Consider the following 144,179-nt stretch of genomic DNA (forward strand, 5'->3'; position numbering starts at 1 on the left):
CCATCATGCCGTCACCATGTCACCAGAAGGAACGTGTTCAACTGTCTCTGCTTCTCTTTTTTCCCCATATTAAAATATATATATTTTAATATATATATTTATATTTTAATATATATAATATATATATATTTTAATATGTTATCATACTCGTAGATGGACACGATACCTTTGTTTTATTTGTTTATTTTTATGTGGTGCCAGGGATCAAACCCAGTGCCTCCCACACACTAGGCAAGTCCTCTACCACTGAGCCACAACCCTGGTCCGTTCCCCACCTTTTTATTAGTGCATTGCAGTTGTACAGAATGTGGGATTCCATCTTACATATTCACACATGCATACGATATAACAATATAGTTTGGCCAATATCGTTCCCAGTACTCCCCTTCCTCCCTCCCCCGTCCCTTTCCTCTATTCTTTGCTCTTCCCTTGATTTACATGAGACCTACCCCCCCCTTTTTTCCTTTTCCCTCTCTAACGCTCACATGTAGGTCTCTATTCTTTGTGCCACCTACTCCAGAGTCAAGTCAGGAGCATGTTTTGGTTAAGGGTTGGTCTTCATCCCAGGCCAGAGGTTAGGCTGCCAGGGCTCAGGCATGTGACCTTCTGGCCTCCATAGCAGGAGGTTAGATGGGTCTCTGGCCACGATTCATACAACAGCAGATCCCCCAGCACTGGAAGAGGAAGTTCAGGTGCTCAACTGGCAAGACCAAGAGGAACATTGATTCCCAGGCTTACCAAGACACCTTGCAGCCCCCACACCGTGGCAGCAGACACAGTTCTGCTTCCGACTGACTCAGCCTCAGCCTCCTCTCCCACCAGCAAATCTACGCCTGACTTGTCCATTTTCACAAGTGACGTCTATTCTCCAGAAATAACTAGTCCAATTAAGCCTGACTCGACCCAAAGTTCAGAAAATTACTTGTGGGTAAAACCCTCAATTTCTGCAGCTGAGTTGGAGGTGTGCCGTAGAGTGCTCTAATCCTAGTCTTTTTCTAACATGGTCTTGCAGACGTGGCCTTCCTTGTGTTTAGAAACAGATCTGCCACGGAGTGTAATTTACAATTATAACTTTGGGGAAAAGCTTGGGGAGAAGCAGCTTGCCATAAAATAGCAAAGCAAATTGAATAATCAGCTCCCTTAAATACCATAGAACACTAGAAATAGTGCTTTATTGCGACTCAGAACTAACCTCACAAGTTGAATTTAGAAACTAGTAAAAACTATGTTCTGGGGAATGCTATTCTGTGTCCTTGATTAAAAATGCTTCCTGGGGATAGGGGATAGGATGAGCCTGGTGAGGGGACCAAAAAGAAAAGGAAAATGTCGACTCTCCCTAAGCACCCTGTTTGTTCAGACAGCCTACCTGGGAGGTGGCATGCACGTAGGTCTGTCATCCACCCTTCCCTGTTCCGCTGGTGCCCAGCGTGCTGACCTCTATGGGCTATTACCGTGGCTTCCTTGTCCTCTTAGCTTTGGTCAGTGGGAAGTACAGGCAGGAATATTTATGAGGAGACAGCTCCCTGGACTTGTCACCGTGGCCCTGCGGTGGCTGTGCTCTGCCCTGGCCATGGCTGCTGTTGAACGGCCTGGATTCATAGCTCTCTCACGTCTACTTAGGGTTTTCAGACCTGAGGGTGACAACCCAAGCTTCTTTAAAGTGTGCTGTTTCCAGCTGGGACCCTAATTGAAACAAAATCAAATGTGCCCTCCCCAGATCTACCCTTTCAAAGAAGGCAGCAAATATAAATAAGCAAATTCCCAGAAAAACAGGCTTATATTATGAAGGTTTTATCATCCAAAAGTATTTTTTACTAAAATGTTCACCCAAATCCACCAGGATGGGAAAGTGGGACAATGAATGAGAAAAGAGAATCCTCAGGGGAAACTGGCAGTACGGTGACACACAACTAAACCAGTCATGGTCACCACGGGTGAACTAATCACACAGAGGCAAAGAAAGGCCTTTTTCTTTGGGGTCTGTGTGAGCTCCTCTGACCCAGCTCTCACAAAGGAGGCAAGGCCGGCAAGAAAGAGAAAGAGCAGGCCTGAACCCGGTTTTATTGGGGAGAAGCCATTTAAATGAGGCAAGGGGTCAGGTTTCAGGGGGTTGAGTCTAGCTTCCTAATGTCTTGCAGGTCAGCAGGTTGACTGACATCTTGGAAGGCCATGCCCATCTCGTGTGCTGTGTGATGATCAAAGGCAGAACAAGCGAAAGGGAAACCTATGTGCATGGTCCAGAAAGAGCTGCATCGTCAGTCCAGTCCGCTTTGATGCTCACAGCTCACACACACAGCCCACAGCTGGCTCGCCCCATCTCCACATTCCCATCGCTCAAAGTTAGGGGGCGCTCATCTCCTATGTGGCAGCTCCCGACATGGCAGTAAATGTGAGGAGAACACCATAGCCAAGTCTCAAATTCAGCCTCACACCCAAACCACGTTGACTGAGGCTGGACTGTTCAGAATGAGTGATTTGGGGGTAATGGTGACTACAGGATTACAACTGGCTAGCCTCAAAACTTCTGGTGGCAGAGAGGCTCTTTGCAGAGATATAGGAATTTAGGGCTATTAATTTCCCTCTTTGTAGTACTTTTGCTGCATCCCATAATCTTGGTATGTTGTGTTTCTGTTTTCATTTGTTCCAAGACTTTTTTATTTCTTATTTTGAGTCATTTTTTTTTGGCAGCATGTTCAATTTCCATATACTTGAAAAATTCCCAAGATTTCTATTATTACTAGTTTCATATCCATTGTGGTCAGAAAAGACATTGATATAATTTCAATACTATTAAATTTGTTCAGATTTGTCTTGTGGTCTAAACAAATGATCAACTCTGGAGAAATTTCCTGTGTACTTAAAAACCATGTTTATTCTGATGGTCGTGTTGCTCATCTCAAAATGAAAAACGGGCTGAGTATATAACTCAGTGTGAGCACTTGCCTAGCACATGTGAAGCCCTCAGTTCAATCCCCATTCTCTCTCTCTCTCTCTCTCTCTCTCTCTCTCACACACACACACACACACACACACACACATTATACAATGATAAAGGAGTCAGTTCATCAAGAGGTTATACCAATTGTAAATATATATGCACCCAACATCTAAATATATAAAGAAAATATCAATAGATCTGGAGAGAAAGATAAATACTAAAATAGTAGAGGATTTTAATACCCCCTTTCAACAATGAATACAGCCAACAGGAAATGAATAAGGAAACACTGGACTTTAACTACACTTTTTTTATTTTTACTTGTTCTGGGAATTGGACCCAGAGGTGCTTTACCACCCGTTACATCCTTGGCTAATTTTTTTCTTTGGGAGGGGCATGGGTACTGGGGATTGAACTCAGACACTAAGCCACATCCCCAGCCCTATTTTATATTTTATTTAGAGACAGGGTCTCACTGAGTTGCTTAGTGCCTCACTTTCCCTGAGGCTGGCATTGAACCAGCAATCCTCCTGCCTCAGCCTCCCAAGTTGTTGGAATTATAGGCATGCACCACTGCGCCCAGCATTAGCTAAATTTTTAATTGAAAAACACTTTGAACAGTTCTTGCTAAATCACCCAGGTTGTCCTCGATCTTGTGTTCCTCCTTCCTCAAGTCTCTCAAGATGCTAGGATTATAGGTATATGCTACCATGCCCAGTTTCCTCCCCCTCTCCTAAAACTTTTGGCTTTAAGTCCATTTTGGTTAAATAAAAAGCTTAAAGCTCTCTTTTGGTTTCCATTGGCACTGAATATCTTTTCCTATCCCTTCACTTTCAGTCTCTTTGTATCCTTATAAAAGCAAGGAGAGTCAGTTTCCTAAAACAGAGCATCTAGTTGAGTCTTTTAAAATTTTGAGACAGGATCTAAATAAATTGCTTTAGTTGACCTTGAACTTGCAATCCTTTGGTCTCAGTCTCTGGAGTCAGTCGGATTACAGGTGTGTGCCCCCACACCTGGCTTTTTTTTTTTTTTAAACTTAATCACTATCTTTTAATTGGGGAATATAATCCATTCACATTCAAAAGTGATTACCTCTCACTAAGAGATAACGACTTGCTGCCATTTTGTAATTTATTTTGTGATTTTATGGGCTATACTTTGTTTATTCTCTGCTATCTTCCCTTTTGGTCTTATGGATTTCTGAAGCACTGTGCTTCAAATCCTTTCTATTTAGTGTATCTACTATAGTCTTTTGCTTTACAGAGAAGTTCATATGGTCATGTCCCAGTGGCTTACAATTTCAATGAGGATGTGAGGTTCATAATTGAAAAAAAATAATTTTAAAAAACTGCTTCAGTAAAAACAAGAACAGTCGGGAATTCATTTAAACAAAAGAACAAATTATGCCTGAGTAGGAGCCAAGTTTTTAAGGTAACTGAGTGTACGGTTTCTCATTTTAGAAAATTTATGCTAAAATAAGAATCACAATCTGGAATCTTTATAGCACCTGAAGTTTGCAGGGTCTCTGTATCTGCGTGCGAACTAAATGGCAGGGATAGCATTGCCCATCCCTGTTTATTTGTAGACTACCCTTTGGGGTAGGTCAAGTGTTCCTCCAAGTCATATTTTAGAAAGTTCTTCAGGCATATCTCCCTCTTTTTCTCTTTCCAAGTATGCATTTGTTTTTTTAAGTACTTACAGCATGCATATATTAACGTGAATTTTTATATTAATATTGGCTGCCCTAAGTTTTCAAGAGGAAATTTCACTATTGATCAAATATTCTGGGGTGAATCACACTGGTGAAAAGCACCCACCAGACCTTTGGGATGGGACAGTTGTTCTTTGGACTACTTAGTGTGGTAGGAGTTAGGAAATTTGCAGAAAATGTGTTTTGGAACAAGAAGTGGTCTATGCCATGTAGTCTAAGCCTATATTTTCCTTTTTCTCACTTTTGTTAGGTATCATTTTGCTGCAATTCTTTCTGGAACTCCAGACATTTTAGAGACTTTCATGTACCAGGCATGGTATTTCAGAATAGAAAGACTTTCAGGTTATCTTATAAAACCCACAGTGCCAAAAACAAAAGTTCTAGTATCGTGTTTTGCACATACTTTTTATTTGTTGAATAAATGAATATTTGTCAATATGTACATAACCACATAGAGCGAGCACTAGATTTAGAGCAAAATATTTGGGTTCTAATATGCAAAGCCACTTACCAGCTATGAGGGCTTAGGCAAAGAAGTTAATCTGAGCTCAGCTTCCTCAACTGTAAAACTAGGCTATACAGACCTGTGCAGCCCATCACACAGGTTTATTGCAAGGTTCAAATGCAGAAACATGTGAAAGTGCTATGAATACAACTTAGAGCAATACAAATATAACCATAACAAGTAACAGCAATTGAATTTCAAGTTGAGGAATACTTAATCACACCCTTGGATTGTACCGATGTACTGATGAGTCAACAAGAAAGTGACAAAATAGCTGATCACCAATGAGAACAAGTACGCTGTTCTTCTGAGTGGAAGAATTCTGCAATATCCTGTAGCCTGTCCCAGCAATTAATCACTTCCTAAACTTCATGAAGATGTCAGAGACCCACCATCAATAACTCTCTCACAGAAGCACAAGGGCCAAATGTCCCACGTTTATTTACATATGAAATGTGTGTAATACAGTTATGATGGATGTAGTCATAACACCTGACAGCAGCAAGACCTTTTGAGGAACCGAACGTTGGCTACAGTCTATCATGCAAGTATCTATATATACACAAAAGAATTTCTTTTCTTAGAAAAAAAAAAATACAAAACATGTTCAGGGATAAATATAAAATGCAAAGGAAAACACAAAACAAAAACCAAAAAAAATGATAACTCCCAGAGAACTATAAACGGAAGGGACAGAAGAGTACCTCTGCAGCGCTTCAATAAAGCAGAACTACGGATGTGAGCTGTACTTATTGAAATGACTGAACAAACCCAGGTGGCTCAGTGCTTCATCTAATGGCCAATTGCAATATGCAGGCTGCTGCGTTGCCAAGTCGGTGGTTGAAGTTGTGCATCCCAACTCTAAGTACCAGAACATTTGGCAGTAGCACCCAGAACAGGAAACACCAACTGTTTAGACAGCTAAAGGGTTAAGTCAACTGTGACTTTTTTTTTCCCTGTCAAGAGTCAGAGAAATACTTGATATTCTTAGTTGTGTCTGCGTGATAGTTAATAAGTTATGTGACAAAAACCTGACTAGACATCTATTGATCTAACTACGGATTTGTAACTTTTACAGTAGTCCAGCCCTTTCGTAGCTTGATCTCCTTGTGCTCTTATAAGTCAGCCTTGGAAATTTCCCTAGAGAACAATGAACCCCATATTTTCCCCCTTTAGAATTAATTCCTTTCTTCCCCATTCCTCAAAATGGAATTACGGAAACCCACAACCCTTACAGGACTCTTGGCCTGTTCTGCCACTGCTGGGAAAGAAGGGACCACAAGGCTGCGTTAATCAAGCTGGTGGCTCTGACCCAGCCTGGCCACTCTGAGCTGGAGTGCGGGTGTCCCAGCCGCGCCCTGGCCCACTTTGGGCAGGCACGCTGAGGAGAGTGCTAAGACACTTAGAAGTTTCTAGTGTTTTTGAGACCCACGATCACCTACAATTTATGTAGTGAATTCTAAAAATTAAAAACACTAAAAAAAGGCATTATGTAAGCCTGTAATTTGTTAACCCATTCAAATGTGTAACATACAAAATGGTCTTTTTGAATTCAGGAACTGCCCCTGTTACTAAGAACTCTGTTTTAAAGAAACAGTACAAAAAAGAAAAATTTTAACCCAAAAAAACTCAAAAAACATTTTCCACTAAATACTGATACAAACATGTAACAAAGAGTATAAAAAGTTATTCATTTAAATATATACAAACTCTTTTAAACTCAAATACTGTTGTAATACTTATCGAGGATATATCCAAGGAGGTGAGGAAGGTACATTGAAAGAGAATATATTGCAACAGCCTAGACAGTACTGTTAACTCTATTATACTGCAAACTTTTTGTAACAAAAATGTCCTTTTTCTGCTTTTGAATTCCAATGTGGACAGGGGTTTTCCGGGGGAGTGCCTGCGCTATTTCTCGGCGGAGCTCATTCTTTTGGATTTGATGAAGGCCATGCCGTGTGTCCGCATGTGCGTGTTTAAGGCAGCTTCCGTCTCAAAGGTCTTGGCGCACACTTTGCACTTGCGGTCGGACGCCACGCCGTCCGCGGCCTCGTCCTCGGGGTTGGGCTTGTTCTCCTGCTGGCTGTCTTCCCCCGCCCCGTTCTGCTTGGACACGGGCTGCGGCTCCTTGAGCTTGTGCACGATGAAGAGGTGCCGGGACAGCGACACGTGCGACGTGTAGCACAGGCCGCACTCGCGGCACTGGTAGGAGGAGCCGTCCGACTTGTGCTGGGGGATGTGCTCGTGGAACTGCAGCAGGTTCTCGGTGGTGAAGCCGCACACGGCGCACTTGTGCACCTTGAAGACGTTGATCTTGAGCTTTTTCAGGGGTTGAGTGATGGCTCCCCTGGGAGGCCTGAACTCTAAAACCGGCTCTTCCAACTTCCGCTTGGGGCTGGGAACCTTTGAGGAAAAACACAAATCAGAGCACACAACTGAAAAGCGCCCTGCTCTGCGGCGGGTCAACGCCTTTGGAGCTGCCAGCATACTGTGTGCTGTGGGCTTGGGGACCCTACAGTGCTCCTTCACCCCTAATAGGTCTGGAGTTCCCAAATTCCCAGGCATTGCTCCACTTGGGGTGGAGGGGGGACACAGGGAACAAAGAAGTCGCTGCTACTGTGGCATTTCTGATCCAGTGGTGCAGGACAACCCCAAACAGAACAAGGAATCTAGGAGGAGTCAGACCCAGGAAGACAAAACAGGGGGTGGAGTGGACATCCAGGGAGTGTTAGGTGAGCGGGGCTTGTTAAGTGAGCCAGGGAAGGCCATGGTGACAAGGGACAGGCCAACAGGGACCTGACACAGTGCAGGGCAGAGGCCCAGATGCACGAAGCTGAGGGTAAAGGTGTTAGGGGGAAACAGGCCTGAGTGCTCAGGGACAGCAGGGCAGCTGCCCACTGTGGATGAAGTCAGGGAGGGGAGGGGGACTGCAGAGGACCTTGTGGGAGACAAAATGCTGGGGCTCTTGCTTTCACTATGTGAAACTGAGGAGCCACTGCAGGGTCCACCTGGCCAGCACCTGCTCCCACCATGGGCAACACCTCTTCGTGTCCTCACTCAACTTCCTGCTAGATCCACCTTTTCCCTCCATTTCAGCTTCTAAACCCTGCCTACATCAAATCCCCTCATTGCCACAAACCCAAAACCAAGTGGGACTTCATCCTGAGGCCCAGTGGCTTTGCCCTGTTCCCAGGGCACTTCTCTCACACTACCTTGACCCAAAGCTCCTTTTGCACATGCGTTCTTTAACTTCCTGGGGGAAGGCCAGCGTCTTGTTGCAACCCTACTCTGACTGGTATTCCGATGAGGTTGATCTCAACAATTAACTGACTGAAAGCACTTTGGGTTAAACTGCTTTTAGCAGTACCCAGACTCAGCTGGGTGCCAGGGCCAGTCATGGCTGCTGAGCAGTCATCCCTCGATTTCAGGACCACTTGGCACAGCACAATGCCTTGCACGCAGGCTTGTGTATGGGCATACACTGCAGGCTGACTGAAGTCCACTACCTACTAATGTAAGAACAAGGCACAAATTTGTGATCTTATCTTTTATCCATTCTAAAGAGAATTAAGAAATTGCTTTATTTGTTATGAGGAATGATACACTGCTTAAAAAAAAAGAATCTAGCTTTAACATATTTCTCTAAAAGACAACTGTTGTAAGTCAACATAAAATTTGGCAAGTTATCTATGCAAGTAGATCCCTCAAGCTGTTTTCCAGAAGGATACAGAGGAACAAAGGTTATCTTTCAGGAGAAGCTGAGAGGTTAGATTAGTCATTATTTTACACCTTTACACATAGTGTAGAATTTTTGAATCGTGAAACTGTACACACAAATGTAGATTTAGAGACAGAATAGGGAGAGCCAGCCACACAAGAGCCAGCAGCCATGTCTGACCTTGGTGTCTTCCTTTATTTCCGTCTCCTCCTCGTTGGTGGCTTCCGTCATTTCTTTCAGGTCAGGGTCCTTGATCCCGTGCATCAGCTGGATATGCTTCTCCAGCATCAGCCGCTTGGTGAAGGTCCGCCGCGAGTCCGGGCAGTGCCTGCGGAGCACAGGGAGAGGGGACGCCGCTGAGGAGTGGCACCGGGCACCCACAGGAGGGCTGCACCACCAACCGCACACACAGACCGGCAGAGGGGCTGCACTGCACCAGGGGCTCAAAGCAAGACGAGCAGTGCCGCTCTGCATCGTGGGGGCCCTGGACGCTGGGAAAGCTTTGTTTTTTCTTTCCTTTTTTTTTTTGTTTGTTTGTTTGTAAACCACTGTTTGTTTTGTGTCCTTACCGGACCAGCCCAATTTGTTTCAGACAGAGTATTTATTTTGTAGGTTTGGTGAAAGTAGGACTTAGTTTGTTAATTCTAAATGACCTTGATTTTTTATTTTTATTTTTATGGAGTTTAGATGGACACGATACCTTTTTTAAATTTATTTATCTTTATGTGGTGCTGAGGATCAAACCCAGAGCCTCACAGTTGCTAGGCGAGCGCTCTACCGCTGAGCCACAACCCCAACCCTAAATGATCTTAATTTTAAAATGTAGAATTTAAAATTTCCAAGTTTCCTTTACAATGACCCAGAGAATCCCCTCAGAATTTACATCACAATAGATGTGCCAGCCTAAAGACAGTCCCTCTTGGACCCTGTCCTGCTGATATTAATTCTCCCAGGCTATTCTTCTGTGACAAGATGGAACATCTGGCCCAGACTCCTCATCAAAACAGAGGCAGCGTATTTATAATCACAGCACCAAATACGGTTGTGCGTTCCATAGATCAGGACGAAGAAAAGTGAACAGATATCCAAGGTAGATAATTTACTTAAGTTTTCATTTAATTTTGGGGAAAAAAATACTGGATTATGAAGATTCTTTCTTTGAAAGATAAGAATTACTGTCATCTTAATGAAACAGGCCAAAAACAGGTTTAAGAAAGGTTAAGGGCCCTGGTGACTATGGATAACATATGTCAAACATCAAGAACACCACAGCAGGGAAGGGGGATGAAAGGCACCCGGGGCTCTTATTGAGCACCCAATCTGCCTCCTTTGAAAAGGTTTCTGAGGATTTCGCAAGGACAGGCCTCAAACCCTGATGATTCCAGCAGCATCAGGAGCTGGCCAGCACCATGAGCAAGCACTATGCGTTATGAAGGGATTTGCTGGCAGTAAATCAGCTGGAGAATCCCAGCCTTTCACCACCTTGGGGTGACATCACCAGGATAGAAACAAAGTTATTGTAAAGGAGACCAGGGCATCCCTCCAGATTCTGACCAAGTGTGTCCTCTCCCCCACCCCCCATGCTAGAGATTGAACCCAGGCCCTCACACATACTAGGCAAGAGCTCTGTGCTACATCCCCAGACTTTTTTATTTTGAGACAGAGTCTCACGAAGTTGCTGAGGCTAGCCTCAAACTTGTGATCCTCCTGCCTCAGCCTCAGAGTATCTGGGATCACAGTCCTGTGCCACATACCCAGCTAGATTCTCATTCTTTTGGCTCAGTCTTGAAACACAGTATCTGTAGAACATTCTCACCTCACCAAGACCACTCCCTGCTTCAATTTCATTCCTGTGTTTTGCTACTCAGGAAACTTTCCCTAACTCACCAAGTCCCAGCAAACTCCTGCTCATCTGAGAGCCAGCCTCACGTCTGCCTTCATCATGAGGCCAGCCACACTCCTCGCTCACGTTCTGCTGCATTACACACTGGCTCTCTGTCGTCAGGGTCCCCGAGTGCCCTCTCTTGTGAGAAGTGCCGTGTTCTCTCAGCTCACTTCACACATGTTCTGGTGCAGTGTGTGAGGAAGACTCTCCTCTAACAATGTGACGCAGCCTGGTCTTCACATACAAAGCAGTTTCTGACCAGCCACTGACGTGGGATTTGTGTTGGCCACTCCGTGCCTCACATTGGTTTGATCCCAGCCAAGAGTGTGTGCTGGGAAAAGGCTACTTGCCCTAGTGGCAGATGGTAGCCAAAGTGCCCAAGACCTGGTCCAATACTGAATCCATGACTGGCCCTCTTTGGACCTCTTCTGAACCCAAGTAAACCACCCCACCAAATCAACCTGGCAAGACCAACTACTTCATGGGGACCACAGTTGGGTGGCTCATTCATCGCAGGCCAAAAAAAAAAACCCAACCCCTTTCCCCAAATCCTCAGTAATAAAAATATATGCCAAACAAGCCAGACTCTGAAAATCAAGGGTTGAATGTTTCCTCTCATATGTGGAAGCAAAGCAAAATATGGGGAGGAGGTGGAGAGGTGGCTGGATGTCATAGGATATAGGGAAGATCAGTAGAGCAGAGGAAGGAGATGGAGAGGGAGGGGGGAGGGAACGGGAAAGGGGATGAAATGCAGAATGAATCCAACAAAACCACACTCTGTGCACATATAAATACACAGTGAATTCCACCTTTATGTATAAATCAAAAATAAATAAACAAGTAAGAGGAAGATCAGTAGAGGAGAGGACGGAGAACAGGGAGAGGAAGGGAGGGAAATGGTGGGGGAGCGGGGTCTAAAATGGAGTAAATCAAATTCCATGCATGTATGATTTTGTCAAAATGACCCAACTATTATGTATAACTATAATGCCCTAATACATACATACATACATACATGCCACTGAATAACGTAAGAATATACACGGGGTGTGCAAAAAAGTGTTCCAGTATTTTTAAGCATGACAACCCAATTGAAAAATCAAGGCCAAAACAGAATATAGCTAAGACAGGAATTTAGAAACTGGCGCAGAAGAGGAGGAATCAAAAGTTCCTGGTGAAATATGAAATGCTTCGGGACACCCCAACAGTCTCTCCCCTGTGCTTTAGTAGCAGCGACATCGACTTACGAGCAGGTGTACACCTTCCTGATGCCTTTGTGCTTGATCCGATTGTGGCGGCACAGGCTGTGCGAGGAGCTGAAAGACTTGTCACACTGGCGGCACGGGTGCTTCTTCATTTGCTGCATCAGGAGAGAAGAGAAGGTCACTGGAGACAGGGACGACAGGAACAAGCTAGAGGCAAGGGCTCTTCCAGGGGTGCGAGTTCAACAACCAGTACGTGGGAGTACAATAGCAAAATTTCAACACAACAGTGCCTGCGAGGAGACCCTCGGTGGCCGGAGGGAGGAGCAGCCAGGGTAGGTCTCTTCTCAGAGAGCTGATGATGTCAAAGGCAGTGCATCCCCCTTTCCTGGTCTTTATGAAAACATGCAGAAATGAAGCCCAAAACAGAGCACAGCTTCAGATCACTAGTGACAAGAAGATGAGAAGTTTAAGCACCAGCACCCAGATCAAGCCTGTAGGTTCCTACGACCCAACAAAACAAATGGCTCTCTTTCTTTCTGGTGCTCTAGGGCCTCAGCACACTAAGCAAGTGTGCTAAAGCTGACTTTCTTCTTCTCCGTTAAATCTTTTATTTTAACACAACACCTTTATTTTATTTATTTATATTTATATGGTGCTGAGGATCAAACCCAGTGCCTCACACATGCTAGGCAAGCGCTCCACCACTGAGCTACAACCCCAGCCCTAAATATTAGTTTATTCAAGGTGCTCTAACTTTATTCATAACTTCTATATTCAAATTTTATGAGTTCAATATGGCTACTCAGTGACACTGGGAACAACAAAAATGGAAAAATGGTGTGAAGAAAGTGCAAAGTAGATAATTCTGTTTCTGAGATTTTTCTTTCCACTACTGGGGATTGAAACCAGGGTCTCCTGCATGATATGCAAGCATTCTATCACTGAGCTATACCTCCACTGTTTTTGTTTTGAGACAAGTTCTGGCCTTCAACTTGCAGTCCTCCTGCCTCAGCCTCCTGCAGCAGCAGTGGTAACAACAACTGTTTCTTTGATTTTAAGGCCATATGCGTCCTATTTCCAATGCAGTGAAAGCACATACTGAGGGAACCAAGGCTTTGAGTAGACTTTGTATAGTTAACTACAGTCAGAAAAGGACCATGTTTTCCTGCTCAATTCTGAGTTATTTTTGTTTTTAAATCTTTAAAGAAACAGCTCATTTATAACCTGGCAAGGTCCCCAAAATGTTCACATAAAACTTTAGTCAAATAACAAATGCAGCAAACATGTGGGAGCCCTTCCTAAGCTTCCTCTCCAACCTCTCCCTTAGCTTGGCAGCTTTCAGGGCAGAAAGCCTTTCTCCTCTGGCCAGAGCCCTCTGCCGAGTCCCGAGCACGGGCACATTCTGGGCCCTGGGGTGCAGACTCTGACGGCCACTGCTTCCAGATGGCTCTTGGGAGTGTGTCCTGGCTCGCTGTGGACTCTCCCACAATTGGACATTCCCATTCTGATAACAGGTTTCTTCTTGTTTCTTCTTTTTCAGGTCTTTTTCTTTTGCAGGTGACTTTGAAGAGGTTTGAGGAAAGTCACAATGTCACACCACCTGGAGAAGTAGCTGCTTCACCTTTTCCTGAGAGTTCCACCTCACCCCCAAGAGGCATCTGCCTCACACCATCATGCAAAGAGCCTCCTCAACAGCCATCACCCTTCAGAAACACCCACAAACCCAAGGTTAAAGGCTGTTCAGATTAACCTCAAGTCATGCTGATCCACCTCCTCCAGCTCTATCCTAACACTTCTTTTTTTATGAAAAAAGAAAAGCCAAACCAATTCTACACTTTAATTCTACAATTTAATTTTACAATTTACCAAAGCAGCAGTTCCTTTAGACGTTAACTCCTAAACTCCAAACCCTTCCACAGGGACTCTGTTCTGCAGATACACAGCCTCTACCCCCCACTTTGTTGCCAGGGACATGTTCCAAGTTTCCCAACAGGTGTCTTAAAGCCTCAGGTAGCACCAAACCCCACAGATATCACATCTTTTTCTATACAGAGGTTCCTTGACTTAGGAAGGGGCTATATCCCCATAAACCGATAGGTGGAAAATGCATTTAATACCCCAGTAAACCCACTAAACCATCTCAAGTGGGAGACAATCTGTAAATAAATACCTATGATGGAGTTTAATTAATAAATGAGTCACAGTGAAAAATTCAACAACAAAATATTCAATTATAACAATTTAACATACTGAAAGTTATGTGCATGTAGTCAGTCTCTCAAAAGATCTCATAGTATTTTCACCTTTTCACTTACATGAAGCATTCTGGCATACCTGAACTGCTGGCGTCACTGATTCTCACACTTTGGGGCCATTACTAGTAAAATAAAGGTTACTTGAACACATGCCCTACAACCACAATAGTCAATCTGATAACCAAGATGGCCACAAAGTGACAGTTCAATTCCTGGGTGAGATGGAGCTGCCATGACAATCAAAATATGTAACAGATGTATGTAATGGACCTCTAAAACTCCCGCGTGCCCCCCCCCCCCATATAGGTAAGGCCTCTCCTACACCTGGGCTCTTAGCAACCATGACCTGTTTTCCAGCCCCCTAGCCTTGTTCACCAGAGCCTGCGTGAACAACTCTTCTCTGTAGCACATTAAATACTCAGTAAATACTGTGAATGAAAGGATAAATGAAGAATAATTCTCCAGAAGAAAAGGAGTAGGCCGACAAAGTAATCACAAGCTGATAAAGTTAGGACTAAGCACCGGACACAGCACAAGCACTGCCTATTTTTCAGAGAGCAAGTGAGACATAAACATGTTTAAGTACTGATGAGAAAGAGACTGAAAGAGGACAGGCCAGGAGACAATGACAGGGAGGCGGGAGATCTCCGGCAGAAGGAAGAGCAGCTCTTCCTGTGGCCTGAGCAGAGGCCCACCCCGAGACAGGTGCAAAGCCTGTTAGAGTAAGTAGTGCGTGGGGGAAAAAGGGACCAGGAAACTGAGGGAATTCCTGCCCAGCAGCTTCCAGTCCCAACCTGAAGTATATATATGGCACTTTTAAATACTGTGGCCTTCCTTTATTGTGAAAGTAAAAAATACTTATTTCAAAATGAGAGAATAAAGATGGCCTCCTATCTCAATCACCCAACCATTGTCAATTTCTAGTAATAGATCCTTCGTGTATTACATTGTATAAATGGACATAATTTATTTAACTAATGTCTAATGATGGTTTAGGTGTTTCAACTTCTTCCTGAGAGTCTCTAATCCCCGCTCACTGTTCTTCAACTCTGCCCAAATGATCTGTAAAATATATTTCCCTTTTTCTTCAAGGCAAGTGATGCTGAACTCCCACTGTATACTCTCTGGTCTCTATTTCTTTAGTGACTTACCCAGTCATGTCCTTTATTTGGTTTTCTATGGAGCAAGGTCAGGAGAGAAGGGAGGTCAGAGAACAGATTGGAAGATCCATGGTCTAAGGTGAGGCCTGGAGATAGTCATGGAGAAGACGCTGGAGAGACTGAGTGGAGGAGTCATATGACCTACATGTTTGATGTGCCATTCTAGCTGTCAAGTGTGGGTTCTGGGAAACCAGTGAGGAGGCAGTGAAGCTCAATGGCTAGAGGGTAGCAAGCTGCAGAATTTGTGGATAGGGGAATGTGAGTGACAGAGGGGAGAGCAGAAGGGGCAAAGGATTGTTCCAAATTTTTTGACCCAGATCTTTGTTAGAAGAATGTTGCTGGTTACTAAGTAGCAAAGAGTAAGGCGTGGAAGTCACTGGAAACCTCCTCAGTGTGTTGGTCAACCGGGAAGATCAGAGTCTAGCTGGGAGGACACAGGGGAGTGCAAGGACAGAAAACTGCTTCAGGGAGACGTGGTAAAGGGAAGCGGAAGAAAAAAATGGCAGCAGGGAAGGTGGGGTTGGATAACTGTGCTTTACTACGGTAAGAGATACCTTGGCATGCTTCATGATTTTGAAAACTATTGAGAAAAGCTCAAGATACTCCTGAGTGGCCAACAAAGGGGCTGGAGATGGAGGGACACAGAGTCCCACGGAATGGAAGAGCAAAGAGTGTGTAAATTCAGATGCAAGAGAGTCTTCACAGCCACTGCTCCTTAAGTGTTCCACAAAATTAACTTCCTGGCCTCTGCAACTGTCCACAATCTAAAGAAGACAAGGACATTAAAGACAGCCTTTGTTGCTAGCTACTCTTCTGACAGTGGATTAATATCTAGAATACATAAAGAATCAAAAAGCTTAACAAAAAAATTTAAAAACCCAATTGAGAAACGTGCAAATGACACTTTTCAAAAGAAGAAATACAAATGGCCACCAACCATGAAAAAATGTCCAACATCATTACAACTAGGGAAATGCAAAGCAGAACTACACTGAGATTTCATCTCACTCCAGTCAGAGGGCAGTCATCAAGAATATAAACACTAATAAATGCTGGAGAGGATACAGAGAAAAAGGAACTTTTACACTGTTGGTGGAATTGTAAATTAGTGCAACCCCGATGGAAATCAATATGGAGGTTCCTTAAAAGACGAGGCATGGAACCATCAGGTGTCCGAGTTATTCCATTCTCCAGTATTTATCCTGAAGAATAAAGCCATCATACTAGTGATACATGCAAACCCATGTTTATAGTAGCACAAATCACAACAGCCAAACTATGGAACCAGCCTAGATATTAATGGATGAATTAATAAAGAAAATGTGAGATAGGTACTCACAATGAAATTTTATTCAACCATAAAGAAAAATGAAGTTACATCATTTCCAAGAAAATGGATAGAACCACTGACCATTATTTCAAGTGAAATAAGTCAAACCCAGAAGGTCAAGGGTCTTATATTTTCTCTCATATGTGGAAGGTAGAGAGGAAAAAGGAATTTAAAAGATGGGGGCCGGGTAGGGACCTCAAAAGAAATCAAAGAGAGATCAGAAGAGGAAAGGGACAGGGGATTGAGAGGAGGAAAAGGATGGGGGAAGTGCCAGGGAGTGATACTGGTCAAACTACACTGTCATATTGTGTGTAGGTACAGATATGTAACAGTAAATCCCACCATTATGTACAATTATAATGCACCAATAAAAACATGTGGAAAGAGGTGTGGGGGTGGGGGCAGCTTTTGATCTCCCTGAGGTCCATTCAAACCCTTCCTGACCTCTCCGGCCACCCATGGTCTTCTCTTCCTCTCATCCATATCCCATACACCTACCAGAGCAAACCACTGGGATTGCACATTGTGAAGGCCACTCCTCTGCCTAACACCCATATGGTGCTCCTTATAACAGGAGTGAGATCTGAGGCCCTTGGACTTAACCCCTCCCCAATCCCAACCTCCCTCCACATGCTTTAGCTCAAAATGCTCAGAACTAGGTGTCTACAGGCACTGATCATGTAGCATGCTGTTTGTACCAACCAGATCTATCCTCCTTCTGACTGCTCAGCTCATGGACAAATACCTCCTGTACATTCTTCGAACACCATTGCTCACAGTCTCTTCTGTGAAGCCTTCCCTGGCATCTCCCATCCCCTGCCAATCTCCCATGAAAGAGTGGCCCTTAAATCTTTGCTTCTTTGGATCCTAGATATAAGTTTAATTCCTCTCTTCTACACATCATGCTGAGCTTCAATTTTTAATTCATTTCTATCCTCTAACCTTTTCCAACGTGGGACTGTATTTCATTGTTCACTCCAGTCACTGGGCCTCAATAAGCACCGAGCTGAAATCTGAATTCAAAGGTCTCATTTAGTAATTAAATATTCCCTTGCGATTCCTCTTAGACACCCAACTCTTACACTAACTTTTGTTTTTAAAACATTTATCTCTTCTCTTTCTATCAAACCAAAAGCATCTGTAAGGCATAGTTTCATTTACACTGTTCACATCAAATTATATGCAATTTGGAAAGTATTTCTTGAATTAAGGAGAGAGGTACATACAGAAGAACAAACACATGCCCAGGGTTCAGTATGCCAGGGTGTGAATGATGACCTGTTTTCAGTTTTAGAAGTGCACGTCATACCTGTGATATGCAAGTGCCCAGAAGAGAGAAAGAAGAAAGGAAAGGGAAAGAGAAAAAGGAAAATAGGCTGAACATCCCTAATCTGAAAATAATGAGTGAAAGTCCATGCAAATATTTCAAATTCCAAAAATATCCAAAATCTGAAACACTTTTGATCCCAAACACTTTGGGTTAGAGATGCTCAACCTATAGTACAGACTGATAAATCTGAATAAGTTTTCCAAAAAATCTACAATCTAATCTGTCTCCTATAAAATAAATGAGCTTTTCTACAAAATAGAAATACACTGATTATATATAAGTTATACTTTAATAAAGTTGATTTTTTTAAAAAAAAATCACTTAACATGAAATATTAGTATACATATAGTAAATGAAAGTTCTAATTCAGGTTTAAGCTTTTCATCAGGATAAATAAAACCAATACTTTGTAGGGAGTAAAGTTTCTCATTCAATCCTATTAGATCAGGATATGGTCACTATGTAGCCACAAAGTGGAAAGATTTCACTCCTGCTATATAAATATGACCTCCAGTTATACCAGGTAAATTACAGGAAATAAACCTGCTTATCCAAGCCACTGTGCTCCCTGAGCAAGTGGTCCTTAACACAGACAAGAAGTAGCCTTCTCCTGAAATTTGAAACACTGTGAGTCATAAATTCTGAAGTCCTTACTGAGAAAATTTACCGTCTAGGGCACTAGTGAGGTTTTTCAGTTCCAATTTTACTACATCTAAGAATAGACAAAGAAAGAGGTATTTTGATGCACACAGCACAGGAAACTTAAACTGCCTACATGTAAAAAAGCTTGGAGAAATATAATTGTTGCATGCTAAAATTAACTATGCCATCCGGGTTGCTACAAATTGGAACTGAGTAGCTTGGGGAAAATACCTAGGCACAGAATATAAACTTAGACCATGGGTCAGTCAACTTTTTCTATACAGGGACAATGAATAAACATATTAGGGGGTTGGAGTTGTAGCTCAGTGGTAGAACTCTTGCCTCGCATGTGTGAGGCCCTGGGTTCAATCCTCAGCATTACATTGAAAAAAAAAAAAAAAAAAAATATATATATATATATATATATATATATATACAAACACATACACACATATATAATAAAGATCTTGTGTCTATCTACAACTAAAAAAAAAATTAGCGCTCGCCTAGCATGTGTGAGGCCCTGGGTTCGATCCTCAGCACCACATAAAAATAAACATTTTGTGTCCAATTACAACTAAAAAATGAAAAATCTAAACAAATAAATAAATGCAGTCATTTAAAAACACACACACATACACACATTAGGCTTTGAAGGCCATAAAATTTCTGCTGCAACTACTCAATTTTGCTCTTGTAATTTGAAACCAGACACAGCCAATAGTACATGAATGAATGGGCATGGCTGTGGTTCAATAAATTATTTACAAAAAGGGATGGCAGGACCATGAAATGTAGTTTGCTAATCCCTGATTTAGCCCACTGTCTCACACTCAATAGAAAAGACAGACAAATCACAAAGATGTCAGGACCTATCTATTTAACACAGTGGATAATCGATCTAGGTAATGTCTTTAACAATGTGGATATCAGTCTAGGTAAACCAAGTCATAACTTACAAAGCAAGGGGAATGCTTTTGTTTCATGGGACATGCTTTGCACAAATTCTGAGTACCAGCAATACCATTGTCATGTACCTAGACTATTGAGGTAAAAACTTTGAAATGAACAGTTTCATAAGCATGAGTGTTTGCTGCTATGCTTATTTAAAAGAACAAAGCAAAAACAAGTCTCCAACTTTCTAATTGTAAGAATACCTGGTTTGCTCATGACATCATACAATTTAAAACGTAGTTACACAGACCAGTAATAAATACACAGTAATGCAAGGCCAAATCCAGAGCCGATGAGAAATAAACATGTGCTGCTCCACAGCATCCATGCCCAGAGCACATCCAGACACTGGGATATGGAAAGTTCTGGAATGGAAGGCTCACTTCCTAACAAAGCTGCAGAAACCAGGGCAATGAAACTCAGCAACGCCTGCCAGGTTTGGTGGGGCTGCCTGGGATGCCCCACATCTGCCCCCACTGAGCAGTGGCCCTCTACAATAGAGGTTTGGGGTTCCCACTAGAGATGCTGAACAGCCCACATCTGAGGCCCTCACACAATAGATCCTGACTAGTCCTTCCTCCTCCTCCTCCTCTTCCTCCTCCCCACAATCAACATTCAAAAGAGAGGCTGGAGCTGAGTGGTACAGTACCCGCCTACCACACCTGCCTACCATGGGCAAGACCCTGAGTTCAGGCTCCAGGAGAGAGGGGCGGGGGAGGAAGAGAGAAGACAGACAGGGCCTCTGTGGCTTATGCTGTAGCCTCCTGAGCTCTGGAGCATCTGCCAGGGACTGCGTGATGTGAAGCTCACCCCAGCTGCCCAATCTTCTGCATCTGGTCAGTTTCATTCCCCCTTCTACTTGCAGGGGTTGGTCCTATCCCCAAAATCTCCCTGCTGCCTAAAATGTTTGCCTATAGAGGTGACCTGGCATCGCCCATCCTCAGAGAACCCAGGCTTTAAGGAGGGCCCACTGCAGGGTATATAGAACATTTCCTTCTCATATGACTCTTCATAGAATCTTTTTGCCCTTTTTAATTAAAAAAATGAACTAAATAGGAAAAGGTCATTGTCAAAGTTTTTTCCCTATCATCAATAGTATTTTATAAAAGGACTGCTATGCAATATTTTTTAAAAAGTAGAATCTTTCTAAATATTATTCATCTCCACAAATAAAAACACACAAAAAAATGAATCATTTCTTTTAAAGATAATTATTTTTTTAACCAAATGATCTGCAAGGAATCTGTTAATAACTTTAAAAAGTGAAAAAAGCACAATTAAACATTCCAAAAGCGAACATTAAAATTCATGAACTGGTTACTTTCTGTATGACATAGTCCTAACCCTGCATCACACAGGATTTTTCCATTGGTCTAAATAAGTCATTTTAATGAAGAGCTGTGCTAGGTACAATCAACCAACAAATCCAAAGGGGTAAGGAAAAAAAGGGCTGATGCCCTAGCGACCCCTGGAGTGTTCCCAGGGAGGCGTCCTGTGTGCTGGATGAAAACAAGCTCACAGACAGCTGGGCAGAGGCTCCTCGGTGCTCCTTGACTTGGTGTTGAGCTCCGTTCAAATTCCTTGGTTTGAGGCATGAGATTCTGAGTTCCCCATCTCTTCCCTGAACCAGCCTGCTAGCTCGTTTCGTGTTCTGCAGTGTCATCCACACACTCCCAGGCATTTCTGGGGACTTGCTGAAGCTGACTGCTCTGAGCCTTTCTCCACGCCCGCATCTCACCCTAGGGTCTGGCTCTTCTGCCAAACAATAAGAATTTGTTCTCCCTCAAAACCTGAGGTGGCTACTTTAAAGCCACACCTGTAAGCTTTGGCACAGGGGCTAAACTCTGAAAAAAAGTCCTGCTGTCCTCCTGGGTCTGAAGTTTGCCCCATCCATAAACTAAAGAGAGTAGGAATCCATGACCCCTGTTATTTCCAGGGCCCTGTTTTACAATTCCTTGTTAACTCTGTCCCCAATGACCTTTTATTTCCTTGGACACTCCCCACTTGTGGCGTGTTAATTTATTTTCTGGCTTTTGAGGGGTTTTTCAAGGTAATGTCAATCAGCAAGCAGTCATGGGTTAAATTCTGAAAAACTAAAAATCTAACTTGCCAGTTGGATTTAGGAACACTTTCCTTAAGAAATTACAAAGGATGGTTGCATTCTTGTACAAGTCCGTGACAGCTTCACGTGCGTGGCAGAACCTCAATCCCATAACAGTATCAGTATCAGGACCACACGGTCAGCACTGCTTCCATCAGGATACAGAATCCCAGACCAACCTGGGCTCTCAAGACATGAAGAAATGACTCCCTGTCCCCACAAGACTTGCAGCCACCCTCTACTGCCAGGGATCCCAGAGAGGGAGGGAGCCTGAGGCACAGGAAAATTGGACAGATGGATGATGAGAGGCATCATAGGAAGGGACTCTAGACTGGAGAGATAGATGGGACCAGGGCAGGTAGCAGGGGGAGAAGGCAAGGCTTTGCTATCTAGTAAGTTCTCCTGGGGTAGAGAGCTACACAGAGAGAAAACTCCAACCTCAAAAAAGGGGAAAGAACCAGGAGCTAGGCCCACTGCAGCTGCATGCAATGGAAGCAGAGCAGTGCTGTCTGGGGCGGTGTGGGAACTTGGCCTCTGGCTGTGCTGGTATTTTTAATAAGAAATGTTCTAAGCCAGCAAGTCCTGGTACATTCACCCAAAGCAGACTGTGACGGGAACGAGGCTCATGTTTTTCCTGTCTCGGAAACAGTGCCAGCCCGGCGTCAAGGAAGCCTCCACCTTTTGAGCATCCTAGAAATAAACAGGAAAGGCTGGGGGCAGGAAGCACCTTCCAAAATAACAGCAGCCCTGCAGGCAACACATTACATGTGTCTGGATGTCGGTAAACATCTTAGTCACTGTGTTTTTTAAGCACCCAACCTGAACCAGCCGCATTGCCAGCGCCTTGTGGGGAATGAACTCTTTGGAGACACGCCATATGTACTGTACTTTCTGTGCAAAGACCCAACCCGATATCCACAGCCCCAGTACTCTCGGTGACTGTCCTACCCCTGTTTAGTGAGCCTACACAGATCCATGCATGCCCTCATGGGGATAATTCTGGCCAAAAGCTTGCCTCTGCCAGGTGGCAAGGTAAAAAACCAAAGATGCAAATCTGTGGTTATGAAAAGGAGTGAGCACAGGGCCACCGTCAGCCCTCAGCCACACTGCAAGCCTGACCCAGCCTCACTAGCCCAGCATACCACGAGGGCGACCACTGTGAGCCCTGACTCCTTTCTTCTCATCCACTGAGCTCTAGCATTAAAGTGCCGGGATCTTTCTGCCCTTGAGGACATTATGATCTGTTAAAGAAGGAAGACAAAATACAAAGTGGTCATTCCAGATGCAAGAGGGCCACAGCAGGGAATAAGGGAGCCTGGTGCTGGCCATGAAGAGCTCACAGGTGCAATGAGGCAAGGAAGGAGATTTTTGGCAGAAGGTACTGAAGGAGCAACGACAAGGGAGAATATGGCACATGCCAAGCAGCTACAAATGGTACTATATTGCTGGAACAAGAACAGGCAACAGGGGACGTGAAAGAGGCAGAGCCTGCATGCTCAGGGCTTCAACGCTCCACGTTAAAAGACGCAGGAGGGGCCCCCCAGTACAGGCAGACCTCTGCTTACAAGAGAGGACCCTGGCAGCTGTGAGGATCTGCCAGGGCGAGTGCTGTTATGGGGGGGTCTAATCTATAGTAGGCTCTCCACATCCATGGGTGCTGCATCCCCAGATTCAACCAAACACAGAATGAAAATACTTGGAAACATGACTGCATCTGTACTGAACATGTATAGACTTTTAAAGACAATTTGCAAAGCATTTGCATTGTGTCAGGTAATCTAGGAGGATGAATGTCAATTACACACAACCACTGTGCCATTTTACATAAGGGACTTGAGCATCCTGAAATTTTTGGTATGGGGGCAGGGAATAGCAGCAGATCTGGAACCTACCCCTGTGATACTGAGGGATAACTATATGGGGTTCTAATCACTAGGGTCTGGCTCTTTTGGGGGACTGGGCCCCCCAGCTACTCCATTGGGCCCCCCACCTACTCTAGCACTACAAAATAAACAAACAAACAAAAGTAAGCTTATATTAGCTCCTGAAATGCAAGTTATTCTTCAGCATCATCTTTCTGCTAGGGCAGCTTTTACCAGCTCTCCAGCATGGAGAGCTAGTACCCTAAATAGCTTTTCTCTCAGCTGTCAACTGACTTAATTCCTTTACAGCAAACTTCTCCGAGGGCAGGAGAGTAGGAAGGAAGGCGTGTGAGTGTGAAGATATCATCATTAACCAGGAGAATCTAAAAATAGACTTCACTCCCACCCAGGTCCTGCTCACCTCCCCAGGCCCAACCCAGACAACAGAGCCAGAAAAGAAAGCTCGGATGGTGACCAGAGGACCTCTGTTCTGACACCCACTGACAGGCAGGGGCCTCTCCAGTGCACCTCTCCATGTCCTGAAATTCCTCCAGAAACCACTCAAAACCTCTGCCAGGGTCCAAGTCTGGCTACAATCCATTCAGGGCCCAAATATCTTCTAGGTGATCACTAAGAAATAAAATGCAGGCTACTCTAAAATATGTCACGACTTTTCAAGACACCTTCCTCATGCACTTACAATTCCACAGTGCTACTAATCTCAACTGTGACTGGGTCCACTGAAGTGCTGGGTCCCAGCCAGGACTCCGACCTGTACATGCAAACCTGCTACCCACACTGCCACACACTCACAGGATGGGGGGAGCCAGCTTCCACCTCAACCCGATACTCCACTGAAACCACTGAACATACAACAGAAGGAAAAACTTGATGGAAAGGTGCACCTGTATCGAAAAGACTGAGTGAAATGAAAATTAGGCCATTTTTGAAATGGCAGCTGCTGTGTCATGCAAACACCACTGCTAGGCACAGCACCAGTCCTCTGAGCTGTCAGCCTGAACCTGCCTCTGAGCTCTCAGCCTGAACCCAGTCCTGGAGGGTCCCTGAGCCTCGCTGCCCTGTCCAGTAACAGCATGTACCTCAGGGGCCTACTTCAAGGTCCAAAGGAGATAACAGATAATGCCACCCAGAAAAGTCCTTGATCTATTAGCCCCTGTCACCATCACCATCCCATCTTCAAATTTAGCCACAAGTTACCAAAATCATCAACAGTTAGATCTATGTTTCAATGGTCTTTGAACTAAAAAGTTTCAACATTATTTGACAAATCATTTATGTCCGTACATTAAGTTTTTCATTAAGTCATAAAATAGGAATTGGATAAAACTAGATAAATTATACCATTATACTTTACTCCAATAAAGTAAAAGCATACCTAATATATATAAATTACAATAATTAAATTTTATTACAACAATGAAATTATGAAATATATAAGAGGCAGGGTCTAAAAATATCTAAAATATGACAATAAAAAATACTGATGAAATACTAATTTTGGTGGCCATAAAGACAGCAGTGATGAACATTTCTAACACAAAGCATTAACAGATGAACTCTATGTATTCTTAGCCCTTGGATTTCACATCTGACCCAAATGTAGAACCAAGTAAGAAGCCACACTTTTCCAACAACTGAACAGGAAACAGAATATTCAACTGCTTTTTCTTTTTGCAGTGCTGGGGATGAACCTGGGGCTTTGTGCATTTATACATGCTAGGCAGTACTCTACTAGTGGCTTTCAGCCTCCGAAGATGCAATTGATTTAAATACATCTCTCCGAAAACCTTGAGTGATCACAAATAAGCTCTGTACAAAAAAAAAAAAAAAAAAAAGATAGGAAAAATGATTTTCCACCTCTTGCTGGAGTAATATGATTTTGGCAGAAAGTAAATATCCCCACAGCTAGAAGATGGCTTAAGAAGGATAAAAATCTCTCATCTTCCCACACTTAGATTAAATAAAAGATCTTTTAGTATTCAGAGTAACACACAACTCACGGCAACAGTAGGAACTATAATGGTTTAAAAAAAATGAAAATGAAACCATCCAGCTAAACTATGCAAACTAGACGCTATTTTCATAACCTTAATTAGCTGTCATCACCAGGGTAAAGGAGGAGGATAGAAATAAAAGGAAGGGATGATACTTTCAGTTTCACAAATTTCACAAAGACTGGGGGAAGAAATTATGCCCTCCAGATATACATGAGTAGGATCAAGGTGGAGTAGGGGGGTACTTTAAAAAAAATTATGTGCAAAAAATACTGTGCAAGTGCAAGACTCTGCAAAGCTCCACAGTCCACCTGACCCAGACGAGGCTGCCCCGAGCTGGGGAACTAATCCGGCCAGCACCTGCGCATCAATGGCTCCACTAAAGCTCCAGGGCTCCTGTTCATTCTCCCCTCTCCTTTTCTGCTACTGCCCTTTTCTTTAATGAACACAGGCATTCCAAGTCCCCTGCACCTATAGGAAAAACAGGAGGTAGGATCTGTGGCTTTACCTTGAAGGGGTTACAAACTCTTTAGGAACAAAACACCAATACATCCTAAGACCAGGCATTAAATTATACCAAACAGACTTTGAGCTTAACTGCCCCTGTACTTAATAAAGCTGAAATCTCCTACTTCTACAGAGTTGTCCCTTAAATTCACCACCAGAAGAGAACACTGGGTCATGTGAACAATAGCATCTGGGATCAACCCTTCTCAAACATAAACCAGCAAAGGAACACAGCCAAGTCACACAAGAGAGGGCCACAGCAACATGCTTTATTGGCAGACCCCAGTGACAGTTTCCAGCCCTGGCTAAACACTGGAATTAGCTTCACAAATGCTAGAGTGGGGCCCCAACAAGGCCAACTAACTGATGTGGAGAGCAGCTCCCCTGGGAGATTCTAGGGTGCCGCCCTGTGTTCCACACATGACCCTACAGCAGACAGTGACTTCTTCCTGGAAGTGGTTTCCACCCAGAAATCAGATCAACTGTGCAAAGAAGTGCTTTTTATTGGCTTTGGTTAGTTCAAGGAATGACTTGGGGACAGTGACTGGTTTACAACAGCCCTCTCCGATCTCCACCCAGTGTTCTCTCCCTCAGATCGGCTACGGCTCTAGTCCATGTGCTACTGCACAGTAGGTGGTCTCACTTCATTCCTGGGTCAGAGACTGCAAGGCCACTTTGGCCCTGGAGTCCTTCCGGTTTCATGTATTTACAGATGGGCATTTGGTCACTTCCTGAATAATTCTAGTGACAGGTGGACATTTCACCCATCCTCGGCTCCAGTTGGCCTGTAATTACCCTGTGCCAGACCGCTGAAGACATATTTCGAAACTCCCTTTGACCCCGAGTTCTCCAGTCTTCCAGGCACTGTCTCCAGTCTCTCACCAACCTGGTCACCCTCCCCAAGGCCTACTTTGTTGGCCTGCACCATCTTGGATTCAGTGAGGCAGCTTGCTGGGGGTGGTTTATGCTACTGTCATTCCTTCTCCCTCAGGGTACACAGAAGATTACACTCCTCAGTCCCCTTCAATTGGGCTCTCCTGTGATTCTTCTGGCTAATGACATGTGTGGTGCATCACATCAGAGTAAGAGAGGATGAGTATCAGGTATGGTTCTCCAGTGCCCATCTGCCAATTGGGTACCTATGTTCAAAGAGTGAGGTTTAAAGAAATAGCCTTGACCACTGAGTTTCTAGTGGAAGAGCTGGCTCCCCCAGAGAAAAGCTCAAACCTATGGCAACCCCAGCATGAGCAAACTTTTATTGTATAAATCAATGGGCTTCGGAGGATTATACTGCCACTTAGACTAAGCCAGGGGTTCTGAAAGTACAGTCGCAAGTGTAGCATCACACGTCACGTGGAACTCACAGGAAGGCTAATGATTAGGTTCCAATCCAGACCTGCTGAATCACAAACTCTGGGGGTGGTGACAATCAGGAGTTTAACAAGCTCCAGGGGACTTGGAGGTATGTTCAAATTCTGAGAAGCAACGACTAGGTGACAGTGCCAAATCAGGAAAGGGTACTGGCCTCCTGGATATGATGCCATCTCTGCAGCTGCAAAAAAGATGGGCAGTGTCGACAAGACACAAACAAAGACAAAATGTTTTCTCACATAACTTAGCTAAGTCACATCTACCTCACATAATAGCTGTGTGCTTGGCTTTTCTTTAGTGAAAAGCTCTACATCAAATTAACAACTATCTTGCAAAATCCCTCCCAGCTCCATTCCCTATCACGTTGCTCATAGAAAGCTTAGGCAGAATCTGATCCCGGGTGGAAGCTCTCTCCAGCACAGCTTCCATGATCAGCTGTGGATTCAACACTCCATTCAGGCCCTTTTGCACTGTCCTAGGCAGACTAATATCCAGGGGGAAAGTCTGTCGAAAGTTTTGCTGACTCCAACTTTCTGGCTGTGGGGTCATTCTATCGACCATCTCTGAGAAGCAAATAAGATTAATGACATGTTCTTAGTCTCCATCACATTCTTTTCCCCAGTGCTCAGGCAGGACCCAACTACTTTATAATTCTGTGTCCCCCACAGTCAGGCAGACTTTGTAGTCTTGTGAATCCATGGGGACTCCTCGTATTAGATGAGCAGACTATTCAGGTAGACCTCATGTTCCCTGACATACCTATCTGCAAGCTCCTTTACCCCATGTGACGATGGAGAAGTGGACATCCTTACGCCAGCTAGACCACTTGTCAGGGCCTTGGCTCTCTTTCTGGGCATCTGTCCCTTATGAACACTGGTTCCATTTAAAGAAGCAAGTGGAGTTGTGCAGTTTTTCTGTCTCTTATCAACTGTGAATGTCACATCATTTCTCTCAACAACAGTCCATGTTTGTCCTGCCCCTTCAGTTTACAAAACATGTCCATCAAATATTCCTTCCAGTAGCTTATTCTAATCATAACTGAAAGCATCTGATGATAAGAGCCTACAAATTGCCAGATATATCACTCCTCACACTACATAACTGGGAAGTCACTTTGAGGCTTATTACCTTTTCCACCCACACGGTTTCCCCAGTTACAACTTCCCATGCTCAGCAGGGATCAAAATACAAATCTAGTCTCTTAAAATTATGCTTGCTACCAGGAATGATAATGTAACCCCAGTGTCTTGGGAAGCTGAGGCAGGAGGACCACAAGTTCAAGGCCACCCTGGGTAATTTAGTGAGACTCTGTCTCAAAATAAAAAGGCCTGGGGTCACAGTCCAAAGGGACAACATCCCCTGGGTTCTATCCCTGCAAAAAGAACTAGATCTGCAAAAAAAAAAAAAAAAAAAAAAAAAAAAAAGTTTACTATCATTCTCAATTGAAGGATCTCTAGGCTCCCAAAAAAAATGGATGACTGTAGGGCTGGGGAAGGGAAAATAACAAATGAGCCATATACACACTGTGACACCAGAGAGATGTCCTACAAAGGGGTTTGTCAAGAAGTCATGGGAGCTGCGGAAAGGAACACCCTCTGATCATTTCTGGGGCCATTTGAGCAAAACTATAAAGAACAAAAGCAATGGATTCTGTGTTACTGGGGAAAATAATTATTTATAAGTCTATACAGCTCTTAATAAAAACTGAGCTCATCCTTACAATAGAGTTTCAACAAATAAACACAGAAGCAGGGATGGAAGCAGAAAGTGACCAGGAGGCAAACCCCACAGTGGTCACTGTGGAGGTGGATGTTCAAAGCAGCAGGTGAGAGGATGATGAGAAACTGTTATGTTCTGCAGAGTCTCAAAGTATCTCCCCACGCGGTACTTATTAAAAGCAATTTTCAGTAAAGAAACCTGTTAGAAACCACCACTACCAAGTGTTCAGGAGCTGAGTCATGTAGTCACCAGGCACAGCTAGTCAGGTTGCACTGAGAAGGGACAGCACTATTTCTGTGATATCCCAACCAAAACAGACAGCCAGAACTAGTCACGAGAAACAGCAGACAAATCCAATGGCAGGGCATATATCCAATAACTATCATGCTCAATCGCCCGCATTGTTGAGAGACAGGAAGAAAACTGTCATGGAGGAGACTCAGGAGACAGGCAGCTGAAGGCAAAGCTGCTTCCTAGGCTGGATCCCAGACAGGAAGAGGGACAACTGGTCAAAGTGGAATGAGGTCTTGAGTTTTGTTAATAGTACCTACTGATGTTCAGGGTAGCTGCTGCGCTGTGAGCATGTAAGGCGTTAGAAGCAGGAAAGCTGGGTGACAGCTCTAGGTACAGAAGCCATTCACTATCTGCAATTTTTTCTGTGAGTCTAAAATCACCCCAAAATGAAAAGATTTAAAAATACATTTACATGTTGTGAATTTAGAAAGTCTAAACCATTTATCCTGAAGAGCTTCTTTCATGGAAAATTTAATTTTTTAAAATGTTAGCCTTTGGAGAGGAAATACATAGAGAAAGTGGCTACCTCCTAAGACATTTGATCTTGTGGTTTAAAGGACGCTTCTTGGTGAGTATTATTATTTCTACTCTAGAACTATGTAGAATGAAGCTGGACAGGTACTTTCTTATAAAGTCACTGCAGGTTATGGTGCTAGAACTCAAACCCACGTGTGTCCGGCTCCAGAACCCCAGACTGCTCCCAAGTTACAACACAAAATTGATCCACATCCACACGAGGAAGAACCTCAAAAGGTGGTAAGATTCCTCTGGTTGCACCTGAGCTCCATAATTCAGTACATGCCACTCTGCTTTAGACTCTTCCGATGAACAAGTTTAGGAATAGTTTCTTCATCAATAGGGGTGGGGTGACCAGGCGGCGAATGAGAAAAGGACTACAATTATCAAATTTCACAAATAGAAGTAATTTTTACTTTTTTATTTTACTACCAGCACCGATAATTGCAGAAAGTTTGATCTATCTATAAGAATGACTTCAGATATTATTTCTTCCGGAGGATCTTAATTTGAAGTTTCTGGAAAGGGTTAATGGTTTGGTGAGTTCATCAAGTTAACGACACAGATGAGCCCATTTTATGTCTGAGAGCAGAGATTTCAAATTTGAAAGAATTTCTGTAGTTAGTAAAATGATCAGATGTCTGAACCTAGCCCTCTGCTGGTGTGGGCATGGACTTGTGGCTCAAATAGAGCCCTTTCCCATGGATGCCTGCAACAATCCACAGAAAACTGCTTTCAATGAGTCCCTCCAGGGGCTCTTTCAACAAGCACAATGCTATAAGCCAGAGACGGCATGGTAATAAAACAGACTCAGAGTCTGCCTGCCAGAGCTCATCACTGAAAAGAACACCTGAACCTGGCCACAACAACAGAGGATAACATCAGCTTCACTAAGTGATCCATTATATTAGTGGTGGTTTTAAGAAATTTCTGTAACCATAACTATTTTAAATGCTCATGTTTTATATATTTTTCTTTTTAAAATGCTAAAGTAATAATTCAGCAAGTTATAGGTTTTTAAAATTACACCTTTAGTAAATGTATCTGGCTTATTGTCAAAAAATGTGTTTTGACACGATATCATATTACAACAAATTACTGGAAAAAATTTTGAACCACTGAAAGCGGTACCGGGTTAGTAGTTTAAAAATGCCTTAGAGATACAGAGAAGCTAGTCACTGAAAATTTTTTAAAACATTAAAGACAAAGTTACAGAATATTTTCCTGTAATAAGTGAAGCTCTATACAAAATATCTTTTAGTAAAGATTTCTTGGTTGGGAACTGAGAAGAGGAAGATGGTCAAAAGCAACCAATGAAACCAAAAAAGCCAATGAGAAGCAATGATTTATCTTAACATAAAATTTTAACTTACACCAGTTGGGCTTAACCTTAAATCTTTCCTCCAAGCTATGCCAAAGTAATAATCATACTTAATAGTAGAAATAACAGTGTATTATGGTTAGCAGAAAATGTCTAGATTATTCCAAATTATTCTATACACATATTTATTTTTAAGTCATTATTATGGTATTGAAATCAATTACATCTTCATAGTTCATTGGTTCAGAACATTTTACATACTTACCCTGATATAGAGTAATATTTTATCAGCTAATCCAATAAATATTATGAGCTCCTGAGACCTTCACCAAATAGAGTTTTCAATGTCCTACATGTGTACAGCATAGTTCATGTTTACATCTAACCTTAAAGGACTGGAGGATGCTCACCACCTGACATATAGATCTTTCTAGGTCCCTACAACACTAGAAACTGGGAGGTCACTGAAGACCACGGAACTGCCATTCTAAAGAGGAAGGTAAGCCCAGGGATTAGATGTTTGCCAAATCAGAACACAATCTAGATACATTAATTAGAAAAAAATTTTTTTCAACTTACTACAACTTAGGTGCTGTCTAGCAACTGAAGAAAGGAGGGAAACACGAAGTCTAATGAGAGAAAGAGATAAGGGACGTGCTTTGTCCAGTCTGTTCTGATAAGGGAAGTGTTGTCATGGAAATACTCAGGCAATTGGTTTCATTGGTTGCTTTTGACCATCTTCCTCTTCCCATTCAGTCTTGGGACCTGTGAGGAATTTCCAGCTGAGGTTGCGGTCCATACTGAGACCTAAAGGACTAAGAAGTTAGCCACCAGAGAGGTTTGATCTTTCAAATTACTGAAACATCACCCGAGAAGCTCTACAGGCCCATGAGCAAATGTTGCTAGAAACACTGAAGGTAGTTTGGGAAGGGTGCACCATATGAAGACAGGGCTAGAGGAGGGTGGAAAAATTAGACCTAGTACACCATGTTAGGAAGGCTAGACTCTTCTAGGGTGATGGCAGCACAACACTTTATGTAACAACATGACATAATCAGATCTGTACCTCAGAAAATACTCACTGCCTATAGTGACAGTAATAATCCAGGCAAGAACTGATAAAAGAGGTAGTGGCTATGAGAACAGATAAATGGCTGGAGAAAAGGGTACCTAAGAGATGGCTGGGAGCTTTGAAGAAAGGAGGAATCAATCACCAAATCAGTAAGACACAAGACTCTTGTGAAAGCTGGGGGTAGATGAATAGGTGGGTTTTCTGTTGGAGAGCTTCCAGGTAGTTTCTGTGAGATATGCAAGAAGTTATAACACTTCCTAAGTGGTCAGATTTGAAAACTGGAATTCATGCAAGAAACCACGGCTGGAGACACAGATTTGGATGGTTGAGGTAGAGATGAAGCTGAATTTCCCAGAGGAGTTAAAAACTTCCTAGGACAGAAGCGTGGTGGGTGTTCCAGCAACTGTGAGAAAACCCAAGAGAGTGGAATTCAATAAGGGCAGAAAATGAGTTTTTGAAAGAGCTGCCCATCATGTGAAACACAAGTCAACAGAAATAAGGACTGGAACGTGTCCAGTGGACTCGAGGAGGAGATCTGAGCAAGATGGGTTGGGCGACACGGTGGCGTTGACATACACAGGTGTGACGGCGCATTCCACAGAAAGGGAAGGAAGCTTGGCGCCTTGCAGGAGGTCTGAGACGGCACAGGCAACTGGACACTTGGTGTTTAGAGGGAAGAGAGGGGTGTTCGGTCAGAAAGAAGAAAAGAACTGGAGTAGACATGAGTGTGCTTGCAGGGGTTCTAGTTGGACACAGGGGTGCAGAACGTGAGCCCTGGTGTGACACATGACACTCTGCATTTGCACCCAAAGACAGACAGATCTCTCCTTCCCCCTCTACTGTCCCTTCGTTCTTTCAGGATTGGAACTGCAAATTAATGTGATGTTCCTCGTTCTGAAAGGCAGGCTCCCCAGCCCTCCGGAGGCCAACCCCACCTGTTCCCCTCTGCAGACCCGCACACCCAGCCCAAGTGCTCCCAAGTGCTCCACGGAACATGCATACATGTGGGTACACCCCAGGCGAACTCCATGGTTTCAGCGAATGCCAACTTTCACCTCTCTTTTCCAGAGCCATCTCCTCATCTTATTTTCTAGATCTGGCAACTATTAGATGTGCAAGAGGTTTCTTTGGTTTTGTTCTTGTTTTTGTTTTTAATAAAAAGAAAGAATTTGGAAATGTTACACATTTGACAGAACATGTACAAGCAGTGAAAGCACCGAACCACAAGTAAATATTAAGGTTGCTCCTGTTTTAACACTGATGAAATCCAACTTGGGCACCAAGTGAAGAAGATCTCCCTGAATCACCACAGCAGGCTCTAGAGAGTCACGGTGGGGCATTTACAGAGGGTGGGCAGGAACTGCTCCAAAAGAACCACCCAGTATGTACAATGAATGTGTAAGGTCCTACATTAGGGAAGCCTAAAATCAAGACAATTAAATAAGTGATGTGCCACTAAAGCCAAATATATGCTATAAGTAATATTTTTAATATGATAGAGCTACTGTAGTTAGAACACATACAATAAAAACACTTCTTTGCAATCTTCCATCACTGTGAGGTTCAATGGCATTATCCCACTTGAATGGTTAACAAGGTAACATGTTAGTTAACTTCCTTAGTAGCTCAAATAAATATAAATAAATTAGATCAATAAATGTAATTAACACATAATATAACAAACTTTAAGGAACTATTACAAATGAACTCCCATGTACTCTTGACACAGTATTGTTGTTCTACTGCTAAAGCAACTTTCTTTAAAAATATTATGTATCTGAACCCACTAACCAATTTTAGTGTCCCTAAAGATGGGATAAGATGGTATTTTGTTCCTTATGACATGATACAAAAAGAATACACCACCTATAACATATTCTTACCTAAAAACCTCAACCTGGATCTAATCATAATTCTCAGTTATGGGATAAAGAGGAACAAGTTAACCAGTGTAAAAAAGAAGCAATTACCCCAAACCAGCAATGTGAGGGATAATCTAAGGAACAAATAACCCAATTTTTCCAACAAGTCAATGGCACATTAAAAATAAAAATAAAGCAGAAGGATTGCTTAAAGAGATTTAAATTATACAACAGCCAAATGCAATATGCAGAGTTTCTGGATCCTGACCAGACAATCAGAAAATGTGAGCACAGTCTACTATCAATATGTAAGTACAGTATTAGATGACACTGAAGATAACTGCTGATTTTCATTAGGTCTAACAAGGGGTGTTTTAAAAATTTCTTATCAGTTGGAGATAAATACTAATCATTAAAAAAAAAAAAAAGAAAAGAAAGAATGTGAGTATTGCGACTCCAATTTTTCAAGATTTTGAGTTGCAGGACTTCTCCTAGGAGTCAGGGATGAGGGTTTCTCTTCCCACTATAAAGGAAGAACCATGTCAAGTCACACGCACGCCACCAGCGGTTCTCAGCACGTCCACTGCCTGCCTTCCTCCTCTCCCTGGTCGGTCACAGAGCTGAGAGGTAAATCCAGATGCCTGTGACTCTGGTTTACCTGGTTCAGCTTCCTCAGCTGTAAACATGACGTAGTGCACAACTTACTCCTCGTCTTGGGGTGTGCAAGTGAAGGCAGTTAGCAAAAATCACAGAATGAGCCTGGGAGGATTTGAAAATGTCCATTTTACAGATAAAAGAACCGAGGCACAGAGACATGGAGTGATTTTCAAGGTCACGCTACAAATTGCTGACAGAGCCAAGCCAAGAACTGAGTCTTGGAAGGTCGCCAGCTCGCGCTCCTCCTTGCGCTCTTCCCTCTCACTGACCTTCCCGTGTTCCTTCCTCACGTGGGAGATGTACACATCCCTCTGCGTGAACAGGCGGTCACACTCCCAGCACGTCCACCCGGGACTGGCCACTTTCTTGCTTTCCATTGACTTTTTCACAGGAGATGGAGATTTCTTTTCCGATTTCTCTTTCCCATTCATGGACTTGGTGTCCTCTTTGTTCTGGTTTGCTGAATTTTGAGTTGCAGGCTTAATGCTCAAAGGCAAGTTTATGCCCAAGTTTGGAGGCCCTTCAATGCTTTTCAATGTTCCATGCATAGACTGCATTATAAAAAGAAAAGAAATATCATCACAAATCACACTACCAAAGGAAAACATGTGTGTAGACTACTGCCAATGCTTTACAGACACTTCAGCGGGATTTTATATTAATTCAGAAATACCTCCTAATATATAAAGGAGCAAACCTGAGCTAAAAAGACACATTTAAAAAATGTTTATAAAGGAGCATTACCTTTTATGGTTATTGCAAGTTGTATATTTCTACTTCAAGGAATTTTTAAAAGTTTACATATCTGTGCCATTTTAAAACTCTTTAAAGATAGACCTCTGAAATGAATCAAATTAATCCTGGTACTCTGTCCTCCCTTATGTTCCAGAGTAAGTCCTTCCTACCACAGACTATTCTACAGAGCATTTTACTTCCCTTTCTGCAGAAACGTTTCAATAGGCTAATATACCAGTATGCATCCACAAGCTTCAGCTCAGCTTGAACCTACACCGGAGAGCTAAAGTTAATAGGAACCTTTCTCGGCTTTCCCGTTTTTCACATTCTTGAGATATTTGTAGGTTGGGTTTTTGCTGGGTTTTCGGGGTAATTTTCACCTCCCTACCTATCCTGATCCATCCCTTATTACTAATAGCACCCAGATTTGCAAACAGTACATGGTTGTACTCAAAAAGCCTTTTGAAGTCACGTAGTTCATTAACATAATAGCAAAATAATTGTCTTAACTCACAGGATTTCAAATGTGAGTTAGGTAAAATTAGTGCAATTTGATCTATAGACCAGCTAGCTCACTTTAGTTTTCATGTCTGCTCTGAAGACATGGAGTCCAGAGAGAAAAGGAAACAAATCTGAATCTCAGATACAATGTCTTCAGGAAGACTTCCTCTTCCCATCAGGACTTGGGCAAGCATCTCTCCACTCCTGAACATACCCAGGGAACACGCCCAGGTCTCTTGGTTACAGAGATTGGTGGTGTGGAAGTGTTCCATGCTCCTCAGCAAGTGTGCATTGAAGATGCCATTCCTTCTGCCTGCTCCAGCACACTCTCAAGGGCAGGTCTTCTCTAAATAGCACCAAGAAGTGGCCTCCTTTATCTAGCACCATCTTTCCCCAGGAGGAAAAGGGGTTCTACTGACTTCCTCATCAGCAGAGGTTACAAGGTTTACTCCCCAACAGACACCAGTCTAAGGGTGGCAGAGAAGGAGACAAGGTTTCCAGAGACACAAAGCCCTCCTGCTGCTTCCCACCATGTGAGCAGAAGGTTTGTGTATCTAAATGGCTGTTTTCAAATCAGATGCTGATTTTTTACCTTTCTTAAGCATTTTAAACCCAAAGAAACAAAACTCAAAACCTTCTAAAACAGGTTTTCCCGAGTTCTTAGTCAAATACATTTTTACTAACTGAAAAGCTAAAGAGAGGGTAAAGTAATAAAATAACATCAAAACCAAAATGTCTTTTTTTTTTTTTTTGACAATACTGGGGTTTGAACCTAGGAGTGCTCTGCCATTGAACTACACCCCTGGACCTTTTTATTTTGAGACAATCTAACTAAGTTGCTGAGGCTGGCCTCAAATTTGCGTTCCTCTTGCCTCAGCCTGCCTCGTAACTGGGATTATAGAAATGTACCACCACACCCAGCGCAAATGTCTTTTTTTAATAAAAGAAATTCACCTTGGGATGGGGGTGTTGTTCAGTGGTAGAGCATTTGCCTAGTATGTGCAAGGTCCTGGATTTGATCTCCAGGACCTCAAAAAAAAAAAAAAAAAAAGAAAGAAAGAAAGAAAAAAAGAACTATAATTTAATTCCTTTAGAATTGATTTTTTCTTTGCTCTTATAACAAAAAAAATAACTTGAATAACTAACAAATGTGAATGTCAACATGAAGTACAGGGGACCTACAAAGTCAATGAATCTATATTTGTTAGAACAAAGAAATAATAAACAGGGTGCAGTGGCACATGTCTGTAATCCCAGCTACTGGGGGGGGGGGCGCGGAGGTAGGAGGATGACAAGTGTGAGGCCAGCCTGGACAACTTAGCAAGACCCTGTGTCAAAATAAAATACAAAAGGTGCTGGGAATGTAGCTCTGTAGCAGAGTACCCCTGGATTCAATCAAAGAGGGAAAAAAGGAAAGGCAGGAAGAAATGAAGGGAGGGAGGGAGGGAGGGAGGGAACAAACAGGGTCAAGTTGGGCAAATAAAGAGTCACCTATAAATGAGTGTGTGGAATGTCCCCATCCACTTCTTCATTCCTTCCTCACAGACACCAGGCAAAGTAATGAATGACACAGCAAAACCTAGACACGTCATCTTAAAAAGCAGGGCACCCCTACAACTTTATCTTTACCCCAAACATATACATGCAGAACATTTTAAGATGCACTGAATATACTTGAGAACATCAGTGAACATTCCCACTGGATTCGTTTCATGCAAGCTTGTAAAGTTTTAGATTTTTTTTTAAAAAATCCTGTCCTTGTGGCCATAGGCCTTTACAACACCCCTCTCAGTCTCTACTCCTTGGAACCTCATCCACCTCCAAACCTTCTATTAACACAAGGAAGACCGTAATCAAAAAGCCCACAGCCCCACCTGCAGATGCAAAGACTGTCCCAGACAGCAGATGGATGAGAAAACTCCTTGGAGGCAACGTGTCTCCTCTTTTTCTCTTTCTTTTCTTTCTTTGATTGGTCTCATACATGGTTTGTTAAAATATTTTGTTCTAATTTCAATGACCCTATGTTTTTATCAGTAGCTTCTATTTTCCTGTCTTTGTTAGTATTTATTGTTGGAACATTCTTTTATAATGGATAAAATATCTTAAAAGGATTTTATTGGACTCCCACATACTTCTCGTGCATTTTACCCACAACAGTAAAACCGCCACAACTGCAGGAGCAGTCTCTCCAAGACACTGCGTGGATTGCTGGTAGAAGTTGACTCTGTATAAACTCACACACGATCAAGACGGGGATCTGCAAGGACTCACAGTCCATTCACTGAACTGATACAAGACTAGAATAATTTACAGACTTTATTTACTCTCTGACTCTTTATTTTTGAAATTTAAAAAGAAAACAACTAAAAGAAAAGAAAATGAGTTTATGATGGCATTGGATAGTGCCACTGGGTAGCACTTCCTAGGTGAGTGCTACCCAGTGAGCTACGGAGTGAGCTGCCACCCACCATGGTGACGGCCAAGCAACGAAGGTGAAGCACAGCCTCAGAGACTTAGAAGGCTGAAAACAGATCTCAGTGCCCTTTTGGGAAACAGAGAGCAGATAATCCAACAGAATATTTATTTACTTCATTAGTTGAACTCCTAATAGGTGCCAGGTACCTGCTACATCCTGAACATTTAAGAGTCAATTCACATGCAATTTTTAATTGGGGGTGGTGGTAGAGGGGTGGAGAGGACCAAGAGACCCAAGAACATCAAATAGGAAGCAAACTTCTTAAATGCTTAAAACTTGAGCGCTTAAACAATTTCAAGGGGAAACATTCATTTATCTAAATATACCATTATTTGAATGAATTGATATAATTCATCAGAGCCCCTATTTCTAAATCTCATACAACACAGAGATCTCAAAACCGTAAACTCCACAGTCATCATTTTAGAGACATAAAGAGGAAACCTAATACTTTATCATTCTTATTATTCTTTTAAAATCAGGGCACATTTGCTCCTTTTCATGATTTTTATGGCGGGCAGATCAGGACTCAGTAAAGTGGACCCACGATGACGGCATGTAGGTTACTCATGACAATGACCAGCATCCATCCCTTCCCTGGACAGTGTGGCATGCTTTAAAGCAATCTGCAGCTCAGCTGGGGCTGATGACCAAAGCAAGAATCTGCAATTCACTTAGAGGAGAGGAGAGATGCTCACACACCTTGATATGATCCATCATAAGTTGCTTCTGTGCATATAAAAGAGAACAGTCTGGACACTTGAAAACAGACACCTTCTGGTTTTCAATGTGCTGGTCAAAGTGGCGGTACAGCAAGGTTTGCAGGGTGAACACAGTGTCGCACATGGAACACTTATAGATTATTCTAAAATAGAAGAAGCGCAGCAAAATAAGGTCAGTCAACCTCATCGCTCAAGTCAAAGGAGCTGCTACTTGACATCTGAAGAACTCAGGAGGCAGAAGCACACATACAAACACAATTAAAAGAACATTTTAGCTTTGAAACAAACTTTCAAGACAACTGGCATCACTCAATCACAGATCTTAACATTTGAGTAAAGATGTATTTGCTACATTTGTTTATAAGTGTAAATTAGTGGCTACTTTACTACTCACAAATCTACAGCTGACATGCAAAAAAGCATTCTTTTTTCTTTTCTTTTCTTTTTTTAAGGTACTTTTTAGTATCAGACAGGGCAATACAGCTCAATGGTAGTACCCTGGCTTGGAAAACAGTTTGATTAAGAGTTAAGCAGCCCACTCAATTCTAATGCCAGAATGAATTGTTACTTGTTACAAGTTTTTAAGTCAGCAGTAATTTTACACTTAAGTGTGAACATTTCTATACCAGTTCTTAACAAAGGAAACCCTATGCCAGTAAACAACTATACACTGAGACAAGAAGACAAAAAAGGAAACCCAGGGCTGGGCATGTAGCTCTGTGGTAGGGCACTTGTCTAGCATGCATGAGGACCTGGCTTCTGCAAATAAAGAAAAAAAGAAAAGAAAATTAAAAAAGAAAACCCATGCCACAAGAAAGTTCAGTGTTTCTTGTGCTTTAAATGGCGTGGGTACTCCCTTGGCCACTGCAACCATTTCCACATCTGTCACATTACACCCAGTTCATGCAGCAGACTGAGTCTTCTGCACAGAATCCTTTCTACCTGTCCACATGCTTCACTCAAACTTGGGCAAGACAGGCCACCCCATCCTCCACCTCAACTGACCAGGAACCCCAGCCACAGTAGATCATCCCTTCTGGGTGACTGCTGTGGGTCATCCCGGCCCTCAGAGGAGGCCCTGTGGGAATCTGCTTGTCCTCTAAAGAATGTGCGAATAGGGTACAAAAAAAATCTAGGGAGCAGCTTGGGAAAATGTCAGAGGAAAACTGGTGAACGTAAAGGCCAGGGAGGAGCGAGGAGCAAGGCCAAGGCCACTGCAGAGCTAGAGGAAGGAATGCCCCCTAAGGCCACTCAGGGTCCTTCTTAACACAATGCTTCTCAAGATAGCTTCACACTTCACTGTGCAGTGTGCTGCCAAAACAATTACAGATTTTACTTTTTTCTACACAAGATTTAAAAATTTAATTGGAGTGGCATATGCTTTTTCCAAAACATCCTGCCTGATGTTTTCCCTTCCACCTCTGACTGGGCGTGGGGGGTGAAGACCAGAAGAGACCAGAGGATTTGCAAGACCTTAAATACAGCCCAATAATGGTCCCTATGATGCAACTGTCACAAGTATGACGAGAATTATCTCTTTACTGATGGAATCACTCAGGACTGTGACAGCCCCAATGTTCAATGGGATAAGTGCTTAAATGCAGCAACTACATGGAGATCTTTTTTAAAACCTATATTGTAATATGTCAAAATACATTCTACTGTCATGTATAATGAAAAAAAATAAGAAAATAAAACTTTTAAAAAAGATATCACATACATATACCAATGATATAGAGAGATTTTCACAAAAAGTAAAATAAAAAACACTAGATAACAAGACAGTTATATGATCACATTTTTTTAAAGGTGTAGAAAATAGAAGGCATATAATTATCATCATCTCTGTTGGGTGACAGCATATGTGTTCTTTTTACTGTTCTGTTTTGCTTGTTCATATTTCCTCCCCCCCCCGCCCCCCGTAATTAAGATGTAACCATTAAAAGAAGAAGAGCTTCAAGAAAAGAACGAAAACTTATCAGCTGGACTGAGAATTTCCTCAGGATTCTATTCTCCCATTTTCAGAAACAACTGCTTCATGAAAAGCAGCACCGCTCTCAGGTTACTCGTTCCACATTCCTTTGGGGAGGGTTGGTCTGTTCAGTTGTTGTCTCATACTTACTAACAAGGAAAGTATAAAATGAGGTCATTCACTTAGCATATTTCTGAGTCACCTGAGGATCAAGTGGTCAGGATGGTACTGGAATACCTCCCACAAAATACTACAGAGCACAGAGAGATGTGGTGACATGACAGTGGAGGGGCCGGGAGACGGGGAAGGCCACATCAGCACTAAGGAGCAGGACAGGTGAACGTGGCCTGCGCAGGCGAACACAGAATCCCTTCTGAAGCATTCCTGCAAGAGTGCACGTCCTGGGCCAGCTGTGAGAAAACAGCCGAGGGCCGGCAGGTCATCCCCAGGACGACAGGCAGGACTGTGATCCCTTCTGGATGGCCATGGCATGGGGCCAGTAGGAGGGTATCTGAGCAACTATTCCAGATGGAGGCCGGGGAAGAAACAACTAAATCCAAAGGGCGTACCCAGATTAGGATCTTGGACATGAAAAGAAAAATACACTGACGGCCATCTAAGAACTGGAAGACACTGTACTCAACACCTGCTTCCTGAGAGCGGCTTGTGAAAAGGGCTGACATGAGTGTCCTTTCCAGGGGGGGAATGGAACACAAAGAAGCATTTAGGTCATGATGCCCAACCTCCTAAACATGAGGGGTGACAGGATACGAGAACAATGGGAAGGACCAAATACTGTAAATGAAAACAACCAAGGAACCTGGGTGAAGGGGATGCATAAGTTCTAGTAAATACTCCCCACGCTGTTGCAGGACTGAAACTATTACCAACTGCTGCTAACATTTAGAAAAATAAATAAAGGTACCACAAAGTTCACAGGCATGATTTTTAGGGATGGACCATAAAGATGGAGCCAACTTTCCAACAATAACCAAGAAGCCCCAGGGAGACAGTGTGCCAGGCAAGGGTGGGAGAGGCTTTCAGACAGGGAAGGTCTCCTTGGTGCTAAGGGAACTCTGCACCTGCGCAGCATGAGGGGACAGAGAGAACCCTGGTGTGACGGGTCCCCAGAGTGAAAGGGAGGGTGCTACTGAGTTGTGAAGAGCTTGGGAAGCCATGCAAATGGCAGGACTAACTATACCATAACACAGAGGGGAGGAAAGGGGAGAAGAGGAGAGAAGAAAGGGAGGCAGGGAGGGAAAAAGAAAAGAACAGAAAGCTAAACCCAAATGTTCTCATTCAGGTCAAATTTACAATAGCCCAAACTCCCCGGAACACTGTGTTACACTTGAACTAGGTGTAAAGACATAAATGCATAAAGGACTCTAAGCCTTGAAACTGTTGCCATAAACCCCACATTACCATTGACTGATCCCACCAATGGGAAGTGCACATCACACACCTGACCCCCATACCCAGGCTAGGTGGATTTACACTCATGCCAGTTCCCAGGTGGCATGCTGACACTTAGATTAGATAGTTTGCTTCATGTTAAATAAACCCAGGGCCATGGTTCAAATTCAGCTGTTTCTGAGACCTGCGTAGTCCTCTACCATGCCGATATCCTAACCTGACTTGTCTTTATGTCTTGGTAAAAATTCTGTCTCTTATATAATTCTAAACTTTGGAGTTCTCGTTTCTCCACTGATATACATTTAGAAATAGCAAATAAAAGGAAAGCACAGTAAAAGAAACTGCAGTTAATCAGATGTCAAGGAAAAATTAAAAGATGAAATTTTATCCCTACAAAATACAGAGGTCAACACTGAAAATGCATCTTGAATAATCCAGAGAAGATTAAGGGGTGTCCAAAGGTTCCTTTTAGAAAACAGAGACATACGCCTGCCCATAAACTGAAAAGCAAGAAGCAACAGGCTTCCAGCAGCCCTGGCACTCAGTGAACACTGTGTAAGTGTGGTGAGGTCAAAATCCTGCAGGAAGGGGATGGAGGGGAAGGAAGGGGGCATGGGGTTAGAAAGACAGTGGAATGTGATGGTTATCACTACCCTAAGTACATGTATGAAGCTACAAAGAATGTGACTCTACTTTGTGTACAACCCGAGATAAAAAAAAAAAATTGTGCTCTATACATGTAATATGTATTGTAAGGCATTCTGTTGTTATATATAACAAATTAAATTAAAAAAATAAATAAAAATAAAAATAAAATCCTGAATTGTGCTTTTCAAATTGAGGTGCTAGGGTTGCAGGCTTTTATGGAGTATTTTCAAATACCCATGTATTCACTAAATATAGTAGGAATTATTTCAGAACTAATCATTAAGAAATAGTGCAAATTGTGTGTGATTTTAGATCATTTGCATAACCACCTGTCAACTAAACACTGCTGGAAGATTTCAGGCTCAAATTTCCTTTGGAGTAGGGACTACTTACTCATTTTGAACTTAATGCCAAAATAAAGCTTTTGGGTCAAATGTAGGCCAAGCGACTGCAGGATGAGAAGTTTCACAGTGGTTGGAACTGGAGCAGGTGGCAAGGGAAACACTGTCTCAGGCTCTGGTCACACAGGCCCACAAGCCCCTCGGAGCTACATCAGCAGCACCCTTTGCTATAGACAGGCTGCAAGCAAAGACAACACAGCCCAGCCCGGCCACACATCAAACTAATACTAACTTACACTTCATTGGTGTGTGAGTTTTGTTTGCCATTTCATCTGCAAATTTGTTTTAGTTTTATAGTTTAAACCACAATAGTTTATAACCAATTTTAGGCCTGTACTTATGAAAGTATCATGGTAGTAAATCTATTTAAGAAAATATGGGAATAATTTCTTCCTAAGCAATACAGTAGCCTCTTCTCTTTACCCACCAGGTACAATGTTCCAAGATGCCTGGTGGATGCCTGAAAGCCTCAGGTAGTACCAAGCCCTATAGTTTATTGCTTTTCTCTCTTAACAGTGCTTATCACACATTGTGGCTATAACGTTTGATGGACAACAGCAAAACTAGCACTAATACATTTTTCCTTCATAATTTCACAAACAGAAGATTTGTTCTCATGGTAGACCTTAGCAACCTTAACTTAAGATTTTTATTTTCTTTCCCTATTAAGGTCAAAAACTTTCACCCCTTTTTATTTAAAGGTAGCACTTTATGGCTTCTCTTTGGCATATCTGAATTGCCAGTATCACTGTATCTGGGCTTTAGGTCCATTATTAAGAAAAACAAAGGTTACCTGGCCACAAAGGTTACCTAACTGTGGTGCACCTTCCACCAAAGTCCATCTACTAACCAAGCTTGTCACCAGTGACAAACAGGCCAGCAGCATACACAGTGTGGTCACACTGAATAAAAGGATGATTTGTGTCCTGACAAAGCAGGATGGTGGGAGAGTCTTTATAAATTGTTTATTTCTAGAATTTCCATTTAATATTTTTAGACCATGGCTGATACTAAGACAAAGAAAATAAAATGGCAGATGCAGGAAGTAGAGTGACTACTGTACTAAAATTTGAGAAATACTATTTTAGCTTATTTTAACATCTGCTGCCCTATATTTTCAGGTTAAAACTACTGTGCCAGATTTCAAACAAAGTTTCATTTATTTGAACAGAGAATCAAATAACTATATTCAGGTGAGAAAAAGGTTGCATTAGTGCCCAGAAGTTTTATTTTTATCAACACCGAAGATGCTAACATTCACTAATCCCCATCTTCATAGTCAACATCTCAACATGCACACAGATCCTCGAATTTGCAACTGATTTCACTCTGAGAATCAATATACAAAAGATCAAAGTAAAAGTCCTATTAGTATAAAATCATATTTTAACATTTTTTTAGCAAACAGTTATCTCTAAGTATTCAATAACATTTTCCCAAAACTAAATACTATAATAAAAACTAGATATAATAGGGAGAGAAAAAAATACAGATATTATATCACATACCTGCATTTTCTCCACAATAATTCCTTGATAAGCAGTTATGGGCAAAAATACACCAATGGGGGTGGGGTGTAGCTCAATGGTAGAGCATTTGCCAAGCATGTGTGAGGCACTGAGTTCAATTCTCAGCACCAAATACATACAAATAAGTAAATAAATAAATAAAATAAAGGTTCATTAACAACTATTAAAATATTAAAAATATTAAAATATTTTTTAAAAAAAAATTATTTGAACAGCAAATCCAGCTTCATGTAATTAGCAAACTCTACATTGCAAATGAATTCAGGAATAAAACGAACACAACCAGAAGCATATAATCCAGTGCCGTGTCCACAAGGGGCAGAGCCATGCAGGAAGGAACAAATGCTTAGAGCCTACTGCAATCGCCACACAGGACCCATGAGTTACATTTTTTTTTGTTGTTTTAATTCTTATATATTGCTGAGGCTTAGAACCCAGCCTCATACATGCTGGGCAAGCGCTCTACCACCGAGCTATAACCACAGCTCCAAGCTACACATTTTTCAGATATATCATCTCATCTTCTTCTACAGACGCTGGAATGTAAGCATTACCCCCACTTTAGAGGAGAGAAAATAACAATCAAGACAAGAAAGCAACAGTCAAAAGCTATGCAGCCGGCCCGTGGTAGAATTCCTTCTCTCCTGTGGGCAGGAGGCCCCCTCTGCTGAAGGCCACTCCACTATTACTCCACAAAGCAACAATCAGTAAAATGAAGAGTGAGGTGAAGGCAAAAACAAACTTTAATTCTACTCATCAAGGACTTATGCTGGCTCTGGAATTAAGTTCAGTAACCAATGTCTTCTGTTGACTTCATTTTATAAACATTACTGGGAAAAGTGTATCCTATAAAAACTGTGTAAAATTTTAAAGTGGAGAGGTTGGTGGTGTTGTTACTATTTTCCTAGAAGTTGAAATCATCTTAAGAATAAAATAAGTATTTGCTTGTTTAGCAAAAATTTGTGAAAGAACATGAATAGTAAGTGACATTTTTGGACAAGGACTTTACCTGGAAAAAACAGAAAGGTTTGGGTGAGCTATGATTTGTATTCATAGAGCATCAAAATCAGCATTGCTGAATAAATGTTTATATCTTAAATGTCATTGAGAGAACAATCACCTCCTCTAAATGACTATTTCAGCATCGGAGTAAACATGAGAAGTCAGCGTGACTTACTTTGGTTCTCCTATCTTGATGCCAGGATGCTGTGTATAGGAGTGGGAATGTGTACTCGGGGCAGACTTAAACGCCATTGGGCAGATAGGGCACTTGTAGAAGACTTCACAGTGAGAGCCTTGAATGTGAGACTTCAGTGCAGCCACATCAGAGTACACAACATTGCAATGTACACATCTGTCAGAAAAACAACACAGTCGTTAGCACAGAGCACTAAACACACGTGACTTTGCTGTTGAAGAACTGGGTAAAAGGAACCTATTTTATGGCCCCTTTGGGTTTCCAATGGCTTTTTGGAGGTATTTTGTTTTTCTCTGTTTTCACCAGATTAAACTTATTTCTACATGATTAAGAGGAAAGATCATGAAAAAAAAAAAAAAAAGAAACTCAAGTGAGTTTTTTGAGCATCTTTACAATTTCTAGAAATGATGTCCCTACTCCAGACTATTTTGAGACTAACAGACTATGACAACCAGGTCAAGACCCAGGAACACAGCAAGACGCCATGACTCCTGCCTTTGAGGAGGACTTCCAAGGCACCAGGGACTAGGGTTTCCCATCCTTCCCAATATCTAGTGGAAGATACCTCCACAGTCTAAACTGCACACCTTAACAGAGGCCAGAGGCGACAATGAACACTGGTCCCAAAGCCATAGGCCACTGTCTCCCAGTGCACACTGTATAGTTAATGGATGGTCACCCATAGGGTTACCATAGGGTGGAGGTCAACCACCTAGAATTTCTGTCTCCTGAAAATAAATGAGCACACCTGCATTTGTTATTAAAATTACATGAATTATAAGCTTCTGAAAAATCAGCATTTCTTAAAAAAAAAAAGCTTCCTAGATAATCTCCCTATTTGTTTGTTTGTTTATTTACTTATTTATTTATTTTGGGGGTAGTGAGAAGTGAACTCAGGGGTACTCTACCAGAGCTATATCCCAGGTCCTTTATTGTGAGACAGTGTCTCATTAAATTGCACAGGCGGCCTTTGAACTTGCAATCCTCCCACCTAAGCCTCCCAAAGTAGACGGTTTTATAGACACACAACAACTGTGCCTGGCTTTACTTCTTGAATTTCTAAATAATTTGACAACTAGCTCATTCCCTGCTCAATTTAACCCCACAGAAACAAACTATAAAATTAAGAAACATTTCTCCCTTACCTCATCTTTTTCACACAAGGACTCTCAACAACACTTACAACTCCTCCCACATGATGGCAGAGTCTTCTTTGTTCATAACTGGAAACCAGTTAAGAGTGGTCTCGCTGTAGACCCTTAGGAATCTCCAAAGATATACCTCAAATGCAACTGAACACGTGTTCCTGGACATGTATACGTGAGTCACCTGGGGGGAGGAAGGCTCAGATAGGGCCCACCATCCAAGAAGCAGTGCCCAGGGACTTCTAATAACCTAAGACATCTCTATTCTTAGCTCCCTTCCAAATAGAGGAAAATGCTTCTAAAGTCACTCAGACGTGGCATGGTGTGAATTATACGTGTTCAATAAATCATGCCATCTTGGTTTTACAAGAATTTAAGTTGTAATTAATGCATTAGCATTTTCAATGTCTTAAGGCATAATGTTCAGCAACACAGGCACTAAAAACATTACTAACAACAGGAGAATAGAAGGAAATCTTCGCTATGCTATCTACTGGAACTGTAATCTTAAGCAAAAGAGGAGTCACCCAACATACTCAGATTCTTTTGGGTTAACTTACTGTGTTATCTTGAATAGGTTAATGTTCCTCTGTGGGCCAGTTGTTCGTGTGTTAAATGACAAGCATTGGAATATATCAGTCTTACTTCTTACCCACTCTAGAAGTCTATGATCCCAAGGAAAGGGGGAGACTGTCAAACAGGAAGATGGGTTACTAATGAAAACCAAGAATACACTATGCCATAAACCTCAAATAAAGATCTTCCCATCAGATGTAGGAAGGTGGTGTTCAAAATGCAAAACACCAAGGAAAGACAAAAAGGAGCAAAGATAAAAGCTTAATCCCATGAAGTCAGTGGGACTAGAAGGTTTAATTTATAGAAAGTATGAAGAAGTTAAGTATCTAAACTACAGGTGGCATTTTTTGAGACAGGAGAAAGTGGCAATGACTCAGTCCAAAAAGTATTATAGAGGTGAAGGGGAAGTCCTCCTTAAGAAAAAAAGCAGGGCATGTTTAAAGTCCTAAGAAAGGACAATGTTGTAAAGCCTCTGCCCAGAGGGGACAGAGAGGTTCAGGGCAACCGAAATCAATAGGGAATGCAAATGAGACAGGCTAAAAGAAACAGAATTTAAAGGGCTCATAGTTTTACAACGCTACTGAAAATCCTATCTATTGAGAAATATTTGTATACCCGACGTCTTTTATATGCTGGGTACCAATCAAGGTTCTTTATTTTTTGAATATTTTTTAAATGTTTAATGTAATCCTATAATAATCCCCTTGTAAGATGTAAAGCCAATGTTTTGGGAGGCAGAAAAATACTTGACTTTTATCCATATTCAATATTTATCAAGTTACCAGGAGCCAGGGTGACCCCTCAGTATTCAGGAGATGCAACATGAGCAAGAAGAAAGAGAGTGAGGCTGGTGGTGCCCGCAGGCCTTCATCCAGGGAGGAAAAAACAAAACAAAGGAAGGCCTGGGAACCACCTGAGCAGCTTCTCTGGCTACAGATAACAAGTTGAAAACAATTAGCCATGAGCCAAAAAGGAGAGAGAGGCACAGCAGGGCCAAACCAGGCAAACATCAGAATGGACCATTATGTACAACAGCAAGAAAAGAAACTTTATTTCTCTTCTAGAGAAGAAATAAACACAAATTAAACTTCAAAATAAACAAACAGAATATTTTTACAGTTCACAAATCCTCAAGTCCAGGGTAGAGGAAAGGTCATCTATACTTAACACAAAACTTTTAACAAAAATTGGAACTCTGTTATTCAAAGCACCACATTTAAGCAACTCTAAAGATGGGGCAAAAGCAAAGCTGAATGTCTTTTCCAAAACAAGTGACTGCTTTCAGGCTGCATGAGGAGCATTTTAACTTACAAAACATACAAGAAGCAGCTCCTTCCTTGTCCGCTCCATCTAGGTTTGCTTTCATCATATCAGAGGGAGAAGGGAAAAGTTTGAGAGGAGTCTAGACGAGAGAATCAACAGCACCCGTAGAAGTGGCGGGGAACTTTCTACTCTACATGCAGGGTCCACTAAGAGTTTCAAAACGTGATGATAAGGACAAAGGGTAAGCCTGCATGGACTTGTGGAAACAGGGACCTGAGTATCTTATTTAGCTCTATAAAATCCCGAGCCACTAAAGGCAGGTACTCCCCCAGTTTGTTCTCTGCAGCACAGAGAGAATACATGAATTTGTATACAATCAGTTTATGGACAAAACTGATACAAAAAAAAAAAAAAAACCCTGGTTTCTTGATTTCTAAACCAAAAATTTCCTAACAGGATAGATCCAATCAATAAAATATTTGTGCACTGGGCTAGGGATGTGGCTCAAGCGGTAGCGCGCTCGCCTGGCATGCGTGCGGCCCGGATTCGATCCTCAGCACCACATACAAACAAAGACGTTGTGTCTGCCGAGAACTGAAAAATAAATATTTAAAAATTCTCTCTCTCTCTCTCTCTCTCTCTCTCTCTCTCTCTCTCTCTCTCTCTCTCTCTCCTCTCTCTCTTTAAAAAAATAAAGTATTTGTGCACTAAAAATTTGAAGGCATGAGCTGAAAATGGAAAGCCAGCCTCATATTTTAGTATTAGAAAATATGGGGAAAGCCACCCAGGAACCAATGATACCAAAACCCAAGTTTAAATAAAGTAAAATCATACAATCATACCAACTAGACCTTGTTTCTATAAAATACAACTGGATTACAACTAAAAAAAAAAAAAAAAAAAAAACCTACCGCATATTAACAGTCCATTATTAAAGCTACCAAATAACTAATGTTAAGATAAACATACAATACAGTAATACCTCTATTAATAAAGACACTTATCAATGACAAGTTCACTTGGGAAATTTTAATCAAATCGAAATAAAATATAGCACATGAATGCATTTTAGAAGGTCATGAAGTAGAGAATAAAGTACCTCATCACTCAACACTCTCTAAACTAGCCTTGAATTTGCCAGATGTTGTAAAATAACACATCTGGGAATCTTCAGAGACAGTGAAAGGGACCATAGTTATGATACATAAAAGAGACAAAGGGAAAACCTAGACTCAGGTAAAAGAGAAGGAAGGGAAGAGAAGGTCATTTGAAATGGAAATCCCTTCCAAAAAGAGCAATGTTAGAAAAGGACGTATACCAGATCCCTCAATGTGGATAAAGTAACCAACCATCATACCATTTCTATCTTCCCTAGCAAAGCAGAAGTGTTTAGAGGTGCAGAAATGCATATTTTTGCAGGGGTTAAAATGTGGGGAATGTGACAATGAAAGTATGTTTAAAGGGTGCAGAAAGAAAGTCAATCAAAGCCAAACCTCCATACGTGTGCATTTTGGCTACAAGACATACACTTTGGCTACAAGAAGGGCCCTCTTCCTCAGTTTTGTGTGGAACAGAAGGGCCAATGTTGAAAGGATTTAAACAGACCAACTCTACTACAAACCAACTAGGACCTGTTAATCGAGGTATCAGCTCAGACCACTCAAACAGCAGTGTAGTTGTAAGTGTACGAGCTGAACTTACACATAAGTGAACAATATACTAACCGAAAACCAACTCTCCGCGTGTAGTGCAGACAGTTCTTGGTGACGTGGGTCTGGAAGTGCACCGACCTGCAGATGGCCCCACACTCAGGGCAGGTGTAGGGAGATTTGTGCTGATGGATTCTCTGGTGTGATGCGTAACTGCACTGGTTAGGAAGCAGCATCTGGCAGATAGTGCAAGTCTTCTAAATAAACCAAAGGGGGAAACAGGGTTGGTCCTGCTAAGTTTCTTCTAATAGGCAAAGAACCTTGGTTAAACCTCACAGTAATTACACTTCTCTCATTTCAAACACTATTGCAATTGATTCTAAGCCAAAGGGAAATGCAATGGAAAATTCTTTACCCTGTAAAAGAAAAATAATCTCTACTATGCAGTCAGGTTTGTCTCAAAATAGGAGCTCCAATTTTATTATTTTTAATTTGTTTAGCGTGAAGAAAAGTTATTAGGAAAGCTGTTCCTGTGAATTATGTTAGCAATTCAACTTTCATGTAAAATAATAAGTTCATGGGTATGTGTATCTTGACGGTAGTCACAGTTTCCATAGTTCATAAATTTTCTTCAAAATTACAAAAATTAAACAGAGGCTAATCCAGTTTCTTTTTTTCTCCCCGTCACTTCAGTTATTTAAAATCTGAAATACAGGAATGCAAAAGGATGGCCATTAGTTTTCTCTTTGCACTTAAATTCGTCTTAAATGGATGAACTGGCCATAATATGATTCATAATTAAAACCAATAAACTCAAGCCTCAACATGAGTTTAGACATTAAATTGAAATTTTATAGCTTAAGATCTGATTACATATAAAATAAAATGAAAACTGAAATCCTTTTTGAAAAAGGTTTTATCATTAACTATCCATGAAAAACCAAAATCACTATTTTTCTTCCCTTTATATGTAAGTACCAAACATAGTCTATTTTAAATACATAAAAGAAAAAAACCTTAAAATGAAAACTAAAGACTTATTAATTCCACCCTAAAAATACACCCAGAATAGCATATGAGATAAAATGTGCTTGAATACTTTTAAACATTCATGCAAAAACAAGTATCTACTATCTTCTAAAATACACAACTTGTATTAAAGTCAAAGTCTCAAAACTTAAAGATTTTTGCTAAGATTTAAATCACTCAATACATTAACAACAGAGCTAGAAAATTTTTAAAGGCTTTTTTGATGCCCTAGGTTTAATCCCCATAAACCCCTCCCTCCAAAAAACAAAACAAAACACCTCATATCCTTCTAGCTTTTGAATCAAGCCCAAAACTTAAGATTTAAAATTTAAACTACAGAGTGACTTAGACCAAGAAAAATAGGAAACTCACTTGAAAATTCTCTCTTGGTTTTCTCCTGAAAGGACTAAAGTACAAATTTTATCCCATAAAATGTTTATTATAACCATAAAATAAGAACATTACAGGCAGCTTTGATGAGGTTAGTGTCATTTAAAAATAGCATTCCTTTTCTAATAACATATTTCAAAGGTTAAACAAGCCACAACAAGGAAAACCAATCAACAGATTCATTAATTACAACATTCTGTTAACGTCTACATCATCACCAGTAATCATTTGTTTCTTTGAACTAAAGTCTTCTATCTACCTTCACACAGTCATTAATACCAGGCATCCAATTATGATGACTAGTTTTCCACAGGCATCTTTAAAATGTCTTGAATTTACTTGGGAATAAAACTCAGATTTTTCAATTTTAAAAAAGTCAAAAGACATTATTTATCTACACATATACACATTTATGCATATATACATACACATAAATTATATGAATGTGTGTATATATAAAATATAAATATAGACTGTCCCATTTCACCATGAGCCAAGTGGCAAATTGGGTACATAAATAAGTTTAAATACACCATCTCATTTATTTTTCATAATAATTTGTGAAGTAGATAATATCTCCATTTTACAGGTGAGGAAATGAGGCTTTGCAAAGTTAATAGACTTTCCTAAGGCCCCCAGCTTTAAGCGCAAGAACCAGCATTTGAACCAGGCTCTATCAATCCGGAGGCATCTTGATGGAGGGGTAGGGAAGAAGTAGGATGGAGGTCACAAGAAATAAACAACAAAAAATGTACATCATTAAAAAACTATTAGCAAATACACCGAATGCCAAAGATGACCATGTTATGTTAGGATCAGAAATTATTCGTCTTCCCCCAAAGACTCTGTTATGAAAGTAATGTGATTATACTATTTTTATAATAGGAACAAATAACACCTAAAAGGGAAGAAGGTGTGTTTCCTAAAAGCTGAAAAAACTTTTCATCAGGATATAATTTCAACTGGTTACCCCACACAACACAAAAAATTCACAATGTACCTCTGAGGTCCTTCACCACCATCATCATCGTTACCACCCTGCCTCCTGCCTCCCATGCAGGAGGAACCTGCACTCATCCATTTCCACCAGCTGAGGCTTTTCACTCACAGGGTACAGAAGGCCTGGGAGAAAGAGGGCCAGGAGGACTACAGCCTCAAATCAAAGTGCTTTCCCATTCGCAATGGCTGAAATAGCAGCGTGTGGTCATCTGGGAATCGTGCTGGGACTCAGGGACCTTACCTGTACTTCACACAGACCTATGTGTATTCTTGTGCATATACTGCTTTTACTCCTGAAAGGGGACAGGGTGGTCTTTTGGTTGTAGACATTCTCCTTCTCCATGCTCACTCAGTACCAGTACTTTCAAACTGATATGACATCGTTTACTTAACTGTACTCCCTCCTGTTATGTAACTGCACCTGTTACAGAAAACATATCATCCCAGCTCCCAGGACAGTGGTGATGGGTTTTTATAGCACAAAGGGGGTATATTCCATTGTTTTTCTGGAAGCTCTGAATTCATGACAAAAATGCACATTCTCTAGATTTAGGGAATACATTTGAGCAGAGAGACAGACAAGGATTTCTCCACAGACTATAAGAATATGGCTTTCCCTTTCTTTTTTAATCAAGGAAAATAAAATATATCTGAAAAGTCTAACTCTTCATTGCACAAAATTGAGACTAGTTTACTAGAAGAAAGCAGTTCACCCTGACAGTTCCTGTCTTTTGAAAAGAAGAAAGCGTTTCATGTGTCTCTTGACATTTAATTTACACTATTAGAAAAATGGATATTTTCAATACCTAAATAATAAATAGCTAATTTCTACTTGGGGCAGGTTCATTTGCTCAGGGAACTGTTAAAAGTAGACATTAGTTTTCAACAGCATCACATAGTCCTAGAAAGCTATGCGAAAACAAGGCTGAAAAGTAATTATGTTTTGTGCTTCATAGTTACTCTTCTTAAGCCTTTTTTAAGCCAATTGTGGCACTAAAACTGATGGCGGGCTTGCAAATACAGGCCAGGGAAAGGGAAGGGGCCGTAATGGCCTGGGAGTCAGAATGTGGAGCTTGGCTCTCTCTTCCCCTAAGTGAGGAAATGTCTGAGTAACAAGGAAAATAATTCTACATATTTCAATTCATACTTCAGGCAGAAAAACAGCCTCAGGAAGGTACAAAGAGAGGGTGAGAAAGGCTAGAGAAACATGAGCCAACATATCTAATATTTACGCTCAACTTCAAATGGACCAACGCCTGCAACAGCATGAAACATGGATCCAAAGGCCCAACACTGCCAGCTCAGCAGTCAGCCAGATGCTAAGTAAATTACTCCGCCTCATTAGCAGCAGTTCCATGATCTCTGTCTATAATATAATTACCAAAAAAATAGTAATAACAAAGCATACCAGTTTGCTTTCTGGCCTTCGTTTTCATCCAACTTCACAAAAAGAACACAAAGAAAACATTCTGTTTCAGATCTCACTTAAGTGGGAATAGCGCTTGTTGCATATACCTTTGTTCCCAAAATACCTCTGTCTTCAAGTCATTGGCCACAATCAAAATCCCTAATAAGTGTTCACTGTTAAAAATGAGCAAATTTACAGAAAGCGTGGATCTGACTAAGATGATCATCTAGGTACACTGAGCTGGTAACACTAAAATACAAACTGGGACAGGACTAGCTCATAATGTCATCAGGGAGGAGCTGAGGTCCTCAGTTTTCAAAAGAAACTGCCTGAGTAGAGTATACCTGGAAAGTCAAACTGGCAAAGACTGCTCAAAAGAATTTAACACTTGCTCTGTTGTGTTAATGACACCCGAAACTAAAATGAATGAGCAACCTGAAAATGAGGACCACTGTGGATATGTAACCTTTATCTGTACTCTTAAAGCTCATGTGGTGTAACCCCAAAGTCTGTTCTTACATGATTCCTAAGCTCCCACCAGCTGTAAAATTCTATGCTTCTATATCCTAAGGAATCTGTGTGAAGTGGGAAGATACAGAAGCAGCAGTAAAGAAACCCTGCTCTGAAACCCTGGTTCCGCCACTAATTGGACATTGTTTTTCCGATTGTAAAGAGTAGACCAAAGGGCCAAGCACATGTGGCTGGTGTAGATTCCATAGAAAGAAAACAGATTTTAATGATTAACAGGGTACCACATCCATTTCCAGTCTGTACTTGGCTAAATTCAGTCATGGTTTTATTAAGAGGTGAAGCAATGACATTCCAATGTTTAAATATCAATTATGAAAGCTACAAAAAACTAGAGCCATCAGCTCCTGCCTAGCTCAGGAAGAGGCGCAGGCCCCTCCAGCCTCAGTCTGCTGCTCACTCTCTCAAGACAGGTCAGAACAGGGACCCACAACAGGGACAGATTTATTGTTCACTGCCCTGAAGGGCTGAGACCCACCCCTCGGTGCCATCACCTCCTCTGTGTAAATGCACATGGGCAGACCTGTTTAACCTCAGCCTGTGCGTGCTTTAGGTTCCTGGACCACATCACCTGCCATGTGTGATAAAATTCCAAGACTCAGATACAGACTTGGGAAATGTCAGCGAAGAGGGCTGGGGCCAAGCCCTGTGCTTCAGCCCAGCTCTCCCCAGAGACCTGGGCCAAGGTGCCGCTGAGCACAGAGACGATGCTCTAGGCATTGCTATTTCTGTACAGATCAGCCGCAGAGCATCAGGGGAAGAAGAGCAGGCGGCAAGCAGAATTCAGCAAATGCCACCAAAGCCTTCCTTCAGGCTGTAGCCGATGGGCACGCCCTTGGAAGGCTGAGCACCCAAGCAAGGGAGGTGGTTCGGGAAGTTGGACAAGCAGAGCCACAACCCACGTTCGCAGAATGGGAGCCCTCACCAGGTTCACTGGGTTTGAAGAAGAACAGGGGAAATAGGACACGTGGCAAAACGGAAGAGAGAAGATTGAAGTAAGAAGGGAGGCACGCAGGCTTCTTACAGCTTGATGTAGAGCACTTGTTTGCCCACAGTCCCTGGGATCCATCGCTAGCACAGAAAAAGACGGGCCTTGAGTAGCCAGCAAAAGGCTGCCCTCTGGGCTCACCAGAGGAAGAAAGAGGAAGACCCTCCTTCCTTCCTGACTGCTGTGACAGAGGGGGCTGAGGACAAGGAGGCCGACACTGGGCAATTGAGACAAAATCCCAAAGAGTCATACTGAACAGGAAGGAAGCCTAACTCCAAAAACCAGCCCAGAAAAACCCCAAGCGAGGACCTGGTGGACAGGATATATCCCTGAAGACAGAACCACACTAGGACCTCTAAAAAAGGGTGCAGAACTTCTAATTCCAGGAAAGGGGAGTGAAAGCACCTTTCCCTATCCTTCCCACTGAGCACCCACAAAAGGACTCTGGAAGCGGGGAGCAAGAAGGCAGACTGGTGAGGGACCTGGGATGGAGGAGTGCCAGGCTGGGGTTCCCCCATTTCTTCCAGCCTCATATGTCCCAGACTAGAGTGAAGAAGCTGGCAGCCCAGACATGCCAGAGGCTAGAGACAAAGCCCGAGGAACAGGAAGGGGCAGCCTCAGAAGAGAGGAAACGCTCAGACAACTGCTCTGTTCCAGCCAAATCCCACAGAAACACTGTGGCCCCACCAAGCTGTGCCAGGCTCCTGCCCCCTGAGACTGCTATGAGCTGTCCCAATAGCCCTGCCCAGAGGGTGTCAGAGGCACAGAGAGAAGGGGCCTTGATAATGAGCCTCCACCAGCTCAGCGAGTATTAAAAAAGTGCCCCCAAAGAAATCTCGGAGACCAAATGATTTCACTGGAGAATTCGTCAAATGTTGAATTATACACACTCTCATCCAGAAAACAGAAAACGAAGGATCGATTCTCAATTCATTATATAAAACTAGTATCAAACTACCCCAAACCAGACAAGGACAGGAGGAAAAAAGAAACACTCATGAATATAGATGCAAAACTCCTTCGCAATGCCAGGTGCAGTGCACATCTATAATCCCAGCTACTCAGGAGGCTGGGGCAGGAGGATCACATGTTCAAGGCCAGCCCGGGCAACATACTTAGTGAGACCCTGTTTCAAAATAAAATATATGTTCTTTTCAATCAGGGTGTGCTGGGGGATGTAGCTCATTGATAGAGTTCTCCTAGTCTAAATCCCCAGTTCTACCAAAAAACAAAAGAAAAAATTCCTAACAAAATATTAGCAAATTAATTCACAATATAGAAAAATAATTATGTAGCTTGACCAAGTGGGATTCATTCCAGGGATGCAAGGCTGTTTCAACATCTGAAAAATCAATACAATTTACCCCTAATATATTCTGAAACCAATAAATAAGTTTAAAAGAATCAGAGAATACACAATAAATATACAAAAACAGATAGCGTATCTACATGTTTGCAATGAATATACGTACGCCAAAAATATGAATGTGTACTTCCAAAAAACAATTTGACTGGTACATGTAACTCAGTAGCAGAGTACATGCCAAGCATACATAGGACCCTGGGTACTATCCCCAGCATAGCAAATTTTTTTAAAAAAGGAGGAAAAGGAAACCAAGAGAACATGAACAGAATTTATATAACCAAAATAAACAAAAAAGAGCTAAATAAATGGACAGCCTGAATTCACAGACTGAAAAAGTTAACACAATGAAAATTGTTTCTCTCCCAAATTGACATAAAAGTTTAATGCAAGTCCTGTCTAAATCCCAGCAAGACAGAAAGATTTTGGAAGACATAGCCAAGATTATTCTAAAACTAATATGGAAAGGCAAAAAAATGAGAACAGCTGATATAATTCTGAGAAAGAACAAAGTCTACTGGGTGTGAAGCTATCACTTGGTCATAGCGCTCAGGGCTGGTGGCAGTGCTAGACGGCAGACATATGTAGGCTGGGCAGAACAAAAAAGCCAGAGACCACCCGACACAAGCACACCTGACTGACAAACCCCTTGCACCTGCCAAAGGCACACAGGTAGTTCACTGGAGGAGAGAGCCTTTTCAATAAATGGTGTTGGAGGAAGTAGACATGAAAGAGCAGAAAAAGAAACTTGCTAAGTTTACATCGTATGCGAAAATTAACTCCAGCAGGCTTAATGTAAAACACAAAACTAAAACCCTTTAGAAGCCCAGGAGAAATTCTTCAGGATTTAGAAATTCTTCAGGATCTTGAGTTCTTGGCACCAAGAGCATAAGCCATAAAAGATAAAAGGGAAAATTGACAAACTGAGCCTCATCATAATTTTTTTTTTTTTTTTGGCTTGGCCATGGACTTGTTAGGAGGGTAAGGAGATATGCTACCAACTGGGAGAAAAGACTTACAACCACATATTCAACTAAGGACTAATATCTGGACTTTATCAAGAACTCATGCCAGGTGTGGTGGCATACGCCTATAATTCTAGTGGCTCAGGAGGCTGAGGCAGGAGGATCACAAGTTCAAAGCCAGTCTCAGCAACTTAGTGAGGCACTTAGGAACTCAGCAAGACCCTGTCTCTAAATAAAATACAAAAAAGGGCTGGAGATATAGCCAAGTGGTTAAGCATCCCAGTACAAAAAAAAAAAAAAAAAGAAGAAGAAGAACTCATAAACCTAGTTTTAAAAAAAATCTAATTAGAAAATAGTCAAAAGATATGAAGAGATTTCACATAATAGGATATATGGCAAACCCATAAAAAGACATTTACCATCATCAGTCAATGGGGAACCAAATCCACAATGAAATAACACTATATACCTACTAGATGAGCAAAAATAAAATTTAAAATGGTACCATATCAAATGCTGGCAAAGATGCAGAGAATGGGATGATTCACACAGTTTACGGGAATAGCCACTCTGAAAAACAGTTTCTTAAAAATCTAATGTGATCTGGATTATGGATGTAGCTCAGTTGGTAGAGTGCTTGCCTCACATGCACAAGGCCCTGGGTTCAATCCTCAGCACCGCAAATAATAATAATAATAATAATAATAATATGTAATCTAATGGCCACTACCATACACGCCAGTAATTACAACCCTGGGCATTTACCCCAGAAAAATAAAAACCTATGTTCACACAAAAACCTGCACACAAATGTTCACAGCAGCTGTGTTCATAAGAACCCCAAACTGGAAACAATGCAAGTGTTCTTCAAAGAGTGATTGATTATGTAAACAAACTGGTACAACCTCATAATACATACCACACAGCAATAAAAAGGGAGAAATGGCGGAGGGTCCCCAACTTGCAATGGTTTGATGTATGATTTTTTTGATGTCTAAAAGCGATACATATTCAATAGAGCCATACCAGGGAGTTTTGAATCTTTTTATCTTTTCCCAGGATACACACACACACACACACACACACACACACACACACACACAGTCTGATATTCTCTCAATACGCTGGCAGTGGTGGCCAACGTGTCACAGCTAACAGTTAGCCATGCTATCACAAAAGGAAACCCTCTACAGCACCCTGCTGCTAAGCTAGGATGTTAGGCAGATCAGGAGAATTGTGTACATTTTTGACTTATGCGATATTTTCAACATATGATAGGTTTATGGAGAACATAACCCCATCATAAGTCAAGGAGCATCTGGACTGATACAGGCAACAAGCTGGATGAATCTCCAGGGAATTGTGCTGAGGGAAAAGAGAGTTGTATACTCATATGGTTCCATCTATATGACATTTCTAAAATGACAAAATACAGAAATGAAACAAATAGTGATCACTAGGCATTAAGGTTGGGGTGGCAACTGGAGTAACTCTTACGGTGATGAAACGGTTCCATTTCTTGACTCATCAGTGTCCACCTCCTGTTGTGATACTGTTCTACAGCTCTGTGAGATGTTACCAGCAGGGGAACCTGATGAAGGGTACATGAGCCCTCTCTATATTAATGATTCCATGTATCTAAAATATCTCAAAATAAAAAGGAAAGAAGGGAGAAAGATGCCTGTTGCCAGTGAACTAGTACCCCTTTCTCCAGGCCTGTTAACTCAGGCTGAAAGGCGCCAACGAAGGGTGGTGGTCTTACTGGTCTAGCCAGGACCCACGGTCAACCCCTTCCAACCCTCAGAACCGTAACAGAGGTGGCCAGGCCAGTTCAGGAAACTACTATGGATGGTTCTCTGAGAGGAGTGTGCAGACTGAGGGAACGCTGCCTCCAGGCAGATCTCCCAAGAGCCATGAGCTGTGGGAACAAGGCTTTGCTCCATAGGGGCCCTACCTCAAAGGGCAGCTGCAGTGAGGCTATGGGGAAGTCCTTACAAATGTGGATAGGGAGCCCTGAGTCTCTCAATTCACCAATAAGTTACCAAGAGCAGGGAGGTCAATGGAAGATGGGAGGCAACATTTCAAATTCACAGACATAGGAGGCAACCCCGCAAAGAAGGGGCTCGGCCAAGGTTAGGGTCCTGGAGATGCCACTCATCTCCTAAATTCTGTGAGAAGACAAAAGTATTCTAAGTGCCAATCTCAGGAAATTTTCTTTTTCTTTTTCTTTCTTTTTTTTTTTTTTAATTTTGTTGAGTTGTAGATAGACACAACACCTTTATTTTATTTATTGATTTTATGTGGTGCTGAGGATTGAACCCAGTGCCTCACAGGTGCTAGGCAAGCACTCCATCATTGAGCTATACCCGCACCCATCAGAAAGGAAATATTTCTATAGGAAGATTTTTTTCCCAACTAAGTTTAAGTTCACAGACTGTAAATTGGCCAAGGGTCATGTGATGAGCAGACTGGAAAGACGGACTATGGACTGATCCCCATTCATCTGGTCTTTCTGTCTTACTGCAGCCCTACCGCCCGCTACCACGCTTGCCCATTGTCACACCTGGTGGCAGCAAGGGTGAGGAGGCCCTAGCTCCCGCATTACGAAGCCAGCATTTCCAGCTTGCCTCCCAGGCAAGTCTAACTGCGAGTGCAGAAGGAGAAGCAGCCGCTCCACGCAGAGCTGGTGCAGCCCGGGCTGCTGAGGCAGAACCAGACTCCCCGTCCGTCCACGTGAGAACCACAGCCGTGTCTGAGGCAAACAAGAGGTTGTGGGGGTCTTCGGGGCCATGACTACAGTGAGTGGTGGGGCACCAAACACCAGAAGAAGGTGACAGGGGCACTTCTGTCTCCCGCCCTTCAGGCCTGGCTATACAGTCGGATGAAGCTCACTACCTGTAAATCCTCTTCTTGGGAGTGCTGAGGGGGTGACTTAGGCAGGCTTAACTGGAGAAAGGAAATGGAATGATGGTCCATATTTTACTTGATGTTTACCTAACCTTAGAGTTAAAACAGAGTAAGGCAGTTACTTATTCCTTAGGATTCCAGGTGACATAGGGGACCTACATGTTTTACCTGTCCCAGCAAAATACAAAAATGACAGCAAAGCAACCACACACAGGAGAGAGACATACCCTTTTGATCCCAGCTTAATGCCGAGCCTAACGGGTCAATAGAGAACAGGAACGGGGGAATACAAGACCAAGGAAAATGTCTGCAACTTTGCCCATGTCCTTCCATGTTCCTGGAGAAGAGGGGGGTCCCAGAAAAAACAGCCACATCTGAGGGCAGTGCCAAACTGAGGACCTGAAAACTAGGGACCTGTGGGAACCCTCCAAGGCCAGCAGGGAGCCCACTAACCAGAAACAGGGCTTGGGACAAACACTGTAAACAAACGGCTTTGAGGTTTTCCTTGGCTTCTTTTACTGCATTCTTTTAAGATGAAAACAAATACTACCCTTTTGATGAAAGGGCAATAAGATAAGGGGGCATCCAGATAGAACCCAAGCATCATCGCTAGGATCCACTAAGTTCCAGCAATCACTCCTGACTACAGAGCTGCTTCTCTTCTGACCCACTCGACAGTCGGAGCCAGGGACACATTCAACATGCAAACCCGCAGGAACACTGTCAAAACTCTCATTGCATCTGTTGCCACTAAACTGAAAATCACTGGAAAAATACTGAGGCATTCTTGATCTTTGTTCCCCAAATTCTAAATCCTACAAATAACAACCCAGTAGTTGCCCTTGAAGAACCAATCGCCAAAACTACCAGACCACAGCACATGCCTCCTGATGAACAAGATATCGGAGAAAGACCACCTCCCCGCTGGATCTCCATAAAGACAGGCAGAGTATTAGCTCAAAATGGCACCCCTCCCCCCTCAAATTCCACTCATTTGCTGATTTGGCCAGTATCATACATTTCTCTAGCTGGAAAGTATTTCAGCATGTGAAATTATTTTCGAATAGTAGGTGTATTTGTTAAACATTTAACATTTAACTAAAAGTTGTCTCAGAGAGAGAAGCAAGTGACAGAGATAAAAGATGAGGTCCACTGTGAAAGATATTTTACCAACATGGATCTGTACTTCACTACAAAATCACAAAAGCTGCAAACACACACAAAGGTATCCCATGTACACAGTGATGTGTTTTGTCATTTGTGGCTTCCACTCACTGTAGTAAAGAACATTACAGAACATACTGTTGAACCTTCTTAAGTAGACATGCCATAAAAGTACGTATGCATTGGGTATGTTTATGAAAGCCATTTCAGTATTATAAATAATAACAAGTAATTTTTAAATTCCAAAATTGTCACTAGTAACTCAGGAACTGATTACATATCCCAACTTGATCACTTAACACAATGGGATGACAGTATGATTTTATAGCTAAATCCAGACTCCCAACATATATTCCAATGACCAATTACTTAAACCTAACTACCGTAACTAAGCCATCACATACACTTTTTATCTAGCTAAAAGAACCATCTTTATGGTACAACATTGCTTCTATTCTATAGAAACAATCCTTGCTCTCTCCAGTGCTTACCTGCACACACACGCGCGCATCCCTGTCCACGTAACTGCACTACCACCCCTAAAATCAAGCCATCTTATTGAGCACTCACAGCTACAGACCCATCACTGAAACACCAAAATTTAAATGATACTCTACTTGTCCACTCGTATCTGCAGCCTGCTGGAAATGTGTGGCCAGCGACGTCTCGTCCTGGAAGACTTCGTTACACTCCAAACATTTGAGACTGTGTCTACAGAGTTTGGAGGGGTCTTCATCTAGGGGCATAGCTGGGGTGATGGGTGTGCTTGAAGGAGCGGATATGACGGTCCCAGTTATGCCAGACTGGATTTTTGTTACAGTGTGTGTGCCAGCTCCCACAGAACTCTGCGGAGTGGAGGATGAAGCGGGAGTATTGCTAGACGGAGAAACTATCATTTGATCTGCTGGGACTGGCTTTAAAATTAAATGGGAGCACTGCATTACCACTCCTTTCTCCTTATGCCCACGAGCATGGGAAAGGAGGCTGCATTTGTTGTAAAAAACAAGGTTCTTTGTACAATGGTTGCACGTTACTTCGATGCGCACACTACGCCTGTCGTAGTGCTGGGTCAGGCTCTTTTCCAGTGCAAAGGAGTCCCCACACTCCAAGCACTTGTACCCACGCGTCGGTAACGTGATCCCTGCATTGGCGGGAGGACTGAGGTTTGGGATGTAAACTGGGACTGGATTGACACTGCTCAGCACCTTGTTGAAAGCTTCCACCACAGAACTCTGCAAGGACGACACCACCTGGACCCGAGACACCTTTTTGGGTGGTTGTGAGGCCGCTGCATTGATTATTGCCTGCTTTATTTGTTGCTGAGGTTTGGTTAGCACTTGGCGGAGTTCAGAGGTGGCCTGGGCACCCTGAGGCAGAAGGTTAAGGTTGGCAAGGTGCACAGTCTTTGGCACGAGTTTGGCGTTGGCCAGGCTGGATGCCGGGACCACGACAGTTTGCTGCTGGATGGCGTTGGCGGCTTTAATGATGGCGCTGCTGGCACTCTGAACAGAGGCAGCAGATATGACTGTGGCTTTCACCGTGGTGTTATTAGCGAGCTTCAAATTGATGACCTGGGACCCTGCTGTCTTGACAGCAGACACAGGGAGGAAAGCAGTGGCCACAGGCTTGATGGTGACCTGTTTAGGGGTCAGCTCTGCAGGGGAAACTGCATTGGTAACAACAGCTGACTGGAGAGGCGCCCTGGGCGGGGAGGAAAGGACAGCAGCAGATGCTGGAGATGAGAGGAGGGACGTCACAGAGGCCATCACGGATGCTGTCTGCTCAGAAGGCTTCTTCACAGAGTCGAGATCGACTTCCGGCAACACCCTGGTCACAGTTCTCTTGATCTCGCCGGAAGACGTCTTGATGGTTTTGATGCGGACCTTGGGGATGGCAGGTGTGGGTCCTGCGGGGGAGGATGGGGAGCCTTTGCTGCTGTTCTCACTGGACACGCTCCGGGGACTGTCCGGTGGCTTTAGGGAGGCTTTCTTGGTGCCATCAATAAGACTCTGGGATTCGGGAGACTTGTCGGCGGCCCTCGGGCTATCATGCGTGTCTTTTGGTAACGGAGAGGGTTCCCTGGAGTTGGCCACTGGCTCTTTGCTGCAGTCCGAGGCCGCCTTCTTGGCGCTCAGGGCTGCGATGGCTGCTATGCACGAGGAGAGCTTGGAGGAAGACTTGGTCTTAGGCAGGGCGACACCAGCAAGGCTCACGTCACTCTTCTCGGAGCTCAGCTTCCCATCCAGGACCCTGTTCTCAAGCACCTTTTCCGAATTCTCCTTCAACTTATCCTCCACTTTTCTGACTTTAAAAGGTTCATAAACACTCAGATTTATGGAGTTGGTTTCTGTTTCTCTCTTAACTTTGTTTTTTTCTACGCTGCCTGAAGTAGAGATTCCAGTTTTGCTGGAGTTTTCCCCTGCAAGAGCCTTCAGCTTGTCGTAGTCCTGCTGGGGTACGGACCCCGCCAGCACATTCGGTCTGAAACCTGAACGCACATCCTCCTTATCAGGGGGGTCGTCCACCTCAATTTTCTCGTCGTCATCAAACTCTTCAGCACTTGAGATGGGGCTGAACTGGCTGAACGTGGAGTCTTTCAGAGTCCCCTCGGAGGCAGGTGCGTCCCCTTTCAAGGACTTCGCTCCATCTTTACTGTAACTGTCCAGAGAGGACGCAGTGAGAAACCCGTTATGCAAGCCATTGCCTGTGGGGTTGTGTCCGTCCTTCTCGGGGCCCTCCGAGGAGTCGATGTTGCGAACATTCTTAACAATCACGCTGACACCCACGTCGGAAGAGGATGGCGTGTGAGAGTCCTCGTCCCCATGGGCATTCTGCTTGATGTGGCTTTCGTGGTCATCGTGTCCAGACTCAATAGCTGCTTTGGGATCGACCATATCTGGGATGTCAAATGCTGCCAGGAGGTCATCAAAGTCTGGGGTCTTCATATCCCCCATGGTCATGAATTTGATCAGATGTTCTGTTAAAGGAAGACAAAAGAATTCCATCAACTGGTGAGGTCACTCTCCCTGTGGGGTTTATACCAACACACTGATGATCACCAAGGAAGCACAAGTTGGCAAAGGCACTTGGTGTAACATTCAGAGAATATGTACAAGATCCATATTTACAGTTTCAAAAGTAACCTCTCTAAAATGCTATCTGATATCACCAGTGTGACTCCTATCTCAGGAAAAGTCAGCCAGTCAACACTGCATAGGTCAGAAAGGCGGGTCTGGTGTAGCAACTAAAAAGCTGTCACGTATAACTGAATTTATCACACCGTTTTCATACACACTGACTTCCAAACATATTTTGAACTTGAAAGCATTTAATTCCACAGCAAAATTATCAGTATTATAGTCACCATCAGACTTGGAATACTATAATAAAGCAAATAGATTATGATCAAAAAACCAATTATAAATTTCAATATTCATCCATCAGAAGAAAGAAATGGGCACTCAAACCCACCACAGGATATCCACTACTAAGTTCCACATGGAACTTTTTTAAAAACCCCTAAGGAGCTGATTCCATCCATATTTATTTAACCCTAATTTTCCCTATTATGTTAAAAGAGAAATAGTCCTGGTCAGGTACAGTGGTGCATGCTTACAATCCCAGTGGCTGGGGGGGCGGGGGCGCTATGGCAAAAGGATACCGAGTTCCAGACCAGCCTCAGCAACTTAGAAAAGCCCCAAGCAGCTTAGTGAGATCTGATATCAAAATAAGAAATGCAAAGGACTTGGATGTAGTTCAGGGGTTAAGTGACTCTGGGTTCAATTCCTCGTATCAAATAAATAAGTGAATGAATCAATGAATGAATGAATCAATCAAAGAAGCACTCCTGGATGGAAGGATAGTTAGTTTTAGGAAAATGGACAGTCACAGCCATTACCAAAGATGAAAGGGAAAAATACATGCAGTACTTGGGGTCTTCGCAGGGGGCCCTTCATCCCACCTGCAGAAGACAAGTGATAGTAAGGATCAGATACAATTTCCACTTCAGGAGAGATCATTCTGCTCTCTGAACCCCATACTGCTCATCTTCAGATTCTATTATTTCCTGGCATGTCCTCCAGCATGTGTGTGCTTGTCTCTTCTCACCCCCTGGCCTGTAAACTGCCTGAGGACAATGTGCCACTCCTCTGTACACTACCCACACAGAGCATTACTGGGTCTAAGTCAAGGCCAGAGGCTGGATTTATAACAGAAGAACAGGTGTGGGCCCAGCTTTGTCACTAGGGCTGAGACCCTCAGGAAGCAGCAGAATCTCCTTGGACTTGGTCCTTCTTTCTGCATTGGAGGCAAGCAACCAGAAAGAGAAGGAAAGGAAAAAGGAAAGAAGAAAGGAGAATGGAAGATAGGAAAGGGAGAGAAAGAGAAAAGGGTCGGGAGAAGAGATTAAAAGGAAAGGAAGAGCGGAGCGCTATGGCCTCACACCAGTAATCCCAGCTGCTCAGGAGGCCGAGGCAGGAGATTGTGAGTTCACAGCCAGCTTCAGCAACAGCAAGGCATTAAGCAACTCACGAAACCCTGTCACTAAATAACATATAAAATAGGGCTGGGGATGTGGCCCCTGAGTTCAATCCCCAGTACCAAAAGAAGGGCAGGTGGAGAGAAAGAGGCATTGAACAAGCGACAAAGTTGTAAGGGAGGAGGATTACCACTGACACAGGCAACTGCAAAGGAAGAATGAGCCTAATCAGGTGCACACATTCCAGCTCTCCAGGATTTACTACGCTATTCCTCCTCTAACCTATTCAGTGGCTCCCGGGATGCTGTCTTCCACATTTTCCTTGTGCTTTTATTTCTTGTACAATCTGTAAAAAAGATGGAGCATTCCTGGTGAAACTAGCAACACAGGGGTCAGGGATCTGGCCCTGAATATGCATCCCTGTGAAAACTGATAAACCACAAATGCACAACTCTCTCTGGGAACACAAACCCGTTGAGGATGAAATACATACCTGAAGTATTAATCGCCTTCCATTCACACATCTCAGCCACACAGAGCTGGAGAAATCTCGGTATAATTTTCTCCCAGTGGTTTGCTTAGCTTGAAGCAAACTGTTCACTATTCTCTGCCTACTCGTCAGACTGGGAAATATATATACCCCCAGCATCAAACCACTACTAAGATAAAAGATGCTTAGAAGGGGCTGGGGCTGTGGCTCAGCAGTAGAGCACTTCGCTAGCACATGCAAGGCCCTGGGTTCAATCCTCAGCACCACATAAAAATAAATAAAATGAAGGTATTGTATCCAACTACAACTAAAAAATAAATATTTTTTAAAAAGATGCTTATAAAAGAAAATATTAATATTTTACTGATGTGAAAATATCCATGAGAAGTCATACCCAGGAGGAAAATGTAACTAAACATTTAAACTGCAAAATGTGGGGAATAAAAAATCCATCTGTCAGATCCTATATCCACACAGGAATCCACCCACGTATGAATAGCCCTTGAATGCCACCACTCTCACTTTTAAGCCTCACTCTGCTGTTGTGAATTGAATGCCCACAATAAGCTGCCTAAGCAGAGCCGCCTTGCAGGCTGTCTTTACCAACCACAAGGCCCTAGGTTATAGGCCACCATATTTTGAAAACTTATAAAGAATCACGACTCACTCCCTGCCCCAGTACCAGGGTGGGAAAGTGAATCTTTACCCAGCTCCCAGACGACCCTAGTGGTAACTGGGCCCTGCCTAAGTCCCCCTAGCCTATCCTTACAGCTGCATGGGACTTTTGTCACTAACCATGTCTTTGTGATTTGGTAAGCAAAACACATCACACTGTTCCTACCAAAGCACGGTCAGTTCAGGTACAAAATGATGGAAAAGATAATCCAAATATCTGCTAGTCATGAGAACCAGGACATACCACCACAAGAAATGACAAAAGGTCACCATGTGGGTGGGTTTTCCCATAAACACTTGCAAGATTAAAATGCGGTTTTGAACATCTTCCATTCCTGCTGAACCACAGGCTGCAGCGTTAGACCCTTCAGTCTGGGCTGACTTCTTGCACCCACATCAGCACATCCTTTGCTATCCACCCAGCAGGGTATATGCATGGGTGACTGGCCTGCAAAGCCCAGGGGTCAACGAGGCACTCAGAAGATGCTCCTCCATCGGGACTGAGTGTGCCCGGCCTCCCATTTCTTAACTCCACCCAAAGTTTACCTTCCTTTTTCCTTGCAAGGTATGAGAAAGCCCAGGGTAAAATAGTGGGGCGCCCTGAAGATGTGAAAGTGAATTACCAGATTAAAAAATATGAACCAGCAGAGCGCAGTGGCACATGCCTATAATCTCACCAGCTCAGGAGACTGAGGCAGGGGATCTCGAGTTCAAAGCCAGCCTCAGCAACGGCAAAGTGCTAAGCAACTCAGTGAGACCCTGTCTCTAAATACAATACAAAATAGGGTGGGAGATGCGGCTCAGTGGTTGAGTGCCCCTGAGTTCAATCCCTGGCACCATAAATAAATAAATGAATAAATAAAGTGAAGCAGCTGTCATCTTCCCCTGAAGGAAGCCTCACCACAAGCTCAAGAGGCATCATGAGTGAGTGGCCGATGGGAGGCCCGTCATGTGGTCTGAAACTTGAGGTCACTGCGGCAGGTGGGCTCATCTGTGCCATGTAGTCAAGGTAATAAACACCCTGTTGGGTAACTTCACACTCCACTTCTACACCCACAGGCACACTGGCCTGTCACTGCCTCCCCTTCCCACACTCTGGAAGGCAGAAGCTAACGTTCCCGGTAGAGGGAGAAACCCACTCCACTCCCACTGCATTTCTCAGTTATACTGAGCACAAAGAGAACGACTGTACCTGGAAGTTTCCCTCTTTCCCACCCAATCCCCAGTACTACCATCTTAAAAATAGATTCTTGTTCTTAAAAACATTACAAAAATAAACTTCATTTTTTTTCTTTTAAAAGATAATATAGAGCAAGCACCCTTGTTTTAGATTCCCTTTCACTTGACAGTTTGATTTCCAAACACAATAATCTTTGCTTAGTGTAACTATGACTTTCATTTCATTTACACCCTACAAAATATATCTTCTTTCAAAGGTTATCAATGGTGTTTTAATTTAAACCAAACCCCATATCAATAACTAATAATTCACTAACAGCAATTGTGCTTAATGTATAACGTCCTTTCCCACCAAAGACACTGAAAGTATCTGGAGGAAAAAAATACTAGGCCCATTTACAAAAAAGGAAATCAAAAGAACTGAAGTCTGTCACATGGCTGCTGCATTCCATCCTGTAAGACAGATGGACAAAACACTTCCTTTCCTACCAAAGTTTCTTAAAATTACAGAAAGATATTTCACCTTTGTTGACAGAAACCAAAATTTATCAAGTCGAGAAAAAATTGAGGAAAACCTACTTACTACTTAATTATATACTTCTTATCCTTTGCAATTAAAAAAAATGTTCAATAAAAAATAGTGTTCTTCTCAGTAATAAAAGAGGATGGGTGGCTTCCCAATTTCCAACCAGAGAAGTCAGTGTTAAAACCACTGAGTCCTGACTACAATGATTCCCACAGGGGAGATACGGGCCTAACCATCCCCAGCTCTACCTCCAAGACACAGAGAGGTTAATCCGACCAGTGAAAACATGAGATGCCCCATTTAAAAGAAGAAACTAGCATTCCCCTTAATGAAAATCAATAAAACTCTAAATCATAATAGTCCTATTTAAAGAAAAACAAATGAGTCTAATGACTATCTTGACAGTATTCTACAAACATCCCATTAAACAACTAGATATGTCATTCTCTTTTGGGGTTTCCTGTTGCTATTCTAGACAATCTGGTCATTGTAATTTTTTTTTTAATGCCATTGAATTTTTTAAAGAAATAATTTAACAGATTAATGGATCTAATGCATGTTCTTATATCCTTCTTATCCTTCTTTCAAATATAAAATGTTCTTATAACACATGTTTATTTTACATTATGCAATGTTTCAAATTTAATTTGTTCCTTGTGGCAAATGAAGCAAGCATCCCCAGTCTTCAAGGGAGCACACAGGGATGGGCTTCCTCTGGCTGCCTACATCACATTCTAGCTTCTCCCACAGCCCACGAGCCAAACTCCAGCTCTTCCTCCATTCCCAATCTCTTCCACCTGGAGGAGTTTCAGGACCTTCCACAGTACAGTTCTTCGACCCACTGACCTTCTGCTTTTATCCCCCTCCAATCTGAACTGCTTATCAAAAAAAAAAAAAAAAAAAAAAAACTTCCTCCCTACAATTCCATTCCCAGCACCCACTCAGTCCAGTCATGCAGTCAGCCTCATGCTTCTTCACTGTTTAGGAACAGCAATGGCTAAGTTAAAAAACAAAACTAATCATCTGCACCTCTGGAGCAGCCGTGAAGGATCGCTGGCTTCCTCAGTAGAGGAAGTTGCGGGGGGACACACTGGGCCTCAAAATGTGAAGATACCCCAATTTTAGAAAACCATACACATGCATACATATGTGAATACTTAAGTGCATAGAGTTTGAGGGAAAATAAGCAATAATAAAAGGAGCTATGTGATCTCTTAAAAATTCAAACCCTGAGTAACTCTCAACCATAGGCCAGAGCACATACAGGTCTAAGTTACTTTCAGCCACAGAGAAGACAGGTGACATATAGGAACACTGAGTCCTCTCGATCCTCTCCCCTTGCAGCACTGGTGGGGGGTCAGATGGCAAAGCCAAGTTGAAGGCAGAACTTCATTTTCTAAACAGCCTACTCTGGGGTGACACTGCAACAGCAGAGTTTATTATACACAAGTGAGAACAGACTACACATTTGGTTAATTCTGTACACCTGTTAACACAATTCTGTCAAATATAGTTGCTATTATCCAGGATAGATAGATATATATACTGGCTTCATTAATTCTGATATCAATTACGAATCTACAAATTGATATTTGGCCAAGACAATATGTTTTCTTCTTCAGCTAACAATATTTCTGATTTGAAGTACAACAGATGTGAACATTCAAACTACTTCTGAAAATATAAACATGAAGCTGCTCACTAATGCCATTAATCAGGGCATGGTCTTGGGAAATATAGAAATAAACCTAGCTAGGGCCCTTGCTTACAGTATTCTACACTTTCCCTTCAAGGGTCTACACACAGCGTCCACCCTATCCATTTTCCCTCAGCCCTGCAGAAGCAGCTAAAGGAACTTGCCATCCACATGGGCAAAGATGCCGCAAACCTCGGTCCTCCCCAGAAGCTCAGCTTGCTCCCCTTACTCCCAGGATTCCTGGCTCAAAAACTCAGTGAAAACTGGCTTCTTTGCCTTTTCCAATTGTTAAGGGAAGCTCCTGAGAAAGACCTCTTGAGGCCTGACTGTGCAAGTCTCTGCATCTACCCTCCTGTGGTCAGGCCGCAATGTCAATAGGCACTGAAATTTCCCCCTCTTGCCTTTCTTATGAACGCCCACTCTGCAAGGGGAGAGTGGCTCTTTCCAATTTTCCCTCCTGGACTCCACCTCTGTTTATTTTTCTGCAGTTAATGTAAAGAAAACAGTCACAAGGCTGCCCAGGGCCTTTCTTCACAGTCCTCCATTGGTCACCGCCCTTCCACTCTGAGTCACACGTATCACTTCTGCCTGCTGGCATGGAGGCTCCCCAGCCTTACCCAAGGGACCCTGGGTGCTTCTGTCCCCATTCATGTGCCTCCACTGCTCAAGTTTCCAAGCACTGGGACAAATCCTCACTTCCCAGTGCCTTCCCAGACCTCGGCAATCCACTCTCTGGAAACCACTGTCAAAATTCAGGAGGACTCAGGGGAGAATCTGGGGAACGATGGAACTATTCTTTATTACAAATTTGGCGATAGAGACATACTTCTATGTACCTGTCAAAACCCTGAGAATTTTAAGGTACCTGTGGGAAGGGATACATATATTTTATATGTAAATATTGCCAGATGCTGTGGCCCACACCTGCAATCTCAGCTACTTGGGAGGCTGAGGTAGGAGGATCACAAGTTCAAGTCCAGCCTCAGCAACTTAGCAAGATCCTGTCTCAAATAAAAAGGACTAGGAATGTGGCTCAGTGGCAGAGGGCCCCCGAGTTGAATCCCAAGTACTGCCAAAAATAGAAACAAAATATTAAAATGTTTAAAAATCAACTAAGAATGGAAGGGGAAGACCAAAACAAAAGACCAACTTTAACAAGAACCAAATCATACACCGTAAGGCCAAAGAGGAAAGGAACAAATACTGTCCTCTGATTAGTTAACAACAACAACAACAAAGACTGCTGAAATCTGAATAAAGGCTCTAGTCTCATTAGCAATATTGAACCAACTTTTTGTTTTTTACTTTTGATAAGTGTGTTTATAATTAATGCAAAACATTAACCTAAAGGAAAGTTGAGTAAACAGTACATGAAAACTCTATACTATTTTTGCAACTTTTTTATAAGTAAAAATTATTTCAAGATAAAAAGTTAAAAAGGAAAACACAGGCTTTGTGATATAAGAGAAAGAAGACAGGCCTGGAAATGAATTCTTGCTGCACTACTCACTACTGCTAGCCAGGAGCCCAAGGCAGTCCCCTCACCTCTGAGCATCCCCTCCTCACAGGTACAAATGAAAGGGCACACTGTCACTAAACAAGGTTAGGCATCCCCAATCTGGAAATTTAAAACCTGAAATGCTCCCAAATTACAAGTTTTTTGAACATCATGAAGGTACTAAAAAGTTTTGCTTTTCAGAGCGCTTTGAATTTTCAAATTAGGGATGCTCAACCAGCAAAGTCTAGGGGAATATCCCAAAAACCTGAAAACTCCAAAATCTGAAATACTTCTGATGCCAACAATTTCAAATAAGGGATACTCAACCTACAGCAAGGGCTACTATGAAACAAAGCAAGTTTCTCACAGTTAGAAAACACTCCAGCAGGGCTGGGATGCAGCTCATGGTAGAGCACTTGCCCTACATGTGCAAGGCCCTGGGTTCAATCCCCATGATTACCCGCCAAAAAAAGACTCCAAAAGCAATCCATTCCCAATCTTTGTTCCCTTGTCCCTGTTCTTGTTGCCCGTGACTTTTCTGCAGAATTTCATTTTCCGGTCGTCCTTTCCTCTTGCGGACATCAGGGCACTGCCAAGGGCCTGCTTGGCTTCTCTAATTTACTGGGAACTTCTGCTTCTCACCCTTCAAGAGTCCCTTCAGACTTGGTCATCTACCTTTATTCAACGGCAATCTCAACAACTCCCACGGTGCATTCCTAGAATGCCCAGGTTTCTGCACTCACCAGGTTCACCCTTAAGGGCCATCCAGCCAACAGCCAGTATGATATTCTGCCTGGCTCTCCCAACAGGATGCCAAACTTCAACGCAGCCCTGCTGTTCCTACAACCTGCTCCTCCTCCAAACCCTGACCATGTTTTGCCCATGACAATCGCCTTCTCTATGAAACAATAAAACTCCTCAGGCATCCTTTCAACTCTGATACTGGTTCTGTAGTGTGTTACCAAGTTTTGAACAGAGACAAGACAGAAATACATATAACCAATGCTAGATTTTTCTAAGTTAGGCAGATTTCCTTTATAGACTCTACTGTGCTAATGAAAACCATAAATCTCTAAACTGAAATGTCAATAGTTTTCCAATTTTGATCAACCAACAGGTCATCTTTCCTGCTCTGAACACAGATGTCAACATAGTCTGCCAAAGGATACAAACGTTTTTACTACTACCAGTTATGCATTATTACAGTTTTTAGTGTATCTTGTCCCCTAACTCTTAAATACCTATTAGCTAATGTCAAAGGCAACCAAATGATGCTTTACAATACTTCAATTTCCACATTATTAGAAAGTTAATACCTTTTCCCCTGTGGTTTGCTTACTAGTAATAATAGAACTATTTGTTCGATGAATACTGAACGAAGCAATGAAAGAACATGAATTTCCTATTTGCTTCTCTGCAGCTCCGGAGAGTTAAGTCAGTGTCTAAGGACAAACCCAGGAAAAGGGAACAAACATTAAGCTCCTAACTGCCAACACACAGCAGCAGGTGGGAGGGCACAGGGCCTCCAGCGCAACTCCACTCTAACACTAAAGGATCCCTGGCTGTTTTGCATCCCCAAATTTTCCACCTAAACAATGAGGGTACCAACACACACAGGGGTATGTAGAGGGAATCTCATCATAATCAAACCTGTGGCACAGAACATTAAGCACAGAATTCAAATCACAAGGAACCAGGAGTCAGAGAATTTCAAGCATTCCCTTCCCTTTCCATCAATCGAGCATAGACAGACCTACTTGGCTGACAGCTGGGAACCCTCAGCTAAGGAGTACAGAACGAGGGTCAGAGGGGGTCAGCCTTGTCAAATCCAGAACCAGGGGCTGCAAACAAATGACCCCCCCAGATCAGAAACAGGGAGGCAGGCAGAAGAGCTGCTCAGACAGGAGGCTTGATCGCACGCGACATGCTCACCTGAGCCCCCAAGCCACAACTCCATCACAGACACCTCTGTGGCACTGCCCAGTTCATAAAACGTCCCAGGAGCAGCCGTCACATCTGAAAGACCCCCAGCTCCTCTGTGGTGCAGGAAGCAGGGGTCTCCCCTCTATGCCGGGTGGGAGGTCAGCAAGGCGAGCCCTGAGAGTCCTCCTTCTACAGGTGTCAGGACCCCACCAGGAGTGCTGCCCAAAGCAGCCGAGGATTTGTAGAAACTGAGTTGAAGGTCTCAACTAATTAAAAAATTAATCAATAGTGACTGTAGCATGAGGAGCAGAAAAAGAAAAAACATAACGATCTGTTTTGAGAAAAAGAGTATATTATTTTTAGTTTACAGTTTATTCACTTAGCAGTGAGAAAGAAGTTCTCAGAAAGGGTTTCCTATAAAGGGCAAACAGAGAACAGACGACATCCTCAAGATGTGAGTCTGCACTGTGCCACCTGTCCAGACTTTCATTAGCCTCCTTCGTGGAACTCTCTGCCAATCCTGGACATCCTACACAGTGCAGCTGCACCTTCAACTGGGAATACCACAAAGGTACTACTTCCTGGGACCATGTTATTTAAATTATTTATTTTTGTCTTGACAAAACCAGATACTCAAAATATAACTTTCCTGAATTTTTAACTAACTCATGAATCTGTAAAATTCTTAGAAAACTGTAATAAAAGACACAAGATTACAAAGCAAAAATACTATCGCCCAAATTCTATCTTTATAGCCAGGTTTCTATAGAGTATCAACACTGGAATCCAGACCACATTAAACAAACAGCTAATTCCTTATCTGAGTAATAATATTTTTGTTATTAGTCTGGCGTTCTAAATTTGACAACTATTAAAATTGAAACTGGGCAAGCCTGCCTGCCTGCCTGCCTGCCTGCCTTTCTTTGTATCTCTGTTTCTTTTTATTATTTTGCAGTACTAGGAATTGAACCCAGGGGCACTCTATCCCTAAGCAACATTCCCATCCCTCTTTTTAATTTTTTTATTGTGGGGCAATAACTACCAACTAACTACCAACACACAGCAGCAGGTGGGAGGGCACAGGGCCCTGCAGCGCAACTCCACTCCAACACTAAAGGCTCCCTGGCTGTTTTGCATCCCAAAATTTTCAACCCAAACAATGAGGGTATCAATACACACAGGGTATGTAGAGGGAACCTCGTCATAATCAAACCCGTGGCCCAGAGGCTGGCCTGGAATTTGCGATCCTCCTGCCTCAGTCTCTGGGCAGCTAGGATTACAGGCATGCACCACCACACCCAGCTCAAAGCTGAGCAATCTTATAGGAAGATTAGATAGGAAAAAGTGAGGCCAGGAAAGGTGAATCCTGGCGCAGATAACTTAGGAAGCCATCTTGGCCCCAAGATGAGTCGCTTCTAACACCGCCCCATTCCTTGGAGCAATGGCTGACTCTAGGACCAGGGGAAAAATACATCAGAAGATTTTGGAGCATCTTGCAATGCCAGAAAGTAAAACTCACCTCCCAAAATGTAAGAACTACACAGATGGGTCGTGTCAAAGGGATACAGAAGCCAGTGGAAAGCTGAAATCATGAGTGGTAAAATAAATAAAGCAGGAATAATTACAACTCAAAATATAAAATAAATAGCCACAGGTCCATATTGATATAAATGATAAGTAAGTAGATAAATGGGGAAAAGTACACAAATCTCCTGTGCAGAATTCCAACAATTTATGAACACCCCGCCCCCCCTGCCATGCTTGCCAGCACACTGGGGCCCATGGTTCAACCCCAGCACGGGGGGAAAGAATCTCAAAGAAAGAAAAAAAACTATCCCCCACCCTTAAGGAAATAAAAGCAATTCCCCACCTCTTAAGTGACCTTCTTCCAAAGAATGCAAAATGGAAAGGGACAACAAAAGTAACAGCAGAGAGACCTATCCACTCTACCTTGCCTGGTGACCAGGGACAAGAGCACCATGGTAAGTCACGCTTGACGGTACGTCCCCTTGATGTCAAAAGAACAAGCACGTCACTTCTGAGCTCTCCTTCCAGAAACACAGTGCCCAGCTAAACGTCAGATCACTCCTCAGGGGGAGCCTGAAAAATCCCCACCCGTCCTCCTCAAAACTGCCAAGGTCACAGCAAAGGAGGCCAAGGGGCACAGCAAGCTGCCAGAGTCAAGGGCAGCCGAGGGAGACACCTTGGCTAAATGCAGCATGATGTTCTGGGTGGCCCCTGGGCCAGAACAGGACATTAAGTAAAAACTCGGGATCCCTGAATCACGCTTTATAAAACAAGGTGGACTCTGGCCTTATAAAACAAGGTGGAGAGCACGATAGTCAACAGGGGTATGAACATGCAAGGTGGTGCAGGGAGCAGAAGCTATGAGCCCCAACCCTTCCACTGCAAAGGGGCCAGACAGAGAGAAATCACTCCTAATGTGCTAAATAACAGCTCAGACATGGGATGATTAAGTTTCTATTTTATCCTCTTACCAATACACTGCCTCAAGGTCAGTCACTGACTAAACAAAATGACTTAGCAACTTCTAAATTAGAGTTCATTAGAATTAGAATTTTCGAAAGTGTATTTTCCATGCTTTCAGCACACAGTGTTGGAGCTGATCAAAGCTGATCTTCCATGGCTTCCCAGCCCCAGTCTGTGGCCAGAGGTGATAAATTATTTACCTGGCTTATCTTGTGGACCAATAGCAGATAGACCACCTGACAATGGAGTCACTGATAACCTAACATACAGAACTAACAATTTTAAAAAGCAAGACAGGGCCTTCCTAAAGGTCTCATGGAAAGAAATGGACTCTGTCCCCTTTACCATCCCTCAGCATGTCCTGACCAGGCCAGCCTGTTCTTCCACAGAAACATAACCAGGTCTTATGATTCCAAAAGCTAACAGCCATAAATGGGAACTACTGTTTCCCTTTAAATAACTTATGTACAGTATAGTTTCCCAACCACTCATGAAATCAAGTATGAAAATTCACATATACCACAAAGCCAATATATTTACATTAACAGCCAACACACAGGAAAAGAGAACAATATATACATTTACGTTTTTTTAACTATGGTGAAATACATACAAGAGAATTTCATCTTAAGAATAGATATTTATTTTTTATATGAAGAGTCTATAAAATAGCAAAAGCAAAACTTCTACCTATTTATTATTAAGGAAAGACACATAGAAAAAGAAAAAAAATTATTTGATCTGACCTCAAGGTAGGCTGAAAATTTCTTTAAAACTTCTAACAGGCAATTTAATAAATGCACACACTCTACAATGCTTGGACTTCAGTTTTCTAAAAACATATTTGCTAAACACCCCACATGATATACTAGTCACTCTCCTTCAGAAGTTAGACCATAGCTCTGTATTTTCTTGAGCTACCTGGGTGAAGGGGATTTATAATCAGATACCTCACAATCCTTTCAAATAAATTTAAGAGGAATCCATCATCTATTCCTCAAAATCAGACTCCTCTTTTTCTACACTATTAATTCCTCAAACTAGAGTTTCACCTATTATTCTTTCTCGCCAGGCCCTGTGCACGCTCCTTTGGCAACGTGGTTTACACACATCCTTTTTAGAAACCACGTCACTTCTCTCTCACGCAACGTGTCTTATGCCTGGACAAATAACAGGCTACTCCATTTCTCCACTCTCTCATTAGAACTGACAGATTCATCTTCCCAAACACTCTTTTAAATTTTATCGTTCCCCCTGTTAAAATTACTTAAATCTCTTTCCAAACTACATCTAAACTCCTTGGCCTCCCACCCAACACCCTGTTCCATCTGACCCCTGCCCACTGCCCACATTGCAGGCCTGGGTGTGTTCTCGACAGCCCCGCCCTTCCTTCTTGATTCAAGCTTCTCCCTGACATTGTGTGCCCACACACACACACACACACACCCCTCTCCAGTGTGCAGAACCCATTCCTCAGCTTCTGAAAGGAGAGACTCAAATTTTCTCATCTTTAAAACAGGAACTAATAACAACCCTATCACAGGGAGCAGGAATACTGTGCATATGAAAACATACAGAAAGCGCTGAGCACACAAACCTTAAAATACTATTTTCTTCTTTTCTTTATTAGTTCTAACTAAACAAAGTAGAAAAAAAGAAAGAAACCTGTATTAACAGATAATGAAGAAGTTCTAAGGTGACGAAGTTTGAAGGAAGAGGAGGAGGCAGGTTCCTGGGCACTCTGCAGAGGGCAGCACAGCCTCCCAGCACACTGCACCTCAGCTTCGAAGGAGGACAGGCCTCCTGATCTACTCTGGGGATAGGTCATTAGGAGAGTCACCTGGAGTTCACAAGTAGAAAAGATGCAGCATTTGCTCTTAAAAGGAAGCAAAATTTCATCAATTCTCAAAACACATTATCTCAGTGTTTTTCTCTGACTCTTGGGATATGTCTTCACAGTTGACCACTATCCAAGAAAGGGCTGGGATCTCAGCCCACCCTGCCTAACTCACTCTGCCACTTGACACCTGGAGCCCACGTCCAAACCAGTCCAAACCCACACTGCTAAGGCCGACACACACTCGTCACAGAGCTCAGTAGGATGTCTCCTCTATGTTAATATTTGAAACGTGGCGAGGACTGGCTACAAAACAAGCGGAATGAATTCTATCCCTTTTCTCCTGAAGTCTCACAAAGATGGCATTAGAAGTGTTCTGTTAAAGGTATAAACAAGCAAGTACAGGGAAGGGTGGGTACAGCCCAGCAGCAGGGCACTTGCCTCACAACCTCAAAGCCCTGGATTCAATCCCCAGCACCATTTTTTCTAAAAAAGCAAATACAAAAAGACACAGAAAGTAGATTAGTAGTTGCTTAGGGCCGGGGGTTTGGGAGAACCAGGGAGGGACAGCTAAAGGGACAAGTTTCTTTATGAGATGACTAAAACGTCCTACTACTGATGTGACGCTGGTGAACACAAATACAACATCAAATGGTACACTTTACACGGGTGAGTCATGTGGCATGTGAACTACAGCTCAATAACTGTCACCAAAATTACACGTGCCCAAGGACAGAGCATTAAGAATGGGGTCAAAACTGAGGTAAGCCTGGGCAAAGGAGGAGGACGGGGAGAGAGAGATGCCTCCACAGGTGGACAAGTTCCATGACAAGGTCTGGGGAGTCTGCAGTGTAGGTGGAGGATGCTCAGTAGGAGGATCTCCAGGATACTCAGAGCCCGGAATTAGCAGACAAGGGGCCAAGCATGGAGGAAGCGGGTGCGGCCTAAAGCAGGGCCAGATAGAAGTGAGTCCACCCAGCCCTTGGCTCCTGCTCAATGGGCAGAGAGAAAAGGAAGAGGAGACGTCCCTAGGTTATCAAAACTTTGGAGGCTCTGCAGGGAGAATGAGACAGGAGGCAGCACAGAGAGTTAGGCCATCCACTTCCTTCACCCCTAAGGCCAAGGCCACGCCTACTCCCCAGCAAGAGCCCAAAGGAATGTGCAGGAAATTGGCTCCAGATGCTGGCCTGAGGGGTCCCCTCCAGAGAAGAGTTCAGCTCCCTAAGGAATCAGAGAAGCCCCCTGGGGACAGCCCCCCCTGGGCAGGCACAGCTCCCAAGCAGCTATTAATAGCTGCATCTCCAAAGCCAATCAATCACCAGGCCTATGATCACAGGCCTATGCCTCTAGCACAAGAAATCTAAGGCGAAAAACAAAAGGTAAAAAAAGTATAACTCCACAAGGAGTTAAGAGAAGAATATCATATACATACATTAGAAGTCTCAGAGGGGCTGGGGATGTGGCTCAGCGGTAGCGCGCTTGCCTGGCGTGCGTGCGGCCCGGGTTCGATCCTCAGCACCACATACCAACAGAGATGTTGTGTCCGCCGAGAACTAAAAAATAAATATTAAAAATTCTCTCTCTCTCTCTCTCTCTCTCTCTCTCTCTCTCTCTCTCTCTCCTCTCTCACTCTCTCTTTAAAAAAAAAAAAAAAAAAAATAGAAGTCTCAGAGAAAAACAAAGTTACAAATATTTTTTAGAAATTATAAATATTCATAATCAAAGTAAAAGATAAAAGTAAAAAACAGTTAAGGAAACCAGGATATCTCTCAGAGAGTAGAACTAGAAAAAAAAAATAAAGACAATAGGAGGAAAAAAGAAACATGAAAATCGAAAGGTCAATCCCATTGGTCCAACATCTGACTAATAAGAGTGTTCCAGAGGGTTGGGCACGTGGCTCAGTGATAGAGTGATGGCCTGACTCATATTTCCAAGGTAAGGGGGTGGGGATGGGGGCGCAGAAAAAGAAAATGCAGAAAGAATATTATCTAAGAAATAAAAGAACCTCTCCCAAGACCAAAGGAGCCAACTTGAAAGGACTCTCACAGAACCATCAGACAAAATACCCACATAAACAACAAATAATCTTTTCATGTAAGTCTCAGTCCATTGTTTATCTGAGCATCTTGTACTTTCATTTGCCACATCCAATAACCCTCTACCTCTGACAGCTCAGCATACCACGTGGAAAGGTCCAGAGTGCAGAGAAAATCAGAGCACCAGAAGCACAGCAGCAGCCCAGCAAACCGGGGCGCAGGTTCGCAGAGCCCAGGCATGGGTGAAGTGGGGTGCTGGGTGCAGGTGTTGTCGTGAGTGCCCACAGCAATCAGTGGGGCACTTGGTACCTTCAGAGGAAAGGGCCTCTGCCTGGGCCTGTGCGCTGGACTACCCATTGATCTCAAGAACTAACAGAGTCTGGTTTTTTTCAGTCTCATAGGAAAGTTTGGCTCAGTTTTAATTTTGGAAACTGGCTAAGCAGATGGGAATTCTGGGAGAGCGCTAGATGTGGGGGTAGGAGGTAGCCTATGTGCACGGTCATAGCCTCTGCCCTTGACAGCCTGGGAATCCCAGTTAACTTAACTTCCCCTCTGCAGGGGCAGGAGTTTGAGGAGGTGAAAGGCAGAGGAAAATAAAAGAGAGATATCTTGGACAGAAAATCCCTCCGAAGTTTCCACTGCTAAGACGCCCGGGGCCCAGAGGATCCCCGTTACAGCCCACTTCCACCCTATGCTCCCTGCAGATCCAGCTGTCACTCCAGCTCTGGCCATCCAAGCACGCAGGCATGTTAAACCCCAGTGTGGAGGCAGATGCCTGAGAAGCCAGCTGCAGGCTTTGGATGGACATTAAGGGCCAGGCCACAGACAGAGCTTGATTTAAACCTTTTAAATATTTAGGCATATAGTATAGCTTTTTAAATATTTAAATGTACCTTTTAAATATTTAATTATATCTTTTAAATATTTAGCCATCTGGACTCCATTTAGATTCTTGCCCCAGGTCCTACAAACATTAAGAGCAGATTTTGGACGATTATTATTATCATCACTATTATTCCTATTGTATACGTCTACTAAGAAAGTTTATGTATCTTTCTCAAGGACATATGGCCAGTAAGTGAGAGAAGGTGGTGAGAATCCAGACCTGCCTCCACACTCCAGACTTATAACCTTCTCTCTGACCACAGACGCTAAAATGAAGTCATCCAAATTTAGCAGTATAAGCATATTATTTAGAAATAAGAAAGTCAATAACAACAGATCAAAAACTTCAAATTAACTGCCTACAGGAATTATGACTGGAAAATTCTATTTGATTTCTTAAAGTACGTGTGTACACATACACATACACACACACACACACACACACACACACACACACACACCAAAAATTCCCAGCAGCTTGAGAGGCTGAGGCAGGAGGATCATGAGTTCAAAACCCGCCTCAGCTATGGCCAGGCATTAAACAACTCAGTAAGATTCTGTCTCTAAATAAAATACAAAATAGGGCTGGGAATGTAGCTCAGTGGTTGAGTACCCCTTTCAATCCCCAGTACCAAAAAAAAAAAAAGAAAGAAAAGCTTAAAATTTTTGAAAACAGTTAAAAACTAACTTCATGTCTCTTTCTTCAATGTAAGCAACTTAGAAATCACAGCTCCTCCAGCCTCATTCCTCCCAAAACACAAAATATGGGAATTGTGGTTTTTCTAATGGGAAAGCACATCTGACACAGTAGGAAAATGTTTCACTCTCTGTAACCAATAAAGAGTCCTCCTGCATTAGGTGTGGTCTCAAAACTGTTTACAGTAAAATACGCAAATGCTGTATCATTCTCACAAAATGTTAAGTAAATGAAAACTCAGGTAGCAATTTTAAATTGCAAAATTACATTTCGTGAATATGCAGGAAGGATTATTCAATGTATTTTTCTTTTTGAACACCAACCTCTCAATCTCAATGAATTTAACACCCTCAGACAGTAAGAAGTTTTTTTCTTTTTTAAATTAAGGAGAAGGGGGAGGGCAGAAAAGCTCTCAGTGTTGGACTACATTTAGATTCACATTCCAAAAAACTGTATAGCTTATAAAATTATTTGTTAATTTAGACACAGAGGACTGTCATGTCAAACTTAAAATCTAAGAGTTCACATAATGAAATGTTAATAACAATCTCCTCTTAGACCAAGACCCATATCAAAGAGAAATTCTAACCCAGAGAATATTGTGTATGTATCTATTCAAGCCCTAAGGGAAAAACAGAAAGAAAAAAGAAAAAGACTTACAACCCAAGACCTGACCCCAAACAAGCCAGGGCTCTTTGAAGAGCCAGGTCATAGGGCCTTTCATGCCTCCTCCACCCTGCCAGGCTGCCCCCTTTAAAACCACAGTCCCTAAGTCCCCAGGGGCTGGGATCTGTCTCTCACCACTTTGCTTCTTTATCTTCCTGAGCTCCATGTGTCAGCCTGGCCTGGCTGTCTGTCCTCCTCCCCCCCCAGAGCCCCTGACAATGCCTCCATCTAAGTGATCAAGCTCAACTTCACATCCTTCCTATGTATTGGTCCTTTCAATATTATATACATGCTGTGTTGTCACTTTATTTATTAAATACCTCTAAAGAAGGAGTTGAGGTAGCTGAAAGAAATACATATATAAGAACCAAAAACTTATACAAGTCAAAGACAGAAGGACACGAAGCTATCATATTCCTGTATGGAGGTAAACACATGGATGGAGACGGCATGTGCAGGAAATCTCCTTCCCTTCACCAGCTTCTTCTCCTGTGGCCTGGCCAGGTCACAGGACACTCTCCAAACAGAGCTGCAGCCTGCTCTTACTTGAGGGCCTAGATCAGGAAAATCAGAGACAGAAAGCAGAACTGCAGTTGCCAGAGGCTGGGTAAGGTGAGAAGGGAGAGTGTTCTTCATCTGGTTCAGCCTATATTAGAGATGATGAAAAAGTTTTAATAGAAATACCACAGTGCACTATATTTTCATGAATGGTTAAGATGAAAAGCATGTTATGCACGTCTTATAACAATTGAAAAAAAAAAGTTCCGCTGATTTAAAAACTAAAAATTTTAATTATGTATTCTAATGTCTGCAGCCTTTGTGACATCATCAAGGAAATGGTCAGATAAACACCAAGAGTACGTTAGTTAACACCAGCACTGAAAGGGGTAAGAAGCCCTGGTTATCCACATTTGTCCATTTCTGTGACTTAATACTCCTACCATGTAGGTTCCAGGCAACAAGTAAGAAAGACACACAACAGGCTGGTGAGCTGATCAGAGCACTGACATTTCCCCAAATGCATTGTATGTACAGATCTAGGAGCAAAGAAACATCAGGGTCAGACGGCTACACAAAGTTTAAAACTGGTTTCTTAACCACAAACCTTTCCCAAATCTTTATTCCCACTCCTCCTTTGCGAACTTCAATATACTTGTGCACATTCTACTTGCAGTATAGAATGTTTTCTAAATCTACCTGACCTCCGAACCCTCTTGCCCCTAAAAGCCTCTCAGGTGTGTGCTGTTCCTTTCTGGGAAACACCGCCTTTGAGAAATGGGTCTGCTGGTTTGCAGCCAAGCACAGAGCAGCAACGGCCAGGCCTGCAGGAAGAGCTGGCCACCTTCAGCAGAGGGCCATGAGACCTTCGGTGACTGGCACCTTGGTGGACAGTCCAAGTTGGGCAAGCTGATTTGGGGTCAACTGTAGCAATAATTTACAATAAATGCCCAATTAGAGCCTCTGCCAATGGCCCCATGCCACAGGGATGGGAGGAAAGGAAAGGGAAGGTTTGGGCACAGTTTCCTTTGTCCTTTCTTCCAGGACAGCAACTTTTCTCTCAGTTCCACATGCTTACAATGCCACAAAGCCCTTATGATTCCAGTAGCCCCCCAATATCTTACTGTTCACGCTAGTCTCTAAAACATTCCAGGCAGGAAACATTAAGAAAAAGTGCTAAAATATCTAGAAAAAAAGCAGAGGAAAAACTCTGTTCATAAAATGCCCAGGAATGCCCCCAAATCAAGGACTTCTAGTCTAATGAAATCGAAGGGGGTCAAAGGGAGAAGAAAGCTGCACACAGGGAAGTAACAAAGGAGGAAAGACTGAGGCCCACACCCAGCTAACACCCAGCCCAGCCCTGTACTAGTTTGGGTTAGTAAGAATGTTACTTTCACTTATTTTATTATTTAAAGCCTTTCTAGACAGAGGAAGTCTTTCTACTTTCAATGGAAAGATGAAATCACATATGCACGCTTTGGAAAAGTGCTCTGAAGAACGGCAAGACCAATGAGGGTCCCCAGGAACAAGACAGGAATTGGCCACAGGAGGCCTGGGAGACTGAGAGCTTCGCTCTTCTCTCAGTGGTGAGTCTAGAACCAGAAGAAAAATGCTTCTTCTTACTATCAGAGGTGAAAAATATGAGACAGAAAAAAGCCACAGTAAATACACTGAACATTTTTTTTTTTTTTTTTAAGCTTTTCGAAGGATTGGGAAACTCAGGAACCACCCAGGAGATCTATAGCTTAGGTAAAGACATGGTCATTCTCCCCCCACATCCATCATGGCTCTCTGTGGCTTATACCACGGGAAACATAAGGAAAACCCTTTGCAGATAAAATTCAAGCCAACCATTCACAGGTAGAGTGAGATCTCCGAGCAGGACCAACACACTGAATACTAAGTGCTTGTGCCCCAAAATTTATGCAGCTTCCCAATTATCTTATTTCTAAAAACCAACTATTAACTTAATAATAGGGAAACAGTCATTGATGTCTAAAGCAATTCACAGAAACTTCTAATTATTCTTCTTTTTCCTTTGAACTACAAATCAGAAAGAACTGAGTTGATAATCTAGAATAACTTGCTTTCAGTTAATTGATGAGCATATTCCTTAAGACTCGACATACACAGAGCACTACAGAAACTAGTCAAGAGCCTCATGTCACCTGCCAGCAGCATCACCTGCAGTGATGGCAGGCCCATCCTGTGCCTTCCACACCATTCCATCCAGGCAGGGACCTTCCAGCCAAAAACACTGCTTCTTCACTAGAACCACTCCAACTTGAATTTGTCCAAGTAGTATCTTTGCAAAGAGTTGTATTTAAGGGTGAGGTAAAGCTCAGTGGTGGAGGACTTGCCTACCTAGCATGCATGAGGACCTGGGTTCAATCCCTCATGTATTTAGCTCACAGGCTGCCATCTATTCAAATGTACCTCTTTCACTGCTGGACTGTATTATCAGAGCAGTACCTGCCCCACCACACTCTAAAACCCAGAGGTACAAACAGAAGGCAAAAGCCTCTGGGAGACCAACCCACCAGAGTGCAACTCTGATAACATTTGGAACAGAGACTTCAAACACATTCATAAGCACAAATACACATACACACACCACTTCCACATAATAGCCTCTTTCTATTCAACAATATATAACAAGACATCATTCCATGTCTATGCATGTTTCCATCACATCACAGGCATGTTTCCAAGCCAACATGAAACACAAAGTCACTTAAGAGTATCCTTTTAAATTTAGATTATGGTATTTTTCAAAGAGAGTTCAAATCCAAAGCAAGGAACCTCAAAAGATCTTTCTTCACTAATCTTTGAGAAATAAAATACTATTACTACTATTAATAATAATAATAATATGTAAGACAGTGTCAAGTTTCACTCATTTGCTTTAAAATCCTAAAGAGATATTTTAAACTCACATGGTAAAATTAAAGATGAGGGAAACATATATTAAAATAATTTACTAATGCCAGTAGCGTTGGCTGACACCTATAATCCCAGCAACTGGGAGGCTGAGGCAGGAGGATCGAAAGTTCAAGGTCAACCTCAGTAACTTAGTAAGACCCTGTCTCAAAATAAAAAAGAAAAAGGGTTGGGAATATAACTCAGTGGTAGAGCACCCTTGGGTTCAATCTTCAAAACTAAAACAAATAAAAAATAAAATAAAATAATTTACTCATGCTCTTAACTCAGAAGAGTTAGGATTGGGGTTAGAGAGTGCTTGCCTAGCATGCACAAGGCCCTGGGTCCTATCACTAGCATACACACACACAAAAAAAATTTTTTTTAACTTTTTTTTTTTTTTTTAATAAATCATAGCCTTTAAGTTCAACATTTCTCAAAGAACACCTGGTCACTCCATCCGTCAAGATGTGTACTCCTGATTTCTAGGTTAACCAGGCCTGCTGTAGGCAAGTGGTACCTGGCATATCAGCACTTTCACTTTCCTAAAGCATCTTAGCCTAAAGGAAATCTTCTAGGACACACAACAAACTACTTCCCTCAACTCAAGAAGAACACAACTCAGAAGTTCTAGTCTTAAAGACTAGAAGTCATTAAGGAGATAATAACTACCCTGTACAGAGGGCAAACTAGACAACAGAGGCCCTTAACATCATGCCAGATAAAAACAGCACAGTCCATCCCAAGGAAGGTTGCGCAGGAGCAGACAGCCAATTTTTGCAGGTATGTAGCTCAGTGACAGAGCACATGACTAGCACGCACAAGGCCCTGGTTCCATTCCCTGAATCAAAAAGAGAAGTCAGGCATGGTGGCACACCCCTGAAATCCCAGCAACTTGGGAAGCTGAGGCAGGAAGATCCCAAATTCAAGGCCTATCTCTGCAACTTAGCAAGGCCCAAACAACTTAGTGAGACCCTGTCTCTAAATAAAAGATGAAAAGAGCTGGGAATGTGGCTTGGTGGTTAAGTGCCCCTGAGTTCAATCCCTGGTACCAAAAAACAAAAGAAAAAGAGAAAGAGACGGCCAATTTTCTAAGACACCTTTAGTCAAACTCATTATCAATAAATTTCTATTTTAAATTTATAACATAAAAAAACACAGACCAAAGCCAAGTATAAGAAATCTTTTTAACCCCACTTACAAAGTCTGATCCATTTTATCTACTGCTTTATAAGTACAGGGTCCCAATTCCCTTTCAAAAGGAAGGAGGGGAGCCATTTACCTACTGGGAGAGCTGGAGAGGCAGGAGGTAGAAGAGCGGAGGAGAGAAAGGAGGGAAGAGGCAAACAAAGAAGGGAGAAAAAGGGAATAGTACAACCTTAAGAAGAAGAGACACCCACTGGTTCACAGCAGCTGGTGAGAACACAGGTAGCACCTGGTAAGTAGTTCACTTGTTCTTCCTTCCAAAGTTAATTTCTCAATAACAAAAACACAAACAAAATGGGGTGGGGAGCCAGGCGTGGTGCACATGTCTGTGATCCCAGCTACACAGCAACTCAGGAGACAGACAGGAGGATGGCAAGTTCCAGGGCAGCCTCAGCAACTTAACAAAGCCCTAAGCACCTTACTGAGACCCTGTCTCAAAATAAAAAATAAAAAAGGGCTGGGGATGTGTCTCTGTAGTAAAGGGCCTCAGCTCAATCTCCAGTACCCCCAAAAAATGGCTAGGGGAGAAGAAAAGAAGAAAGTATTCCTGGGCTGGGGATGTGGCTCAAGGGGTAGCGCGCTCGCCTGGCATGTGTGCGGCCCGGGTTCGATCCTCAGCACCACATACAAACAAAGATGTTGTGTCTGCCGAAAACTAAAAAATAAATATTAAAAAATTCTCTTTCTCTCTCACTCACTCTCTCTTTAAAAAAAAAAAAAAAAAGTATTCCTTTAATAGAGCATATTGGAACCAGGAAATTTTGCTGAGTAGAAGTTGAAGGTTAGAAAAAAGACTAGAAGTCATTAAGGAGATAATAACCACCCTGTCAGCAAAAAAGAGCCAGGAACAACCCCGTATCCGTAGGCAGTTAACTACCCTCCCCATGAAAGCAAAGCAAATGTTTGGATAAGCTCAGATCATAACAGTTAAGTAGTAAGGAGGGTACTTAATTTACTCAAAAGTTTATATTTCTTAAGCACCTGCTCCACTTCTGGAAAAATGACCTTTTAAATAGAATGTACAAGTTACCATGAGTAGCATAGATTTAGTATTAACTATATTTTATTTAAAAAGGTGAGCTTGTCTGTTACTCGCTGTAGGAGGACGAGCTGGTGGAGCGCAGGTAAGCCTGAACAAGCACCTTCTATACCTGGGCAGCAACAGGGAGCCAATAGGGTGAGGGCTAGTCACCTCTGCCTAGCAAACTCCAGAGCATTTAACACCTGTGTGTTAACTGTGAAGCAAACACACCTCAAATGCTTGGGAGCAGGGCACGGGTGTGCAGGCCTGTAATCCCAGCAACTCTAGAGGCTGGGTTCAAGACCTGCCTCAAAATAAAAAAGAACTGGGAATATAGCTTAGTGGTTAAGCACCCCTGAGTTCAATCCCTGGTACCAAAAAGTAAAATAGATAAAATGAAATGCTTGTAAAATCAAGGAAACAGAGGATATGAGCAGCAATATGCTGAAGATGGAAAAAAAATTATGAATCACATGCATTTCTATTTTTAAAAAGAAATTTCAAAATGAAAATATTTGATTTCATATTTATAAAAGTAGAAAATATGTGAAATTGAGCCATGATAGGGTACACTGTGATTCTTTACTTTCACATGGAGTTAACTGATTCAAAACTTGACTTTGATTTGTAGTTTGTTAAAATTGCATGCAGGTTCCAAAATGCTCAATTTTCTTGTTAATGAACAACCTAGGGATTTTCTCCTGACTCTGCTTATGTAAAATTCTCCATGAAGGTTGTTTTACTATTCGACTGAGTTGATTCCATTAAAATATTAAATTTTCATCATTTATATCAGAGCATAATCCTAGAGACCCTTTAGAGAAAGACATAAAGTTCTGTTCTTTCAACTGTCTTGAGAACTAGAATAGAAACAGTTAAGGAATAATTTATGAAGGCAAAGGACTGACCTAACAGAAGATTGTTGGAGGGGGGCCTCTTTAATTCCAAGGCCCTGCTCTGAAGAAAATCCATCTGCAGAGACCTGTACTCCCCAGGGCTGGCCCAGCAGGTGCCAGGGGGAAAAAGCCACTTTCACAACACCCAGGGCCGTGGCGCTTCCTCAGGAAGTGGCAGGAACCACAGCAGCTCCCCCCAGACTCCGGAGGCCTCCACTCCTGAGAGGCAGCAGGACTGGGACGAGGACCCGTAACCACAACCAGCAATACTGCAACCCCGCGTGACAGACTGCGGTGAGCCCAGCGGCCGGTCCTGTTCTGGTTTGCGGCCTTGGTAGAGCAGGGTGAAAGATGACGAGATCCGAATAACACCACCGAGCAGCTCTCTCACCTCTTCCCCAGCAGACCACCTCGCCTACCCAAGGTGGCTGAGTGGCAGGGTGCTGCACCACCCTGGGACTAAATCTGTATCAAACAATATCCACATTAAGCAAACCCACATGACCCCTGTCATCTTCTTGCTCAAAAATAAAATGGTGCTGACCTGCCGTGAGATGAAGGTTCTTAAACAGTGGAATATCTACTTAGTGAATATACAAAGCTTCCAAAAATACCTTCCTGGTGTTTTTCTGTAGAAAACAAAATGTGAATTTTAAAGGGCAAGACTGCCCAAAGGTTAGCATTTCAAAATGATGGTCTCCAGGAAAAGCTTATACATAGAAAATTTACTAAATGCCAAACCAATGCATGGAAACAGGAACAGCCCAAGAGGGCCTCAGTCTCTGTGAGCCCCTGAATTACTGTGCATGAGCCACTAACCCAGCTATCAAAGACAGTTATTTGGCTGTGTTCTCCCTCAAGGGCTCCTTCATTTCACCTCCTAAGTGCCTCTGGGGACCAGGTAAGCTACCTGGGTGACCATGCCTGCCTGTAAATATCTGGTACTGAACCAGTCAAAAAAGTGAAATGATCGCCCATGTACCTGCTGAACTATGGGCTAATGAAAGAAAATTCTCAGCTGAGCTACACCTCCAGCTCCATCTTAGCCATTTGTTAAGTGTACAGTAGTGTTAAGTACACTCACACTGGCTTGGGTATAGTTATTTTGTTGTTGTTTTTGTGGTACTGAGGCTTGAACCCAAGGATGCTCTCCCACTAAGTTACAGCCCCAACTCTTTTTATTTTTCATTTTGAGATAGAGTCTCACTAAGTTATTCAGGCTAGCCCAGAACTTGTGATCTTCCTGCCTCAGCCTCATGAGTGATTGGAATTATAGGCATATGGAACATACCCAGGGCCAAGTGCCCCTGAGCTCAAACCCCAGTACCCCCAAAATAAATAAATAAATAAATAAATAAAGCATAAACAGGACTGGGGAGGCTCAGGTTGTGGCTTAGCGGTACAGTGCTCGCCTAGCACGTGCGGGGCCCTGGGTTTGATCCTTAGTACCACATAAAAATAAATAAACAAAATAAGGGTATTTGTCCATCTACAACTTAAAAAAAAAAGGACTGGGGATGTAGCTCAGTGGTAAAACACCCCTGGGTTCAAACTCCAATACCAAAAAAAAAAAAAAAAAAAAAAAAAATCCTAGAAAGCTTTAGAAGGATGCACAGAGATATTTTGACCCTTGATCTAGAAAGGGCAGTGGGACAGAGGGCAGGGGTGGGGAGTGTAGCAAGACTTTGAATTTTTATTCCATACTTCTATTTATATTCTCTTAAAACTAAAGAAAAAAAATTCAAGTTTCACCCACATAAACATACATCTGAATTTTCAAAATCTCCCATCTATACACAAGGAAGCAGGGAGAAGTTTAAATTTCCCACAAACTTAAGACCTGTCAAAATATAAACCCTGACAATCTGTGGAAGGAACTGTTGTATAAACTTTATTTCCCAATGGATCCACTATGTTCTTTTAACTCCAAGATGTCATCTAGATACCAGAAGCTTTCTTTTGGCATTTTGTAAATACCATGCTTTTGAGAAGCATCTCCACAATTCCAATTTGAAGCAAAATATAGATTTCCTAGATTACAAGTGATGTTTTGAATACAAAAAAAGAAAGCTTCAAAATAATTTTCCTTTGTCACCTAAATAAGCCTTTGAATTTCTGCACCATGGTCCGAAACCCTGCACAGCAGCCTTTGTCCCTGAAATGCTCCAAACCCTCAGCCACATTCCCTCAGTTGTTTTTTTCTTTCTTTTTTTTTTTTTAATTGTAAGTACTAAATAAAAAATATTTGCAAACATTTTGATACTCCCAGCATTAGAGAACATGGAAGAAAGCCAGGCATGGTGGTGCAGCCTGTAATCCCAGCAGTGAAGGATCCCAAGTTCAAGGCCAGCCTCAGAAACTTTGTGAGACCCTTTCTCAAAATACAAAACAAAAAGGTCTGGGGATGTAACTCAGAGAGGTAGAGCGCCCCTGGGTTCCATATCCAGTACAAAAAAAAAGGGGGGGGGGGGGGACCAGTAGCTGCAGGGACCTGCACTTCTGTGAAGACTTGACCATGTACAGGCTGCTTCCCTCATTAGAGGTCTTCCTTTTGGAATTTTCACCTCCCAAAGTTTGGAAGTATTGTTTTTTGCAAGGTTTGGAGTCAGTGGCTGGTGGTGGGAAGTCAGGTCCCACCACCACCAACATTTAACAAAAGCCAGAGATATTCGGGTGTCATAACTTAGAGGCAGAGGCATGCTACTAGCATGCAGTGGGGAGAGGCTGAGGAAGCAGCTAAACATCCTCCACAGCACAAGACAGCTCCCCACAACAAGCAATGTCAACTGTCCAGGGCTGGGAACACAGTACAGTGGAAGAGTGCTTGCCTAGAATGTGTACGGCCTTAGGTTCAGTTCCCAGCATCACCGAAAAAGAGAAAAGGATGTCAACAGTCAATATTCTCAACAGTGCTGAGATTGAAAAACCCTAGTCCACAGCACACACCTATAATCCCAGCAACTCAGGAGGCTGAAGCAGGAGAATCACAAGTCGGAGGCCAGCCTCAGTAACTTACTAAGGCCCTAAGCAATTTAGAGAGACCCTGTCTCAAAAGAAAAAAGGGGGCACTGGGAACGTATTTCAGTAAAGCACCCTGGGTTTAATCCATAGTACCAAAAAAGAGTTTAAAAAAAAAAAGGAAAAATCCTGCCCCATGAAAGCACAGACACTTTCCTATATGACCTCCTCCTACCAACTCCGAAGCCTGCTGAAATCATGACAAATTCACTTCCCCGGGTCTCCCAAGCCAGAATGCAGGCAGCAGCAAGCCACTGCTCCAGCCAGCCCTGCCCCTCTCTCACCAGTCTGGGGGAGGGGGTGGGGGGAACAGCTCCCAGCACAGTTATCACCATGCTTCCGACATTCCCAAAGGATACCTTGGCCAGCCATGAAACAGTTCTCACTAGACACCAAATTCACTACAAACATTTTCTGAATTATGAATCACAGTATTTTCATCTGTAAAACATGACTGAGTTCATCCCTGAAATTACCGTTCACAGCATGCCTACCACCACTGATTTTAAAAATAAGGTCATTTAGAAGCTCTTTTCCAGAGTAGACAAAAAAAAAAGAAAAGAAAAAAGAGAACTAATTGCATCATTTCATCAATCACTGTTATATTAACAGGAGGGGAACGGAACGGACGGAGCTAAGTACCCTCACAAGTCCCGCCCTCATCTTTCATTCATTTAATCAAAGACAACCAACAGCGCAAAATAATATTCATCCAGACATGCACCTCCCGTTAATGCAACTTTCCACCAAAAAAGGGGGGAAAAAGAGGCCTTATAGTCTAGGAATCTAGGAAACACTAGGTTAAATACACATATAATCTTCTTTTCTCTCAGTGTCTCAAAAAACTTTCTGATGCTGACTGTGTACCTACAGTGCAAGTCTTCAAAATGGATCACAACATCAAGGTCAGCCTGAACAATTCAGCGAGACTCTATCTCAAAATAAGAAATAGGCTGGGGATGTAGCTCAGTGATAGAGTACCCCTGGTTTTAATCTCTAGTACCAAATTAAACAAATCAGGAAAAAAATAAAAAGACTTTTCTTTGATTTCAGACATAGAAATGATTACTAAAAACCTGGCCTGGCTGGCTCTGTAAGAGCTGACAGAAGCAGGCTACCTGGGTTGTGAAAGTCACATGCACCTACAAGAAGGCACATGCAGGTATGGAAAAGGAAGACAGGCTGGGAAGGCAGCGTGCTGTCCCTTCAGCGGCCACAACCACCATTGGGGTCAGGCAGGAAGCAAGAAACACCGCTTGAACAAGGTGGCAGGAGAAACACTGGCTGGCTTTGAACCTCAAAGACATTTGAGCCTGCTACCAATTAGCTGCAAAATGACACCTACAGACCACAGCACACTGTAGTGGTCATAGCCTCAGCTGTGGAGCAAGACAAACTGAAGTGAGCCCTGGCTTTTCCCTTTAAAAGTCATAAAATTTAAGTAAGTCACATAATTTCATTAGGATTCTATTCCCACAGATGTAGAGATGAGAAGATCAACCCCCTGGAGGGACTGTGAGGATTAAATGAAACAATCCACGTAGGTACTTACTCCAGTACCCGGTATTTACCAGTATTTACCAAATGTGAGTTATTTTAAACAAGGTGAGTGATAGGATGCTATCACAAAGAAAGTGCAGAAGAAACTGAGCCACACACTGGTGCTCCCCGACAAGCAAAACCAAGACAGCTGTCCTCAGATTTTCCAACATTCATGGAGTTAGGTAACAAAGCATCCTCAAGTGCCCCTTGCAGTCAGGCTGCTCAGCAAGGTCTTCTAAGAAGCCAAACAGATGCAGAAAAGATGTTCCCTATCCTCGATGACCTGTAAGTACAGCACTGTGTAACCAAAGACATTACAGCAACATCTGAAATTCCAACCGAGTCAACACTATCCTAAAGCTCCAGATCAGAGGAATATTTTTTTTTAATTCTGAGTCATCTAAATCAAAACCACTAAGTAGGCTACTGTTATGTCAAGTGTTAAACTACATGTTTAATCTTTCCCAAAATGAACACCGGCCAGCTAAACCAGACTCGTATTTTGCCAAATACTACATATACCTCCAAGGGACCTCAAACACACACACACACACACACACACACACACACACGCACACGCACACCCCTAAGAGAAGCCTCAAATACATATCCCTGTGTGCCATGAAAGACCCTAAACACTAGGCATGAACAAGTCCTCTAGACTCTCAGCCAAGCTTCCTAGCTCAGTGTCGCAGTCCAGTGCATTACTCAGACAACCGGCAAAAGCTATGCATTTATGGAGTAAATACTACAGGCCAAACACTGTTTCTGTGATTTTTGAGTAAATAGAAAATAGAAAACAGATTCACTTTCTATACTTGAAAGAGCTCATGCACCCTGGCCCCTACACTGAAGAGTGAGGCGGAGGGTAGCTGAGGGCCTGAAAGACCCAGTCATGAATGCCAACTTGACCCACCCTTGGCAAATTCCTTAGGCTCTCTGAGCCTCAATTCCTCAGGTGTAAAATGGGACAACAGGGCGGCCACTTTCTGGGGTTGCTATGAGCTCTAATGACTCAGAAATCAAAAGTGGCTCCAAACAGACGCAGCTTTCTTGGCTGCCTTTCCCAAGGTGACCAAGTCCCCCAGTCAGCTCATGTTCTGGGCAACTCGTGGCTCATCATTTCCCAGTAAACTTCCCTCCAGCCAGGGGAGAGGTTCAGGGGCCTCTGCAGACATTTTCTTCTCATGGCAACCGTGGACAGCCCCCTTCATTTGTCTCTCTGGACTGTCCCTGCCTTTTTGTCACACTCCCTCCTTCACCTTCTTTACAATTCCACCAAGACCTTCTCTGAAATCCAATCCTTTCCTCTTCTCATATTCTTCCCAGCCCTGCCCTAGAATCCAGTAACTGTGTCGGTAAGTGTGAAAATGAAGTGCACAAATTCAATTCACTTATGGCTAAGTTGCCACTGTGACAACACAGTGATAAATTAAGGCAAAGCTACAAAGCACCCCTAAAACAGAACAGTCATGGAACAACTCTGCGCTGGAGGCTACAGGAACAGATGAAGAATGTAATGAACCGAGGAACTTCATCCTTACCATTGAAAAGACTAACGGTTGGCCAACAATGCCATTTGTATATATGAACAAACGATACTCTACATGAAAAGGCAGCCCCCACTTTCATTGCCTTTTTGCCTTCAGCGTATTAAATTTACCTAATAAACACACGTAGCACACTTCTGACTTGACTCATTCAGTTGATGCAGATCCTGCTCCCCTGGTAACACTCTCTAGAAGGCACAGCATTTTGAAATAAGGAAGGAATACTTTGACTATACAGGAGAGAAGGTCAACGTTGCAGCGATTTTACTTTTATGGTTGTTACTGTGGCCGAGCACTGGGTGTCTCGGTAGCCCAATGGCCACCTTCACCGACAACGACCGTCAGCCAAGACACTGCCCTCCCAGGCACTGCCAATGACACCATGTCTGGTCTTGAATAGCGGAAGTAGGACTGAGGAACACAGATTACATCCACTAGTATTTTAAATGCAGACATGGAAATATAGGAGCTTTGGGGAAGTCACATTTGGCCACATACACAGGAAAGAAGAAAATGCAGTTCAACCAAGGGCAGGGCACAATGGACAACCGAGCACACGTGGCCTGGAGAAGAACGAAGAGTAAGCTTAGTGCAAGATGGGGGCCAACCAAGTTCCTGGACTCGGGTCCTGGCAGTTGCTGTGGCAGGGCCTTTAAAGAGCTCCCTTTTCATTATGTTAAAGGACGGCTCTGTCTTTGCCCCATATCCTCCATGCCATGCAAACTCCAAACAATCTAGTCTTTCAATGCCTCCCACAGGAATCCAGCCTACAAGGAGCCACTGCTTCTGACCCACATGCCTCACTCCTGCCACCTGGGCCACCAGATGTCCTCCATCACCATCCCACATGAGGGCTGCCAGGTAAGGTCGGTTCCCACTCAGTTCTGCAGTAATCCCGGGTATGGCATCGCATACTAGCCTCCCTCATTCACCTATTTACTCACATTCAGGTCATCCAATGGCCTTTCCTGCCAGCACCATCCATCATTCAGAGAGCCTGATTCTTGCCGTCTTGTACTTTCAAGTATCCATCTGTTCTGCACCATGTGCCCTCCTAGTCTTGCCCATTTCATTGTACTTGTGACCACCCATCCCCGTTTCACCTTCCGATGTCCTCCACAGATCTGGTCCCAGTCTTTGATTCCTACTTCACCCACTCTTGGCATGTGACAGCCAAGCTTCTGACTTCTACCTCAGCTACTTTCTAAACTCACCTCCAAATCTGATGGATACCCACAGTTCCATTCCCTTTCTTCAAGTCCGGGGCCCCATAGTCTTGCCTGTCCTAACACCCAACCTTGTCCCTGTTCTTCCAAACCCCATCACACTCCCCTTCTAGCCACCACCATTGGCCCTGAGCAGAGGTTCCCACCGTGACAGGTACAGGATTCTGCACTCAATAGGGAGAGATAATGGGTTTAGCTAACAACTAATAATCATATTCAATGTCCCAGATTCATTTCACAGATCTCTCGGTGTTGAAATATTCAATAAGATCTAAAACTCAACTAAGAATTCTATGAAACAGTGGGCTTTTGCAGAGATGGGGTGGTAAACTATCTCATGTGACAGACATAATTTTATTGCCATAGTTGATTTTTTCAATGTGCCTTCCCATAGGAAGAAACCCACTAAACTCTTTCAGTCTCTTATAGTTCAAGCACTTAATACATCAACTCCTTCCTGCGACTCAACTTTGCCTTTGGCAAGGGCCCTATGGTGACCGCCCCAGAAGAGGTGGGCCCAAGAACTCGATGGTGGTTGTCTCCATCACGTGCTAGAGAAACAGTGTCATTAGCCACTTCCCAACAGAGCTCTGTGAGGTGTTCTTTTGTGACTTTCATCCTGAGGAAAAGTCACAAGTCACCTCAATTCCCTGTCAGGCATTTTGGCAGCAACAGGGGTGGGCTAACAGTTTGGAGTCTTCATCTCTCATTGGGCACTAAATATCTGAACCAACCACACAAGGCACAGTCACTCTTACATGCCGACCAAAGGCCTGACAGTCTTCACGACAATGAGTTATAACAGGAACCCCTACCATACATCTCCTGGATCTAATGTTAACATTAAAATTACCTTCCGTCTAGTTGGTATCAAGGAAATAACCAATGATCCAGTCAGATCCCGAGTACTTAGAAGTCAATGTTCACGCCAGAACTGAACATCTATGACCAAAAATCAGTTCTGGCCCCATTTGCACTTACTGATGCCATCACATGCCAAGCCAGAAGGTGAGTCCTTGTGGAGTCCAGCAAGAATTAGAGAATCAGATGGTTCTGGAAGCAGAGAAGCAGCATGTCTAAGACCAAGGAAAAGAGACACCACTCAAAGTGTGGTCCACAGACCAGCAGTGTCAACATTAAGCCACTTAGAAATGCAAAAGCTTGGGGCCACCCGGGTCCTACTGAATCACTATCACCATTTTAACAAGACCTCCCACCCCATGACCTACATGCAAATTAAAATGTGATAAATGCAATCTAGGCAACAAGAGTAACCCAGGACACCCTGGGTGACAGGTACAGTACATCAGCAGCTCATGGAGCTTTTACATGGCAAGCAGTGGGAAGGGCTGGAATCAGGGGAAGAACCTGACCATGGTTCAAATCTAGGGCCAATTGTTCACCAGCGGAGCAATATTCAGCTGGTCACTTCCTCCCTCTGACTCTTAAGGGGGATATTAAGTATACCTTACAGGATACAATCTAATGCATAGGAATCTAGCACACACACAGTAACCAGCAGGAAACACTGCTTCCTTCCCATTCAGAAGCACACACCACCCAGCATGGCAGTGTGTACCCTGTGACAGAGAGCAACAAGTTAGGAATATTCAGGAGACAAAAAGAGCCCAACCAGGGGAGGATGAGTTTCTCCAATAAGGAGACACCAAAACAGTTATTATACTTTTTTTCAACCTAAGGAGGGCCTCAATGACATCAATAAATATGAATACTGCCATGCATCAGAGATTACACTGCTAAATTTATTTAAACATCCAGACCAGCACTGTTCAATATAAATACATGAAAGTCACATATATGGTTTTAAATTTTCTAATAGCCACATTTTAGAAAGAGAAAAGAGAGGGATGAGATAAATTTTAATAATAAAGTATAAGGGCTAGGGATATCTCAGTGGTAAATCAAGTGCTTAGCATATGCAAAGTCCTAAGTTCAATTCCCAGCACAAATAAATAATAATAAAAGGTGTTTAACCAAAATATTATCAGTTCAATATATATTCAATATAAAAAAAAAACTGTTGTATATCTTATACTTACAGCTCACCTCAGTCAGGACTAGACACATCTCAAGTGCTCAGCAGCCATTTGAATAAATAAATCATTGCGAACCCCTGGATCCCTTCTCCTCTCAACCCCCCATTACCCCCAAGCCCAGAGTGCAGGACATAAACATCTAGTCATTGTCATATCACATGGGAAGAAAGCACTGGGGATGGCTTTTGCTAACCTGTCATATTTTCACAGACAAGTTTTGTCTTAAACTTTGATCAATATAAAATTATATCAATAGAAAACCTTGACTACAGTCAGGCATTGATTGGGCTGAATTTTTCTGGAAACCAAAACAGTTGAAGTACAAGATAATAATAAAAAAGTTTAGGCAAGATTTTCAACTGAGGGGCTGGGGATGTGGCTCAAGCGGTAGCGCGCTTGTCTGGCATGCGTGCAACCCGGGTTTGATCCTCAGCACCACATACCAACAAAGATGTTGTGTCCGCCGAGAACTAAAAAAATAAATATTAAAAATTCTCTCTCTCTCTCTCCTTTCTCACTCTCTCTTTTAAAAAAAAAAAAAAAAAGATTTTCAACTGAATGAAAGCACCGTCAAGTTGGGACATGTATACTGCCTTCTTGCCTAGATTTCACCCACTTTTAACCAGATTTTGGGCAGCTATATCTGAAGTCCTACAGAGAGACAGGAGACATACCTTCTATGTATTTTCATGGTCAAAAACAAACACTGCTCACAAATAAGGTTAAACCAGGACAGGAGACAATACTCTCCAAGACAGGGAAAAAAAGACAAGTCATTCTCCTAAAACATGCAGGCCAAGAAACACAGAATGACAGCTACAATTTTAGAAAGGATATATTAGCATACACTCTGCAAAGCACTGTGTATGTATTTAATCCTCAAATCCTTAAGAAAAGTATGGTTTGGAATTTAAGAAGCTTGCTCCAGGTCTCAGTGCTAGTAAGCAGCAGAGCACAGGTTTATAACATTGAGGGTTAAGCAAACAGATTGATGTCACTGAGACCTGGGAATGGCATTTGGAAATCTCCATGGCCTTATCACACAGATTTAACTAGAACACTAAGAATAATCAGTTCTCCAACTTCCTCTCCTGTTCCTGCTATGTAAAATCAGTAAAACTGTTAAGGATCAGCTTATTAATTAAAGGTGAGTCTTAATTTGATTAACTCATGCTTTCAGGCTCATCAGATAAAAGGATTATAAATATGAATAGGATTATATACCACCAAAGCACATATGATAAATGCTGGAAGGCAAGAAAAAGCCATGATGGTGGCCACACTGGACCACAAGTCCAGATGCTGGGCTCCAGCTCAGACTGCTGTTAATGACCTGTCCCCCTGCCCCATTCAGGCTCACTGCAGAAAATGAGGAGGAGATCATAAATATCTGAAGCATTTCAGCTACATGCTCCTTTAAAATAGAAGGCTTTTAATTTTCTGACCTGTTAAGTTGTTCAACAACCTATTTCTTACTATTCAGATCCCTAGAAAGAATCTGTTCCTCACAGAAGAAAATTATAAAATCAATACCCATTACCAGCCCCAAGAATCAGCTTCCGAAAGGAGTTTGTATCCCACAAAGAAAGGCTGATGATGAGAACAGTCAAGAACTACAACACCCCGGTTATCTTTAGATCCCTATGGATGAGTCCAGATGCCTGGAAGCTCTAATTATGTAAAGTTATGATAACTGAAAAGGAAACCATACAAAACCGGCATTTTCCATCCCTTGAGCCCATGGAGGAAAGGCTCTTTAGTAGGGAATATGTGGGGCAGCTAAGAAACCACAAGGAATTTGTCTAAAATTACTTATTTTTCTGTCTCCAGATGTAGATTAAACAGAATCTGCTCTCACTGTTCATTCTAAAACACCAGAATTTAGAACTTCCTGCCTGGAGGAAATGATTTCAAAGAATTCTTTAAACTATGTTTGTTTATTGTTGGATTTTTCTCAGCACTTTCAATTTACTTCGCTTTTCTCCTTTTCAACGAGAATGTGAAACCAAAGCATTTCTCTAGCCTTCTCCCTTTCAATTTGTATACTCACCCTAGTGCCCGGCAAAATTGTTTAAGACTTTTCAATGTGCTATTTCTAGAGACGTCTCTGGTGCCAATAACAGATTCTCTTCTGTCTGTGCTAACCACGGTCAAGAAAAGCTGGCTAACTATGAAGGCCCTTAGTGTACCTCAAGAACCCGGAGGCACTTAACCACTGAGCTACATCCCCAGCCCTTTTTATTTTGAGACAGGGTCTCGATAAGTTGCTTAGGGCCTTGTTAAGTTGCTGCAGCTGCTTTGAACTTGCAGTCCTCCTGCCTCAGTCTCCGAAGTGCTGGGATTACAGGCGTGCCGACCATTTCCCCAATACACATTCTCACAGGGCAGTCCTCAACCAATCTGTGTGCCATTGTTGGCAGTGCCTCTGCTGCTTGGCAATGCTTTGCCCTATGGGCTCCTGCTCCAGGTTGCCACACCTCTAAACCACCTTCCAGGCTCCCCAAGACAGAACCACCCAGTGAAACGAAGCATGAGCAAATCCTGCCTCCACTACCAGGCATGACCTAAAAGACCTTGGCCAGTGTCTCTGCCTCAGTTTCCCCCCACTGGTACCATGTGGATAATAATACACAGCTCCTTCCCCTGTTCCAGAATTAACGAGATAGCCTAAGTGAAGGGCTGCCACATACAGGTGCTAGCTACTAACAACATTTTCTACCTTTCTGAAAATGTTCTGTCCTCCAAATTGCTTTTGTATGTGTGTGCCAGGCTGGGAATAAAACCTAGAGCTTTGCACATGCTAGAAAAACACTCTACAACTGAGCCACACTCCTAGCCCTCCCCCAACTTTCTGAAGCATGCAATTTAAGTTCTTCAACTACCCATCCCTCTTCATGTATGGGTTTTTACTATATAAGCCATTATTTTAGGGGACCCCAAACTCAATCCTTTTTTACACCTTTCTTCTATCATCTCTGTCCTTTGCTAATTATAGCTCACCACAGCAGTCTTCCCTTATCTGTGACTTTACTTTCCAAGGTTTCAGTTACCCGAGGTCAACAGCAGTCTGAAAACATTAAATGGAAAATTCCAGAGGTAATTAATAGCCAGGCATGGTGGAACCTGTACCAACAGGCCTGTAATCCCAGTTACTCAGGAAGCTAAGGCAGGAGGACAGCAAGTTCAAGACCAGCCTCATAAACTTAGTGAGACCCTGTCTCAAAATAAAAGATAAAAAGGGCTGGGGGTATAGCTTAGTGGTAAACCATCCCTTAGCATTTCAATCCCCAGGATCCCCCACAAAACATTAAATTTAACATAATTTATATTAGTATATTATAATTGCTGTCTTTTGTTACTGTTAATATCTTACTCTGCCTAATTTACAAATTAAATTTTCCACAGTTATGCATGTATAGGGAAAAAAATAGCACAGGTAGGGTTCAGTCATTGCAAGGTTTCAGGTACTCACCAAAAGTCTCAGAACCTGTTCCCATGGATTAGGGGATACTACAGGGCTCAAACCTAAACCTCTAGACCAAACAACACTACTGAATCCCAGACCGAAGAGCCTGGAGGCAAAGGGTGCCTCCAGGGGCAATAAATCCAAATCTGAACTCACCACATTCATCCCCTCCCACCTCCATTCTCCAGTCTCTTCTGCCTTCTCACCCTGCCATCTCATAGAAAGGACCAGCTGCCAAATAACCACAGGAGATACCTTGGCAGCATCCTCCATCCCTCCTTCTCCCATCACTCCCAACATCTAGTTGGGTACCCTGGCCCCTTGTGCAGCCAAAACCTACCCCACAAGCAACACCCCAGATCTCTGTGGTTTCTCTCTCCCAAACTCCTGCAGTGGTCCCCTCATCTCACTTCCCTGCCTCGAGCCTCTACAGCCTCCACTCCATCTTCCAATGTGCTGCCACAGGATCTTTGTGATGAAGGATGTCCTCCTGCCAATACTAGCTATATAAAGAAATCCACAATCGAAGGGGCTGTACATAAAAACCTTCTTCAGTCTGTCCCTTGACTGCCTCCCAGATGCACTGACTGTGGGACCCAAACCCAACTGGTAGACTAAGCCCTTCCCTCCCGATGGCTACTCCCTCCACTCACATGCTCTGCCCAGCATATTATTCCCAGAGCTGTGGCCTTGCTGGTCTCACTGGTCCTGCCTGGTTCAGCTGAGAAGCAGCTTCTTCAGAGGTCCTCCCCTGACCCTTGGCACTGGACTGCCATTCACATTACTATCTGTAGGTTACTTCCCACACTAGATTTTTCTCTATTGTTCCTTTTCCCTTTGTATTCCCAAGACCTAACCAATGCTTGGTGCTCAGTAAACACTCAGGAAGCGTCTGTTAAATGGATGAAAGCATCCTCAAATTAACATTGCTGCTTCCCTCCTTGCTCTATGCCACCAGCACCTCTATTTGCTCTTCTTGATGCTAAAAGTTGTTTTATTTCCTTTCAAATCTCCCCTCTTCATTGCCTTGATAGTGCCTAAATATTTTTACTTCCTTACAAGGTATCAAAGCACAACAATGACTTCAAATTTTAGAATGCCACCAATATTTTAGCTGTAGTCTAAATCAAATTATAATTAAGTAGTTGTTTACACACAACCAAGATCTCAACAAAAATCTCTGGAATCACTTTCCAAAATTTCAACTCTATTATTGAGTTGTATTTTATGGAACCTAAAGACAAATGTAGAAATTAAACTGCCAAGTGTTTCTGAAGAGATTAAAAACAATTGCTGGAGGAAATAAAGGATATTTTACCACTTGGAGTTTTGTGTTTCCACTTTTGGCTAATTCCGATTAGTTCAGGGTTATAAAGCATGTCATCCTATTAAAGAGTGTTCTCTCAGGATCATCTCCTGAATGTCTTTAATGTTTACCACCATCTCTTAGAAATCTTAACTACAGCTGTCAAGGCCAGATCTTTTCTGTGAGTTATGATGAGCTGAATTTATTTTCATCCAAACCTCTCTCTTATGTCTATACCATATGACCCAACCAAGTATTTACAGAAGAGAAAGAGAAACTATGCGTGTGGCTAGGATATAGCTCAGTGGTAGAGCAATTGCCTAGCTGCCTAGCATGTGCAAAGCTCTGGGTTCAATATCCCCACACTGGAAAAAAAAATAGAAAAGAAAAGAAAAAGAAACTATTTTCATGCTCAGCAGTCTGAGGCAGGAGGAGCACCTGAGCTCAGGGACTTCAAGACCAGCTTAGGCAATATAGTAAGACCTAGTCTCAAAAAAGCAAAAAGCAAACGATGTTAACATGAAAACCTATGCACAAATGTTTACAACAGCTGCTTCCCCCCCCCCCCACAATCACCAAAAACTGGAAACAACTCTGATATCCTTCAACCACTGAGTGGATAAATATACTGTGGTATATCCATACAGTGGAACGCTACTCGGCAATCAAAATGCATCTTGCTAAGTCAAAGAAGCTATTTGTATGACATTCTGGAAAAGACCAAACAATGGGGACAGAGAACAATGATTGCAGGAACAGAAGTGGAAGAAGTCTGGTTACAAATGGGTGGGCAACAGAAGGAAATTTTGGTGTGATGGAATGATTTTGCATTGATTGCAGTGGTACATACATAATTCCATACATGTCAAAACCCAAAGAGTTAATGGATTTCACTGTATGTAAATTAAAATTTTAAAGTTTATTCTTTTCTTTTTCTTTTTTTTTTTTTTTTTTTTTTAAGTACACTGGGGACTGAACCCAGGGCCTCACTAGAGCATACTAGGCAAGTGCTCTACCACTGAGCTACATCCCCATCACTTTTTAAAAATTATTGTTTTGGGACAGGATCTCAATAGATTGCCCAGGCTGGCCTTGAACTTGCAATCCTCCTGCCTTGGCCTCTGGAACAGCTGGGATTACAGGCATGTGCCACCATGCCTAGTAAGAGTTAACTCTTCAATCATGACTTGGTTAAAGATCATCCCTAAAATATAATTAACACAAAGGTGTGGATTTCTGTAAGGTCCATCACGGCTGCTGCTGTTCTCATCCTGCAATACAGGATTAGGAAGGGATCTCAAGGGATGAGGAAGGCGCCACCCCTAATGTATTGCAGATCTTTTCGGTTTCCCTTGCACTGGCATCCTTTATAAGGTTCCTCATCAAAGGCAACCTCCGCCTCAGCTGTGTGCTGTGAGGTGGCGGTCTACCAAGAACATGGGAAAGGTTGCTCAAAACCTGCAGACAAACTGCACTCCAGAGCAAAGCCCCGGAGTGCAGTTCAAGGGAAGAAATAGAGGGGGGTAGAGAACACAGATTCTAACATTCCAACCGTCCAAGCAAAGGTAGGAGCAAAAAAATTCCACTTACATGCTGGTTCCTCCTTCCTAGACCTCCCTTAAAAATGACTGGGGGTGGGGAGTCTGAATGAGGAAGAGAGACAGTGTTCCTGAACCAGGTTAGCTGAGAGTTCTAAAAGTCCTGGATCCAGTGTTCTTTAACTTGGAAAATGTGACTCTAAATTTCAGGCAGATGATAAAAATAATCAAGGATTCAACACCCAGTTACACATTTTTTCCAGTGTATGGCTGGGCCCACCCCACACAGCCCTGCTGCAAGGAGATGGCCCAAAGGTCCTCCTGGGAGACTGCCGCAGGCAACCCCAACCAGGCATCAGGCTTGGGCTCCAGCTCCAGCACAGGCCCCGCCCCCAGTGTGGGTGCCTGGGTGTTCCCTCCTGGCTCTCCCAGGAAGGAACATGCCCTTACATATTCTCCAAAGCACGCTGGGAACCTCTCCCTGGAGGCCTGGGCCTGCTAGGTTGTTATACCCCAGCCTGAGATCAACACCTGAGGCAAGCCCCGTCCATGATGAGCTCATGATCACTGCCCTGGAGAACCAGCTCTCCAACCTTAAGCAGCATTTGCAGCTGGAAAGACTGGCCTAAATGCAAAACAAATGCTATTTTCAGGAGACTTCTGGGGGGAGGGGAGGAACAAAGCTAAAAACCACCAAGAGAGTAAACCAGAACATTCCACGACATGCAGTGCCCAAAAAAGGTTTTTTAAATATATTCTCAAGAAACAGCCACTACAAGGAGTGAGCTGTCAAAGTTAAATAAAAATCACTGACTCCAGAAAGACAGGAATGAAGGACTAAATGATAAAACAGCTTATTGTATTAAGCTAATTAAGGTTTATCATATTAGCCATCTGAGTTTTAGTTGGCACCAGAAACGCAGGAACAGCATATCATGCAACATGGATTCGGATCTGCTTTGCAAGCATATTTCTGCCACAGTCATCCACAGAACCTCTGGCAGTCGAAAATGAGGTAGAACTGAAAACCAATTTTAGCACAGTGATTTGCAAAGAATTTTGTTCCATCGTGTAAGCTATTTGCTGGTATATCTGTCCGAGATTACATTTATCTGTATTAAATACTGCATAAAGTATTCCAAGCTAACCATGCACTCCTGTTTCCCCTTTTGCCAGTTTTATCAGACAGGCAATGTTGTGCAGCCAAATGAAAAACATTTCAACAATAAAAACCCTTGCATACTGAACACCCTCACTGCAGATATGCTGCCCACCAACTGCCAGCACACAACTTAACCAATTCTAAGATTCTCGGCATTTCTGAAAATACTGCTCTGCTGAACACAGAGAGGAACGAGATACCCACTTCAAAATGAGGGAGAAATGTATTTGCAATGTCTCCTATGGGCTCCTCTTGACTGTACTTTTACCAGACCAGCCGAAAGGCAGAACCAGTTCTGTTGCTGAGATCATGTCGGATCCAACTCTGGAGCGACTGGTTTCCTGTTTGGGGAAGTTGCAGTTCTTTTCACAAGGAACCCCAAGGCAAAATGTTTAGTGTTCCCCTCACAGCCTTTGTTCTTCTCTTTGCTACACTCCTTACTGCTCTCTCCTCTCCTCTCCTCTCCCCTCCTCTCCCACCTCTGGTTTGGGAAGGTGCATGAAAATGCCAGCTCAAATCTAACTGCAATCTTTTAAGGCATGAGACATTTTCCACCACCCATTCCAGTAGAGCTGAGAGTTAACAGGCATCTTTGCACAGATGAAGCCAGACTACCCGGTCTCCCCCTGGTCTTGCATTAGTATTCCACATTAAAATGTATGCCACAAATAATCCAATGGCGAACTCACCGTAGACAGCCCCCAAAATCAATAAGACATTCCACCACTTGACTCGGAGTGAAAAATCTTTCAGGTTAACACTGAGAGCATGGTAAAAGAAAGGTGATGAATGAACAAAAGGAGAATCTACCTCCAGGCTCCTCAAATCCTAGAAAGGTAGCCAGGCTGCCTCGATTTGGTGAAGCCCTTCCTTTTCTTATCATCATCAGGAAAATGCTACATGTGTACTGCTTCAGTCTAATGCAAAACAGCGCATTCTCCACAAGGCCCTGCCGCCTACCATTCTCTAAACTTGCCTCTTTCCAGGCCTGATTGTTCCAAATGCCCAGGGCACACGAGATTTAATGAAGGCATTCAGATTTCACCTTGATAGCAATACCATCAAAAAGTCACTCGGATCCCATCAAATGTGGATAACATTAAGAGTATTTCTTCTCCACCATGAACCCCATTTTATCTCCAGGGTACCAGTCCACTGTCAGTCTGTGTTTGAATGGACCTGTAAATTAATATTTAAATTCATGCTCAAAACAGCACATCTCACCTTGTGAACCTTGACCTTTTGGTAAGACTTTGGACCAGTGCTCAATTACTGTCACTCGGTTGCATTCTCTGCAAATATGAAAGGGTTAAAAGCAGCCCCAGTCAACAGGCCTACAAGGAAAAAAAAAAGACAGCATGTATGGCTAACAGCATCACTGGAAGGCATTTATGCTCATTTCCTAGAACAATATTGTTACCTTTTGGCCTTCATAATAGTCAGAAGTATCCCCAACACCCTTTAGTAGCTTCTAAAAGGAAAAGCACAAAACAGAACATACCCTGCAAGAGAAAAAAGGCATGCAAAGTAGCATTCTCCAGCAACAAACAAACTACCATTACAAATCCATCAGTTCACTCTGGTTTTGTTTTGTTAAAAACACAGAGAAGAGACTGCACAAACCAAGTGTCCCCACCCTAGCAAGGCACATTTTTTTTCTTTAATAAGGGTCATAAATCTCAGCTCCTTGTCCATCCCTTAAGCAAAAGAAAAAGGCAGGAAAAGCCCAAGTAATCTCAGACCCTGCAAACCTGCACCTTTTTTTTCCATCGTCTCTACACAGGATCTTTTAGGGCTCCATTAGTCACGTACCAGTGCTGTGTGGTGTCTAAGTGTGCATTCACATACTGTGTTGGGATGGCACCTTCCTGCAAGCTCCTCTGCTTTTGGCTGCCATGAAGGGAGGAAGCTGCTATCCTACTGTAGTAGCTCAGTGACTGCATTGTGTTCAGGAGCTGATCTGCCTCAAACCAGTTTCAGCCGGTTCTGGTCACCCTACATAAAAAAGCTATGGCAACCCTCGCTGAGTTGCCAACAAGTCCCTGAAAATCATCAGCACAGGGGGGATCTCGCTGGGGGTTGCCTCTCCCTTTTAGGTCTTCCTGAGGAGGGGAAGGTCATCGTGTGTCCCCCCGCACCACACAAGCACACAGCCTTGGAAATGCTCACCTCACAAGCCCCCCAGAGCCCCTGAGGGCTCTTTCCCCCTCCCCTTCACCCCAAGCCCACCGCAGACACTGTTTCCCCCTCCTTCTCCTTCCCCCACTTACCTCCCACAACCTGGCTCAGATCTTTGTGTACGTGTGTGTCAGTGTGTGTTCTCTGTGTTGGTGGCTGACAAAGAGCCCCCAAGAAAGCAATCTATGTGTGTCTCCTCACACAGGATGCGTCGGCTGCAGGAGCCGGCCTGGCCTCCTAGCAGAGTGGTGCTGGCTTGTTGACCAGGCTCCTCTCTGCCTGTCACCCCCACCCCACCCAGCCCCCTCCTCCCTTCCGTCCCTCTCCTCTCTCTCCCAGCCCTGTCACCATCACCAGCAGCCCCCCCAGTCTCCTCCTCCTCCTCCAACCTTCTCTTCTTTCAAGCACCTGGGGGGAGAAGTCCAAATCCCTTCACCTCAGGGTAGAACTCTGGGGATGTCTAAGGAGGGTGGGGGGAGCCAATGAAGGGGCAGTGGGGGAGAGGGGACACAGAGGCCTTGGAAAAATCATCTGGGCACAGCCAGCGCTGGGTAGGTGGGGGGAGCGCCCGCGCTCACGTGGCCCCCTCTCTGAGCCGGTGGGGCCTAGCAAAACCGGCCCTTCCTCGGCCCCCCAAGGAAGCTGGCGGGGCGCGAAGGCCAGCTGTCCCTAGGGCGAGGGTGGGACAGGCCACTGCAGTCAGGCCCAGGGGCCTGAGCCTCGCGCGCTCACCCCGACCCGCTGGGGTGGCACGAGGGGCGGCTCCCCCGCCTCTCCCGGCGCCCACCCGCGCCCCTGGCTCTCCCCGGCCGCCCCCTGGTCGCCCCCGCCGCAGAGGCGCACACCCACCCCCGGCCCGGGGTTGGCCTTCGCAGCGGTCAAGCCCGGGCGTCTGGGCCGCAGCTCGGATGACCTTTGTTCCGCGCGGCGCCGCCGGCGGCTGCTGCTGCTGTGGCGGCGGCTGCTGTCGTCGGAGCGGCGGCGGCGGCGGCTTCCATGTTACGGGCGTGTCATCCGCATTCCCGCAGCCGGGGTCTGAGTGTGCGTGTGCGGTGCAGCGGCCTCGCCGCCGCCCCGGCTGCCGGGCTCCCGGGCCGCCGCCGCGGCCTCGCCGTGCGCCCGGCCGGCCCCGCGCCTCCCCGGGCGCCGCGCTCTAGGCCGCGCGGCGGCGGCGGCGGCCGGCCCGCCACGCCGGGGCCTACGGCTGGGGGTGCGGGCCCGGGCGGCGGCGGCGGCGGCTCGGCCCGGGCGGCGAGCGAACAAAAGGGAGCGCGGGCGAGGGGGAGGGGGCGTGGGGGAAGGGAGACTCGGGAGCCAGGCGGCGGCGGGAGCGCGAAGCCCCGCGGCCGGCGGGCGCCGACGCCCGGCCGCTGCCGAGCCCGAGCCCCGCGGCGGCGGAGAGGCGCCCCGCAGACCTGCCAAGTCTCGCCCCTACGGGCTGCCGCCTCGCAGCTTCGCCCCGGAGAGCAGAGCGGGTGGTGGTGGTGGTGAGGGGCCGGAGGGAGGGCTGCTTTTTTTTTTTTTTTTCAAACGACATTTCAGACTCTCACCCAGTCCTTTCCATGGCCCCAAGCCGCAACTTACTCGAGTGGAAGGAAGCAAGGCCTCGCCAAAGATGGTTGAAAAAGACCGTGAGCCTCTCTCTACCCAGGATCTTGAAGCCAAGGTGGTGTTCTGTTCTCCTCGTAATGGTGGCAAATAAGTAAGAAGAGAGCACGCTATCTTCGGATAAATTGAGTCTGAAATCCTCCCTGGAGGTGAAGGAAGGGGCTCTCCTCTGGTTAGTTAGTGGTTTGGAGCCCTTTTCGCCTTAAACTGAGCCACAAAAGAATGGAAGACACCCCCTGGGGTGGGGAGAAAGCCCTGGTGTAAAAGACACACGTTTTGCTTTCAGAGAAAAAGCCACTGGGGCCAGATTGAAACATGGCATGTTCAGTTCATGTAGGTTTTTTTTTTTTTTTTTTTTTTAAATGGGGGAATGATATTGAGTAAACAAGATGTAATAGCTGGATCTTTAAATTCTCGAAGGGAGATGGTGTTCAGATGTAACAAGCACATATTGTACATACAGCAGGTGCTCATAGCTTACAGAACACAAAACGATACATACGTAAACCCACCAAAGGCCACGAGGGGTATACTCGGAGCCCATCCGAGAGCGAGACAATGTATTTCCATTCCAGATGAAGTGTGCTGTTTCCAGCCCCGTGCCCTGGTTCCTACATTGTTCACAGACGTGTACTCCATTGAAAGGATTTTAAAATGAGAGACAAACCCCCATGTCAAAGTAATTGTGCTGAACGCTGGAAATAGGACAAAATGGAAGGAGCTGAAAAAATGTCACCATTACCTTCCCAAAAGGCTCACTCCTGTTTGATCCGACTCTGAAGACACTAATAGACTGGAGTAGCAGTGAAGACTCCCAGCATAGAAAGTATTCCTATATGTTTTATTTAAAATTATGTTGATTGGCTAATGTCTGCAAAGTGTGCACAAAAGTTTCATTCTAAATGTCAGTATTCCCCTCTTGCATTAACTCTCATGGAGGAAGCCATTGTTCTCTAACACTGAAGTAAATTTCAAGTAGCATTTTTGCTCTTTAGGACTTCTCATGCAAACAACCCAAATTATTGTCTCACAGAAGAGTTGTCTTTAATTTCAAACAGCAAATTGAAGTTGCACAGAAGTTGGAATACACAGCTACATATTTACACACGTTTAGAAAGACCTATGTACAATCTGCAGATTTTGCCAGCACATTTATCATTGTTCCAAGATGATGAAATTGAAACTCTCATCTTCTTTTAGCTGGAAAACAATGCCACTACTCTGTGTGTTGAGTTTCAACTTTACCTGGGCTTGATTTCATTTGAAAAGAAGGCTTTTTTTCTTCTCCCAAAGGTGGGCCCTTATTAATATGCATGTAAAAACATTATGTGCACTAAAGAGCATTCAAAGACCTGCTCATTTGAAATCTTGATGCGCTGGGGATATTACAATGTATGGAATTTCATAATTTACGTGCCATAGTAAATCCTAGCTTTCATGGATTTGGAATCTTTGTTTACTTAAAACTCTGTTGCCCCTCCCCCATTCTCTTTGAGGGGAAAGCACAGCAAAGCAGCATTTGAATGGTGACAAGAGTTGTACTCCCAAAATCAAAGTCTGAATTGCTTATCATTAGGAGTCTTCTACAACTGCCTTGTGGCTTCAAAATGTCAAATACTGTATGAGCAGAGCTCTGTATAACCCAATGTTTTGATCAACCGTAGTCTGGAGGAAATTTGATTTAAAAGCACAATTCTTCATTTGCACAAACAGCAACTGATAACATTGCCTCTGCTTTTCAATTCCACAAACAACCAAAAAGTAAAAGATAATCATTTCTAGCAGATTATCTCAGTTCTATCTTTACAAGGATTTCAGAGATGTTCCTTTGCCAGGTTGACTCAACAGTTAAAAGCAAAGCATCCATCTTAGTCCATTCTGCAAAAATCATCGAATTTCTCAGCTGAAAAAGCTTTCATTCCAAGTTTTAAAAAAAGACACTACCTCTCTACCATAAAAAATATTAAAAAATTAAGGTTCATTGTATTGTTCTACATATGCAAAGCTATCTTGTGTACCAGTATACTTTGAACAACAATAAAACAGTAATTTGACTACAAAAATGAAATATAACTATTATCTGAATGTACCAGATAGGGAAGGGCAGAACAAAGAAACCATATGATTCACATGCCAAATAGAAACTAAAGGAATTCTAAATCCTTTGGGATTTTGTTGTTGCTGTTTTTATTGCTAACTATCAATGTCTTGGTTATTCCTCCAATCAGTGTATTGCAAAATCCCAGATTCTTTTTTTTTTTTTTTAAGTCTTTTGTGGTTGGAAGCCGGCTTTGTAGAAGCATGTCGATATCATTCTTTCCCTCCAAATTCCACTATGAAATTGGGAAATTCCTTTGTCAGGCAGAGCACACAAAAGGTGTGTTCCTGAAGGGGAGTGGGGGGGGGGGGCAGTGGAGAAAGAAAAGGCTTTTCTTTATCTCACCATCAAAGGCCTTGCAAAGTACTCCTGAACTGAGCAGCCCCAAGACTTGAACTGCACATTTTTTAGCTAAAAATCAAGCTAGGCCTAGGTATTTATAGAGAGGTTAACATGTAAAATTTGTTAGCATATTTCTAAAGGAATTATTATAATGTTTGACCGTAGAATAATAATTTCAAGATTTGCAGCAGAGTGGCTTTTTAAACATCAACCTATTGAAAGAATTAGGATTTTTTTTCTAAATTTCCAAAAACATACCCTTGAAAGAAATCATAACCAGGTTTAATTTATTACCGGCCTGCCAGAAATAGACTGAGGAAAGAATTTGCCTTATCCTTTGTTAGTGATTTCATAAATAGACTTTCTATAGCAAAACTGCCTCTCCTTTTCTGAGCCTCAATTTGGAAACCCCACAAAGGACTTTTTCTGGGAGACCTGCAGGGGTGGGGGTTGGGCTCAGAGTTGGGCATTATTTAGGAGGCCCCTGGATATTTGAATGACCTCCTAGGTCCTGGCTACTGGCTGGATCCATTCATTCTTACCTCCTGCTGTCTCTTTAGGCCTAAATGCTGGGAAGCTGGCCTTGTCCAAGGAAAGAGAGGGTAGAGACAAAGGAAAGTGGATAATTTCCATAAGCAAAACCTTGGGGAATTAAAGGAAAGCCAGAAGTACCAGGTTTGGGATAGCAGTTAAGAGTCATCTTCAGAAACTATGGCCCAAAGAAAGAGTCTGTTGAGAACCTTGTAAGACTTTCTAACCCTTGTAAAATTTCACATCACAGCTGGGCTTCCCTAAAAGGAATGGGTTTGGATTTGTTTCCCAGCCTCTAAATCCAAGAGGAGGGACAGAGAAAGAAGCCGTTAGGAAGGTGTCTGAGAAACAGAAGAGCCATCAGGCTTAATCCTTTGAGGACCAACCAGAAAAAGAAGAGGACCCACAGCACTTGGGAATTGAGTTCCTCTTGAGAAGGGATCTCAAGGATCTTACGGGATACAGAGACCACCTGGACACCATGCAAGTGTCTTAGCATCCCAACAGCTCCATCCATACACAATGCTTTGCACATCCCATTGTTGACAGGAGCTAACCAAACCCACAGGAACCTGAAAGTAAATGTCCTAAATTAAACTTAAGATCTTTGCCATGATATCAGATACTGTAGTTTTCTGTCCTGGGTCTCTCTTCAAGGAATTCACCTCCAACTCTAAGCTGCTGGAAAAGATAGTTTCTGACCACTCACAGCTGAGTCTCTCACTGCACAGGGCTTTGGCCACTTTCTTATGACAGCTCTTGAGATCTGCCCCACCCAGCAGTGCACCCCTTCCCAAAGAGCAGCCAACCTCTGTGTTAGCACAAATGAGGCACCATGATGAAGGAGATGAGCAGCAAACTTCAGATCAGCAAGCTTTTCTTTATTCAGGATTGAGTGAGGAATCAATGGGTTGAATGCCTGGCATGGCTCATTTTGGGGACAGAAAACGGAGGTAGCCCTAAGCAAGATCTGGGTAATATAGGCCTGCCTCCTTCAGGGTGGGAAAGAACGGGGTTCATTCCTGGGGTTCACTGTATTGGGGTCTCCGCAGATCCATTAGGATGGGACAAGAATGTGAATAGGGAATTACCTGGGGCTTATAGTATTGGGGTCAGATGACCCATTAGGGGGTGTGGGGGGGGGTCCAGGTGCCAATCAGTTCCTTTGGTGTTCCTTAACTCTGGTTGAGGTCTGGACCTTTAAATGGGAAAAACTTCAATTTTACCCCCATAAAGCAGGTGGGGGAACAGCTATGGATGCGGGGAAAGTCTTTGGGCTTATTTTCCACATCCTTCACTCTGGCTGATAGAAACCCTTCCCCTCTTCCCTGAATTTGGGCCAACCCTAAGGAGCCACCCACTCTCCACAGCTCCTCATCCTCTGGCTCTGGCCTGAATCACCATAGCATTGTGTCAGCTTCTTTCTAAACCTGCCTGCTCACTCCCTCACAGGTTTATCTCCAGAGATTTCTCAGTCTACTTGTGGGTAATTCAGCCTGACGCACTCACCTAACCAGATCTCCCATCTCAGCTACTGCTTTCTCTGAAAATGGTATTTATTTCCTCTCATCCACCCCCATCAGCATGTGCTGGGCAGACTCTACTTCCCTTGCATTGATCCCAATCCCTCCTCTCCACAGCTGTCACCCAGTTTAGAATTTGTCCCTGTGCAGCTAGGGTTGTGGCTCAGTGGTAGGGTGCTTGCCCAGCATGTGTGAGGCACTGGGTTCGATTCTCAGTGAATAAAATAAAGGCCCATCAATGTTTAATAAATAAATTTTTAAAAACCTTAAAAAAAAAAAAAAAAGAATTTGACCCTAACTGGTCTCCCGACTCCACCCATTCCCCATCCCCCTCCCTAGCCTCTTCCTGCTCACATTCCCAGATCCAGACTTGCTGAACTTTCTGTTCCCTTGCCTGTGGCCTGTTTCCTCCTCAAGCCTGCACAGATGTTGTTCCCTCTTTCTGAATGAGTCTCTCCACCTTCCCCACCTCCTCCATCTACTGCCTGCAAACCTTCAGGTCTAACTAAATGTCTGTCACTCATGCAGAGAAGTCTCCCTCACTCACCTCCCCTCACATGCATACCGGGTTTGGGTGCCCTGACATGTGTTGCTAGGTTGCTTTTTTCACCTGAAACCTGAGATTTAGCTGACTCTGTCTTCCAAAGGACAAGAAGCCTGTGAGGGCAGGGACAATGACACTCAGGCCCACTGGGGTCTCCACTGTACCATCATTATTAGCAAGATATTTAAAAATTAAGTGATTGGAACATCAGTTTTAGCAGGAACAGAGTTTTTGTTTGTTTGTTTTAATGACATTTAAAGATAAAATACGATCAAATACTTTACAATTCTCTGCTAAACTTAGTAATAAATATTTTGAAGCTTTTTTGAGGTTTCTTATTTAATACCAAAAAACCAAAAGCCACGTTGGTTATTCCTGGAAAAGTTTTTAAAAATATATAAAAAATGCAAAGTAAAGTAGATTCATTTGTCAGCAAACAGTTGAAAGATGCTTAGAAAATATTGCTGTAGATTTAAAGAAACATGTATTAGAATAAATTACAGAGTGTGGGAGGTTTGCTCAAGTATTTAAAGAAAAATACAACTATTTCTTTTTTTTTTTTAAAAGAGAGAGAGAGAGAATTTTAATATTTATTTTTTAGTTTTTGGGTGGACACAACATCTTTATTTGTATGTGGTGCTGAGGATCGAACCCGGGCCGCATGCATGCCAGGCGAGCGTGCTACCGCTTGAGCCACATCCCCAGCCCAAATACAACTATTTCTAACATGCTGCTGCTAAGGGTAAGTGCTTGATACTGTTCCAATGCTAACATACCTGGAAATGCGCTTTTTTTTTTTTTTTAATGAACTGCTAAATAAAAAGTTTAGCAGAGGTGGGCACAGGAATATCACAAGTTCAAGACTAGTCTGGGCAACTTAGTAAGTAAGACCCTATCTCAAAATAATAAATTAAAAAAAAATGGGGATGAACTCTGCAGTAAAACACCCCTAGTTTCAATCCCCAGTGCCCCACCCCCCACAAAAAAAGAAAAAAACAGAGCAGACTTTTGAATTTGCTGATTTTTTTCTTCAGTAAGTGTGGTCCATAATCCATAATGTGCTGCCAGATGGGTTTTGTTTTGTTTTTTGTGTGTGATCAAAAACTTTAAAGCTGTCCCTTTGAGGTAAAAATAATATCTTTACCACCACAAAGAAGAAATTACCTTTAGGAAGAAACTCATGGTGCTGAAAGAGGATTTTACAGATGTTGCTGAGGCAAGAGGATCACAGGTTCAAGGTCCTCCTGGGTGACCCAGTCTCAATAAAAATGAAAAGGGCTGAAGGTATAGTTCGGTGGTAGAGCATCCCTGATTTAACCCTCAGTACCAAATGAAAAAAAAAAAAAAAAAAAACACTGAATGCAATTTACATTGCAAAAATACTTGATTAATATCAGGAAACACCAACTTACCAGTCAAAACTTAACTAAACCTTTTGCATAGTTGGTAGATGAGATTGAAAAGTTAGTATTACATTAGGTAAATGGTAAAAATAATCCATCTCTTCCAAAACTTTATTACAAAACTTCGTGAGACATCTTTTCTCATGACAGTTTTTAAAACAAGCCAGGTTGAGATCTTCAAATCGTTTTATCACAATGCGTTAGATACTAAGATTTCCGAAGAAGAAACATGTTCAATCATACTGAGTCCAAAATGTCAAGATCTTTGACAGCAAAATACTTTGTATTGATAAAAATTAACTTTTAATGATATTTAATCCATCATAATTTCAATTTTAATCTTCTTTATTTTTACTTATTTATTTGTTTATTTATTTATTTATTTGGGGGGGCTTAGGATCAAACCCAGGGCCTGGTGGATATAAAGCATGTGTACTGAGCTATTCCTCCAGCTTTACTTTCTATTTTTGTGTCCACTTTGTAATGCACATAACATATTAAGCTAGTACTACCAGTATTTAATGTATAAGAAATTCTTATAAGCTTATTTTATAAGTGAGTAAATAAGTGAGAAATTTAGATGAATAGTGAATTTTTTTTTCTTTTACTAAAGTCATGATGTATCATAAGAAAGGTAAAGGCCACACGTTAGAAAAATTGCCCGGGTAGACAAGTTTAACTGTTCTGCATAGTGAAACCTAAACTATACTTTCATTTCTCCAGCAGTCTAAATTTGAGGAAATTAAATGCATATGGCCCTAAATACGCTCATTCTGCTTAAAAAAAAAAAAAAAAAAGGAGAAAAAAAATCTATCATGTTCATGCTGTGTTTGAAAAGGCCCTGAGAACAGTCCAGGTTTGTGTTTCCACGTCAGCCTTGGAACAGATGGACCCGGAGTCTAGATTTTGCCACGTTACAGAGAGCTCACGCATCCTCCCTCTCGGGCAGCGTGGCTCCTCTCCCCTTTCTTCTGACATGTCCATCCCAGATGGCGAGTGTTAAGTCGACTTGATGGTAACATAATAAAAAAATTTAGAGCATAAACCACACCAGTGCCTCGTCCAGGCACACTGTTCCCCACGCCACCCTCAGGGGCTTTGTCTGGAAGCACTGACCCAGCCCTGAAGGTGCTGCCTGTCTGTCCACTCTCATCGAGTCCATCCTCCTCCTACCATCCCCAAAGCAAATTAAGTTCAATGGAATACAAATCCTTCCCCTCAGGACCCTCTATGGCCCCTCACTCAATGAATTCTACATAACCCTCTCATGGAGAGGCTGTCCACTTTAGTTCTGCATGGGGCACTCTGCAACAGCCCCTTCGGATGTTTCTTTAAGAAATGCAGATTTGGACATGAAGAGGCCAAAGATAGAACCTTCAGACAAATCCCTATTTCCGAGAGAAAGGCAGAAAAATCACTGAGGAAGAAAGAGTGAGAAGAAATGGCTTTATGGAAACAAGGCAAGAGCTAGCTTCCATGACAAGAGCTAGCTTCCTCTTCCCTTAGCTTCCATGACATCTCCCTAATGTCTGTATGTCTGTCTGTCTTCCTTTCCTTTTCTTTCTCTTTTATAGCATTATAGGAGATTGAACCCAGGGGTTGCTCTAACACTAAGCTGCATTCCCCAACACTTTTTTTAATTTTTTATTTTGGGACAGAGTCTCACTTGGTTGTCCAGGCTGACCTTGAACTTGTGACCCTCCTGCCTCAATCTCCAGAGCAGCTGGGATTATAGGTGGGCACCCCCCACACCTAGCTCTTGCCCTCTTTCCATAAAGCCATTTCTTCTCACTCTTTCTTCCCTAATGATTTTTCTGCATTTCTCTCTGAAATAGGGATGTGTCTCAAGGTTCTATCTTTGGCCCTCTTCATGTCCAAACCTGCCATTTCCCAAAGAAATATGTTTGCTCTCAGGGCTTCAGTTCTTCTCCCCAGCCCCACCCCCACTCCAGTACTGGGGACTAAACTCAGGGGCACTTTACCACTGAACTACATCCCAGCCATTTTTAATTTTATTTTCAGATAAGTTATCACTAAATTGCTGAGACTGGCCATGAACTTGCAATCCTCCTGCTTAGCCTAACTGCTGGGATTCTAGATGTGTGCCACCCTGCCCAGCAGGCCTTCAAATGTATTCAAGTGATCCCCAAATCTGTGTTTCTATGTCTGCTCTCTCCCCTAATTCCAGATCATGATGAGTTCATAAGTAACAGACAGATGTCCTAAAACCTCTCCAACCCAGGAGGCCCAAAATGTACCTCCTCCTCCTCCACTCCATGTCATTTAATGTGATTTAATGCCATTCATGCACTCCTTCCATTCCTGCTTCCTCACTTTCCGCTCCTCCCTCCACATTCAAGAAAGGGGCCTACTGCTTCTTCCTACAGCCCTAGCCCTGTCAAGTCAACACCTCAGTTGAAGCAGTTATCTGTTATTGAAGCAGTTATCTATGTCTGATCTATTACAGAGACTTCATAACTAATCACTCTTTTTAACAGTCTTTGGACAACCAAGGTTTATCTAGTAAGTGCAAGCTGGGGTTGTATCTCAGTGGTATAGTGTGGGCTCAGCCTGCCAGAGGTTCAGGCATTAGCACCACACACATGGCGGGGGGGGGGGGGGGAGCTGCCTTATTAAAGGCATGTAAACCCCCCATGGTCTTCTTGCTCTAAAAGAGCAAAGGTCCTTCTGTCAAAAGGTGTGTTCCTTGGGGCTGGAGGTATATATATAGCTCAGTGGTAAAGCCCTAAGTTCATTCCCAATGAGAGAAAGGAGGGGGAGAAGGAGGAGAGAAGGGGACCTGGGGTGGGGGGAGAGATATTGATTGATTCTGCTACAATATCACAAAATAAAAATTTTTACTATCCTAGTTAAGATGTAAATATGCCCTTACAATCAAATAGGAAAAGCTCATTGACAAATATGAAACAGGGAAGGCCTCCCTTTGCCTTAGAGCTGTAGATCTCCACATTCATTGGAAACCCAACAGCATTGGAAAACCATTCTTTTTTTTTTTTTTTAATATTTTTAGTTGTAGATGGACACAATATCTTTATTTTACTTATTTATTTTTATGTGGTGCTGAAGATTGAACCCAGTGCCTCATGCATGCTAGGCAAGCGCTTTACCACTGAGCTACAGCCCCAGCCCTGGAAAAACATTCTTTATCCGTTGTCCAGAGCACTTTGGGGGAAATTGGGATGATCATGACAATAGATCTTCCTGGTTGTGGAGCAATCATGTTCTCATAAGGATGATAGAGTTGCTCACACTATCAAACTAGGTTGGGATTTAAAGCAGCCCTTCCATCCAGTGTCCCTTTCTGCTTTCAGATCTCATGTGTTCTCTAGCATAGAGCAAGGTACCAGCACAGTGTCCCAGAGGGGCCCTTCACAGCCTCCAGCATGGACTGAGACTGAACTCCATTCTCATGCCACACTCAGCAAGTTCCCATCTACCTGTTTCCCTCCCGTTCTTCTTCCTTTTCCACCTCCAATCCTTAGACTTAGAAAAGCTCTTCATATAATTAGAATAAAATATGAATGGCTAATGAAACTGTGGACCCAACTCAGAATCAGACCAAGGCATTTCAGTTATTATATGCTTCCTGGGCACAGAACCCACTTCCTGACACCAGAATTGGAATTCAGGGTCTCTACAAAGCTGCCCCTGCTCTCCTGAATACTACTAGTCTTTGAATGTGTTCCCCAAAAAGTTCTTGTGTTGGAAACTTATTTTCCAATGCAGCAAGTTGGGAGGTGGGACCTCACAGGAGGGGTTTAGTTAGGGCTTCCTCAGCTTTCTCTGCTGCGCATAACCACTTGCCCTTCAGCTTTTCCCAAGATGAAGATGCATCAACAAGTTGTGAGTGCCTAATCTTGGACTTCCAGCCTCCATAACTATGGGTTAAATAAATCTCTCTCCTTTATAAATCACAGTCTCAGTTATTCAGTTATAGTCACCCCTGCCAGCCAATACCTGTCTGGCTCCCTTCCTCATTTCATTCATGTCTCTGCTCCATTGTAACTTTCCAGAAGGAGCATCCATGACTACCCTAACTAACATTGTACCTTTTCATTTCTAGCTAGCCCTTTTCTCTGCTTTATTTGTCCCTTAGCACTTTCTATTATCAGACACTATATGTTTAAGGTTGCCAGACAAAATACATATAGTCTTGGGGGCTGGGAATGCAGTTCAGTGTTGGAGTATATGCATAGCATGCACAAGGCTCTGGGTTCAATCCCTGGCACTGAACATACTTAAACTAAAAATTTTTCAGTGATTATCTGAAATCCATTTTAACTGATCATTTTGCTTTTTATTTGCTAAATCTGCAACCCTAATTATATTGCTTATTTATTTATTTACACTCAGGATTGAACCCAGGACCTCTTTACCACTGAGCAATATCCTCAGACCTTTTTATATTATATTTTGAGACAGGGTCTTGCTAAGTTGCTGAAGACCTCAGTAAATTTCTGATGCTGACCTTGAACTTGCAATCCTCCTGTTGAGTCATTGGGATTTCTGGCAGGGGCCACCACTCCCAGCTATATTGCATATTTAAATCCTTTCTTTCACTTGCAAACTCCATGAGGGCACAGATATGTCTATTGGATTCATTGTTCCAAATCCCCAATATCTGATGTCAGGGCCTTGTGAGGCTTGGCATACAATAGGTACTCACAAGGGTTCAAAAATGATGAGGAAAAAAGCACAGAGTCATTCAGCACTGGCTGAGGATTTCCATGCTAACTGGGCAATTCATGCCACATTCCCATCTGGCCTCCAGTGCCTCCTCGGAAAATTTTCAATTGTAACGGGGATTCCGAGGATGCAAATATTTACTTTCTGGTCCAGATATTGGATTAAGACCACCACGTACCAAACTACCAAACCCCAAGCAAAAAAAAAAAAAAAAAAAAAAGCAGCTTACAAATCCAACTATCACAAATCAGAACTGAGCTATCAATCTGGCAGTGAAAACAATCCCCCCTTTTCTAAGAGACCCCCATCCGTTCCTTGTCCTCCTAAGTATCCCCTCCTACAACTCTACCCTTCCTTCTCAACCTGTGTTTACTCTCACTGTCCAGTGAGCTCTGATTCTATACACAGGAAGACAAAACTCTGTCCATCAAATACTGTTCTCCACTGCGGATCTTTAACGTACTTGCACACTTGGAAGGTGCTCGCTGGGGCAGCCTCACCGGATGTTCTGACAGTTGATCATTGTTAGTTCTGACTCAGTTCCTTAGACAATACTTTCTCATTCTCTCCCAATCACTGGTGTATTTACTTAACTAAGTAACTCCTGTGACCCGTGGCATTCTTCTCACGGGCATTTTCCAGAGGCAGGAAGCCAGAAAACAGGTTAAAGTCCCAAATATTCAGCAGCAGAATAATAAATGCCTCTTGCCACAGCTGGAACTTTAAGAGTTCTCACTCAGAAGGAAATCACATTTTCTTTTTCTTCTTCTTGTTCCATCTCCCTAGAGGGAGAAACACATGCACACGACAACATCAACACACATAATGACATTATGCAAATAAATTGTCATTTGTGCTTTTTTTCCCCTTAAAAATTCCTTTAAGCTCTGCTGTAACTTGGCCATATTAGTTTTTAGTCATGTTTTGGTTGTTGTTATTTGTTTGTTTTCAGTACTGCGGATTGAATCCGGGGCCTGGCACATGCTAGACAAGCACTCTATCACTGAACTACATTCCCAGCCCTTTTTATTTTAATTTGAAACACAGTCTCCTCAGTTGCCCAGGCTGACTCTGAACTTGTAATCTGCCTGCCTCAGCTGCCTAGAGTATCTGGGCTTACAGGTGTGCGCCAGCATGCCTGGCACATCTCGGGATATCCTGAAGTAAATGTCCAAATACCAAGAATACAGGAAGACAATGAGATTAACTGGGAAGAATAACTACTGGAAATCTGCCAAGAAAATTTCAAGGAACTCAGAAACAACCCTCCCTACAAAGAAAAAAGAAAAAGTCAAAACAGGAGCAAGATCTAGGCAGCCAGGCAGGTTGGCACTGCGATTTAGAGCTCTCATGCACTGGGCTGTTTCACCCTGGGCCTCTTGTGAATCCACTGTGATGGTCTGATAGCACATTACTTCAAAAGCTTCTAAACCATTCTCCTATTTTAATGGGCAAGCTATGTTCTAAACAGAGCCTTATACTTCCAATAATTCTTCTAGAATACGGCAAAATCTTCAGTACATATTAGGCTTTGGTAGTAGGGATTGAACCCAAGGGAACATTTGCAATCCTTTTTATTTTGAGATAGGATCTCTCAAGTTGGCCAGGCTGGCCTTGAACTTGTGATCCTCCTGCATCACCACGCCCGGCCTTCTAGGATGTTTTAGATGCTCAGGACTTCTGTTCAATGTTTTTATTTATTTATTTTTTAGACATTGATGGGCCTTTATTTTGTTCATTTATTTACATAGGGTGCTGAGAATCGAACCCAGTACCTCACACATGCTAGGCAGGTGTTCTACCACTGAGCCACAACCCCAGCTCCCTGTCCAATGTTTTAAATGACCAGAGGCCTATTGGCTGTTTCTGCCTGTGTGGCATCTATTTTTCACAGGACTGCTACAGTCTTCCTTGTACTGTATCCTAGGAGTTATTCCTGCCTTTCCAGGAGAACTGCTTTCAGTAGCAGCTCCTTTTCCAATCAGTCATTGACATATGGTGACCAAATTTGCAAGCACTATGACTAAACTAAAAAGAGGCATTGACCTTCTGGGAGTTTCCATCTTCTACAGCTGATGGGCTTTTCCCTCTCCACATTCCTCAGATGCACATTAGATGATAGCTGGCTTTGCTGGATCCTTGACTTCTGGGGGTTGTAGGAGCAAGGATAATACCAATGTTTATGGAGAGCCCCTCCCAACCGAGCATTGTTCTTAGCATTTTACTCTATGAGCAGTGTCTCATTTCACAAAAGCCTCTGAGTTGGATCTTTTTATCATCTCAGAACACAAATAAGATTAGGAAACTACAATGGTTTGGATGTGAATAATGTACTTCTCTATAAGAGAGCAGGTTGCTATCAAGTATCTGGCCCCTTTTACCTTCCCTTTCTTTGCACCCCCCCACCCCACCCTTCCCAATTTTCCCTCATGCATGTAGCATGAGACCCTCACCAGAAGCCAAGCATATGCAGCCCTCAACTTTAGATTCCCAGCCTTACAAACTAAAAGCTAAATTAACCTCTTTCATTTATAAATGCTCAGTCTCAGGTGTTCTGTTATGGCAACAGAAAATGGACTAAAATAACAAACATCTCAAGCATGCAGCCATGGACAATTAAGCCCTTGGCAGTCTGGAGCCATATTCTTGGAGTCCAAGTTTAAAAGCTCTGAGTCATCTGCAACCTTGTAGCTCAACTCTGTGCTCCAATTTTTATCAAGTCTGTGAATCAGAGTCTCCTAAATACTCCAAATCTCTTAAGAGAAGATCCTAAGATTTTTAGGATTCTCTTCAGAATCCAATCCTAGCTTACTTCCCCAGCCTTCTGGCTCAAATCCCTGGCAAGGAACGCTCTTGTATTCGTCAGTGTCTCGTTGTTGGAAGTCTTTCTTGCCTTGAGTACTTTGCATCAAGACAGTCCCTTAAACCAGGTGCAGTGGCACAAGCCTATAATCCCAGCAGCTAAGGAGGCTGCTGGGGCATGAGGATCCTGAGTTCAAAGCCTGCCTCAGCAACTTATTGAGACCCTAAGTAACTCAATGAGACCCTGTCTTAAAATATTGAAAAAAAAAAAAAAAAAAAAAAAAAAGAAAAGGGCTGGAGATGTGGCTCAGTGGTTAAGCATCCCTGGGTTCAGTCCCCAGTGCCAAAAACAAAGACAGTCCCTTAACCTCTTTGTGCCACCAACTCTTACCATTCTTCTCGCCATAACTTGGATCCACCTCCTCCAGGGACCCACAAAGGCCTTGTCACTGGGTTAGGTCTTCTAGCCAGCTCCGTATCTCCTCACTTATTCCATTTTTTTCGGAAGCACTGATCCTTTCAGTCCCTGATAGAATGTAGGCTTCCTTGAGAGCTCGACCTCGGGTCCACCATTGAACACCCAAAAAGTAGCTGGGCTTGGTGACGGGCACTTATGGTCCCAGCTACCGTGGAGGTTGATGCAGACTGATTGATCCATGGGCTCAGGACCCATGAAAGAACTTGAAAACTAGGTTCAAAATGTGCCCAAAAATCTAAACTGCAGGAGATGGGCAAGTTCCCCTTAAGAGCCAGAGCCTACTAGACAGCTATCTAATTGAAGGTGTTCACCATACCCAGAGAAAGAATGTGTCCATCAGAGGAGGGGGAGTGGGTTAGATTAGAACCTGGGGAAAAGAATCCCAGGGGGAGTCCTGCTTGGGCAGCGTTCACCCAGAACCTTCCCGGGTGGGAGGTGCCAGCTGAGGCAGCAGGTGTGGCCTGGCGCAGGAAGGATGCAGCGACAGCTGAGTCACCGGCCTGCCTCCCCCGCTCCAGTTCCTGCGGAGTTGGCAACCCGAATGCAATTCCGCTTCCGCCTTCAGGGATCGCCTAATAATAGCTGCCACGTGTTGGTCTGCACCGGTGCTAGGCGCCTGCCTACGCCCCTCGCTGCATTTGGGCCTCACCCACCCCAGCTTCCAGCAGCGGAAGCCTGGCGTGCTGGAGGGCTGGTCCAAGGTCAAGCTGCAGATCCCTAAAAGAGGAAGAGCTGCCCTTTTGACCCAGGCTCCCCAGCTACAGGCTCAAGATGACCTCGCCTGTCCTTTGCAGGTACCGCCCACACGGGCATGCCTGGACTCTGAGAAAATAACTAATTTGGTCTCTGCTTGGTGCCTTTTGCTGGCTGGTTTCATGTCTGCTTCCCTGTTCAGTACCTGGAGATTGAGATTGCTCCACTCTCCTTACCTCCAGCTGCTCCCTGCCCCAGAACAACTCACAAGAACACACGGAGGTTCTGTCCCTCTGCCCTCCTGCCTTCTCTTCCTCAGAACCACCCCTACCATTTACCGGCACAGAACATTCTCCTAGGAACTGAGAGTGCAAGGAGTAAATGGGGGCTTTCCTCTAACCACTGAACAAAACAAACCACTGGACATCTCCACGGTTACACTTTTTTTGAGTGACTGGAGCAGCCCATTAATAATTATGGCAAGACAATTGGCATAGCCCAGAACTGATCCCAGCATAGGGGACAGAGTTCACCTCAGGCACTTGGGAGAGACCTGAGAGATGGATCTGTAGGCTGGGATCAGCCATTATCTAGTGTGTGACCTTGGAAAAGTCACTTAATGTTCCTGAAACTCAGTTGCATAATTTTGGAAACTCAGGACTGAAAACTGTCCGGATGTCCTTCTCTTCAAGGTTAGAGCGACTTTAGAAGAAACAGTGACCTGTTTTAGCCTATGCACTGATAGACACCCAATGCATGATTTTAGACACTTGCCCCCTAGTTCTAAATTGACAGGATTGCAGTACCAAGAGAAAAAACGTGCCTATGGGTGGTGACCCAAATCGCTCATTCCCCCTTTCCTCTCCCTTTCTCTCCCTTGCTCTTCAAACACGTGCCAAAGCCTCATTAAAGACCGAAAACCAGTCCATTAGGTGCAAATGCATGGAAACATATTCATGATTATTCAAATAAAGCCCTGTAAAATAATCAGCGCTGCCTTCATGCATATTCATCGTCACCATGCTAATCACTCAGTAATCTCACAAGAGGGTGTGCCCCTCTAATCCGGCTCCCTTTCCCCTCTCCCTGCTCCTCCCTTTGTCTGAGACTTTTTTCTCCGCTCCTAAACCTCCCAAGGTCTTCTTAGGTCTTCACAATCTCATTCAGGGGAAAGATATTTCTGGTTCCTAGCTAAAGGTTGCTTTATTTATCTCCATCGGAAGATGATTCTACCAGAAGGTTACCCTTCTTCTGTGAAGCATGCCTGGTTGTGGTTGAACAGCATCCGTACTTCCTGATGCTTCCTGCGATGGAGAAGAGGTTCTCTTCACCATATGGGCACTGGGCAGAGCACCGTGCTGGGCTGAGGAGATCACCCACAAGGACACTTCACAGTCAAGGGCAGGATGAAGACAACCGAAATGATGCTATAAAAACCTGCAGAAGGGAAATGAAAGGAACAGAGGGGGATAGGGAAAAAAGAGAGTGGAATGAAGCTGACATCACTTTCTTATATTGTGTACATCCACAAGAAATTAATGAAAAAAAAAACTATGGGTAAATGGCAGAAAATCAATAGAGGGAAGGGAAAGCAGCAGATAGGGAAGGGGAAAGAGGTACTGGGGTCCTACTTAGAAAAAAAATACATTCCCTGTTCATGTAATCATATCAAAATGGATTTAACTGACTTGTATGACTAAAAAGAACCAATAAAATAACAAAATAAAATAGCACATCAGAAGTACCAGGCCAGGTGCAGGGGCACACACCTGTCATCCCAGCGACTGGGAGGCTGAGGCAGGAGGATCCTGAGTTCAAAGCCAAACTCAGCAACAGCGAGGCGCTAAGCAGCTCAGTGAGACCCTGTCTCCATTAAATTACAAAATAGGATTGGGGATGTGGCTCAGTGGTGAGTGCCCCTAAATTCAATCCCTGCTACCCACCCGCCCCCCCCCAAAAAAGAACAATAGTACCAGGCCAGAGCCTTGGAAGTATGTAGGGGGCAGCATTCACCATGGGGAGCCTGAAGATATGGAGATGGGTGAGGACACTCAGGGTTGAGGGTGGCATTCAGAGTCTTCATGCCAACTCTACATGCTGGACACTTACATTCTTGGTCTCCCTACCCCCTCTCCCACACAGAGCCTCCCACATGGTTGGCAAGCATTGTACAACTGAGCCACACCCCCAGATCTATTTGTGTTCTTTTTTGTTTGTTTGTTTGTTTTGATGGGGGGGGGGATTGAATCCAGGGGTGCCTAACCTCTGAGTTACATTCCCAGTCCCACTCCCCATCCCCTTTCTTTTGAATTTTGAATCAGAGTCTCACTAAATTGCCCAGACTAGCCTCAAATTTGTGATCCTCCTGCCTTAGCCTCCTGAGTTGCTGGGAATACAGTCGAACATGCCATAGAGCCCAACTCCATTCATGGTCTCTTATCCTTCCCTGGGTCCTCTCTCTGTCTTTCATAACTTGACCACGTGTCATTGATTGCAGCAACCACGTTCTAAGTTAGAAAATAACCATGAATGTGGGTGAGACAGGGTACAAGGCAGATCCCTATAATAATGATATGTCACTAAAACTTAATCCCTCTAGTGAAGCCCTCCAGTAGCCTGTTGCAGTTACAAAAAATAAGCACCGGGGCCTCATTCATGCAAAGAAAGGGGCCTAGTATGTGCACTTAGAAACCCAGGGGATTGTCCCATTGCCCTTTTTGGTAGTAGCCAGAATAGTATCTAAAGTACTTTTGGTATTTAATGGTAAGGGAGGGCTTTTGGTTTTTTGTTTTGTACTGGGTATTTGAACCCAGGGGCACTTAACCACTGAACCACATCCACATCCCTTTCTTAATATTTTAATTAGAGACAGGGTCTCGCTAAGCTGTTTAGAGCCTTGCTAAGTTGCTGAGGCTGGCTTTGAGCTCAGGATCCTCCTGCTTCAGCCTCCTGGGCCACTAGGATTATTAGATGTGCACCACCAAGCCCGGCAAGAGAGAGTCTTAAGCCATTTCTATCCTTTGATGGAAAAAGATAGCAGGGAATAGGAACCCTCATAGTTAGGGTCTTTGGAAATTCTAGAACTGAAATAAAAATAACAAAATTAAAGGGGGAGGAGTGATAATAGCTACCACAACATCTAGGGCCAAATGAAATGTTTGAGTACTCTTTTTAGATGCCACTCTGTAAAATACAGATGGATCTCTTTGTTATCTCTAATTCTATACAAGAAACATTTTACTTCTTGAGCTTTTCAGGGTGTAAAGAAAACCTAGTGTTGCTTTGGTTTTGAATAACATCATTTTTCTTTTCTTTTTTTAAAAAAGTACAATTAGTACTTACTAATTGTACAAAATAATGGTTTTCATTGTGACATTTTATACATATATATAATGCACTTTGATCCTACCTACCTACCTACCTACCTTTCTATTGCTCTCTCTTACCTTCCTCCCCTCTTCCCCTGGAAGCATCATTTTTCTTATCAAATTAGAAGCAAATTGTTCCTAAGTACCAAAAATATATAGGATGAAAATGAATTGAAAATAGTTTCTACAGCAATACTTCCAGGAGTTTCATTTTGCTCCTTAAAGGCCTGAGAATAAAATAGCTCATCAAAGAAGAGCCGTCGGTTTCTCTTTTCTATGAAGTGTAAAGAATACTACCAGGGATGTTGGGTGACAAAAACCATTATCAATTTTTCATGGTTGATTTGTTAGTGGTTGCAGAGAGGGAAATAATATTACTTTCTAATCCAAAGAGGGCTCATATCTAATATTTGCAACATTATTTCTGAACGTAGCTCTCTCTTCCTAGAAATTGTCGCCCCAAACAGGAGTCCCTGGTTTGATTTAATGAGATTTACACAAAAGGAGTTGTCAGTAACCACAGAAACAGGGCAGGGTTTTCATAATGATTGTGCCTGAATTGTATTCCAGTCTGAAAAGAGCCTTTTTAATTATAGGGTTTGGGGACTGGGGGGGGGGGGAGCAGGTTGTGCCAAAGTAGAAGGGGCAGTGGGGTAGATGTAGTTTTTCTTGGTAAGAAACTGGGAAGTTCTTTTATCTGTTTACAAGGAGAACAGGGGGACTCCACTAACAAGTCATAACCCCAGGACTTGGCTTAACCTGGGGGAAACGTTGGTCATGTCAACCCCGTGTATTTGCTGGTTCCTCCCTTCTTAAATTGCAAGTTCTTCAAAAGGTTCAGAAGGCCTGGGGAGGGGTAGCTGAAGGGTCAGTCCAGGTACGCAAAAGGGTAGAACTCAGAGCCCTCTCCCGGGGTGAGCCCATGTGGGTGGCTCCACGGTCTCCGGGTTCTATCTTGTCAGGCTCTACCCCGCCTCTACCACTCTTTTAATTCATTATTTATTTAGGGGCACTGGGGATTGAACTCAGGGTCTTGCATGTGTTAAGCAACTACTCTATCACTCAGCCACATCCCCAGCCCTTTTAATTTTATTTTTAATTTTAAGACACTGTCTCAATAAGTTGCCGAGATTAGCATGGAACTTTCCATCCTCCTGCCCTAGCCTCTGGAGACACTGGGATTATGAGTATGTGTCCATGTGTCTGGCTTCTTTGTATTTTTTAATTAGGTTTATTGAGGCAGAATTTGCAGGTGATTTGTAAGCTCAACCCTAGCAATTGGATGGGACCAACATGGAGGGGCATGGATCCACAATTATAGTATCATACAGGATCATTCCAGGGCCCTAAAAACCCTCTATGCTCCACCTGCTCATCCTTAACCCCTAACAACCGCTGATCTTTTTACCGTCTCTATAGTTTTTTCCTTTTCCTGAATGTCACATGATTGGAATTATAATATGCAACATTTTTGGATTGGCTTCTTTCACTTAGTAACACTCGCTGACATTTCCTCCATATCTTTGCATAGCTTGGTATCACATTGTACTCTGGCTGTACCACAGTTTATTCACTTGCCTGTAGATGATAACATAAATTTTAAGGTAAATTACAAACAAAACTGTTCAGTATGTCGACTCTGGTAGTGGACACAGGAGCCTACACAGGTGTAGAGTTGTATAAACTTAATTCCCACACACACGCGCTCACACACACACACACACACACACACACACACAGAGATGAATACAAGTCATAATGAGGAAACCTAAGTATGATCAATGAACCGTTTCAATGCCAATATCCTGAGATATCACGGTACAGTTTTGCAAAATGTTACCATGGGGATTTGGGCAAAAACATACAAAGGATCCCTCTGTGTCATTTCTTACAGCTGTACATGAATCTATAATTATCTCGGTAAAATTTCAATTAAAAGAAGAATTATAAAAATACTTCGTTTAATGATATCAATACTGAAGTGTGCAGGGTGAAGTATTCTTAGGAAATGCACAATGGGTGATTGATGGATGGTGAGAGGGATGTTTAGATGGATAGACATGTGATAAAGCACAGATCATAAAATTAATCACAGAAGCTAGGTGGTGGGTGTTCACTGTGTAATTCTTTAAACTTCTCTGTATGCTTGAACTTCTTCATAATAAAATGTCAGAGGAAAAAAGCTGGAAATTACTTGCTTTGGTATAGGTTTTCATTGATGCCAACAGAGAGCCATCAATCCTACCTACCAAGTTGGTTTGAACTTGTCCAGCTCATGGTTGCAAGGTAGCTGCCATAGCTGCAGGCATCACATCAGCATTAGAGAGGGGCAAAAGGGAAAGGGTTGGACTGCTGCCACAGTCCCCTTTCATCAGGAAATGAAAAGCCTTCCCAGAAATATCCCAGCAGATTTCTGCTTACCTATCACTGCTCTGAACTATCTAAGGTGGATGAGAGGTTGGGAAAGTGATTAGTTAGCACCACCATTGTCAACCTCTCCCACTCCCAAATTTGGTTCATTAACAAAGAGAGCAGTAGGGACACTTGAGCGAGTATTTTGTAGATATCTACAACTCCTATGATTGGCCACACTGCCTGGTGGGAAACATTGCTGTTATCATCAGGTATGTGCTCATTTCTGTGATTTTGGCATTATTATTTCCGCCAAATCCCCACATTAGCTGGGTTAGTAGAAATCCCCACATATATGTGAAGCATATGACTGAAGACTTTACGTGACTATTCTACCCCATAGGTCATATAATTTGGGGCTCCTCATGGGATCATGAGTTATATGGCTTAAAATTAAAATTAACCCAGTCAAGAAGCTAGCAATATTCCAGAAATGAGAAGACTTGAATATCCTCTATTTTGAAATGACATCTCTATATAGCTTATTTAAAAGTGGGGCACTAACTAGTTGGGCACAGTGGCACATGCCTGACTGTAATCCCAGCCACTCAGGAGGCTGAGGCAGGAAGATCGCAAGTTAGAGGCCAGCCTCATCAACTTAGGGAGACCCTGTCTCAAAATTAAAATATAAGAAGGGCTGGGGCTGTATGTAGCTCAGTGGTAAAGTGCCCCTGAGTTCCCAGTACCAAAACAAACAAACAGACCCCATCAGATCTAAATATGCGTTCTTTGTGTAGCAAGCAAACAATGTGAAAATTCCAAAGCTCCTACTCAGTACATCCCACACATCTGTTTATTTCAACTTGGTAGAAACTGATGTGAATGACCTTGGGCCTGAGATGTGGTAGCCACCTACAAGTCTATTAACTTTGGTACCAGCAGGTATTTTATTAACTTGGAGCAATACCTACCTTGAAGGTTTACATTCCATCTCTTCCACACGTAATTTGTTATTGGATGGAACCCTTAACTTTTGGATCCAAAGTAAAACACATAACCTTAAAATAAAACAAAATCTTTACTTGGCTTTTGCTTTTCTTTTTCTTGGTGCTGGGCACTGAACCCAGGGCCTCCCACACACTAGTCAAGTGTTCTACAACTGAGGTGCGCTACCAGCCCTGGGAACTGAACTTGTAAAACTTGGATGGGGTAATTTTATAAGTCAAGTAACCATCAGCGATGTGGCCACCTCTGGATAGCTTGATAGAATTCCTCGACCTCTGAAGTTGAGAGCTGTGTAGATTTTTGAGGAAATCTCCCACCTTCTATCCTTCAGCTTGGTTCTGGGGCTGGCCCAGCCCCAGGTTGGCTGTATGAATGAGTCCTCCAGCTACACAGGCGAATCAGTGTTCCCTGCCTCTTCTTCAGACTCGTAACCTTGTTAGGAGCAGGGACAAATGTGGGCAGACTTTGTCTTTGTGTATTTTGTATTTTGCCAAAGGTCTGGCACCAGAGCTAATAAATAATCTTGGCCCTTTCTTTTGAGTAGCCTGCTATTGTTCTCTGCTCACGAGGCATTTTGTGCCCGGTTCCTGTGTGGAAAGGTCTTGGTTCTGATCAAAGGTGTTACCCAGTGAAAGGCAATTGGACGGCTCAATTATTTACCGAGTACCCATAAGTACCTACCATGCTAGGTGTTGGAAATATCTATAGCAATGCACTCATTATTAGGACAAACCATATAGAACATAAAATTGACCATTTTAATAATTTTAAGTATAAAATTCAGCAGCATGAAATATGTTCACAGGGTTGTATGACCATCATCACTCTAGCCCTGGAATCCTATGATCGCCCCAAATAGGAACTCTGTCCCCATTCAGCAGTAATACCCCATTTCCTCTCCTGAGTCCCCACCACTTCCTGTGTCTATGAATTTGACTCTTCTGGGCACCTCAGACAAATGGAGCCACACACTCTCTGTCCTTTTCTGTCTGACTTATTTCTCTTAGCCTTGCGGTCCTCGGGTTCATCCATGGGTGGCTGGTCTCACTGCAGCCTTCCTTTTGAAATCTGAGTAGTATTTCACCATGAGTCTAGGCCACAGTTCATTATCCATTTATCTGTGGGTGGACATTGGGTTGTCCACTGTGAATAATGCTGCGATAAACGTTTGTGTACAAAATGCCGGGTGTGGTGGCGTAAGCCTGTAACCCAGCGGCTTGGGAGGCTGAGGCAGGAGGATCGCGAGTTCAAAGCCAGCCTCGGCAAAAGTAAGGCGCTAAGCAACTCAGTGAATCCCTGTCTCAAAATGAAATACAAAATAGGGCTGGGGATGTGGCTCAGTGGTCGAGTGCCCCCAAGATCAATCCCCGGTACCAAAAACAAAACAAAACAAAAAGCAAACATTTGTGTACAAGGATCTGCTTATGTCCCTGTTTGAGTCCCTTCTCTGATTTCTCTTGGGTATATAGTAGCAAAAGGATTGCAGGGATATATGGTAGCTCTGTTTAACTCTGTTAAGGAAATGTCATACCCTCATATAATTCTTGTGTGTAGCTCTCCTGTTTCCTAGTTTCCATTTTACATTTTCACCAACAGTGCACCAGAGTTCTAATTTCTCCACATCCTCTCCAATACTTGTTATTTTCTGTTTGTTTATTATTTTCATGTCTTGTTTGTTTGTTATCCTGGGACTAGAGTGCAGGATCTTTTATGTAGTGGACAAGCACACACCATTTTTTGGTGTTTTTTTTTTTGTTTTGTTTTGTTTTGTTTTATACTGGGGATTGAACTCAGGGGCATTGGACCACTGAGCCACACCCCCAGCCCTATTTTGTATTTTATTTAGAGACAGGGACTCACTGAGTTGCCAAGCACCTCATTGTTGCTGAGGCTGGCTTTGAACTCGCCATCCTTCTGTCTCAGCCTCCCTAGCTGCTGGGATTACACGTGTGCACCACTGTGCTGGGCTGAGCACACACCATTAAGCTATATGTTCATTCTGTTTTGTTTTTTAAATAACAATCATCCTCTCGAGTGTGAGGTGGTATCTCTGGTTTTAATTTGCATTTCCTTAGTATAGAAACATATACATGCCTATATATAATCCAAGGACATTATATTTTCCACTCCATTTTATGGATATGGAAGTTGAGGTTCAGGGTTTGCCCTGCTCTGAACTGGGGGATGCTGACTTAATTCAAGGTGTGTTGGTCTGATTCCAATGCTGCTATGCTGACTCCCCCTGTGCTTTGTAAAGTAACAGGTGCTTTGACTTTCAATAAACATGTACTGTATTAAATATTGAATCTAGAAATGTGGCTGGGGTTCAAAAAATAATTCCTTGACTCCGTCGATCAGAAACTATTTAAAACCCAAAATAGGTTCACTGTGTCACTTTTGCTCTCTGCTAAATGCAGATATTCCAGCCAAAAGCAGTAGTTGCTTTGAGAGTGAACAAATCTAGGAAAACTTGGCGCCAATTTTCTTTCTAATGGAAGGAAGTGGAATAGCGGCATGCCCCAGAAGTCTTCGACACAACAAAAGGCTTAGAAACATTGCCATTTCCTCCATTTTGGTGGGTACACTGCTAATAGCCTTGTAACCGGATTCTAAGGGAGTTTTTGACAAGTGAAGAAGTTTCCTGGGGATAAACATAATAGGCCTTTTTCCTAGGCAGAGAAATATTCTTCAGTAGCCAAAGAAAATCACCCCTATGGATGTCTAAAATTGTATCTCGCTAGGCTCACTCAAATTATCCTAAAAGTAAAACTATAGAAGGGCAAAGAATGGGCTTCTTAGCATCCCAATTCCACCCTTTAGATGGCTGAGAGGAAAGGTGGATGATGAGGCACCAACCAGGGGTGGAGGGATGGTGGCTTGGCCCAGGGTGGTGGCAGTGGAAAGAAACTAAATGATTCGGAGAAAACTTCAAGCTGTGTTGGACCGGGGAGGGGTTTAGCTGCATTGCAATTTCCATCTTGCTAGCGTAGGAGAGGATGGTGATGTCTCCCCATAACCCTTCAGTCCATCTTGAACTCACCTGCCGCTTTGAGAAACAGCTGCCCCGCACCCTGATGGCATCTGGGCTCAAGTCCTTTTGTCCCCTGCCCGTGGGCCTTCCTTGGCAGCAGAAGCGTGCTTACCAGCAGGCACCCAGCTGGAAATGCTGCCCAGTGAAAGCTCCTAGAAGCAACTGTGGGTCCACAGGCCCTAGGGGGCCGGAGGTATAGCCCAGTGGTACTCAGCATGCGTGAGGCCCTGGGTTCAACCCCCAGCACCGCCCCCAAGCCCCCACAAACCAAACAGGGTATGGGAATTGCTGGGTAAACCCCCCAGCTCCCTCTCCTTTCAGTGGGACTCTGGTGGGGTGTGTCCTTTACAGTAACGAACCAGCTCAAAGCCAGTGGTCTAAAGGGGTAACCCACTCCTTAGCACCCAACAGATGCCCTTCACTCCCTTTTCCGTCTCATTTCTCCATTCGCTCAGAGAATTTCCTGGAATCCCAAATAAACCACCAGCACCCAGGGGAATCCAGAACTAAGGCAGCTCCCTGCAGGCCACTCACCAGAAGGCTTAGGTTGGTATTTACTTCTCAAACCCAGCTTCTCTTCCTACCCATCTTACCCAGATTTCTGGAGTTGCCCATGTCAGGAGGTGGGGTAGGTCCCTTGGTGGGGGGTGGGGGGTTGAAGAAGAGGGAGGGGACCTAGGTTTTAGACCTACAGACTTGGAAGGATGGTGGTACCATCCACAGAGCTAGGAAATGCTGGACCAGTTGAGGGTGAAGATCCCGGGTGAGCCGATTTCCTCGCAGAGAGAGCCGGTCCGGTCGGTGCCTCTCCCCAATCACTGAGTGTTTATGGCCTGGCTAAGCGGAGCAGGACCGGCTCCAGCACTTGTAAGGTCCAGCACGAAAAGAAAAGGCAGGGCCTTTGTTCCAAAGTGAAGAATTTCAAGACGGCAAACAGAGCATTCAATCCAGCAGGGGCCCCTTCTGAGGGCTGGGCCTATGCACTGCTCAGGTGGCCCTGGCTAGGGCCCCAGCTAGAGCTGGGGGGGCATGGGGGTGGGTGGAGGAGACAAAGAGGAGGAGGAGAAGCCTGGTTGTCACAGAGCTCAGGGGCTACCGGGGTCAGAAACAAGTAAACAAATAGTTACAAGAATTGTCCTTACCTTTTAGAGACCCATGATAAAATATTTGCAGATGAAATGATATGATATCTGGGATTGCTTCAAATAATTCTGGAGATAAGGGACAGTGGGTGGGGAGTATACTGCCACCAGTTAATCATTGCTGAAGCAGGGATGGGTCCCTGACTGTTCAATGTAATATGCCTTATGACGTATATATGTATGATATGCTTTATACTTTATATGTTTGGTATTTTCCAGAGTTCAAAAAATTTTAAACAAGCAGGAACAATACTATATGGAAAATGATGGTATAGATGGTATGATGGTATAGATGCTGGAATTTGGAGATTATTTACATACCACATCCAGTCCACCCTGTTCCTGATTTACAGTATTTTTGAGATTTATATATTTCAATTTGGAATTTAAATGTTTACGTACAGCCTCCCCAAAGAGCAGAATAGATTGTTTTGTTTTTGTTTTTGAGACAGAGTGTCAGTGTTGCTCAGGCTGGTCTCCAGTTCCTGGGGTCATCTATCCTCTTGTCTCAGCCTGCCAAATAGCTGGGACTACGGCACATGCCACTAAGCCTAGCTTCCAAAACAGATTATAGACATGAAAACCCCTGACCTGTTGAATGAATGCTCTTCATCCTCCACCCTCTGCCCAGCCTTCTTCTTCTTCTTCTTCTTTTTTTTTAATAGAGGGGGGGGGGGGAGAGAGAGAGAGAGAGAGAGAGAGAGAGAGAGAGAGAATTTTAATATTTATTTCTTAGTTTTCGGCGGACACAACATCTTTGCAAGATCTTTGTATGTGGTGCTGAGAATTGAACCCAGGCCGAATTCATGTCAGGCAAGCGCGCTACCGCTTGAGCCATATCCCCAGCCCTGCCCAGCCTTCTTCTAACCCTGTCAACTACTGATCTGCTTTCTGTCTCTGTATCTGCCCATTCTGGATACTTCATATGAATGGAATAATACAATATGGGACATTTTGTATCTGCCTTCTTTCACTCACTTCGTTTTCAAGTTTCACCCACATTGTAACATGTCAGTACTTTAGTCCTTTACATGGGTCAATAATATTCCATGCTATGACTACCATATTGTGACTATCCAGTAAATAGTTGATACACCTTTGGATTGTTTCCACCTTTGCCTACTGTGAATAATGCTGCTGTGAACATTCAAGCGCAAATATTTGCTTGAATTATCTGATATTAACCCTTTTGAGTACATACAGAAGTGAAATTGCTGGGTCCTGTGGTAAATCTATTGAACCCTGAAGAATTGCCGTACTGATTCCATGGTATTTATATTCCCACTAGCAATGCCTGAGTGCTGAGAGCCACAGCTGAGTCGGAATGGCCCCTGGCATTTTGCCAATAGTATTGATTGACAGGCAAGGCATTACTATCCGCCTGGGCCGCTACTTTGCAGTTCTCATGGGGATTCCCGGGGATTCCCGGAGAGTTCCCATTGGTTGGGGAAGTGCAGGAGGAGGGATTTCCGGAGGATATTTCCAGCTACTGGTTCCTGGACAAGCCGAGTGGCGTTGGGGAGGAGTTCCCGGGAGCGTGTGTGGAGCGTGCTGGTGGAGTTCAGAAATAAAGTTTGTTCCTGCTTCAGTGGCTCGAGATTTGTGCCCAGCCAGACTGCGGCACTTGAGAGCCTCAGCTTCTGCACATCTTCACCAATACTCGGGTTATTTATCATTTTTTAAAAAATCATAGTCATCCTAAACCGGGCACGGTGGCACATGCCTGTAATCCCAGCGGCTCTAGAGGCTGAGGCAGGAGGATCGTGAGTTCAAAGCCAGCCTCAGCAACAGCAAGGTGCTTGGTAACTCAGTGAGACCCTGTCTCTAAATAAAATATGAAATAGGGCTGGGGATGTGACTCAGTGGTCAAGTTCCCCTGAGTTCAATTCCCAGTACCAAAGAAGGAAAAATGATAGTCTTCCTGGTGGGTGTGAAGTGCTATCTTGGGGGTCCTTCCATGTTTGGTTCCCTTTTTCTTTCAGATGCTTTTCCTTCCTTTTAAAACCATCTTGATTATAACCATTTACATATATAAAATCTTCCCACTGGGTGTGATGGCAGACACCTTAATCCCAGCTCCTCGGGAGGCTTGATTGCAAGTTTGAGGCCAGCCTGGGCACTTTAGTGAGACCCTGTCTCAAAGTAAAAAATAAAAACGGCTGGAGATGGAGCTCAGGGGTGGAGTGCTCACCTAGCAGGTCTAAGGCCTTGGGTTTAGTCATCCTATCTCAAGAAACAGATAAACCCACCTCTGATGGTTAAGAGTCAGATAAAGCATCTACTGTGTCCAGGCCTACTCTTGGCGGTGCTGACTGCCCCAACATCTAAGTGACAAGACGTGGCCATGGAAGTTGGGAGGTTTCTCTTGATCCCCGTGGGGAGGTGGGAAACGGAGGCCTCTGTCTCCCTGCGGCATCATTCAGTTTCTATTGTGCCATACAAACTGTGCACAATAGAAATGTGCAGCGGTTCTGGGGCTGGAGGTCCGAGATCACACGGGTTGGCATGTGTGGTTCTTCCTGAGGCCTCTCTCCTTGCCCGGCCAATGGTCTTTTCTCTCTCTCTGTGTACACATCCCTGGTCTCTTTCTCTTCTTTTATGGTCTCAAGTCCTATTGGTTTAGGGTTCCACACTTAAGACCTCATGCGACTTTAATGACCTCTTTAAAGCTTATCTCTAAACAGTCACCTTGAATAGTAGGGCTTCAGAACATGAATTTTGCAGGGACATCATTCAGCCCCTCTGAGTTTTGACTTTGTCATCACCTTAAAGGAAACAGAAAGCAACTTGAGAAGCTCATCGACACTCACAAGTAAAACCCTGGCCCTCCACCACACCACTCATTGGCTCCTTGAGCCAGGCCAGTTGGAGATCTGCAACAGAAACGGCTCTGCCCCTCAGCCCAGGAGAGGATGGCTTTTAGTTTAGAGGCCACCACTAAAGCCCTTTTATTTCTCTGGCCAGGTAGTTATTACAAGGATCAAAAGAGAAAATGCATTTGAAAGTGTGTTGAAATTTTAAAGCACTATATAAAGAAAGCCATTAGCATTATTCTTGTTTTGCTGGGCTCCGGTGGGGGTGGGGTGAGGTGGGTTGGGGGCTTGAACGCAGGGCTTTGGGCATTCTAGCCAAGTGCTCTGCCATTGAACGACACCCAAGTCGTCTTATTGCTTTTGTTGTCCGTATGATGCAATCTCAGCTAAGTTGGGAAGTTATTAATTTTGTCACTAGGGTGCTACTTCTTTCAGTGTTTTTTAAAAATATTTATTTAAAAATAAATATTAAATAAATATTGTGTAGGTGGACACGATATCTTTATTTCATTTTTATGTGGTGCTGAGGATGGAACCCAGTGCCTCATGTGTGCTAGGCGAGTGCTCTACCTCTGAGCCAGCCCCCCTTTCAGTGTTTTGCTTATACCATTTGCCACTGAATTAGTAATGATTTGGCTTGGCTCTGAGTGACAGAAAACCCCAAATAACTGTTGCTTCATGAGACAGACTAATTGAAAAGCAAGCAGTCTGCTCCAAGCAGTCTTCAGGGACAGTTCTAATGGTCCGAGTGGGCAACACCGGCATTCCAAGCGTCAGGATAGGAAAAGGAACAGGGAGAGAAGTAAAGGGTTGTGAGCCTCACAGACTTTACATCATCCATCCTATGGGTCAGGATGTGTCACCTAGCCACGCTTGCTTGCAAGGGAGTCCTGCAGATATAATATCAATTCTGGGTGGCCATGCGTTCCACTAAAATTTTTATTCCTAGGAAAGATGAGAAAAACAAATATTGCCGAGAACTGGGAATCTCTGTCTTACACTCTGCTCCTGAGGTTCTCTGGACTTCAGTGGGTACCTGAGTCGACCAAGAAAATGGGGAATGAGCCAAGAAACATAGTGGGAATGACTTTGATGGGTGTAGTTTGATTTTAATACCTGGTTTCAGAATCTACAGATTCCTTAGGTGAGCTGAAATAGGTAAACTCGTGCATGTTATTATGAAAATGTTACTAAGACAGAATAAAAAATGGCTGTGGAGAGCATCATTGACTCAGTTCTGCCGGCGGCCTCCCGTGTCACTTTCTTCCTGGATTGACTGAGGGTGTCCAGAGCTTAGAGATTGGTGCCCAGGAGATTATAGTTTATGGAGATGACCAAGAGATGATAGAGAGAAGTTAGTACCATGGAAAGATTCTCATGACTTACGCTTTCCAAGAGAAGGGGCACATTGTGCCACACAGGGTTAAGGAGGGACACCAAGGATTGTTCTGGAGACGGAAGCAGGAACCAGGGGAAGGCTCAAGTAGAACGTGTATTGGGATATCTGAGTGAAAGGCAAGGCAGGGCCCAGCAAAAGACTTAGGCTTGGATAGTTCAAATTATTCCAGTGGGCTTTGGGCTACAGAGGTGGATCCAGTCGGTACCTAGCACCAGGATGATTTAGGGCCAAGGTGACATTGGCTGAGTGCAAGAGTTGGACAGGAGGCTATAGGCCTTGGGGTTGGTTTGCTTGTGAGGGGCCTGCTCTAGGCAACTTGTTTTTACCCTCAGGAATTGGCTGCCCCAGAAGAGCAGTCCATTCCTGGGTCTGGAACATCCCCTCCCCTCCAGATGTCCAAACATTACAAGAGACAGAAAATAAAATACATGGTTAACACAGAGACAGAACACGTGGAATTTCTATCACCACGAATTGTGCTTCACCCCACAAAGATTAGTGGAGGCTCTGTCTGAAGCAGTGATTTCCAAGCCTTAGTCTCCCAAGTTGCTGGGATTCCAGGGGTGTGCCACCACACTCAATGACAAACTTTCTTTTAGGCAGGGAGACAACACTTGAAGGCTTTGGAGTCAGGCCTGACTGTGGGTTTGCAACCATGAGTCTTGGGAGAAATGCATGCTCTCTCGAAAGCTTGACTTCTTCATCTATAGAATAGGAAAACCAGTAAGATCTACGCAGAACAGTTGTGAGAATTAAGTAAGTAATGTGTGTCCCTCTGACTTGGAGGAGTGTTACACATCATCATGGATCTCCTCTGGGTTGGTCAGGACGTCTCTTGGAGAACCTCTCCCAGAGTGTTTGGCCTTGAAACTCTATGAGACTTTGCTTCCACAGCAGCCTGCTTCTATCCTAACTGAGAGGCTAGACTTCAGTAATTGTTCTCTAAGTTGTAACTCACTTTGTGGTTAATGTCCTTGGTTCAGCAAATGTATTTCCTGTGAGATTTTTGTTCTTTCCAATTTAATCATTATGAAAAAGAAAAAAAAAATTGTACGACAATAAACCATGTGATTTGTGAATTCATGCTTTGTCTCTTTGTTTTAACCATACAAAGAATTGTTATTGATTATTATTATTATTATTAGCAGTACATCTATACAATGATCTAGAAGTTTATGGAAAATGAGCGATTTATTTATCCAGCAGGTACTCTGTGATAGTCGCTCAGGCCAGAGATACACAAGTAAACAGAGGATTCCGTTGGCACAGAGTTCCCACTCCAGCAGGGGGACAAGCCATAGGCACAGGGATGAACAGAGTCCAGGAAGCTCGGGGGAGAGTGGATGGTCATGAAAACAGCCTCTGCATTCTCACTGTGTGGTCGGCTCTGTGCCGAGGGCTTTCCATGCAGGGGCCTATTTATTTAATCCTCAGAACAACCCTAGGAGGCAGGCTATTATTATTGCCACCATTTTACAGGTGAGCAAAGTGAAGCTCAGAGAACTTGCGGTGCCAATAAAGGGCAGAAGCAGGACTCTGACCTCTTCAGAACTATGATATATGGGCTGCCATTTTTCTGCCATTTTGATTACAGCCTCTAGCCAATAGGAGTGAAATTGTATATAAATCAAGGAATGTTCAAAGTGCAGCTCTTGAGCTGAGGATGTAGCTCAGTGGTAGCACACTTGCCAGCACAGGCAAGATCCTGGGTTCAATTCCCAGCACCACCACAATAAACAAATGAATAAACGCTGCTCTTTATAGTAATTTATAGGGCTCCTGTTCTTAAACATAGAATATTCCTGAAAGTGCACTTTATCTGCATTAGTTCTATCCCTGGGAAAACTACTTAATCACCTACTTTGTCAGGAAGCCAAAAGCTCCTCGGAGGCAGACTGCAGCAAAGCCTGGTTCATCACTGTTCTGTCTTATTTATTTATTTTTGTACTGAAGTTCTTTGGCAGAGGACTTGGGAAAATCTCATACTTCACAGACTGGGAACTTCTGAGCTCAGAGCCTTGGAAAACATCAAGAGGCACAGCTGACCGTTGAGATTTAGAGGGGTACGTGCAGACACTGACGCAGGGCTTCACAATGTGCACTAGATGGGGACGGACCCAGGGCTTTGCACATGCAAGGCAAGCACTCTGCACTGAGCTAAGCCCCCACCCCTTTTCTTGCCCCCTTCTCTCCCTCCCCCCCCCCACTAAGAACTTTACTTTCTTAGACATCCCCAATTTCTCTTCACTTCCAGAACATAAACTTGGCTTTCGATTGAGGACTATTGCTCAGAGAGTTGACGTGTTTATCTCTGTGCAGGAGCTACTGTGGGGCTAGTTACAAGCAGGAACCACAGGCTGGCTGAATCAAGGATGCTGGGAGACCCCCGAGGCTCCTTCCCCAACAGGAATGCAGCTCCTCACCGCTCTGTGAGCAAAGGGGACTTCATGGCTTGGTGAAGTGGGAAATAACTACACAAGTTTGTATTTGAACTGTTGATGAAAAATGAAAACTAGTAATCCACAATTCCCAGCACATAGTTACCATATATTCTTAAAATATGTAATTTTTTGGTTGAAGGTGAACACAATAGCTTTATTTATTTTTATGTGGTACTGAGGATTGAACCCAGTGCCTCACGCATGCCAGGCAAGCACGCTACCACTGAGCCTCAGCCCCTGCCCCAGGGTTGGTATATTAATTAGTTATTCCTGAATAAGAAATAACTCCAAAACATAATAGCTTAAAACAAAATAAAACAAAAGTCATTTATTATCTCC

General features: G+C 43.3%; 1 protein-coding gene across 10 annotated transcripts; it reads right to left on the reverse strand.

Moving 5' to 3' along the window:
- Positions 1-5,038: 5,038 nt before the first annotated feature.
- On the reverse strand, positions 5,039-110,648 carry Znf532 (zinc finger protein 532). Of its 10 annotated transcripts, none has more exons than XM_026393176.2 (12): positions 110,474-110,648; positions 108,803-108,884; positions 108,607-108,674; positions 98,835-98,906; positions 63,520-65,879; positions 51,237-51,418; positions 46,508-46,684; positions 39,348-39,510; positions 35,203-35,484; positions 12,008-12,120; positions 9,056-9,203; positions 5,039-7,560 (listed from the first exon to the last, which is right to left on the reverse strand). In XM_026393176.2, exons 2-12 carry the CDS (start codon positions 108,814-108,816, stop codon positions 7,066-7,068), a joined length of 4,074 nt encoding a protein of 1,357 aa, XP_026248961.2. In that variant the 5' UTR covers positions 108,817-108,884; positions 110,474-110,648; the 3' UTR covers positions 5,039-7,065. The 10 variants fall into 10 exon arrangements, with proteins under 10 accessions (XP_026248961.2, XP_026248960.2, XP_026248968.2 ...); XM_026393175.2 differs by having other exon boundaries at positions 110,410-110,648; XM_026393183.2 differs by lacking the exon at positions 110,474-110,648 and adding an exon at positions 109,653-109,833 and having other exon boundaries at positions 108,607-108,716.
- Between the last annotated feature and the right edge of the window lie 33,531 nt (positions 110,649-144,179).

Source organism: Urocitellus parryii, chromosome 13 (assembly GCF_045843805.1).
Source record: "Urocitellus parryii isolate mUroPar1 chromosome 13, mUroPar1.hap1, whole genome shotgun sequence".
In the NCBI taxonomy this organism is placed as follows: Eukaryota; Metazoa; Chordata; class Mammalia; order Rodentia; family Sciuridae; genus Urocitellus; species Urocitellus parryii.

What these genes read in the sequence shown, in the direction of transcription:
- Znf532 (XM_026393176.2), bottom strand. An exon ending in AAAAGGTCAAGGTTCACAAG is followed by an intron (nt 98,907 to 108,606) that starts GTGAGATGTGCT and finishes CTCTGCTTCCAG; the next exon opens with AACCATCTGATTCTCTAATT. An exon ending in CTGCAGATACGAGTGGACAA is followed by an intron (nt 51,419 to 63,519) that starts GTAGAGTATCAT and finishes TGGTTTATTTAG; the next exon opens with AAGACTTGCACTATCTGCCA.